The 144,179-nt window shown below is 38.4% G+C and overlaps 1 protein-coding gene across 4 annotated transcripts; it reads left to right on the top strand.

The window, feature by feature from the left end:
• Positions 1–33,364: 33,364 nt before the first annotated feature.
• On the top strand, positions 33,365–137,925 carry LDAH (lipid droplet associated hydrolase). 4 transcript variants are annotated; one of them, XM_030447924.1, is made up of 7 exons: positions 33,365–33,527; positions 47,068–47,226; positions 65,072–65,206; positions 84,105–84,274; positions 102,684–102,924; positions 122,867–122,949; positions 134,753–137,925. In XM_030447924.1, the coding sequence occupies exons 1-7, from the start codon at positions 33,494–33,496 to the stop codon at positions 134,942–134,944; spliced, it is 1,014 nt and encodes a 337-aa protein (XP_030303784.1). In that variant the 5' UTR covers positions 33,365–33,493; the 3' UTR covers positions 134,945–137,925. The 4 variants fall into 4 exon arrangements, with proteins under 4 accessions (XP_030303784.1, XP_030303788.1, XP_030303785.1 ...); XM_030447925.1 differs by lacking the exon at positions 33,365–33,527 and adding an exon at positions 33,685–33,888; XM_030447927.1 differs by lacking the exon at positions 33,365–33,527 and adding an exon at positions 34,059–34,178.
• The last annotated feature ends 6,254 nt before the right edge of the window (positions 137,926–144,179 follow it).

Raw genomic sequence — 144,179 nt, 5'->3', positions numbered from 1 at the left:
TGTGTGAATATAGGCAATGGTGAGCAGGTGCTATTGCAGGTGCTGACAGCGAGAAGGAGGAGAAGCTTTGGTTGATTCTACTGTAAGGATGAATGTTTCACTGCCTGTGTAAAGAAACTCAAAGTGGGTCAAAGAGAGGGAGAAGGCCAGGGAAAAAAATCTCTGAGGTGCTATCTACAGGGCTATGAGGAAGAACAAGGGAAGGAAAAGGGGAAAGGAGAAGAGGGATAGGAAGGGAAAGGAAAATGGGGAAAAGGGAATAAGGGGAAGTAAAGAAAGCAGAGAGATACCATCAACCAGCACATGGATCAGTAACATCAGTGGCTTCAGGAACTCATTGTCAAAAATCACTCCTGTAGCTAGAAAGAACTGAAGGAAAAGCTCAAAAAGCTTCTCATTTTAGACTTATTTTCCTAATTTTAAGTCAGATTTTTTCCTATATTTTTTCCATATGTCCAAAGTGAATTTCTTAAATTACTCTGTTTAGAAATAAACACATGGAAACAATAAACATTTAGAACATTAACTTGCCTATTTCCTTAATGTATGCATATTTCTCTCCAATTTTCCACATGAAATAAGACGAATGCATTTAAATTTCTTGGGATCCACCCTTTGTAAAAGTTTCCATGATTTCAGGGTTAGCTCAATAGTTAATTAATACCTTTGAGAAGCAATGTGTAGTATTGTGGACTTAAAAATTTTAAGTCAGCTTCTCAGCTTGTGCATGGCATAATATTTACATTGAATTTAAATGACTCCTGTCAATTTACACCGATGAGAAATGGCCTATTATTTCTTTTTCTTTGCATGAAAAAGAAGGACAGTATTAAGCAAGAAGTCACTCCTAAAGGAATACAATCAATATTTCTTCAGAGATTTTTCCACTTTCAGGTATTTTGTGCCACATTTTTTAGATGTTCTTTAAAATTTCAATGAGGCTTATAATTCACAGTTATTTGCAAATGTAACATTGGCTCACTGCTACTCATGCTCAGTCTCCCTCTGGATTAACACTGAAAGCAGAATTTTGTGTAAGAAGATCATCCCCTCACTATTTTTAATTTTTTTTCGCCCCCTGCATTCCTGGAACAAAGAACTTATCCTCAGACCATCTAACCCTCCTGTACCCAGCAGTGGCAAAAGGAGATGCACATGGTAGCACATGATCTTGGCTATTTTTTGTAATACACTCCCTGCAAAAACACACTCCACCACGAGGGATGTCAGAGTACATCCCTGTCTGGTCCATCTAATATCTGTTAAAGGGCTCTTGTCTACTAATTTGGCTAATCCTTTTCTGAACTTGCTGACAGTCCGTCCACAACATCCTGGGACAGAGCATTTCAGATTTTCATTACCTCTTTTATAAACATTTTCTGGTCTGTTTTACCCTTTTTTCATTATTATGCCCTATGACAGTTCAGATTGTGTATAGGTGACTCACTGCCTGCTGTTATGAATTACCAAACCCAGTTCAACCCAGAGAGACTGTGGCCTGTTTTGCCATATTAATGGCAGTGACAACAAATTCCCTGGCTGAAGGAGAGCCTGGCCTGGCCCAGTTTGCAGGAAGAGGTAAAAGTGAGAGGACATAAGCACTGTAGCACGCACTACAGGTATCATTAACAAAGACAACAGGTTGTGGGCAACTGAGAAGGTCTCCTGATATACTGAATTATTCTCAAGGATTACTTTCACATATGGTTGGGATCAAGAGAAGACAAAAACCCTCCCAGAATTTGAGACTCCTTCCCCTGTCGCTTACATTTTCAAAGAGTTCTAGATGCTACCTCTGAAGATTTTAATGCTTTTGTAACCCAGTGGTCTCCAACCACTACAAGCTAATCTGCCATAATACTGATCAGATACAACCTGTGTGTGCATCCTCTTTCAGGCTTTCTGACTGATTGATTTCAGATATCTTAATGTCCTGCAAGTATGAACAGTACCAGCAGACAAAGAATCCACCATCTTCCAAAGCATGGTATTAAGATTTTCTTTGTTGAGTAACATGGGCCAAATACCTTACACTAGAGCACTGAAGCTTGTTTACCAAGCCCCATTGTCTATCAACTGAAAGCTGGAGTTTATGTGTTAGAAAGATTTCACTTATTTATTTTACATGATGTCAATCCCATTATAGTCCTCACTGCATAATACCCACTGTGAATTGCATCACTGTGAAAATCAAGCTGCGTACTTCTGTTTTTTCCTGGTCTTCAAATTATGTGCTATTGTATTCTTTCATCTCTTTTCTTTGTTACACTGAAGAATGCTGGAATATTAAATATATTGATCTCTTTACACACAGATGTGTTTTAATAAAAACATTAATTTGGTTGCTATGTCATTGGACTCCTTTATGCTTTGTTCTCCAAATTGTAAATGATTCTTTTGTTTCTTCTTAAATCTGTTAGTTTTGCAAAATATGAGCAAGGGAAATTAACAGAGCAATATTCAGTTCAGAAGTTACAGGAGAGTTAGAAAGACAGAATGCTGTCGTCACTTCTCCCCACTATTTGCCAGTCTCCATGTCGCCTAAAGGTGTATAACTCCACAATTCAGCTGTCCTTGGGAAAGCTTACTGCTTTTTGCCACAGATTCATCATTATGCATACAACTACTTCAGCAGTGATTTTTCACGTAGGAGGTTCCCATTGATGTTTATTTTTAGGCAACCAGTTTACTTTCTTACCCTCTGTCTAAAGCAGGATTTTCTTCACAGGATACCTTCTTTTTCTGTGATCAACTGCCAGTGGTCCTCCCATAGAATCTTATCTCTCTCCTCTGCCATACCCTTAAAGGTTGTTTCATGTAAAGGCTATAAAAATGTCAACATGGATTAGCTACATTCATATTTTTAATTATCCAATCATTTGTGAAGGACCCGCTTCCAAGTGAATGGCTCTGCAATTGCTTCATTCCCTTCACTCATTGCTTTTATTAAAACCAACACACTGCCTGCCCCAGCCTCTTTGACAGCCACACAGGAATCACACACACAGCAGACAAGGAGCTGACAGACTTTCACCCAGGTGTTTTGACATCACCCCATCACATGCCCCTCTCTGGAACACAAAGTTATGACTTTCAGGCCTACTGCAAGATAATCAAGTCCATCAGATGATGCTCTTTTTCCTGCTGCTGCGTGGACTCTCATAAATGGAAAAGGGATTTGCTCTGTTTGAGATTTACAAAGTGAATTATATTTTGGGCAGACAACAATTTTATAAAACTGAGCAATGGCTGAACTTACGACAACAATCCCAATATATTTTTATTGCTTTTATAACTTTGATTTTATTAGGTATCATTGTTAATGTCTCTGAATTTACTATTTCAAAAGTTGCCGAGTCCAAAAGTTAAAAAAAAGGAACACCCAAAACTTCTAAGAGGCAAGTTCTTGTTTAAAAACATATCTACCTACACACAAGTATAAGCTCAAGGCAGAATATTTAAAATAGGAAAAAGCACTCATTTTCAAAAAAATTCACTGGAATAAATTACATAGCAATATGATATCTTTTTTTCCTCTTCGTATCTTCAGATCAAGTCTCTTTCTGTAACTACAGGTTAACCAACCACAAGGTATCAAGGAGTAATTGTTTGAAATTTACCATATACTTACTGCGTAATAAAATTATATTGAATAATATAACTATATGTTGACCATGAACTCCATGAACTTTATAGGATATACTTATTGCAGGCTATGATAATAACAATTCATTTATTTTAAAATTCACATATCATTCTGATGCAGTGAAATATATTTTAGAAAGGAGAACCCAGCAAATCTTGATTGCAAAATTTTTGAGGAAAAAATTTCTACACAGAAAAAGTTGAACTTCTTGACAGAATCCAATGATTTTCTGCCAAGAAGTTAAGGTTAAAAAAAAGATTCTAACTGGGCAGAAGTGCATGAAGCATTCTGAGAAGAAAACTTGCTTCTATGACAGTAGAAGAATTGGTCTGTTTTCATTACATTTTTGACCCTTCTATATACTAAACTTTCTAAAATACATTGAATATAGATTTTTTTTTTTTTTTCTGGATCAGATTTATCTGCCTACACATTTTCCATGCAGCCTGGTTCTCTGCTCAGGCTGCTTAACTGCTCAAGTGTTCCTCAGGGGAGCAGGAATGGGAGACCTCAGCTTCCCCTATGGCCTCCTGTAGGTAGCAGGCTGATGGACAAGATGCAGATGGACAGTAAAGGTAGGACTACTTTACTGGATGGTCAGATGGAAAGCAGGACATTTTTTATTCTTGTTGCATTCCTGATTCTTCTGTTTGCAGCAATAGGTCCTGTTAGCACCCAATGGGTATGGTGATAGGAAACAGCAATCCCCACCTGACCTATTAGCAAAGAAGTGTTCCCAAATCTTACCACATTTTAAGCTCTGCAGAGCCCAAGCTGCAGTGAGGTAAGAGATTCATTGCAATTGCTCCTCATATGAGTTTTGGTTTCTTTTCTGAGACACAGCTTTTATTCTGTGGGTTTCAAGAAGCTGGGAGGGATGGTTTGTTAACACACACAGGCCTCTAAGGCAAGCTGAGTCTCAGCTGAGGAGGCTGGAGGCAATAAGGGCTGCATTCTTATGGATGTCTCAAGGGAACTGAAAACAAAGGTCTGATAAATTTCAGTGAGCAGAGGATCCAGGACACAGACAATGAATAATTTTTTAGCACCTTCCTCCAAATGTAACTATGTCCAGTTCCACAACTACAGGCATGAAACCAAACCAGACCAGTGACTGTGAATGCACATAAAATAAGAATTGTTCAATTCATGCTGTGTTAAAGGTGTATGTGAGCTCCAGACCATTATCATCTCTCAGTTCTAGCTGGATGTCTCTTTAATTGTTAGCACATCACTTTTTGTTTCATTCCTCATTTGAGTACTTTCATTGGGAAAATATTCAGATATTTTTCTGAAATAGAAGCTGGAAATCAGCTTGAGATGTGGTGAGGTGAGTCTCTGTTAGCAGACAATCCCTCCCAGCCCTTTCACATATTCAAAGTAAACACTGGAGTTGGAGTGGAATACTTCAGTCCCACAGGTTCAATGCAAAACAGATTTTAATCTACAGTTTGTATTTTTTCTGGTAACACACATTAAGATACTTGATATCTTAATGAGTTGCCATATTCAAGGCACAGAATCAGGAAAAATAGATTTCAGATGGAAGCTAGCCCCCCTGTAAGCATCCCAAAGCACAATAGCTATTCAGGCTGCATGTTTTCCCTTTCAGGGAGACACACATGCAAACAGATCATTCAGGACCTCCTCCCAGCCACTACATACCTCAGCAACTTCTGCTGTGCCTCTCTGCAGAAAGAATCTTAATGGCCCCCTTTATAGCAGTAATGAAAATGAACCACTATTTTTTCTCTTCCCAACTGACACTGTAGAGCTTTCATCTGTACAACTGAACCGTCTTAATTCCCAAACCAACCTCCAAACTGTTTTCTGGGAACCACCTCTGGTATATGTCACCCTTTGGTCTCTGATAAAGCACAGAATCATCAAAAAGGTTAGAAAAGATCTCGAAGATCAAGTCCAACTGTCCACCCTATAATCCCCAACTACTAAACCATCCACTGTAGCTCTTCATCTCCCCATCTTTTGAACTCATCCAGGGATGGTGCCCCCACCACCTCCCTGGGCAGCCTGTTCCAATGCCTCACCACTCTTTCTGTGACAAAGTTTTTCCTAATATCTAACCTGAACCTATCCTGGTGGACCTTCAGCCCATTTCCTCTTGTCCTATCTCTGGTCACCCAAGAGAAGAGGTCAGTGTCTGTCTCACTACCTCCTCCTTTAAGGTGGGTGTAGAGAGCAAAAAGGTCTCCCCTCAGCCTCCTCATCTCTAAGCTGAACATCCCCAGTTCCCTCAGCCTCTCCTCATGTGTCCTGTTCTCCAGACCCCTAATCAGCTGGAAGGCAAAATGTGGGCACAAATGAAAAGTACACCTGAGACTGTGTGCTGACAAACAATGCAGATGATCACCTGGACCCATGCAAGCACTGAATATTTTCATTTTAGAGATGGAGCTAATGCCTCTAACACTGATTATTTACTGCCAAAGTGTTCAGTAGCCATGAGAGCCCAGCCTGGGATACCCTCAATGCTGCTATCGTGTCTTATCCTCTAAGTCTCCAAACAGAAATACTGCAATAAACACATAAGCAATGTCTTGGATGATGCTCACTTATCAGGATGAGTGGCCAAGGCAGCTGTGCTTCCAGTAGTTTTTGTTGTCGTAAGTAAACCCAGTGGAGCTGTATTGGTCATACTAACAGACCATCCATCCAGTCTGCTGCAGAGGAAAGAGACTGGGATATCTTTTGTCCCTGGCAGTAATTCTTCCATAGTAATACAATGCAGTTGAATGGGTGCTTTCCAAACCCAGTCTACACTATTCTCACAAGCCTGGGGAGTTTTTATTTCTCTGTGCACAACCTTTGTTTTTTAATTGGACATTATGGAAACTCTGACAGTAATGTAAAAGATGATTAGCAATAAAACAAAATAGAAACCAATGGCTTCTAAATTTAATAATAGGCTAAATGTCTACATTCAGACACGGTTAATCAAAACCAGTTTGTAAACTTCATTTTATTCAGGTCAGCCAGTCAACAGTACATGTAATGCATACTATAAAACTGATTTAGGGCTTTTGGACACCCAAGCATCTACATAAACCAAGCAAGGATTAACTAGGTCTGTCTACTCATAAATTACAGCACATTGTTTTTAAGTGAACAGGATAAAAAGCAACATGCCGTGAACCATCTACATCATGCTTTTTTCTCCTTTGACCAATTTCCCAGTTACTCTCTCAAATTATCACTCCAGTTCCTTCTTTGTTCATCCCTGTATTGTTTCCATATAACTGTCCAAATCTGCCTGCAAGGCAACTAATCAAAAAAGGCTGAAGCACAAGAACATTGACCACTTGATAGTTTGCCCAGCTTATTAAAAATATGAGTTTGACATCCTGCAGCATGTTTTAACAATTGCTTCGCAAATTACAGCATGGCTAAATACAATTAAATTCATTCCATTGTACACAATAACTATTTAACATATGCTGTGAATCTTGCACACAGATCAGGATTCTGCAGTGTTTTTTTCTCCAGCTGTTAGTCAAGTCTTCTTGCCTTGTGCTGCAGTCCCATCAGATCTCATAACATAAACAGGCTTGGGCTGGGTCATAGCTTGGTTGGGATTTTAACAAAACAAACCAAAACACACACAAAAAAAAACCCTCAAAGAAAAAAAAAAAACATTCAGCTGGATTTTGGAAGCAGTGATGGCCTTCCACAAGCAAAATTCTTCACTTCTCTGCACTCACTGAAAATCAGCACTGGGCTCAGTCATGCTCTGCTTGTAGAGCTGAACCACCTCTAGCCACTGGACCAGTGCCTTTACCCCTTTTCTCAAACACCTGAACACATGCAGAGCTGAAAGCACTGCCTGCTTATTCCAGCTGCAGCCTTTGCACAACATCACAGCACTTCTCCTCCTCTTTCAGGAGTCAAACCTGCAGAGTACACATTTTATCCAGTACAATATATGTGATTATATATTGGCTCCCATGAACTAACATGATATAGTATCTGTCCCCCAGATATGACATGCCAGTGTATATGCACCAGACCTGAGAAGCACACAATATACAGCTCTCCAGGGATATGAAACACATGTGGGTCTGATTCCCCACTTTGTTATTCCAACTGTATGCTGATGCAACCCCAGTGAAGTTACACCAATGTGAAACTGTTGTACTGAAGTGGAGGATTAAACCCGTATGTCTCTTTATACAAGCCAAATTTATTGGACACAAAGTTATTCAAATAAATTCAGTAAACATTCAGACTTCTTCAGAGTACTCCTAGAGTTTAGTTCTCAGATAGAAATTTTCCTGGTTCAGGAAAATCTTTACTTTAAAGACAGCAACTGTTGTTTGTTAAAAGGATGTCAGTAACAATCTGAGATATTAAAAAATATATAAAATAAATAAAAAATTGAGAAGATTTGTGACTGACAAAGCATCTAAAACAAGAAGTCATTTTCTCAAACTCACCCAGCCATTATTAAACCCCCTTCCACCTGCTTACATGCAGCCCTCATTGTATAACAATAAGCACGACCCATTTGCAAATTCTTATGATTTCACAGTGCAACTTTTCAAGTGTTTTTCCTGGCCTCTTTCCAGACAGTACACCTCCCTATTAGTTTAGCAACACTTTATTACAATTGAAAACCAACTAATTCTGTTTGACTTGGATTTGTATAAAATTCTGAAAATTTATCTGCTCTATGTTTATATACTAAGTCAGAAACATTTATTCACTGACAGATAAAAAGTCACTTATAAAACAAATACCAGACTGATTCACATAAATTGTCATTTAGAAACAGGGATCTGTGCTGGTGCTTTGATGGTACATGATCATATAATTCAATGTGCAAAAAAAAAAAATCAGATTACCATCATACCTATGCCTTCTATCTATTGAAAAAGCTCAAATTTCCTTTGGGTGGGATAAAAATTATTCAATGAGCTGAAAGAATCATGCTTCATTTATTTTCCCAACTTTGAATGCTTTTAATACTACACAAAACCACTGAGGTAATGTAATTATGATAATAATTACTATTACTACTACTAGTAACAATACTACTACTAGTAATACTAATAATGCTCATTTCCTGGGAAGACATGATAATAAGAGCAGCAAGTTTTTCTACTTTAAATTTATTTCTTCAACTCAGTTTCAAGAAATTTCAGTCACTTACATTCTATATTTGCAGAACAAAACTTTGTCTAAAAATTTTTTTAAAATGCAGCCCCAGTCCTGTTCTGTTCAATTCTAGTGCTACTGAACTGAATTTGATTACTTAAAGAGTAGTTTTTATGTCATAAATGTGGTGACTGAAGGTTTTTCACGTGATTTTCTGGGATGCTTTATTATAAAAAACTTTCAGTGATATTGTTGCAGTGTCAATTAAATAATAATATCAGGAATAAAAAAATCCTTATGTATTTTAATTTCAAATAATTATAGTTCAGTTCTGACAACATTATGAATTGCTTTCCTTCTAGAGGTGTCTATGATAAAGGCATCATCTTATTTGTTTTGTTCAGTATTTAAAAACCATTCTATACCTTCCTGTTTGTACCTGCAATGTGATATGTCAATCAATAAATAAAATTTGTGACCAGTTTTATATTTTTATTATCATATTATATATTAAAATAGTTAATATGGTAACCAAGAAACAGCAGGGACTTCCATTACTGAGGACCACAAATTCTATATCATAGAAATATTATTGAAGTAAGTACATTAGAACTTGAAGAGCATATATAAACACTAGAATTTCCATTAGATAAAAACCTTTCCCTTTTTAAAGGATCATGTCTAGACACTTATTTAAGGTATGATTTCTCTCACCTAATTTTAATACTAGTGAATGTTAGGGAGCTGATTCTATCCCTTAAATTTAGGTATCATACTTTGGTGAAGGTGCTGAACATCCAGGGTGGAGTAGGTGATCCAATGCACCCACAGAGCTGGCAGCTCTGAAACACCATTTGTGCTCTTCTGGAGCAGCAGCTGAAGACAAGTCAGGGAACAGTTATATTCCCATAATAACCTGAATTTCCAGCTTAGGCAATAGAGTTGGTGGCACTGAAAAAGCAATCCAGCTCACCCAGAACACTTAGCAGAGAATTCATTTCCCTAAACACAGGTAAATCCACTGCCACGGGGGAGCATGAGGATCCTCTGAGAGCAACACCCATTCATCACATCCTCACAGAGGACTGTAAAATAGGACAGAGGAAGTAGCCATTTGTCTTCATGGAAAATAAAGACTTTCTTCAAGCTGAGCTAGATAGTGACCCCTGGAATTCCATTCATTTTCCTACACAGAGCTGTCTACTATCATTTTTAGATTCCCTGTTGTGTCTGAGGTGACTCTATGGTAACAGCTCCTTCAGGCCTTCTGCAGCAGCAGTGAGGAAGGAGATGAATCAATGTCTCATGGTGGGGTCCAGACACCAGAAGCCATCTTAGATCCCACTATATATATCAGAAATTTCTGCATGGGCCTGACAGGCGGTAAATAGAACTTACTGAAAAAAAACATTTTTCACCAGTTGAAAGCCAAATGGGATCTCCCATATGATGTCTCATGAATTCCATCAATCCAGCCTAATCTTGTATAACTCCTACTTGGGATTTGACCTGGTAGGGAAAAAAAAAAAAAAAAAAAAAAAAAAAAAAAAAAAAAAAAAAAGGTAGAAAAGATAGAAATACTTGGATTGTTGGTAGGAGCTCTGATGTATGGCAATTCACTTAACATAATTGAGCAGGGAATCCACTTCACCTCCTCCCTAGTCTACTCTGCTTTCTCTGCGATCATTCTTGTTCTAGCATAGGCCTGACAGCTAATTATGCAAGAAATACATGGACTTTGTGTAGTTTCACCTCTAAATCCTATAAACACTGAACTCAGGATTAGGAAGTTTTTCCCCTATAGTTCTGAGGTTTCAACATTTTAAAACAGGACAATTCCAAGCCATAAAATGTTACATAAATAGATAAACCCAGCAAATTTGGGGGCTAAGACTAGCTTGGAAAACAGAAGAAAACACTATGTCAAATTTCTTTGTGTGTCTGAATATGAATCTAACATCTGAATTGAAATAATTTCTACTTAAAGAAGAATTACATTACAGGTACTTTTAATAACATTGCATACAGCATGAGACATGTCTTTGTAAGGTACTGAAAAAGCAACCAGAATTTAAATGAGATAAAAAACAGACTTCTTTTAACCCTTCTTCAAGTTTTGTCCCATCTTTTCTTCTTGTTCACAACATGACTCAGAGAGTCAGTCCAGCTTTATCAAAGTCTTGGAAGCTGCAGCCACCCCAGAAGAAAATCTGGCATGGTGCATTCAAACTGTAGATACAGCAGTGACTGTCACTAATTGTGGATGTTGTAGATGTTCCCTCCCTAAGCACAATTATGTCTTTACCTGACTATCTTTCTGCTTTATATTATTAGGCCTAACTAGGACATCAAAGGTAATTTTTGTAAATTCTGCATGGAAAAATGTCTCTCATCTCCATATGACTCTCTAAACTTCTCCTTCTTACTTTAATTTGCTTCTGAGGACTTCAAAACATCCCATTGTCTGCAGTAGAAGAAACATCTGTTGAAGTCATACATAGTTTATTGTCTGGAATCAGTGATAAAAGACAGCAAAGACTCACCAAAACATTTAATTGGTATCAACGTAAAACAAAATATTACAAAAAGCAAGTTTTATTTTTTAATAAGAGAAACATGGGGAAAATTTTGCAAGCCAAATAGTCGAGAAAAACTGTGACTTTAATTCATCAGGCTTCACATGACTGGCTTTTGTATCCCAGCCAGCTAAGGCTCAGCCACACTACAAAAAATGTTTTTTAATTAGCTAAGAAAAAGAAACAATTTATGCACAATGGTACTTCTCTCCACAGGATTTCCTGTTTAGAGGAATTGCTTTCCACACTAGAATTTATTTTTGCTCTTTCTACCTACTGATGTTTTACCACTTACCCAGTGCAGCCTGATATTAATTACTACAATTTTTGTAGTGTTTTTTGTTTGTTTGCTTGGTTGGTTTTGTGTTGCTGGGGTTTTTTTGACATAAAACACCACGGCCCCAGCACAGCACTTTAGATCTAAGCAAGCCTCCTAGGAGTTGAGGTGGGAAGTATATAAAGTGAATATAGCCCTGGCATATTTTTTCTCCTTTTTAGCAGTCTTCTATAATTCAGCACATCTATGCTTTAGGGATGGAAAATCTGAGACTATCTGGCAAGCTTATTGAGACCTGACTGTCTTACTGGCATGACAATACACAGGCAAATAACTTGGATAAAGCCTCTAGTAATGAGAAAGAAGAATTTCAAGGTGATACATCTGAAACTTCATTTCACAAATTACACTCCTCATGTAGGACCAAGGATGACTGCATCATCAGAAAGGATTGATACTCAGCATTTGTAGTGCCCTTCAGATATTTTGTCAATTTGATGCACTTGTCTAATCAGTATCCATCTGCCTTCAGGCAGGTTCTAGTTTTAGCGCTTTTGCTCAATTATTGTTTATACTTTTGTATTCTGATATTCCATTTCCTTTAAATGGCACCCTACCTATTATTTGCCTGTATTGGGATTTTTCTCCTTTACAGCCTAGAAAACTAAAATTGGTCAATTTTCTCATTATCTAAGTTCATCTTTTCCTTTTGCAGCTTCTCTGCACTTTCCACTTTCTTCCTTAACCTTATGCATAATTCTGAAGGGTTTGCCTTTTCTCTCTCCTAATTTCTGCTTTTCTTCCTTTCCTATTAACATCATCTATTCCATTTGCTTTTCCTTCATGTTCATTTTTGTATAGTTTCTTTTATTTTACATTTCCTTTTCAGAGAATCATACAGAATCACAGAAAGGCCTTGGAAGTGGCATTGGAAGACTCGAGTCCAACAAGGAGAGGGTTTTTTCAGGCTCTCCATTGTACTTACTTCTGCTGAACATACACATGAGCATTAGAGGGCATAGAATAAAGCAAGAAAAAAAATTAACTTACTGGTTGAAGCACTGGGGATCTAATTGTCTCTTACACATTTCTTTTCTGCATTTCTCTCCAGCTTGATCAGCATTTTATTCCTTGATGTCCTTCACAGTTTTCTAATAGCATCAGCTGTTTCTGCTAGAGGTAAGCACTGTTTATTCAACAAAATGTGTTTTGCTTCTGCATATACAATTGTGAAAAAAGCACAACTGTTAACTATGGATGAACAGATAGGTTTTGCCTTTTGGTGCCAGATTTCTTAATTCCAAGGTTCAGAGGTTTATGAGTTGTTTCTTGTAGTTCCAGATCTGCGGTCAGGATGCCCTAGCATTCAGTTGGAAGGATCTATGGCTCCTTTAAATATTTTTTGTATGTTGCTATTTCAGACAACTCTGTAACATTTATGTTAAACATCAATATTTTAATAAACCCATAGTAGCCATGACAACCATCTTTATAACCAATTTTCTAAAGCAGGTAAGCATTCTGTCTCCTTCAAGAAAGCTGCAGAACATCAGAAGGATATTAAATGTCAGGATAAGTTACTGTCAATGACTCAGTGCAGAATCTTTAAAAAACAGCAGTTTAACAAGGAAGAAATAATATGAAAATCTACAAAGAGAAAGCAAAATCTCTAGTAAGGAGCCATTGCTACTTGCTCCTACTCAGGAAAGTTCCTGCATTTGGCTGCTTCTAAAGATGCCAGAGCTGCTCTGTTCCTACATCTGAGTTTCTAATCTCTTCCCATAACTATTGAAAACAACAAGAAAAAAAGGTTTTAGGATACTACTGATGCAAATATAGAAAGATATATTCCTCTACAAAAATTCACACTTCAATAGATCTTGGGTTTTAAGATGCTTATGGATACTTCTGATTATGTGATAAGCAGAATCAAAGAGATTCATTGAGTGAAAGAATGTAGCTGAATTGTAACTTTACAATGAGATTTTTAAATACACGGTATTGTTTTTTCTTTTCTAAAAGAACTAGGAAAGCTTGGCATAATAAACATTATGACATATTTTCTAGAGAATTTTGGTTGATGAACAACTTAGAGCTGAACTAAACTGAGCAGCCACATCATCTTTTTGTAGCCTGTCTTGTATATTGTAGATTCCTGAAGATACAGACCTACCATATTTATGGTGATCAAGCATGTAATGGGTAACAGCAAATAGATCAAGTCAGCATTTAAAAGGTAATCCAAGGCAACACCACGTGATGATACAATTGATAAATTTTTGCTGAAGAAATCAGATCCTGCAGGCACTGTATGAATTTAACAGTAATGAGAGAAGTTCCTATAAAATGCTGATACATAATTAAATGTCACATTTTAAAAAAATCCCTAACAGGACCATTTCACCTGAAATAAGGAAACCTGAGGCTGCTGGTTGTTACCATTTGACAATTTTTCTATAGCCTATGTAAAATGGAAAGATCTTAGTCACCTCCTTAGGACTGCAGGCCACTACAATCCCTTTTAGGGTAAATACTCTTTCTGCAGGAACTAAAGGTGTGATTTGTCTCTCCAAGCTCTCTGACTCAAAGGCATAGGAGTCTCATGCCATTTTGTTTGCCTTATGTTATCTAGTCTGACCTCCAATGGGTCTGCTGTACATTGCATGCTGTCCCAGGTGGACTTCTCATTTACCAAAGGGCAGAGGCACCTGTACCAAGCAACTGAACAGCTACTCAGTTCACTGGTAGGGAACCAGGTTCCTAAGTACCAGGGAATCTTAGATACTCAGCTTACATACACTGACATATATTTAAGTTTAGACTCTGAACTTGAAATAAGGTTCTGTATTTAAAGCTCAATTCTAACCCTCAAATTGCAGAGGATTAATCCTCCCCTCCATGGTATTCCCCAGAGTTTACAATACACAGAAAAAATGCAGTTTTGTAATGCTAGAACTTTAGCTATTGCTGTGTCAAGTACTAGTTTTCAGGCTCTCAGTGTTCAAGTTAATTGCCTGAACATACATTCCTGAGATGTCCTGGAGTATCTGAAACACCCATGTGGTGCTGGCAGATCCAGCTTAGGGGAGAGAGGAGATCCATCTCCTTCTGAGATGTCCTCATGTCAGTCCTCATGCTGAGCCAAATGAACTGCAGCACAGGGATGATTTGCCCACTCAAGATCAGAGATGAAGCTCAGAAATAAAGTGATGTTTATTGAAGTTTTTGAGGCATTTACTGAGTAAAAGGATGACTGGAACCTTTTCATTCCTCCTTCAGAGCATTTCCCTGTGTCAGATTTGCACTCCCTGGGAAAAGAGAGGACGAAAAGCCAAGCATGGCTTCAAGGCATCTCAAAACTGAATAGAAAGTAGGCTGTACTAGGACAGGTCCTCTGAGTCTGAGATGCATTAAAATTATCAAAATAGAGGACAGAATTGTATCAAAGGCTTTTCAAAAATTGTCTCAAATTTCTTCCCCAAAACTATTGGCAGTAGTTTTGGTCAAAGAGTGCAGGTATTTTTCAGGTAAATTAAGCTGATCTTCTGGGTTGGCAGCCCCTTTACAGCTGGTAGCCTCCACTAACTCTCTCATTATATAGACCTAAAATATCAACTGGGATGTAAAGGTACATTATTTTTATTACAGAATGATGGAAGTGAACTCTCATGGGAGTGTCAGTGGGATATACTGCAAATAAAATGGCTTAGAAAAAGTAAGATAAAACATCCAGAATTTTCAGACCATTCACCTAACAAGATCCAGACGTATGTCAAAATATGATGAGAAGGTTGGCAGATCACAGCATGGTAAGGCACTCTGCTATGCTTATTTGCATCACACAATGCTAGTTCAAAGAATTAACAGTAATAGTTGCCATGTTTGATCCAGAGCTGGTAGCCAAGATGAAGATTTGCATATGTTATACTCTTAAACTAAAGTCTCACCACATTTAAATTGTTTAAATTGCTTAAATTATTTAAATTAATGTCACTGATTCTGCTAGGTCAGAATTTTGCCTTTATTCATTAGAATTTATTATTGGTTTCTCCCTGATTACTGATGGTTGCCTGCAACAACTGAACCATCCCAGGTAAAGTTGTTATTTCTGCATTGAAGTAAGTTAACAATTCCAGTGCCTTATGCAATAATGTGAAACCACAAATAACTGCCTTTTCTGGTAACTACCGAATCCAGGGAAGTCAAGGAATTATCAATATTTTTATTATTTTTCACTTCTCAGTGATCATTTTCTTCACAATCATATGAGGTTCGCTAATTAAGTGACACAAGCTTAACTAAGTGCCTTGGTATTCATTAACCTCACAGCTAAACACTGCAGTATTCAGAGCTGAGTAAATGCAGGGCATAGAATTCATTCAGTTTCTCTCTCTGCTTTGGTTTCTGGATCAGCTTTAAAGACTACCCTGAACTGATCAGTCATGTTATCAGGCTTATTCACTTTCTGGTAATGTCAAAGAGATCAATGGGGACTGAAACCCTGTTACAGTAGGTGCTGTGCCTCCTTTCCTTTAATAGTAGACCCTTGCAGCATTGCTTCCAGACTTCAAAGGCAACATCATCTAACTCTTCTTGTAAAATAGGCCAAAGTCGACCCACAGAGTGCAAAAAAACATGTGTAGAATTGGATAAAAACTGACAAGGTCTTCAGATGTACTGTAAGTAGTGAAAGAACTCTGAAAATATGAAATACGTGACTGAGGCTGAAGCCTGTAAAATTTCTGCAGTTTTGCCAACATAACGTTCTCCTACAGAGTTGGAAACAGACAAGAAATGTATACATTATAGAACAAAGCTAGAATAAAATGAACTAAAAAATTTAGTATTTTATGTACTTTGTGGTGAATTATATTTTTAAGATCAATCCAACTGATGAATTTCCAAGATTATACAATGAGAGGTTCACTACTGAATTCAAATGCTTAACTAACCAATGTGCTGGGCTGGCCCTGGCCTGCAGCCAAACACCCACCCACCCACTCCTTTGCTCCCCTCTCCCACGGGACAGGGAGAAAGTAGAAAGAAGGTAAGAAAACCCACAGACTGAGATGATGACACTTTAACAGGGAAAACAAAAGCTGTGTGTATCAGCAAAGCAAGGAATTAATTCACTGCTTCCCATCAGCCAGCACATGTCCAGCCTCTTCCTGGGAAGCAGGGACTCTGCACATGTGATGGCCACTTGGGAAGACAAATGTCATAGCTTTGAACATCCCCCCTCCTCTTTCTCCTTGTTTCCCCCACCTTTTATTGCTGAGCACAACATTGCATGGTATGGGGTATCCCTTTGGCTGTCCCACCTGTCTCCCCCTGTAATCTCTTGCCCTCCCACAGACCAGCTGCTGGGTGTAGGGAATGGGGGGAGAAAGCCTTGATGCTGAGCAAGCTCTGTTCAGCAAGATCCCAAACATGAGTGTGTTACCAAGACTTTACAAGCCACAAATCCAAAGCACAGCACCACACAGGCTGTTGGGATGAAAATTAACTCCATCCCAAGCAAAGCCACAGACAGCCAAACCAAGGGGAAATTAGAATTTGCCTGAGTGGCTGGATATTAAGAACATCATTAAAACTAATTCAATCATAAATGGTAGTTGATTGAATTGTGGAAGGAAGAAGGGTCGAGAAGAGTCACCAACTTCCAGTAAACAGGGATTTAATGGAGGATCTCATTGTCTAACAAACCACATGCTGCAAGAGCTTGAATGACCCCACAGGAAGAGAGGGGAGGAAAAAGTAAAATGTTTTAGGAAGGTTCAATAACACAGAACTGGAAATAATAGTCATTCTGTGGGGAGGAAAGGGGGCTGTAATGAGAGATGGGTAATTTGAAGACATCCAATAAACATCTTCTTGAAAATATTGCAACATGAATACTACATGCAAATTCCTCCCTCTGATGCAGTGGAACTACCAAGCTATCATGTCAGTCAAGTCATTTCAAAGTTCTTCCAGTTTTGACCTGTTTCCATAGATCTAGGCACACTCCCTGCTTTTTACACTGTTTTACGAGAGAAAGTAGTGATTTTCTTTACATTAGCATTTCCCACAGACCACAAGTGAGCTCACCCACCCACTTCTGCAAATGGAAGTGGGTTTTCAAGCCTGGTGTTTAACACCAACAAGTTTTGGAACCCTCCTCTGGCCTGGAATCTGTTCAAGTGCCACAGGGGAAAACATTTTGCCATTAAAAATAAAAGACAAAAAATAATCTTTTCTTTGACACTCCATACTTCAGATCAATCTCTTCAAGAACTTGGCTTACCCTGCTGTCGATGCAGTTTGGTCACTGGTTTGGATTTCTTGCTATGCACAAGTTTTCTCACTGTCCTTTGTAAACTCTTCCAAGAACTAACCTGGCAGGGTGCTGACCATTCTGGCCTGATCCAGAAAAACACTTAAACTTGTCTTTAAGCACCAGAGTAGTTCTAACCAGATTGAGCTCATAATACTATTGTTTTACAAGATGATGAAATATCTGTTTACTCATTAAAGTCTGAATATTAAGATTCAAGATTGCTCATTATATCCATTACAGATGTTTTCTCCCCATAAATGACAATCAGAATTTCATTTGTTTGATGTTTATATCTTTGTTCAGTTCTCCACTCTATTGGATAACTCGCAGTGAAAAATTCCAGGCTCTTCCTGGACAATTTATTGTTCTTTTCTCTTTATTCATTATTATTAATGGGAAATTCCAAACTTTGCAGATAAGATCTATATAGTCTTTCAAATGGCTCAGAACACGGGAATATCAGAAATGTTTAAAAAGCCTGTTTTGCAATTTATGGCTTTATTAAAAGAAAAACCCAAAGCCTCAATTGCTTTAAAAAGTATAAAATTGCCAAAACCTCTCAGACTGATGCACCACAAAGGAATCTGTCTTGCAAACGTTTATGTGCCCGATTGATTTTAAGCACATGAGCAGCACACCACATTGTATACTTTCATTAATGACCTGGATAACAGGAGTCATGACTTGACTTTTACACTTTCAAACAACACCACAAGAGGAGAATTAACAATGTCACACTGCAAAAGAAAGTTAGGCTTTGTATTTACTGCATAATAATATAGATTTATTTCAGTTTTTAGAGATTTTTCTTTTTTTTACTTTTAAGTTAAGTGTAATTAAATTGGAGGCCATAATAATTTTTCAATATGAAAAATACTAGCTTGAATATTTTTCAAAGAGCTCAGCAGTGCAATCTTGCTCTTATCTTTAATGACTATCATTTTTTGCAGCAAATCAGTTACCTCTACATCTTTATACTCTTTCAGGATCAAAGCCTGCAGGGTCTTGACTGATACAGGAAATTATAGCAAGAGCACCTTTCTGCCTTTTGTAAGACTTTCCTAACCATTTCTCTGAATTCAAGATTATTCATGTTGCTTAATAATTGCTCTTACTGAAATTGTATTAAAGATTACTCATGTTGGTTCACAGTTGCTCTTATAGATATTAAATTGTTGTTTCCTAACATAATACCCTTTTTGAGTTCAAGTTTCATGTCAAGAAGTCATCTCACATTTTTTGAGACTGCAGGGCTGGAACATCCTAAGTCCATCCAGTCACTCGTTTACATGGGTTTCTTATCACAATTTCCTTCCATAAAATTTTTAAAATCCATAACAGAAAGAATACATTTGTTTGCCCCAACTGCCTGAAACCTTGCAGGCTGCTCTCTATTCTTGGTTCTTGCAAAGGGCAGGGGTCTCTTTCTAATACCCAAGCTAGAGTTAGTCATAGCTTGTTTGTATCCAGTTGTCTTTATGCTATTTTTTGGTTTAATTAACTCTTTTCCCTCTTTAGTGGTCACTTCTGTGATACAACTAGAAACAGAGATCATGACTTTCCCAAGCAACCTGTTCAGATGCTCCTGCAACTAACCATCTTCTCACTTTATTATCATGAATGTGTCCTAGATTGCACTTATTTTTCATATGACTTAAACTGCATAATGTTTCAAGCAAGTCAACACTTTTCCTTCTGTTCTGCTATTCTGATTCTCCCTGTCCTGAGGATACTCCTTAGTTTTGTGTCAATGGATTTATTGAAAATGTCCAGGTACTGCTTCTGTACCTATTAATATTTTTTGCCTTGGAGAGTGCATTTAGTCAAAGAAAAATTAACTCCTTTATTTATTTACTTATTTGTGGGTTCTCAGGTTTATTTTTGTCTCTGGAAGGAAGTGAAGGTAGTGGTTTTTAGATTCATAAACCACTATGAGTTGGGTCACATAAAACTGATGGATATTGCCTCTATAAACCATTATAACAATCTATCTTATTCACATGGGCTGACATTAGAGCATATAGATTAAGACAGATTATGGTATCCTCAGTGATATTTTCCATTCTAGGATTATTCACCTTTTTTTACTCATTTTTGGATGACTTTTCACAAGATTTTTCTCAAGATTTTGGCTGTACCTTTTTGAAAAGATGAATGTTTGGAGTACAACTAAAGTAATTTATTGGCTCATCGTTCACATGTGATGGAGTGAAAAAAGATGGAGCCACATACTTCTCGGTGTTACCAAGTGATGGGATAAGCAGCACTGAACCAAAGAAATTCCAGTTCAAAAAAAGAAAAACTTATGGGGTTTTTTGGCTTGTTTTACAGCAAAGGTGATCAAACACTGGAAAAGATTGCCCAGAAAACTTGCAGAGTCTCCACCCTTGGAGATGTTCAGAATACACTGGACACAAAGTCCTGTGCAAGGGAATCTAATTGACCCTATTTTGAGCAGATGGGTTGGTCTGAACAGTCTCCAGAGATGTCTGTCAGAAGTTAGCAGTGAATACTGAGTAAACTGCAGTCAGACTTCCTTCTGTTTCCTCTTCTTTCAGCCACCATAACTCTTTCGTTCCCAGATGCCCAATGTTTTATCAGCAGCAGCAGAGGAAGAGGTATGGACCATCTTCTTCCTTCTCTCTTCACTAGACAGTTTGGTGGGTAGTACACTTTTCTTAAACTACAAGATAACTTTCCAGTCCTTCCAATCCTATTCATTAAGGAAACACTTCAGCTGGGAAACTGGGAAATTTCTATACACAAGACATTGCTCCATTGGTTGATTCATAGGGGCTTAAGATATTAGAATCAAAGTGAGTGCTGACTAAGTCAGTCTTAATTCCACCATAACTAGATGTTTAATATCATAGCCAAGTGCTCTAAAGCTTTGTTCTGAGTGATAAGCATAAGAGCTTATCAATCACTTCAGTTTTTTTAAAAAATTACTCTTCACTACATGTACATTATAAAGCAAAGAAAAAGTGTTCAATGATTAATCATAAGTAAATTATATAGGAAATACATGTATATATAATTATAAATTGTGTCCTGTAAAGATAATCTTTGTTATGGAACAGTGAAAACAAAAATAGTATCAACTCCACAAAAAACGGGACAGAATGAGCAAAGATGAAAAGATAACAAGTAAGATTAATGTAATCTGCAGTATATTAGTCTGCTACATGATACTCAACCTGAAAGCACATTCTGTAACATTGAGCTGTGACTCTACTGATCTGATTGGAACAAATGGGTCAGTCAGTTTGTGAGAACTGAAAAGTGCAGCCAGAGCTTGACTTACATATTCACATGACCTATATGGAGCAGGTCTTCTGTACAAAGCACTTCATTTCTGGTAGAAAATTTTAAGATAATAATAATTCTTAATAATGAAAAGGATATTATTTTGATCATATTTGCATATTGTACTTAATATTATGAACAAGAACACGAAATAAAAAGACTAATAAATTTCTAATCTGATTTCTATTCTTTATCACTGATCTTGTAGTGTAACATTTTACAGAAAATACTTACCTTTTTTCAGTAAAGTTTTCCTTACTCAAGAATATTTGTCAAAATTAGTCTGCCTAAAGTCACGAGACCAAGGGTATCAGCTTTCCAGAGTGCTGTTCTGTATAGGCCTGCCAGCTTATTTGGAAAGAACTCAAGAATCTCTAATATGGCACTGTGTAACAACGACAAAAACCTTAACCTAAAAGTGCTATGTCGCCTTTGAAAACAGGACTACTCAAACTCACTTGGCTGGTATCACTAGAGCCTCTAGTGGATTAATTTTTCACTGCAAAACTATAGTGCAGATAAGGAATTCTGTGGCTGACAGACAGACCTGCTGTTCTACTGGGAAACAGTGATGTTTCTCAGCTTCCACTGGAACTGCTGCAGCTTAAAAAGTGTCACCATGACATGCTCTCCTGAGGACCTCATATGTTTTCCTCTGCATGCAAGACTCTTCACCACTTGCTCAGAAGAAATCTTTAACATGATGCTCAAGTTCGAAGGGAAGACTGTGTGTGCCTTTGCCTGGAAATGGGAAGTGCTTCAATGGCAAAAATCCACATCTTTATTATAAATATAAGGAGATGGATTCAGCTGCCTGCACAATAGATATTCATGTCATTTTAGAAAGCCAGAAGCTGATTTTACTCTCTAGCAGGTAGATGCTGCCTGAATAAGGCACATTTTTTCCCCGCCACTGTCTCACCTGCCAGCCTAATGCAGCTGTCTCAGATAATGTAAAGTATCTCAGATAGTTATAAACCCACCTGTAGGCAACTGAATGGAGCCCAAGCATTGGCATTCAGGTTCAAACATCTGAAATTAGATGTCTACCATATCTAAAGCATCTACAAGTGAGCTAGATGTTTAAGCTCCTATTATAGCCTGCTGCAGCAGTAGTGGATCAAGGGTTGGACTTGATGATCTCTGAGGTCCCTTCCAACCCAGCCAATTCTATGATTCTATGATAGCTAGAGGACATCTGCTCAATATTGTCACTGCAGCCTCCCCTTACACCAGACAGCCAGGCCAGCTGCTTATGTACAGGCTCCAATTCAGATGCCAGCCTATTCCACATCCCCAGAAGGCCAAGGAGCTCCCACAGATCCTGTGTCACATATGCCAGACTCAATTGTCCCAAATGCCCAAGGCCATCCCAAGTGGCAGCAGACACTCAAGTGCAGTCAATTGAATAAAGCCCATCTATTTTATTTACTTAGATAGGTCATATATAGGTAGCTACCTATGCTGTTAACACCATAGTTTACATTTCTGCATCTCAATATGAATCTGAATCCCACCAGGAGTTTTGACTTGGCATGGAGCATTAGGCATACATTTCCATAACTGGAAAGAAAGTATCTTACAAGTCAGTATTAACCAGAACTCTGTTACAAAAAGCTTAAAGGAAGGTGGTAAAATGCCTAGATTATTACTATATACCTAGAAGTAGATAGTTAGAAACTTCACAAAATTCTGCACTGCCTGTGCACTTTGGTCCTTCAGTGTATTAAGAGATGACATCAAACGACCTAATAAATGAGACTCTGGAATTATAAGACTCAAAAAAATTCCTCTGCATTCTTCTAAGGAAAATGAATTTTACAATAAAGTAAATACATTGGCAGGAGTAGATGTTTTGGTGAAATATTTCAGAATTTATAAGCAAGAATATTGAAATGATGATTGCACATACCCTTACTGTATAGTGTAACTACACACAAAAGGGTTTTATGTATCTGTCATTACACCGAAATGACACACTTTCTCTTATATTGTTTTTCAATTTTTAATGCTTTCTTATAATACATCAAAATATCCTGAAAAGTGTCCTGGTGACACTTGGAAGCATAAAATTTACTTTGCAAAATTGGTTTCTCATTTTAAGAAAATTTTTCCTTTTACTTATTGTGTTTTAGACTGACTAATTGCAGTAAGAATAAAATTGGGATTCTTCTTCACATGTCAGTGGCTTTTAGTTTTCAGATCAGGAAAGTTTTAATTAAGAGACAACTCTGCATGATAGATAAAACCTAGCATTAAAAGTGAAAAGGCAGCCTACTGGTGTTTTTTATTGTTTTATTTTTCTTAGCAGATTTCTTTGAGCATTTTTCATTTTAGTTCACCGCATAATATTTTTTTCATCCTACATACTTTAAACAAAATCACTGTAATTTTCAACAGTCTATTTATTGTACTACACATTACAATTAGTAATTTTAAAAAATTAACAGTTTCTCTAGAACACATTATCAAAGAACATGTAGAACTCTTATTTACCAGAAGGATTTTTTTCTCCCACAAAATCCACTGATGCACATCCAAGAAACCCCTGGATAGAGCCTGCTGAAGATCTTTTGCACTTCATGTATAAGACTACTCAATTCAAATAATGTGTGCAATGCTGAACCTAAAAGGCATTAATGCCAGAAACAACAACTGCACTATATCAAGCCCAGGAAAAAGTAATGGGACTAGAAAGGGAGATTTTCCAAAAATCAGAGGTTTTATTTCATCTGTAATATTGTTGAAAAATGGAAACGCTACCATATAAAATCTCAGCACTTTTTTGGCCAGAAAGGCACTCATGCTAATATAATGAGTCTGGATTACATAGGCTTGCCAAGCTTAGATCATGTATAGATTAATAATGATGTCTTTTAATGTCTTAATGATCTCTTAATGAAATACATTTATAATGCTACGATTTGCTGAGGACTCACTAAACATTTTTCATATCAGAACATGATGTTCAAAGCTAGGTTCTTAATAATAATTAACACATGTACTGGTTTTTTCTCTTCAAAGTGCTCTAGGAACATTAGCAATTAGTTAAAAGCCTGTGTGCTGCGTGTACTCTATCTGTTTAGACTCTAAGAGGCCCACAACAATCAAACGAGTGGTAGCCAGGGAAGTCCAAGCAGAAAACAGTAATTTCTTCTGAAGAATTTTAGATCAAGGCAGGAAAGGCATATCAGAAGATAAATTAAATGCAGGTGGCGGCCACTTCATACAAATACTATTAGAAAAATAATATAAGGGTAGGCTGCATTTAAAATAATTTATACAGAATATTAAACCTTAATTAATCTTTTTTAAGAAGTAATGAAAGAAAAAGCAACCTCTGAAACAGAAGACTCCTCCAAACCACCTGAAACCTCTTCTTTTACTAATTTAGGTTCTGTTCCGAAGTAAGGATTTTAGCATAAGCAAAAAGAGGATTGCAGTGATGATTAGAACTGGCTAATACTCAGTATCTGCAAGCTCTAGCAAAACCCTATATAAATCATAGCCATTAACTGAGCAAATAAGAGATTGCAGCTGCTGACTTTGGTAAGGTTCATCATCTGCCAGGCAAGCCCAGGTAGTAATAGACCTTAGAGATCAGTTGTAGCCAGGCAAGACTCAGCTTGAGCACCCAGAGAACCTGGTAGCTTAGGAAGGGAAGGTTTCCTTCTGAGATTCACCATTGTATCCCGCATACCAGCAAAATTCCCTTCAGTATTAGGATAAAATAATTGTTTCATAATTTGTACTGCTGGATGGAAGAACTAATTAAATCATCATAATATGATTTCAAAGACTTTGTTCTGTATCTGGGAATACTACAGAGTTTTGATATTCACAAAAAAAATCTAATACATCATTGAAAATTCATGCAAGAAGATGGCTATATATAAAAATCTCTACTTTCTAGTCAGGCTAGATTTTATGTTTGTTTCAATACCTAATGCAGCCAATGTGCTTGTTTTATAAGTAGAGAAAAAAGTGATTTCTACATTCACAGGGATATTGTGAAGATAAACATGTAAAAGATTAATCAGTCATGGAACTATGTGCTTAAAAAACCATGTAGCTAGATTTAATCAGCTGGAGTTGTGAAAGATTTGGTTGTTTCAAGGAGAAAAATATATACTAAATGTTTATATTTGCTTGAATTTGAATTTCAGCAGTCAAAAAAGTGTTAATTTTTATAATTTCTAATTTCCTTTGATTTTTTTCAGCAATATAAAATGTGAAATAAATAAAAGATATTGAAAGCTTAATTAATGTGAAGTCCTATCAAAAAAATCTAATACTAAGCTAAGCATGTTTTAGCAAAACATTCTAATTTTTTGTATTTTATTTGAGAAAGGAAGAAGTTAGTGAGAGTGGGAAATTTTGTGATCAAAAGAATGGAATAGGATATTCAAATAATAAAGAACTCATAATAAGGAAACACCTTTAGTAAAGGGCTGGAGCTGAAGGTCTGATTATTTACACATTGCACTCACTTGGACTTCTTCCAGCCATATACTGGAATTTCACTTTATCTTATGTTAATCTTTTGGCAAACAGCAGTATGATGCTCCTGAGATGCTCAGAAACATGACCTAGAAAAAGCTGATATCAAATTCTTGAACACACTTGTTCAATTTAAATTATGCAGATGGCACAAGAGAAATGCAAGGGAAGAAAGCTGAAAAATGCAGAGCAAGAATATGGCTTCACAAGCTGCTGACTTCTGAGTCTGAAGAAAGAAGTGATCAATTTCCATTCTTTTTCTTGGAAGCAGCAGCGAGGCCAAGTTTCATGGAGCAAGCCTTGCCCTACCATAGCCACCTCCCTCCTGCCTCTTGAAGAGTCAGTCTACCCAGTAAGGCAAGCAATTCTAACAGACCTCTGAAACCTAAGGCAGGAAATTCCTTTCAGCACAGCTTTCAGCAATGAAACGGACTGTCAAAACATCTTCCCAAAGGATTACAGGGCTCCTGCCCAGGAATTAGCAGAGAAAGTTCAGCACTTACATTAGTACAATGCCTCCAGCTCCACTTCAGGCTTAACGAGGGCAGCTTTAACAGACATTCTGCTGAGGCAAGTTAACACTTTCAAACTCAGAGCAAGGATCTCACTTCTGCAATATAGGCTTTTAATAACCTCTAAAAATGCATCAATTCTTAGACAGTGCTTCCTCTTGTCTAAATCACAGTCTAGTGTGTGGGCTTTTTTCAGCTTGTAAACAGAATTGTTTGAAGTAAACATGCAGCCTTTTTTATTGCTATCCCGTTTATTACGTAATGCCAAAAGTCCCAACCCAATGCATATTAAATATCTTTAATTCTAGTGGGCATTTTTAAACTCAATTGATATTGTGGTGCTGCTCACTGGAATTCACTCAATGATGGCTGACTGCCAGGGGAGGATTACATTGCATAAACATATGTGAAAGTGCTAGCAGAGATGTCCTAGTGCATGTCACTGGTTTCCTGAGATGTTTGGACACCAGATGCCAGACCTACAGGCATCTTGGAAGCACAAGTAGCACTAGGTGCCTAGGTTTAGGCAGCTGAATCCAGTTTCCAATGACTTTGTGAATGGAATAAAAAGCTTAACCACAACAAGAGCAAAAAAGGTCAGAGCTCAGTAGCTGCTGTAACAGCCTAACCCCACCTCCATGAGACTAAAAAAAATAATTGTCTTGAAAATAGGAACTACTTGAAAGGTGTACCCCCAAAGCAAAACCCCAAACCCAAACACTTTGCCCAAGACTGTATTATATTCCCAATATATAATGGAAAACACTGTAGAACACCAAAGAGTATTGCTGAAATGGAACTGTCTGTTCTTATCATCTTAATACACCTTGTAAATTGTTGTAATGTACTTTGTAACCAATTTGATTACAGTTGGTTGCCAGCAACCCCCAAACTAACATTTGTATAGTTATAATTTTTGTCTTTTTGAACAGGTAATATCCCTGAGCAGCAAAGAAAGACTGTAACCCCTGGCCTCTTCCCCTCGCTTTTGCCACACTACATAGCAAATCCACCTGACTAGGACTGGAATGATAAAACCAGTAGAAACTGGAAAGATATGTCTGTAAACCAGAAGTAAAAGCTGCCATCTTTTAGAAGTCTTTCCAGGAAAAAGTGCAGTAAAGGAAAGACGAAGACTGTCTGAAAAGTCTGTGCCCAGGCAAATTCTGGAGGAAGGCACACAGGAAGAGCTTGATGCTTCTCTTCTGCTCAGCATTGGTGAGGCAATATCTGGAGCACTGTGTCCAGTGATGATCTAGAACATCCAGACTTGGGCAAATCCAACAAAGAGCCACAAAGATGACTGAGGCATAAAATGATCTGAATTCAAGGGAAAGGTTGAGAGCTGGGACTCCTCAGCCTGGAAAGGAGAAATCTCAGGGGGATCATATCAATCGTTGTATCTATCTGACATGGGGGAGTAAAGGAGATGGTGCCAGATTCTTCCCAGTGGTGCCCAGTGACATGATGAGAGAAAATGGGCAGAACCAGAAACATAGGCAATTCAATTTAAAAAAACAAACAAACCAACTTTTTTACTGTGTGAATGGACAAACATAGGAACAGGATGCCCAGAAAACTTGTGGAGTTTTCCTGGGGAGATTCAAAACTCAGCTGGTCACAAAGCCCTGAGCAACTTTATGCTGGGGAGTTGCTCTATATGCCATTCAGGTCTCTTTAAAAGGACAAATGATAAAAGTGAAAAATACGCTTTTTTTCAGTCCCATGCTTCACTTTAAATTATACCTACCTACCTACACATGTCCATGTACTCTATTCACCACCTGTGCAAGACTGAGAAGCAGACAGCTTGACTCCTCTTTCTTTTGACGTTTAAATTTAATTTTTTTTCTTTTGGAACTATATTTGTTTCCAAAATTACATAAGAAAACTTAACATCAAACTTAACAAACTTAACTTAACAAAACTTAACATAGGACCTATTCCATCCTATAAAGAACTGCATGAATATAATAGTAACAGGGAAGGGAGAAAAAGGATTTGAAAATGTTAAAATTTTCTTTCATGTAACACTGACATACTAAACTTGTGCAAAAGTTGCTGTAAAAGAGAACAATTTCATATATTCAAAATGGCTGAAGCAAAGAATAAATTAACTTACTATTTGCTGAGGAACTGGAAACAAAACATTACCACAGCAGGTCTTTGCTGCATATTAAACTCAAGGGAAAAATAGTTGGTCGCATCAATAACACGAATGAAGAAGTGTAGAAAGGTGCTTGGAAAGTTCACTACTTTCTAGTGGTTTAAGTTTCACTGTCTCCCTCTACCTCTGCACACAGGGCCACAATTGCTTCGTGGGAGACCACATACATCTACTCATAAATAACAGTTCAGAATAAAATTCACTACTTTGCAAAGGCTAAGCAGAAAAGTGATTCATGGGGCTTAGGCAATGGTTAGGGTTAGAGTTAACTTTTTGCAGCAGACTAAATTCTATACCTGAGCTGCACTTTCTGAAACACCAGAAAATCTCTGACGAAGACTCTTGGCCAAACCCCTGTGTGATTTATGACTTAGAGTTCCCATGGTCAGTTTTAGATAGTAACAGGGGAAGGCAAAGGAAAGAAAAAAACCAACATAAATTATTTGACTAGTTCTCAAATGTACTTATAAATGGAATTTACTTTCATGAAATTCAATGGTTTATTTCATACTACAGTTTGCAGCTATTAAATGTGAGGCAGTTGCTGTGTGAGTTGTTCCAGTACACACAGCTGCATTAACAGCTAACTACAAATACATTTTACACTGGTGGGTACTTTCAAGAACCAAATGTCTCCTCAGGAAGTTTTACAGCAACTTTTTTTCATGTATTTACACAGTTCCAGATAATTCTGTGTGTTGCTTTTTTTTTTTTTTCTGTCTCTGCTGCATGAAAATAATTTCCACTCATCTGTGGGACAAGATTAACAAAGACACTACCATCTGTTCCTCGACAGGATTTGCTATCATGTAACTGTTGACATGTAAAGGGTATTTTATATTTTGATTGGACATTAATTGTGCTTTCTTTGGATTAAATATTTTAAACTGAACTATGAAAATAGCCTTAAATATATAGGTCATAACAATTATTGTGTTATTTACATTACTAAACAAGTATGCAGCAGATGGCCTCCAGGGCCCTGGCCAGAAGAACCTATCTCCTGCAGATTTATTTGGTGGTTGGAGATACTACCAACTAACTTCTCAAGGTTATTTGCATGCCATTGTACTCTTGTATGTTTCCAGCAATAATAATCCAGGCTTGTTTGTTTCAATACCAGTATTTCTCAAGGCCTTCCTGGTACCTGGATATATGAAATGTTCATTCTTGGGCCTCATCAGAGAGGCCAGGCCTCTGCAGTTAAATAAAATAGTACCAGACACTATACAAGGGACCACAGCTGGCCACGTCTCCTCTTCTTTGTACTTGGCCCAAGTCTTCTTTTGGACCCAGGTGGTACCACTGTGGCCATTAGGCATAATTAGTACATTGTGTAGTTTTTTTTTTTAAATGTGTAGTGCCTGAAATACATAAAATGTGTATTGCAGCCCTGCACTGTGATTTCTCTATTTCACAAAACCCAGGGCATATGCTGTGTGAGAGCATGTGAGAGCTGAGAGTGTGAAGGACAAAGCTGTATAGAACAGCTTTGGGAGCCCATCTGAGGTGGAGAAGGCCACGGTTGGCTGGCAAACCCCTGTCTATTCCATGTGATAAGCATGGTTCCTGGTGCAAGCCCATTCAGTGAACTGGGCCTGGGATTGTTCACTAGAGTGGTCACAGACCCATATCATGACAGGGAAAAGGCTAAGAGTTAACAGGACAATCAGTGGTGTAGTGCTGAAGGACACCCACTGGTCCTGTTTTATTTAGCAGTAAAAACATAACCAGGAAAGTAAAGCAAAATATTCAGGAAGATATGGCCTTGTAAAGTGCTATCTCAAGTTTTCGGGACGTAAATTCTTTTTTTCCCTACCCCCAAGTAAACCTAGCCCTAGTTCCTCTATTCAGCTCTGATCTAACAAAATATTTATGCATATGAGCCATGTTAAACTCACTGTTTTCCAGGGGGCTGTTTGTATAACCAGCTCTATGCATGCTCAGAAGCTTTGAGACCATTGCTTTATTAGAGACAATTCACATACTCAAAGTTTCTTGTTTGTTGTATTCCAATTTTACTTAAAAAAGAATCACAAGAGAGCAATGCTATTTGTACAATATATAACAGTATACAACCTCCAATGAACTGCCACTGTCAAATGCTTGCAATACAGGGATACACACTTAAATATTGCTGCCATTTATGGCATGAACATATTCAAATGCATACCACAAAGTCCTTGCTGTTTCTGTTTCACTTGTTTGGGGAACTGATGATGCCTCTACTTTTTGAAACATTTAAACATTCTTCCTATGTCTAGCCTAAGTATTCCCTCTTCAAGTTTTAAACCATTGCCCCATGTCCTCTTGCTACACATTTGTGTAAAAGAAAAATTTATCAAATTTATTATTAAATGAGGAACCCAAATGTTAAAACCATGAAATTACTTCTTCAAGAACATAATTTATGTGTAAAACCAAGGAAAGAGCTGAGGAATTCTGATTCTTTTGAATGTCCATTCAGCATACAGCTGGGCAAACTTGGTCTCATTCTTCTGCAGGAAACTGAAAAGAAGGCATTTCTGTGACTTCACTGCAGGAACTTCCCAGCTTCAGCTCATGACAGATGTAATACATACATTTTATAATTTTCTATTACTTATTACTATTTTTATATTCACTCATGAGCTTGTCTGCTGTTAACAAACAAACTTTATAAACAGCTTAAGAAAATGGTGTACTCCTATCAACCAACAAGGTGGCCCTTTGATATTTTAGCACATATTAACATGAGTCCTGGAGTAAGAAATGTCTTGCAGGAGCGGATGTGAATTTCAGGAAAACCAACATTAAATGCAAATAGGAACCTGAAAACTGTAGCAGATCAGGCCACCAGTCCTCTGATAGCATCTGACAGCACATTGGGCTCTTTCCCTGGTACAGCCTCCAGAAAACTGATGGCTCTTGGGGCTTTCTGAGACATTAAGCAGCATCGCCATGTTTAATAGCCACTGATGGATTTCCCTTACATAAATCTGCTTTATCTCTTTGCAAAAACCTGTAAACTTTTAGAATAAGTGACATTTCCAATTTAATTTAAGACTATATTAAAATACTTCTTGTTTTGAAACTGCTGCCCATTGGCTTAATTTGCTTTCTGCGGGTTTTGAATTAGAAAAGACAACGAGGAATCACCACCCATTCAACCTAGTTTCATACACCACTGTATAGGCTTTTGTCATTACTTCCCCAACCTTCTTCTATTACCTTATCTTCAGGCTTACATTCTAATTAGTGCTCTTTATATGGAAGAATTTCAGACTTGTGAAAACTTCGTCAGCTTTTTCTATATCTATTGCAGCTTTATTGTATGATTTCTGAGGTGGGAACTGCCAGAGCTGCTGAGCTTGTTCAGTGACAGTCACACAGAGAGAGAATTATGGTGTCCATTTCCAAATGATTACCAGATCTTACTTGAGTTTGACCACTGCCAAGCACAAAACATTAACAGCAATCATTTGTTAAGAGCCTTTTGTTCCTTCTAAACAGTTTTATTTCACGTGTCAACATGTATCTTTACTTTTACTGCTCTAACAGCAGGAATTCAGATGTCTTCTGCAACCTTAAAATTATTTTTACTAACCTGAACAACTCAGTATGAATGACAAATTTCAGTAATACATTATCCACAACCTTTCCAGGCTTAAAAATATTTTGAACAGTACTATCTTAATACAACTTCCTGTACAACTCCACGTGTTATGCCAATCAGTTATAAAAGATGGTGATTTATTCCTACCTTTTCTATCTTTTTACTAGGTGTCCATCCACACGAAGCTCATAAGCTTTATCCCAGGAAAACAGAGTCTTCCAAGAACCTTTGATGAAAGCTCTTGCCCAAACACCTTTTGAATATCCAAGTTCACTGACCCTGCTCGCCTCGGCCAGGTACTGTCACTTGGCTCCAACATGGGCTTCCACAGATTCTGAGGCACCATGTCACTCCGTAAATAAAAAATGTGAACTTTTACTCCTGTTTCCCTTGTTCTTGGCTTTGTTATTCCTCTCACCACATTGATTAACACACTTATCAACCACAGCTCTTGGAACCACGTAGGTTTCAGCCATCCAATGGTGTCTCTTTCACATGCATGCTCAGCATGCTCAGCAGTGCCGATGTTGTGTATTGGAATCCTTTCTTAACTCCTGGATAACCTTCATCGTATTGTGCAAATTTCCTATATTAAATTTATTTCCTTTTTACCTTCTACTACAACTTCCAACTGGAAACAGGTCCTCCTGCACATTTCTCAAAAACACAGCATTTCAGCATGAGGATCTCCCTAAGGTTCTGTTCCACCAACATGGGGATGAGGTTTCCCAGATAACCTTCTCTTCCCGGACCTGCTCTCACACCTCATTTAGTGAACGGGCAGACTCCGTAGCACCAACTTGCACGACTTTGCAGGCTGATCCTCAAAATCTTTGGGGCTTTTTTGGCCCCCACTTTATGGTGTTGTACTCCATGTGCTCGGCTCCGCTTTCCTCATTTTGATGCAACTTCAGATGGATTCGGGACTATGCCTCCTGTGCTTGTGACCCCTCTTTGCCTTTTTCAAAGGACCCCAGCATATTATTCTCTTTAAAAACTTAACTTCTGCTTTCCTTTGTCAGAATTCCCACCGAAACTGTGAGTTTTGTGTGCACATGAAAGTGAAACTTAAGAAAACCCCCAAGCTGTGCGTCTCGGGAGAGCTCCCCTCTTGTTCACGCCTTTTTCTAGCGGGCGACAGACACCGGCCCTGCCTCAGCGCCACGCCCGAGGCCGCCCGAGGGCCACCACTCCGGGGGCACCGCTGTCCCTTCGCCCCCAGGGGCCGAGCCGAGTTGCTGCCGCGGAGGGGGTGTCCCCTTCCCTCAGGGGGTGGTCACACAGCCACCTCCCGCACGGGGCCGGGGCGGAGGAGGCGGGAGGGGAAAGGAGAGGCGGAGCTGCCCTCAGCCCACCCGGCGCGGCCCAGGCGGAAGAAGCGGCGCAGCCGTCCCCGCCCGCCGCCACCCTGCGCGGCCTCGCCGGCTGCTTCCGCCGGGTTTCGGCAGACGTCGCTGGGTCGGGCCGCGCTTTCGCCGCCGCAATGCTGGGTGCCGGGGAGCCTGCGAAGGGGGAAGGTAGGTGCCTCGGCGTCGCCGCGGTCTCCGCGCTCCCCGCCGCCACGGGGCGCCGTGTAGGGCAGTGGCAGCGCGCAGGGGCTGTGCCCTCGCCGAGGGCGGGCGGTGGAGCAGGGGTGGCGGGGCCGGCGGGGCCGCTGCCGGGCGGCCACTCCCCGCCCCTGCCGTTCGCCTGCCTGGCGGGCGGTATCGGGTCAGAGGATGGTGAAGCCAGCGGCCGAGGGCCTCGCCTCGCCGGTAGCCAGAGCCCCGGTGCTTGCCCCGGGGTGCTGCGGCAGCTCGTAACCCGGCTGCGGGGCGGGCGTCTGGCGGAGCAGCCGAGTGTCCCCGGGCGCTTATGCAAGCGCCGAACAGCAGCCAGGTTTGTGCACTCGTGTCCCGCTAAATAACGTCGGCGACTTCGAGGCATGAGGCCGAGGACGGGGTGACACGTCCCATGCTTAAGCAGTGCTGCCGCGCTCCCTTGACTTGTTTTGCCTTGGACTGGGAGGAGACTTCGAGAAACAAGTCCTAAGCGGTGTCTCCTTTTCCAGGAGATAGCGGCGGTGATGCTGTTGTGTTGTGTTGTGTCTGTATAGCAGTGCTTGTGCCTGTCAAACGTCTCTTGCAGCTGACTGGTGCTCGTTACCCATGCAGCAAGTTATAAAACAGGTAGGAAGAAAAAGTCCATGGCCTGAAGGGCCACTAAATGAGGAAAGTAAGTTTATGAATGCTTAGAAATAAAAAGTGAGATGAGATTTGCGAATGGAAAGAAGTAACTTTTAATAGAGGAACCGATTGAATTGTAGAAGCAGACAGTCTCGTAGGCGTACATATCATCCTTCAGGAACTCTCAGTCTGTCAGGTTTGTTCTTAGTTCTGGTCCCAGAGCATCATCAGTGTTAATAAATATGGGCTTTAAGGTAGATGCTACAAAAGAGAAGAAATGCTAGTGCCAGGCAGGAGGAAAGCATCAGGTTCAGGAAACTGTAAATGCTGGTATGGAAAGGTACTGGTAAAGAAACTGAGATAATGATGAAGCACTGTTGAGGCATGACAGTTGTCAAGGGTTTTCATACTGGTAACTTTTTATTGTGCTTGCAAAAATGATGAAACAACTCTTTGCTTGCAGCTTAGGTTTAATATTAAAGTCTTATCATCAGGGGATTTGAAGGGGTTGAACGATGCAGACTTATTTTTTAAGGTGCAGTATTCTTCTGGCCCTCTGAGACTTAATCTTGTCCCGTTAAGGTGTGAGAGTCCATCTGCATGTACCTATTGTAGAATCTTGATAGGAATTTTATTTTGGGTGTCTTGGAGACTAGACACCTGCAATTATTATTTAGGATTATTGAGGTTCCATGGTTTCTTATGACACTTGCTTATGATGTCAGTGAAGGAAGTGGTCACACATTTACAGTGTGGCGTAAGCAACAGCATTCATATTTAGTAATTTTCAGTAATTTAGTAATTAGTAATTTTTAGTAATAGTTACTAATGTAACTATTGTGTAAAATCTGATTTAAGTCTGTGATCTTTCAAGAATCTTTGACAGTGCTCTAAGCAGATAGTTATGAAAGACACAGGCATATATGATTCCTCTTTACCTGTTCCCTCTCAGTAAGAGTCTGCCCAACATGCAATGAAGTACAGACCTGGAATTTTCTGGAACAGATCTGCTGAAGACTAGAAGTTCTTCAGTGGATTTCTTCTCCATCCATTCATCCTTACCTTGAGTTTCTGTAGAGAGAGCTACAGTGTTGGCAATATTTGCCTTGAGGGAATTCTCTGTGTCAGGTACCTACTACATCAGGGAGACAGTTCCATTGGTTTTGAGTACACTTTCTGCTACTTCTGTTTGGTATTTCCTGTGAATTGGAAGAGACATTGGTGGGTTGTACCTATTTATGTCCTTCAGTTACAAGAAATTTTTTCTAGGTAATCATAAAACAACATTTCCAATATATTTGCCAAGGCAAAGAACTTACCAGTAAATTTGGCAAGTTTTACTGTAAAAATAGTGCTGATCTTTTGGTTTGTTTTGGTTTGGGGTTTTGTTTTGGTTTGCGTTATTTTTGTTTTGTTTGGGGGTTTTTTGGGTTTTTTTTTATTGATAGAATCATAGAATTGTCTGGGTTGGAAGAGACCTTAAAGATTATCTAGCTCCTTTGGTTTCTTTTAAATAATGTTGATTTTGGTTTGGATTTTTATTTTTCATTATTGTGATTTGTTATCAATAGAATCATGGAATGGTTTAAATTGGAAGGGACCTTCAGAGGTCACCTAGCCCTGTGCCCTTGCAGTGATCATGTGTGTGAATTTTCTGGAAAAGGGGGGTGTTCCCAAATTGGATAATGTCTAGGTGATACATAGTAAGTATTAGGAGCAGAATTTCAATTGTTAAGTTTTAGTGGTGTTGTGCATGCATTTGTGCAGACAACATAAATGCAGGATATGAAGGGGGGTTAGTTTTCTGCTTTTATAGGTTGGGAATGTTCTTAATAGCTGTAAAACCGTTTTTCTGCTCTTCGCAAAGCACTGGGCAATACTGTGAATTTTCAGTGAAATGTTTGATTATACTTGAGTCCAGCTTACACTTTGAATTATAACATTTAGCTGTCCAGTAAAGTTTGTAAACACTGGTTACATTGGGGAAAGCCATTCTCATAAAACAATATACGTACTAGGGAAGAAGTGTGTAATATGAAAGGTGTGAACTTTTGAGTCTTGTGCTTGAAACAAATTGAAGTTTTCACAATGAAATAGTAGCCTGGGTGTTTACTCCATCAACTAGTGAAATGAAGGAGAGAGCTGTTTACTGAGGTGGGATTGCACAAGCACCTCTTGCAGCTATGCAGTGTGTGCCAAGTGCCTTGTTATCCTATGTTGGGTAATCCTGAAGTGCCAGGGTTAACCAGAGATGCTGCAACTCCAAGTATAGAAGAATTTCTTCTCAGATTATCCTTGCTTTCTCCCTGCTGCTCCCAGTAAGCATGCTGTTCTTTTGGTTCTTTCCTGCTTCTGTTTACAACCTGTTCTCATTTTCCTCTGTTTTAGACAGGTTATTTACTCAGATTTTTAATAAAAAAAAAAAACAAAACAAAACACCATCACTCATACCAACCTTTTGTGGGAATTGGTATCACGTGATAACTGGATTATTATTTGCATCTCGGATGAGCACAGGCTTTGTTCATATGTGTGTTCATCTATAGTCTTCTATTGTCAGGGATTGGCAGGATTGTTTTGATGGAAGGACCTGGATTCCTCTGCAAAATATCAATACTCAAGTGTAGCAGTTGTTTTGAGGAATGAGCTAGCAGTGTTTCCAGCATGGTGAGTTGACTTGGGTCCTCTTGTTACTGGTACTGGAGGTCCAGATGTCTGAGCAGCAAAGTATGCCAGACTTTCTGTAGCACTGATTCTGGGAGAAACTTTATGGCTACTACAAATAATTGTCCAGCATGACTGTTCAGCTCCCTGGCCCATCCACCTGAACAGCAGAATGATGAACATCACCATTGCTTCTTACAGGGAAGGTCTTGAGCTGCCTGCCTCATATTAATCTTACAGACAGTTACATTGCTGTAGTGACTCCGTAAAGGAGCTAATGCTATCTGATATTATTCTTTGTAGTCTCTTATTTCTGTCTCCTGTTGGTTGTTTCTCCAGTTTGATTTCCCATGCCCTTTGCACAGAGCTCCATAAAGCCTGTTTGTTTTCATGCCTCTCTGCTTGCAGTGCCTTCCTACCCTTTTCAGGTTAGTAAACATGTACCAGAATGTACAGCTGCTGCAACAAGCAAGAGGAGGCAGTAAGCAGCAAACACAGCTCAAGAGATTACTGGAGAATGCTGTTGTGTGTAGTAAGTTGGTTCACTGTAAGTAATCAGTATTTTGACTGATTATTTTATATCCTTGTTACAAAGCAAGAAAGCCATCAGTAGCTAGAGAGCAAAGTTAAAGGTTAGATGTAAGTTGATGTAAGAACACATGCAAGTTGAAATAATAAAAGGAAAAAAAACATTTTGAATTCAGAGCATAGGTTAGGCTAAGGGAGAGCAACCAACATGGAAATATGGAAGAAACACATAGAAATGAGGGAGAGTTCTGTGGGGAGATTAATGCTGAACAGCAGAGCAAAGGATGGAGGAAGCCAAATCTAGGACAGCCTGATGCTGATTGCATTGTTCTGTGTTTGGGTTTTTTTGCTTTGGTATCTGTTTCTTACTTGTATTCATTGTGCTCTTTGAGCTTTGCCTTAGGTTACAAGAACAAAGAAAGACAAGTGCTCTCTGTTGAGTAGTGAATCTTATTCTGATTTGTGGTGGGAAAAGAGTCATTTGACAGTAGATGAAATAGTAATTGCCTTTTACTGCTTTTGCCTGTTCTTATTGATGCTGAAAGGTGGAAATTTCTTTAAATGTTTAACTTACGGGTGCTGTGGTTGAAATGTATGTATAGTTGAACATTACTTTGAATTCTTGCATTTTTCTTTCATTGAATGTTGTCCAGATTACCTGTTTGACTTAGACAGCTGCCCAACAGAAATGTGGAGCTTTCAGATTTTTAATGTAGGAGATTAAGATACAGAACATGTGATTGAAGAGCTAAATAGGTCTTTGGATTTTTTTCTTATGAAAAGGTTCAACATTCTTGTCTTCTCTAGAGATAGGAGTATTGAAATGGCAAAGAAACATCATCTTTGTCTAGAGAGTGAGCATTTTTTCCAGACTTTTAGACCATAAGCAAACCTATTTGCATGTGCATGTTCTCAGTTTCTCCTTGTGCATGTGTCCTTGATTGTGTTCTTTCACCTTTTTTTGCATTATGTTCTACTGTTTCTCTCTCTTCCACTGAAGCAATACTCTGAAAGGCCAAGCCAACTCTTCTCCCACATAATTCACACCCATACCTGTTCAGTTTTGAACATGCTCAGTGTTCAGTGCTGCTACATGCTGAAGTTTAAAGGCTGCTAATGTTTCTTTTCTCTGTATACAAATATAAGCATGATGGATTCTTGTTCTTGAAGTACAACATTCCCAGCTCTGATTTAAACAAAATTTTAACCCAATCTGTAATCACAGTGTTACAATTCAGGTTTGCCCACTGGCTCCCAAAATGCTGATGTTCAGCACAGTCCATGTTGAAATAAACAATTAAGCAGATTCCATAGTTTGCAGACTTTACTGTGCAAAATTATGACAATTTTCTCATACTATCCATTCCAAACTGATTTATTTCCCTTTGACTTTCTAATGTAAAATTTTTGCTTGCTTGTTTTTTTCTGCAAGCAGCTGGGAAAATTAATTTACAAGTCTCTTGACATGAGTCTGCTCATTCTGTGAAATGTGCTAGTCAGAAGAGACCTGGCATAGTTTTTCTCCCTGCAAACCCTTTTAACCATGAAGATTCTGTACTTCAATAGAAGCTTTTATATTCTCTCACATAGAAATTCCATCTTTACTTCACTGAGGTTTTGCTAACATTGCAATCTAATGTCAGAACATATATTTGAAGTATAATTATTATACCCCCTTTTTTTAATGCCGAACACCTTCTCTTTTAAACTCCCCAGTATTTCCCTCTGGGTCCAGTACTTTAATTCAGTATTAGAATCAATCTTTGAAAAGTTGCTTCATTTGTCCAGTAGATCTCAATACTTTGTGTAAATGAACAACTTTTTTTTTTTTTCCTTTGGGACTAAAATGTTTCCCTAAATCTCATTTTCTGTTTGGGTACATCTATCCCATATTACACCAAAATATAGCATATGTTGTCTTTGTTTTAATGGAAATGAAACCACCATTGCTTCCTTGAGTTTGCATATTTCTCTAAGCAATGAATTTCTTGTTTATTTCTTTTTAGATCACCAATATTATTTGCTTGTAAATCAGGCTTGCATATTAGCTGGGAAATAGGGGAGTTGCAAGGAGAAGAGCTACTAATTTCTTGTGATCTGTGGGATTCCCCATTTAAATTATGCTTATGAAGTTATTATAAGGAAAACAAAGGCAAACACACTCTTTGGGGTCATTTTCATGTTGGTAGCTCTAAACAGTTTGTGATATTTTGTCTCTTTTGAAAAACTAAATGTTACCTTCGGGGAATGATTGACAGCAAGGATATGCATACCTCTTCTACTGTAGGCTGAAATATATTCAATAAAACGCATTCCACTTTTAGAATGTCATGTCACTTCTCTGGGTGCATTTTTTAGTTGCTGTTATTGTATGAAGCTTCAAGGGACCCTCAGCCACACCAGGTTAACTTCTCAGGATTTGCTTATACTTCCGTGGCTCTGGTGCTATTTGTTTCTAACTGAATGGTAAAGTTGCAGTGGCAACAGGAGGACCTTTGGATCTACCTGGTAACAAGCAACATGGACTTTGAAACCTTGGTGAAAGGAGCCTCAGCACAAACAAAAACTGAAATCTGTGATTGCCAAAGGTGAAAGAGTTACCAGACAGTAATACTTTTTGTGTCATGTTGCCAGAACTGCAATGAAACATCAGATCCCCTTGTTGACTATGTTGAGTGCTGTTGGACCAACACCTGGTCATGACTGCATTCATAAAAGTTGGCATTGTGCCTTTCCCTGGAAATCTTTGCAGTTGTGTCCCCTTGAGAGTACTGTGGAAATCAAGAGGAAGAGTTCTGGAATGGTTCTATTGTAACAACAAGAGTTCAGGTTGTAGGGTTTTTTGGTAGTTGTTAGTACATGCTGAAGTTTTTCAGAGCCAAAACTCTTCAGCAAGGTGTAAAGATTGAATTAGGAAGGCCTACTATAACTTTTAACCATTTCCTCAGGGGTTTGCCCATCCTCTCTGTTGAACAATTTTTTACCAGCCCAATGTAGGCATGTGTCATTGTGGCATCTGAAAATGTATACTGATTTCTTGAATCCTTACCCCTGAAACTCTTCTAAATTGTTCATACCAGAGCAAAGCACCTTGTTGGAACTAGATTGATGGGGGTTCCAGCTGTTCTTCTTTAGAATCCACAAAACTGGGGGCTTTTCATGCTACATTTATTCAGTGTTTGAGTCCCATGCTCCTTTCCTGAAAAGCTGTCTCAGTAACTGGTTTTATAATGTTTGGCACTGACAGGGGGCCACTTGTCCAGTATGATATTGATACCCAAAAGTTATTTTCTCTGCTTTCCTTCCACCAAGACAGTACATACTTTCTTGGTCATTAGTGTAAGGTTATTAGCACTAACAAACTGCAAATTTCATGATAGTACTATAGACCCAGTTTTTAAAACTGGGTTTCCACCTACTTAGATCTATGCATGGTTCCCTCTATGGTGTCTCAGTACAAGGTTCAGAAATTAAAACTGATTTGAGTTTTAATTCTGTATTTTAGCATTTGATCATTACAGCTCTAAGCATGAGCAGGTGTTACGATCCGAGTTATTATTTATATTTTGATTGCGAGGAAAAATCAGCCACTGACTCAGAGAGACGCTTGAATTGACCAGTAACCAGACTGCTGGATTTAAAATTAGTTACAAAGTTTATTTCTAAACAGGGAAAGCCGGTTATACTAGCAATAAGACCTTTTGTATAAAGTAACCGCCTTAATCGATGGTCGTTAAGAGTAACAAAGGGAGAAACAAAAGAGAGAAAACATCACCGTTCGCGCAGGGCCAGGCCTCGGGCTGGAGGGTTGCTCCTGGTTCTTCGGGCTGAGGCTGCTCCTGGTTTTCGCTGTTGCGTCTCTGCGATGCCTTTTCGTAGCTGGAAATCGGGGTGGCGAGCCGAGGAGACGTCAAGCCGAAGAAGCGCTCACCCTTCCCGTCTTTTCCTAGGGTCATTTATCCCCCAAAAAGAAAGGAGGGGTCACTTCATTCAAGATGGCCCTGATACATACAAATCTCCAGGCTTCCTGGGATGAGTCATTTCTTACCCTTGTGTCCTGGAACCCTGCTAGGTTTGGGCGACCAGGTGTCTGTCAGGCATTCCTTGAGATAAACATATGGTAATTTACCAGCCGAAGAAAAAAAAAAGCTGGTCCGAGAGACATATTTTATATTTTCAGTTCCACATGTATACCACAGCAGGCAGTACCCCAAATCCACTCATTTCACAGGTATTTTTCCCCATTTATCAGTGAAATTCTTCTTGCTATTTTATTGCTGGGGGGAGATGTCATAGGAACAAAAGAAATAGAAGGCATCAGATTGCTAGGACACTGAGTGATCCCTGAAAATAAGACCACCAAGTTACTTCACTTGTTTTAGCCAAAAAAATCCTGCTGCTCCAGGCTGCCTTAGGGATAGATGTTTGGGTTTTATTGGGTTATTTCATTCAACTATATTGCTTTATTTGATGTGTCCATAACAGCTAACAGTTTCTATCTACTAATTCAGAACTAGTTCAGTGAGAAGGACTTGCCATAACTTGACTTTGACAGAGAATTGTACTGTAAACTACAACAAAGAAATGTTTCATTTTTACTTGCTGCTGGCTGCTGCTGCAGCTTTTCTTGTGCTGAATTGGTCAAGATTTGTGACTGATGTCAACAGCTTGTAAAGCCTTTGGCCTGTGTTTGGTGTTTTTCTGTAGAAAATCTGAGATCTACCATTTGTAGTTTGTCCAAAAAAACCCTTGATGGCATTTAAGCATCCTCTGCTCCTCCCCTCCTCCCCTTTTTCATCTTTCCAGATTTTCTACTAGGTCGGTCAGTCTGTCCCTTCAGCTTCTAGTTCCCAGCTAGGAGCATGTTCCAGTCTGCAAATCCAGGAGCTTATGTCAGGTCTGGATGATTCTCTTCTGGGGATAATTGTGCAAGAGTTGTTAGAGCCTTGGCACAGCAGTCTGCTGAGGGTATCTCACTTTCTATTTTTCCAGCTATTCTTTTGCACTAAGACTTTGAATTCAATCATATAAGGTCACAGGTTTGGGTAGAGTTTGGGTACAGCTAATCTATGGAATACATCTATTTTCTGGGGGTGATCTAGTTCCAATTCTTTTTCTTTGACCTAGTTATTTAGTTATTGCCATCTACTGTATTCATGAAGCCCTCCACATGTGCTAAGGTACTAGAAAAATTGCATACAATTTTGTACAACAGCCTTTATCTTATAATATTTAAAAAAGAGATATTTAAAAGAGAGATATTTAAAAGAGATATTTAAAAAGAGACTGGATGTGGCACTCAGTGCCATGGTCTGGTAACTGCAGCAGTAGTGGATCCAGGGTTGGACTTGATGATCTCTGAGGTCCCTTCCAACCCAGCCAATTCTATGATTCTATGATCTTTTTCTGGTGTTTTAGGGCCATAAGAATTTGTAAACTCCTGAGTCATAGAAAACTGGATAAAATTAATGCCTTCTTTCTGTTCAGACCAAAAGTGCTCTTTTGTCTTACTGAGTTTTAAAAACCTCCAACAAAAGAGCTTCCACTGCCTTCCCAGCACTCTTCCTTTACCTTCCTAGCAAAGAATTTTATGCAACATCTCAAACTGTCAAGACTCAACTTGTGGCTGTTGCCTCTTGTTTTAACATCTGCTGTTACGAAGAAGAGTTTTTCAATGCTATCTTGGCAGGTCTTTCTCAAATAGCTCCAGGCTGGTACTCAATTGTAGCTTATCCTCTTCTTGGCAGCCTTAGGCACAATTCGTAAAGCTTTTTCTCAGAGATTGTGTCCTAAGCTGTTCTGTGTAGTAATCTACCCCATTGCAGGGTTCCCCATGTCTTGACCTGTTGAGGTGAACAAAGCTGGGCTCAGTATTGAAGGTATGTCCTCATTACTGTTGAATAGAAGGGAAAAGTAACTTCCCTTAAACTACTGGGCATGTCTCTCAAATTTCAGTCTGATAACATAGTTTGCCTTACTGTGGTGAGTGTGCATTGGTGTCTTTGAGTTTAGCATCCATCATGACAAACCTGTCTTTTTCTGCAGAGCTTTCTACTCAGCCAGTTATTTCTGAGCTGCTTTTGAAGCATGGTTTTCTGCTGCAGGTACAGATTTTTGTGCTTTTCACTGCTGAGCATCTTAAGGAAGCTCTGCTTCAGCTGTATTTGTCATTATTTGTATTTTTTGTGTCATCATCCAGATTTCTGGTGAAAAATTTGAGCTTTATGGGCTCCAGTATTGACCTAAGATAACTTGTTTGACAGCCAGTAGGTGATTATCTTGTAAGCTGGTTCAGGTACTTTTCCAGTTGTGCAAGTCAGTTTATTCAGCCTGCATTGTATTGGCATGGTAAGGATAATGCACTGGGAAATGGTGCCAAAAGTCTTAATAAAGGCAAAGTGACTTACAGCTACATTTTTTCTTTCATTCTTGTAGCCAGGTATTTTGTCATGGAGGGCAGGTGCATGGCTTGAGCATGATTTCCCACTGGAAGGCATCTTTTCCTCTATGTGATTAGAAGAATACATGCTCCCATGATTTTTCAGAGGACTCAGCTGAACTAGATAAACCTGTAGTGCCTTCAGTGCTTCTCCTTACCTTTCTTGATTAAAAATGGCAATGATTTTAGATTAAATTTTTTTTCCATGGATTTTTTTTTTTGCTTCTTCCCCAACCCAGCCATTGAGATCTCTTCTGATTAATGGTGATTCTCTGAGAAACAGCAGTCTAGGAATTTTATCAACTTCATATTCTGGCATGTGTACCCTTCAGGTGTATCTAGTCCAGTCTCATGAGTTGACTCATACAACTTAGGTAGTTCAGCCCTAAGCTGTAGTTCAGCCCCTTTCTCAAAAAGGACAGAGTGTAGGTCAGGTTGTTGAAAGATTTATCCAGTCAAGCACTGAATATCACCAAGGCTGGGGATTCCACAGCCTCACTGAGTGACTTCCTCTGCTATTTAATATTCCTCATGGTGTATGTGTGAAAAACTATTTGTCACTGGAATTTTTTCAATGTGACTTTTCACTGTTGGACCCTCTCATTTGGACATACTTCACCATCCATGTAATCTCATTGACTTTCTACTTTGTTGTTGTCTTGCTTGCGCTGTGGAATCTAAGACTGGACACAGGACTCCAGATGCAGTTTCTGCAAGGCCAAGTAGAGGAAGATAACTCTGCCCCTCCACTTGCTGGCTGCTCCAGCTAATGCAGCCCTGTATATACTTGGCTTTCGCTCTGGTGAAGTGAACTACTGGTTCACTTTCAACTTGTTATCCACTAGTGTGATTTTTGTGAAGCCAATTCCTTCAAGCCACCAACCTGTGGTGCTTTACTGCATTGCATTACTGAACTCTGGGTGCAGGACTTTCCATTTGTCCTTGGATTTCATGTGGTTCCTGTTTTTCCAGCCTGTCAGGGTCTATATGAATCGAAGCCCTGCCCTCCACTGTTCCAGTTGGTGTGGCTTCTTCCCTTTCTCAATCTGGTACCTGCTGAGAGTGCATACTGACCCATTGTCCAGGTATTCAATGAAGACATTGAGCTCTCTTGGCCCAGTATTGGCCCTTGAAAGGCATTGATGGTGAGTTAATGAATTTTTTGGTACTGTGGTCATTGTCTTTTTTTCCCAAGAACATCTTAAAGTCTTTTTATTCCAGATCTCATGAACTCAGCTATAAGAATCTTAGGGCAGACAGTGTAGAAAGCCTTTATCAGGTTAAGCTACACATCTAGTATTCTCTTACCATCCACTGAGCCATTCATCTTACCATAGAAAGCAATGAGCTTATTTGAATATGTGCCCTCACAAAATCCTTGCAGGGTGTGCTTCCAGTTACTTTCATGTGTCTGGGTACAAATGGGATTTTCTTTGATAGCTTTCTGAGAGCTGGTATGAGGCTGACTGGGTTTATAGCTCCCTGTACACTCCATCTTGAACATATAAAAAGATGGTGCCTTTTTGTAGCTTTAAGCCCTTCCACCCGTCATTGTACATAGGTACAGCAGCCTGTTTGTCCTGTCCTGGTACTGAATAGTTTGTAGGACAAATTTCAGTTGACTTACTCTGGTTATATTTTGTGGTGCTAGGCTGAATTTGTGACAATTCTATGGTTAAGCACTGTTTTTGGATACAAATCACAAATTTTACTATTTCCAAGTTAACTTTCAAATATATTGTCAAGTCCAAATAATACCATGGGACTCATAGCAGTGAGTATGCTGTTAGGACAGTTGCATCAATATGAAGAACAAAGTGTGCAAAGGGGACTTAGTTGTGCTTTCAGGATTTTACTTTGGAGTCACTTGAATCAAAGATGAATATGAAGAGACCTTGTCATATAGCAGAAGTAATCTACTCCTTATGGACAATTCTGTTTGCAAATATTCTTACCTGAAACAGTGATAGTAGGTGGAGTTGAGATCAGTAGTAAGACACCTAAAACATGTGTTGGTTTGTAACTGCAAGGGTATGTCTACATTCACATTATAGGTTTTGCTAACTAGGGGATGACCTGGTGTCTGTCTGGTCCCCTGGTTGTTCACTGATCAATCTGTGTACTGTTGCCTTGACCTTTCTATCCTGTAACAGGAGTTTGCTTTCAGGTAGGCATCTACATGAAGGGTGTGTTAATCTAGTGCTAATGCCCTCCCCTGTAAATCAAAGCCCATGCTTGCATATTGTAGCCTAGGTTCTACTTGATTAAGGACTGTTGACAGAATCTGAGTTTCTTGTAATATTTTCCACATTTGTTTAGAGAGTTTATGAGGGTTGGAGAAAAAGAAGAAAATATTGCATGGTACATAGTAAAGCCTGATATCCTACAGAGCTGCATCTGTTTTTCCTGCTCTTACTACTTTGTGCTTACTCATAAAACTCCAACCAGTCAAGTTTGTGGTTCTGTCTTCTTAGCTTTCTTAGAGCTGTGGCACAAACTATGCCCTCTACCAGCTGATAGAGATGTGTAGCGGGAGGAGCCATTCTTGCTCCTGACGCTCGACAAGCTGCTGGTCTCTTCCAGGACTCCAGCCACCACACAGCGCTTCCAGGGTAGAAGTGTAGTGGGAAGAGCCTTTCTTGCTCCAGAGGCTCGACGAGCTGCTGGCCTCTCCATGCCTCGCACCAGAGTGAGCTGAGCTCTCCTCTGTGGGTGTGTGTCCCACCTTTATTGGCCCCCTGGTCTTGCTCATGCCCAATAGGGGCCTGTCCTAATCAGGCACAGGTGGACTCACACCCACTCACTGGCAATTCGAGGCACCTGATTTATCTTATTTCTCTACAGAGATGAGACTTCTACAAGCTCAAAACACCTCTGCCCATTAAATGTGTTTGGAAATTGCTAGACCATCTTAACATATTTCTAGGGAAAACACTGGCAGTTTATGCCATAGATGGCTGCCTGTAATGGAAATACTTTTGGAGAAAAAATATTTGGAGAATATGAAGAGGAAAGGAGATCCAGAGGTATTTTTGCTTATTATTGGTTTAATCTGAAAACAGGTCTTAGTAGTATCTCAAGAGTTGTTCATAGTCAAATATCAGATAATTAATTGAGCCTCTGTTTACTGGAGAAAACAGCTGTTTGGGGAGCACAATGATGAGATTTTTGCAATTAGTCAATAGGAAGGTGTAGTAGCAAGGAGCCAACTATGTACATATTTGCTGATCTGTTCTGACAGTATCTACTTCCGTCTTACAGCAAACATGAAGTCATCATCAGAAGAGCAAGTTCCATTACATGAAGAATTTATCTACTGTTGTGGAGCTGCTACCCATGTCTTAAAGTGTGGGCCCTGGAAAGACCTCTCAAAAGACGAAACTAAAAATCTACCCAGACTCTTATTCATGATTATTCCTGGTAAGACACTTTACTTTTTTTTTTTTTTTTTAAGGCTAGAATGGTTGGAAAGTGTGTTTTCAATTTCAAAGATCTTGCTAGGTAAGTGGTGGAAGTTGACTTGTTCATATGGCCAAAAATCAATAGTGCAAAGATCTATAGTTGCAGTGGTGACATTTCTTAGTTATATTTGATTACTGCTGTTACAGGTATTCATAATGGTGCTTTAAGGTAAAACAGAGAATTTACAATGTCTCATTTATTCAGTGGTGGTTTGCTGGCAGCATTGCTTTTTTTTCCCCCTTGCTCTTTTTCCATTTATTTCTTGCACAATGAATCATAGAATCATAGAATTGGCTGGGTTGGAAGGGACCTCAGAGATCATCGAGTCCAACCCTTTTACCACCGTTGCGGTTGCTAGACTATGGCACTGAGTGCCACATCCAGTCTCTTTTTAAATATCTCCAGGGATGGAGAAAATGAAGTGGTACTACTATGGCAACTGAGTGCCAACTGAAAGATTAAAGTTACAATATTTGAGGGAAAATTCTAGATACAATTAATTTTTAAAGCTGGGTTTGTTAGTTTGTTTTCATAGCAAATGGTTTTTAACTTAAATTTCCACATTAATTTTTATGACCTTCTGAACTCATTGACCATCAAATGGTTCTGAGTTACATCTAAATCTTGTCATCTTAACATGACAGCTCCAAACTTTCATTTAACATGTTTTAAAATATATGGAGAAGTTCTAAGTTTATTGAACTCTGCCAGTGAACTGTGGAACTTCTGTTCCATTAGCAAAAGTAGAGCCTGAGCCTGCTTAAGTACAGATATTGTGACACTTCCACTACTTTTTGACTTTGCAGGTTTCTAATACTCCTATAGTTTATTTGAATGTTTTGGATGCTATTGTTACTTGCCCAAAATTAGCAATATGAGTAATGACTTCTGATCATCCAGATTTTTGGCCCAATGTTTCTGTTACTTAATGGTGAAAGATCCCAAGTTCCTCTCTCTCTCTTTTTTTTTTTTTTTTTTTTTTTTTTTTTTTTGGAAGCCCCATGGGTTATTTTATTTCTTTAAACATGATGTTTTTATGCCCTTGCCTTCTGGAGGTGAGTAAAAGTGTAACTTTTAATCCAGTGACAGGGAAGTTTAAATTCTTTCCTGAGCTAAAAAGAGGAAATAAACCTCCTATGATTACATCTTGCTACTGTTTTGTGGGGAAAACTTTTAAAGCCAGATACTGTATAGTGTAGCTTTTTAGTAAAAGACTTTGGAAGCAAATTGTTAAACAGTTTTCAAACAGTAGAAGCCTGATTTGATACTTTTCCATTGATGCTTTCTTGCAATTAATGTATTTCTGGAAGACTTAAATGAACAGCCAAGTTAAGTGTTTTTCATGCAAGTTCTGGAACTTTAATCTGTCTTGAAGTTGTGATACCCTTGTGCTTGAGTTGATGGTAGAGCCTGCAACTAGGGTAAATCTGTAAAGTTAATGTGTATCTACAGGAAGACTTGTAGGGGAAGAGCATAGACATCAAACATTAGCATTCAAGTCAAGGTACCTCTGCAAGTTACATAGGAAACCTGTTCAAAACATACCAGATCACAGACTTTATGGGTTCTGTATTCATGCTGTCCAGTGGCTGGACTTCACGGAGCCCATTTCCTGCAAAACATTTCTGTGGAGACTCCTTAACAGCATCTTACATTAACTGGATAGCTATCCAGAAGATACCAGTGAAATATTCAGAGTGCTTCTGCCATGGTCTGCAAGCTTTTGCAAGCAGCTATTTTATCATTAGCTCTTAATTCAGAATTATATTGGTAATGAGCTGGAAGTTCTCTCACTGGGAAAAAAATTAAAAAACACAGCGACTACAATAGCACTATTTTCAATTAGATACCCTAATTCAGCAGTGAATCAGGTTACCCAAGATCCTTGCAGTGGCTGGCAGGGAGCTGACTATGACCTGGTGTAACAGTGGAGTTCTGCTCCACATAACTTGGATGTTTTCTTCCTACTGGTGTATGCCTCATTTTTAGCCTTCAAGGGAAATTCTGTCTGCCAACACAAAAAACACAGCTGTAGGAGAAATCCAGATATTTGGGTCACCTGGCAACGTGTCAGTGTACCTAAACAGTTAGGATTAGATAACATTCCCCTTATGCTTTTGTAACTTCATGACTATGAACTGTGGAGCCATTCTGGAGTCCAGCAATTTTCACACTCAAGAGGCATGTATCCCTACTTGAGATTCTTGATGGAATGAAATAAAGAGGAGCAAAAAGGAGAGCTTGGTGCAGGTCAAGCAACAAGAGACAAGGGCAACTCTCATGCAAAAAGGAGAGAGTGCATGGTTCAGTGATCAGAACCAAATGTGGTTAGTCCTACTGTGTGTGATACATTGTTCTGAATATTAAGTTTCTCTGCTACATACTTTCTAGTCTTAATGAAATCCATGCATATGTTTTTGTTTATGTATAATCAACAAAATGGTATTGGGGATGGGCATAGAAGAGAAAAACACTAGAATTCTCAGATTCTCCTGGAATCAAATTAAGGCAAGAGATTTTAGAATAATTCCTGTGTAGGTTGGTGGGTTTTGTGGATTTTGTTTGGTTGGTTGGTTTTTTGTTTTTTTTTTTAAAACGGGGGAACAGGGAGGAAGCTGATGCCAAAACATTGTTCTGCTCTGAAATAAACAGCAAAATTCCCACCAACTTTTAGTAAGGAAGGATTCTGCCTTTTGAGGACTGATAGATGACTGTGGGCTGATAGGTCACGTTGAGGACTGACAGATCACTTCAGCAGCTGGAATCCAGAACCTGCAGTAGAGTTCAGTCTCATTTAATTAAAAAGAGCTAACATTTTTATTAATGGCAGTGTGAAACTTATAATTTTAATAACTTTTGCTGTATTAGTTGAAATGTTTAACGTGCACTTCTTTGTTCCAAATATCTTTCCTTGTGTAAGCAAGGAGTAATAATTTGTTTACTGAAGTAATTACTATGTAAAAAGCCTAATTTTTCCTCAGTACAGAATATATGCGTAGACATGTTTACTGTCATGAATTTTAATTCTTTTCTATTAAAATTAATGAGACATATTCATGAGAGTAAAATTAAATATGGACAGTTGAAGGACCGGGTCTGTAGTGTTCTGGAAATGCAGGCATTATGGAAAGGTCAGGAATTGGGTTTTTTTCTCCTGTGTCAAAAAAGTCTGTTTTCCCTTTTGCAGTGTTTACTGTAAAATTAGCAGTGAAGTATAAAATCTACTACAGCAATATTTAACATTTCTTGGGTTCATTGAAAACCAAGATCCACAAAGTGTAATGGAATACTTTTTTACTTTTTAAGGGCATCTGTCTACTTGTGTCTGTGTATTTATGAAACATTTAACTTTGGAAATAAACATTTAACTTTGTAACAGCTTTTTTAAACCACTGTGCTGTTCAGCACAAAGTTTGCTGTTCATCAGGTTTTTCTTGTGTTTCTTTGCAGCAGTTCATTGCAATACATTTAATTTCAGGCTTCATAGTTTTTGTTCCAGTTGTTGTAAACAAGGCAATTTTATGTGCAGTTTTGTACTTGGGAAGCCTAGTTCTCTGTTGATAATGTATAGTATAAATAATATTTATTGTGGCAAAGCATGCCACATAAGTTTTGTTCCTTCATATACAGAAAAAATTTTGATCTTTGGCATGCATGCAGAGTACTCCCTTTGCTTGCCATGTTTCTTGATCTGCCTGGTTGCAGTTGGATTGCTAATGGGTTATTGGATCACCTTACTGTTTTACCAGCTCATTCAGTAACTTAGTGATGTTTAAGGCCTATGAGGACTTAACCAGACAATTTTCTTTAAAGTATTAAGATTTAATCTCCTGAGTTGATCCTTGGAGTCAAGAGTTGCTTATGGTTTCCTGCAGAACCAGAAAGTGAGAGCTTGGATTCTGATCTTCACCTAGACAAGACTGTTGCCACTTCTAGACCTCTTAAATATTTTACAGCAGTAGAAATAGATTATGAGAAGTCTTTAATGTATTCTCCCTGGAAGTGAGACTTCTTGTTAGCTTTGAAGTCTTTGAAGATCTATTTTTGACTGCAGTTGAGGGAAATCTGTTTTGATCATTAAGAGTTGTCACCTCAACAGTTGCCTAAGAAAAGTTAAGTATCACTATATATATATTTAAAAAACAGTACTTTGCACCAAAACTGTATATGCCTGATGGTTTGATGCTTTGTGTTGTGTTTTTTTGGCTCCCACTGAACCAGCCTTTTTTTTTTAAGTTGAAGGTCATTTACTCTGCTCAGCAGTCACTGTAATGTGTGTTTCTTCAGAACCGTTGTGTCCCCACCAAGACCAAGGTGTTTGTTTAATAGTAAAAGAATCTATTTTCTTGTTCTAAAATCTATGTAAAAGTAAAACATGTTTATGCCAGTTCACTTTAACTTGTGCTTTGATTTAACAACACTGATATGGTCAAATGTGCTAGTTGGTACATAACCTTTGTTATTACCATTCCTCTGCAAGAACTGCATTGGATCAAGTAAGGACTCATAGTACCAACAGATAGCTTGCATTATGTAGCTTCTGGCAACACAGTCCAGAATGTAATCCAAAATCCTGTATGTGATTCTTGGTACTTAATGTGTGATCAAACCAAAAAAGGAAGCTAGATCAGAATATTTATGTAAAGCAAAACCTGATTTTGGAGTAGAGACCTGTAAGTCACTCAAGGAAAGTCCTTCCATCCTCCTAGCCACTATTTTTTCAGCCAGAAGCTGGTGTCTCCCCCTCCAAGGCACATTTGCATTGTTTACCATTTGCAATGGTTATATGAATATAGTTGAGAACCTGTTCCATCTGAATGCAGTAGGAAGTAAAAGCTGCTTTTTTCCTCTTTCTGGTGTTGTGGTTTGTTTGGCTTTTTGTTTGTGTGTGTTGTTTTTTCTTGAGTTTATTGCTTTGCTGTTGGGTTTTGTTGTTTTTTTTTTTAACTGACAGGGTATCAACAGTAGGAAAAAAATGGTCTGTCCAGCCTCACCTCATCTTTTACCTTTGCAGAGCTGTCACTGTCAGCCTGATCATGAGAGCTGTCATATGGGTTTTTTGTTTGTTGTTATCTTGAAATTTCAGGATGACTCAGTGTGAGCATAGGTGGCATAGGAGGTCTCAGGTGATCCCTTTGGACTTCAGTGATCCTGCAAATATGATCTAAGGACTGGCCATCCAGGCTCCTTGTCCAGCTGTGGATTCTAATCTGGATTGATTTTTGGGGTACCCTCTAAAGGTAGTAAAGATAAATATGGGGATAATCTTAGATAAAGACTTAATTAGAATTGCCCACTCTTTCAAGAGCTGTAATTTAAGTTACCCTCTCCTTGACTTCACAGCCATACTGCATAGTAAATGTCTTAACACTGAAATTGGGTCTGTTGAGTGTTAGAAACAAACTAGAATTAGAAAATGGTAAGGAGTGGAGTAAGGTACTCAAAATATAGTATGGAAAAAGTAGGCCAGAAGAGGGAGCTGTTTTAAAGATTAGGAAAAAAAAAACCAACTTTTTTTTTTTGAAAGCTTCTTGCTCTGGCTGCCAGCTACACCATGCACCAGCAGGCTTCAGTCTGCCACCTGAATGCAGGGGTAAGCACTGACTGTTTCTGTGCTATAGGTGTATTACAAAAAATTAGTAGTTTTAAAATACCATTCCTGTGACAGTGATTAACTGGTTAGGTAGGTTGTTGAGGATCATAAAAATGTCTTTTACTTGCATTAGGAAAACTGAAACAAAGGAAGTCCATTTAGAACATATGTAGAGTATAAGGATTGGAGTACTGGGACTTCTCAGCCATTCCATTGGGTTGCTTTTCAATAGATGACCATTCACCCTCACAAATTGTGTACCAAACCACCAAACACACCTTCTTTGTTCACATATGCAACAGTCAGCTAACACTGAGTAAACGAATTAGCAATAAAAACACAGCTGCCCAAAGTGAGAAAAAAATCTACTTCCTCTCCTGGAATGTTTAAATCATTGACCAACACCATGGGCAGCTCCAGTCTCAATGATTTTGTGAAATCCTTTCACGAAGATGTATAACATCCTCTGATTGTGCAGTGGTAAATACCCAAAGAGCTTGTAAGGAGAATAATCACATTTAAGTACTTCAGATCATTCATTTAACTTGGATTTTGGTGGTTTGAATTAAGTAACGCTTTTAGATGCAATGAGAATTTTTTAGATTAAAGTCCTAATGTTGAAATAAGCTACACAGGACTTCTGTTTACACAATAACTTGCACTTTGCTCAGTCCTGGATCACATGTTTTTTATGTGCTCAGGCTGAAAATCTGTTTTCTGTGTGGATGTATATTTTCCATTATATTAACACTGTTTTCTGCGTTTATCTTCACATACTTTTACTAGTATAAGATACAGGAAGTTGCATGGGTTCTTTTGCCTGTACTTATTTTGACCTTATCTCTTGAAGTAGAGCCATGATACTCTTGTCCATCTTCAGGTGAAGCAATGAAGGAGAGAAGTCTTGAAGTCTTAATTCGGCATCTAAAATTCTGTACTGAAGTAGATGCTTATATCCAAACAGCTGAGCAGTTTCCCCTCTCTGTGTGTTCACAGATGCTCTATTTTCTTATTTAATAAATGTTCATCTTTTGCATACTAGCTGAGCAGTGGCTTTCTTCTGTTCTGTGGTATTTGGAGTGCTTGAAATTAAATTTAGTCCTGAAGTATGTTATACTTGAGCAAAATATTCACTGTAGAACATGATACCTGACTGTGAGTTAGCCAGGAGAGAATGGCAGTGAATCTGCAGTCCTTTCATGGAGAGAGAAAGAGAAATACAATGCTCTTTTATCATGGCATTTCTTGCACAACTGCAGCATTGGACTTAACACTCAAAGCATCAAGTGGTTGCTCTTACTTGCCTGCTGTTTTACTCCTCAGGCTGGCTCTGGAAAAGCTAGTTGGCGCTTCTACAATTTTCTGGATTATCTTTCCTTGTATCCCACCTCTCTGTGTTATGACCTATGTGATTAATTTCATGTAAGCATAATATTCCCACAACATCTCTACTAGTTCCTGCTTTATTAACAGGTGAGACTTAAATAATTGAACCTCTGTTTGGATTTGGGCAGCCCATAACAAGACTTGGTGGCATTTCATAGAGCTCTGGGCTATTCATAGAGCTCTTCCCTGCAGGTGGTTTTTAGAATTGTCAACTATTGCTGAATGTTAAGTAGTGTGAAAGTTAGAAACTGTTTGTACTAAAGACCCATCAGGCACTGGAAATCTAAGAGCTTAGTGCCTGAAGCACTTAATAAACTTCCTAAGGCCATTATTTCACAATCCAAAATGGTTTTGGACAATGCTGGCATAAGGTATTGCTGTTCCCACAACACTGTACCACTCCTCCCCTTGGTTATGCCAGAACAATAGTTTGAGAGATCATGCTGTGAATTAAATAAATACATATATTTATTTATGGAGTATTTTTTAAGCTGGAACAGTTCCTTGTTTGGGTTCACAGCTTGGTGCCACAGAGTTATGTGTAATTCAGAGGCTGGGGAGCCATGGTAGGAGGGTGGGAATGACAGTGAAGGGAGAAGGTGGGAGTTCCTTCAGCTGGACTTGCTGCAGAACTTTGTTGTTTAATTGTGGTGTCAAGCTACAATATGCAGCACATATATGTGAGATCACAGGCATGGTCTTGAGACTTTTCTGGGAGGAGTTGGTACCCCAGCAGTTAGACCAGGTGCTTATTGGCTGAGAATGCCTCTCCTTTGTGGGTTCTGCTTTTGTTTGCTCTGTAGATCCAGATGAAGCTGCCAACTCTTTGCATTTACTCCTGAGTTCTCTGATTTTGAGATGGGGAACTTGTTCCTTTTAATTTAGGTGGTGGGTTTTTGTTGTTGTTTGTTGTTTTGTTTGGTTGGTTGGTTTTGGTTTGGGTTTTTTTTCCAGATTAAAAAAATTTGACAGTGGGAAAGAAGTTTTCCTGCTCTCCAGCAGCTGGTGTACATGATGCAAAAGCAATCAGTGAAAACAGACTGGACTGTTGAGTTCAAAGTTTGTGTAGTGCAGGTATCCAGGTACAAAGGTTTATGCAGAGCAAGGTAAGATTTTCCCCTTCCCTTTGGTGACAATGACAGGTGCTCTTATCAGCAGACCAGTTAGTAAGAGCACAGCTTTCAATTTCAGTGAGAGAAACACAGCAGAACACACTCTGATTCACATGCATGCATTGACTATGCATGTTCACAACCATGTTTTTTAAATTTGCAGCTGAACAGCAGCAATAGCACATTAAATAAAAACCCAAACCTATTTTTCTGATACTTCCAAAACCACTTCCAACCTTTCTAGCCACTTCTTTACCTCTAGCTTGAATGTATGTGCGTTAATTATGAGACTAGTCTTATTTTCAGCTGACCATGTGTTTTCTCAGATGACAATGCATATAAGGTACTGTTAACTGGTGGAGTTCTAGTGGTTAGTAATGCTTTAATTTTCATGCATAGGTTATTTGGTCTGCTTATTTCTCAGTTACAAAATGGCAGTAATGAAAACTCTCAGTTAAGTGCTTGGGGCCTTGTCCATGGGATCTGTTGTCTTGACTGGGACCAAGGTTCTTTCTGGGCTCTCGTCTTTATTTCACTGAGCTAAATAGTTTGACTTCCTGAGAATATTATTCAGGGGATAACATTGATGTGTTTACAGCTATTTCACTTCTATTTTTAACCTCCATAAAGCTTTAAATACATCAGTCTTCCCTACTTCACAGAAAAAATTGGGTGACTCAAAATTCTTAAAAAATAAAAGTTTGGCTAGAAGACATACATGCTGCTAGAGAAGAAAAGGCGTACGTTGTATCCCATATTATATATTATAAATTCAATTCTTAACATGCTGCTCTCTGTTATTCATACTAATTATGAGATTCTTGTTTGTGACTAATATTTTAAAATATGCTGACATTTGTGTTTTGTTTATTGGGTCAGCCCACCAGCTTTCAGTGTTTCCGAAAAGAAAAAAATATTTCATTAAAAATAAAAACTTCTGCATGCAAAGAGGAGCCTGGATGTCAGATCTAGGGTTGAAATGTGCCACTTTTGTTGAATTTCCCAGTGCTCCAGAAGTACCTCTGATGAGGACTTGGCACATTAGAGCTTGTTAAGTTTGAGGAGGCAGAGTAATGACAGGATGGTTGAACATCCAACTGTGCTTGACAGTGTTTCTCTCCACTAAATCTGGGTGGCAGATGTGACTTAGCTGAAATTTCTCAAGCTGCAGCCTTCTCTTGGTGTCCTCTCCCTGCTAATGAGGCGTCACTTTCAGAATGGATCCTTCCTGCCTGCTCGTGTGCAGCATAATCAGGAGAGGAAGTGATCCGTCTCCTGCAGCACACAGAGTTGACTTGGCCAGAATTATGGAAAAGTTGTTTTCTAGGCTGTTTTGGTTGGGTTTTTTCCATTTAAAAAATATTGGTTTTTTTCTGGAAAGGATGAAGAAATACCTACTGAAGGACCTAGTTGTGAGGAAAATCCTGTGCATTGTATACAAATAATGCAATGAAAATCCTAGAAGCTACAGCACCAGTGTGTAACATGCTTCACCTGACCTGATATGCATTTGCCTTGATATAAAATATTTTGACCTGGTTAGCTCTGAAAATAATAAAAAGTAAATCATTTCAGGTTGGAAGGGGCCTCAAGAATCATCTGGTCCCACCCTTCTAATATTACTGTTTATATGATATCTCTCAGCACCCAGTTGAGCTGAGACTTAAAACTTTCCAAAGTGGGGGAATCCACAACTTCTCCTGGGAGACCATCCCAATGTCTGACTGTCCTCAGAGTGAAAAATTTACCTCTTGTGTTCAGTCAGAATCTCTCCAGGAGCTATCTGTGCTCATTGCCCCTTGCCTTGTCCACATGACTCCTTGCAAATAGAGTCTCCATCTTCTCTATAGCCCTCCCTTTAAGTACTGGAACATTGTAGTAAGGTCTCCCCTAAGCCTTCTCTTCTCAAGGCTGAACAGACCCAGTTTTCTCAGTCTCTCCTCATACCACAGGTGCTTCAGACCTCTGATCATCCTCATGGCTCTTTTCTGGACCCTCTCCAGCTTGTCTGCATCCTTTTTGTGGAATGGGGACAAAACTGAATGCAGTACTCCAGATGCAGTCTCCTTTCAGATTCTAGTTAACACATGGCTTCATTTCTGTCCCGATAGTAATTCCTATGAATCACTGAAGCTGTATTGGTATCAAATTTGACCCATTGTGTTAAACATCTATGGAAAACAGCAGACAAAAATTCAGTAATTCATTCCTCTTGCTCTTGTTTTCCTGTTACAGGCATGATGTAAGATTTTAATCATTGTCCTGATTTCAGTTTTTGAAAACAGTCCATTCTTAATGGATTTAAAAACTCCAATAAGGACCATACCATAAATGTATGGTAACTTACATACTGCCTCCCACCTTAAAGTTTTAGGCTTTTTCTGTTTGTTATGTCAGCCTTAAGAGGCAGAAGCTCTTCACAATAGGTCTTAAATGACTAAATATTTGTGTTTGTGAAGTGACTTATGAATGAGGTAAATGTTTGCCTGAATGAAGGGTTTGGATTGAAATCTTCATAGAGCATCTGCTCAGGCTTAGTGCTAATATCCTAACTGCAAGGCCTTTTATTTCAACCAGAGATTCAATAGTGTTGTCAATGCAAAGGATTTTTCCTAGGGTTGTGAATTGGTAAATCATGGTTTACCCATATAAAGACTGGTTTACTCTTTTGTCTTCTTTTTTTGGGGACTGATAACAAATGCAAAATTACTTTGCAAAACCACCTGAGACTGTTCATTTCAAATATTAGATTTCCATGACAGTTCTGTTACATGGTAAATTGCAAAAACAAATTTTCATTCTTTTTTCAGAAACTGTCTTAATCTTTCCCACTGCTCTTTTTTTCCACTGTCTTTTTAAACTAAGAACTATCTTAAAAAAAACCCCAAAATTGAATAACTCCAAAGCCCACAAACCCATGCTTTTCTTTTGTGTAACTGACCAATGATACAGCATAGAGAAATCTGCTACAGTTTTGAAAATTATCTTTCTGGTGCTTTTTGAATGTATTGTTTACTTCTTCCTTGCATATAATTAAAAAGTGATCAAGTGTTCAGAGCTGTTTGTCTGCAGAAAACAAATATTTTGTGGTTATCTTTATTTTGAATTGTTTATTTTTCCTGTCTTCATCTTTTTCATGCTGATGTTGTCTCATTAGGGTTGTTGTTCAAATGTGTTTCAGAGGCTTTTGTGACCCATTTGACACCAAGTCTTATGTTCCCCTTCTACACACTTCCTTTGTTTTCCTCATTCTTTCACAAGGTTTGTTTGTGGCTGGTCCAGTTCAGCTTCTGTCCTTGATCTGACAGAAAAATTGCTTTTGGGAACCTAAACCAAGCTCAGAGCTCACTGCAGTTTCTCTGCCAGCATTGGTTGTAGTACAGATTGGATCAGAGAGATCAGCCACATCTAGGGTGTTACAAGTAGTTAAATCCATTTTCATCTGGATAAGCAGGTACTTAAGAGACTGTATATGTAGATGTGTAACAAGGAGACCCAAATAGATTTGTTAATTTTTTATTTGCTGTAGAGAAAACAACAAAAATTATTTATTTTTAAGTGCTAGAAAACCCTGCTTTTAAAAAAAAAAAAAAACTAGTGAAAAATTCACTAATCTGTTATCAACTCAGGTTTTTTTTCAATTTTATATTTCAATATTAACTCCATTCCAAGAACCATATGTTTGCAGGTATATTAAAATTAAAACTCTTTTGTCTTTATATACCTGCCTTACTTGGTTGAGACATGAGAGGTGAAAACTTGAAATACTTCTCTGGACTTTCTAACCCTTGCAGTATCACTTAATCACAAAGTCCAGCAGGTTTGCAATGGGCAAAATCAGGATTTCAGACTTTTTTTCTTGTGTCCCTGGAGAGATGCTCTTAATCATTAGTATCAGAAGAGAGGTATGTGCTGTCCTGTCACAGTTTCTAGCTAGGAATTTTTATTCTCAGGCTTCAGGTACAATTGTCACTTTAGCAAAACTAACTGTGTTAGGTTAGTTTAGGTTTATCAGTCTGTGGATGGGGTTTCTGTAGAGGTAAATGATCCTACATTTGTCCTAAAGGTGGAACAGTGTTAGATAACAGTCAGCAAGCTTACTTGCTCTGAAAAATGTATAAGAATGTGTATCATAAAAGCCTGTATGTGAGTTTTATAGCTGTATGAAGCTAAAATCTGTTTGTGTGTGTGTGTATATATATATATATAGGGAAAAAATATGAAATGTTCTTAAAAAGCCCCTCTAATAAGCTGTGTTACTGGCAACTGGCTGAATCCTTATGAGATTCACTATTTCACAACCCAAGCAGCTGTATTAAGGTACTTTCCAACCAAATTCATGATTCTGGAGTTAGAGAGGATCAAGTAGAGTTTTTACGTGTGTTTCTGCAAAAAGTCCTAATTATTTGGGTTTTGGCTGATGCTGCTCTCCTAGTGTATGGACTACAAGTGGACTACAGCTCGAAGAATGCCAGAACCTTAGATAGGCAAACAGGTGAAAGCTGAACTGAGGTGACTCTAGGGTGATTGTTCCTCTTGTTTGACATGTTTTATTTGAAATCCTTTGAGCCTTTATGTTAAAGAAACCTGTGTCTTTCCTTTTAAGGCCTGATCATTGCTACAATGCTAGTTTCTGCTGATTTTCCCCCAAGTGTGGGAACATAATTGTGTTTTTTACTTGCTCCAATCCTTTTACTTGCTTCAAATCCTTCTGACATCTGCATGGGCTGGTTTCCATTCATTAACACAGGGAAGTTGCATCTTCTTCCATGGTGGCTGGTCAGATGCCAAAGGCACATTAAGTTTCCTTAAGCAAGGAACTTGTCATTCAGGCTCTTCAAACTGGAGGTGGGAGCTTTGGCAGCTCTGTGAAGAAGCAGTGAGAATTGTTGCCACAAGAAAGATTTTTTGTGTGGTCCTGCTGTTCACCCCTAGATTTCTATTTTGATTTATGCTCATTTAAAAAAACCAAGCCAAAACAAAACACACAGAAATCCAAGACAATGAACAAACCAAATCAAACCCCTCTGTATTTGGTTTTGTTGCAAGAGTTTATAATGTAAATCCTGTGCCATACCTACTTCATTCTGAAACTGTGGATTATTTCTAAAACAAAACTCATGGTAATTGCTGGCTTATTTTCCAGTTCCTCAAAGTCCTCTGTAAACCCACTGTTGGCTGTGGGTTATATTCATGTAGCTGCTTTTATTCTTTATGGTCCTGCTGAGGTCCCAGAGCAGACAGGGAAGTGCATGAAGCACCACAGCTGAATGCCAGCTTCTGCTCCCATGGATGGTCAGAGTTCTGGACACATCACTGAAGACACTGGGGAACATCTCACAGGATGGTGCAAGAACCAAAAAAATTGTTTCAAAACAAAGTGCAAGAAACCTCTTTGCTGTATGGGATGATTTAGCTGCACATACATTTCTTCTACTTCACTTCTGACCACTCTTGGCATTTACTATAGGCTACTTAAATAATTCTTTTTCAATTTAGAAATCCCTTCCATAAGTGCTAAGAATTATTTTCATTTTTTGTTTCAGTTTCAACTTCTTTTGAATGAACTGTTGATATTTTTTACCTAACCTTTATGGGCAAAGCCTTTTCCTTATGTTTTGGTGTATGTCTTTCTTTCTAACACAGAACCTTTTGCTGTTGTGATTTAGGTTGTACATTCCTCAGTAAGCCTGGGAATTATTTTTGCTCACGCTTGCCTAGTGCTAGTGCTGTGCTGTCTTAATTATAGTTTACATTTTACATTAATATTTTCTGTTGCTGATGAATTAAAAATGCTTGACAATTTGTAATCCACAAAAGCTGTCATCACTTGTAAGGGAGTTGCTATGGTCTGTGATTTTTTAAATTAACATTTTATGTTTGTTGTTTTGCATTCAGAATTATGCAGTTTGATTGACAGCATACTGTATCTTAAGTGTAAACTTCCTGAGTCTGGGTAACTTCTTTCTTGGAAGTATAGCAATTCAAACATGTATTTTCTTTTTAAGACAGGCCAAGTTTGACTTTATGATAATTTGTATAGGAAATCATGTGAAATAATAAAAGTTACTCTTGATATCTTAGGGCAGAAACATAGTTTATACAAATTGTTCTTTGCTAGCTATCTTCAGAAGGAAGTGGTTGGTATTTAACATTTTAATTTGATGGAAAAAGCATTAACAAAGTGTGTTTGAAAGTGAAAGGCAGGCAAACGTGTTAATAGGTATGTTTTATGTGTTTTTAACTACGTGGACGTAGAGTAGTAGTTTCTGTCCTTGAAAGACTGTATCTGCAGTATATATGTGTGGAGAACATTTATCTCCTAATACAGCTCCAAGTCACACCTCTGCACATTCATTCATTCAAGTCTGGACTTTTTCCTTTAGCTATAGGCTGAACAGATTGGAAAAGAAAGTGGTGGATTCCTGTCTTCAAAAAAGCCTTTTATTTTAGTCTTTCTAAAAATAGAAAGATTTTAGGCTTAATTTAGAATAGCTGGATGAAACATTGTGTATTGAAGAATAGAAAAGTTGTCAAAGAGTCCTTTAGGTGTAGATACTTCTGAGTACACCAAATAAAGTGGTCCCACTGTATTCTAATGCACTGTGCAAATTGTCCCTTTGACATACTTTTTCCATGAAATGCTCAGAAGTCCTTTGCAAATTAAACTAAAATTAAATATATTGTAATTTTATTCTTTTTCTGTTATGGTCACCATTTCCAGCCATTGTTTAAAAGACTTCTGAAAAAACATAAACACAGTTGAAAATTAAGCACAGTTGAGAGTAACTGCTTAAGATGTGCTTCTTGGTTCAGATGACTGCAACCTGAGATTTGCTGACATACATGAATGATTCAGGTGCCCTGAGGTGTCTGAGGATTGATGTGGTATTTGAATAACTGGGGTAACCTTCAAATCCATGGAGGTTAACACTGCGTTTACTTACATTTTCATTTTCCTTTTTTTCATTTACTTATGTTTTCTTTTTTTTTTTTTTTTTTTTTTTTTTAACACTTAGCTGCTGAGTGAATAAATGTAGGCACTTTGGGTTTGATGTACTGGGAAATCCTTAAAATGCACAAGTGAACACTGAATTTCCTAGGTGCCTTTGTGTTGAGCCTGGTAATTTTTTTTTGCTGTAGACTCACTGTAATTAGTTCTGTAAACTAGACTGCAGAATAATTTAATTGAATAATATTTCAGGTGCAGTAGGTGACCCCAAAATATTGTTGATCACAGACAGCTGTGCATATTAAGCCTCAGTTACTTCTATTAGCTGTTACTGTAACTCCATTGCATGAAATCTTGATCTGTTCAGGTTTTTTGTTTGCTTCTCCTAAAGTGTTTTGACAGCAGCTGAAGTAAAAACATACAAAATGTCTGACCTTGCAGAGCTATACTAGGAAAGAAACATTCTCCGCTTATAAATATTGTAGTGCAAGCTTTCAAGAGCAGGGACTATTAATCTACATTTACTTAAATCAGTGCAAATCTGGGATAACTCCACTGAACTTGAAGGTTCAATACAGGATAAATTTATAGCGGCTTTACATGTGGTGATTTCTCTGTAAAAATCTTTGCTGTTAAAATCTTTTGATTTACCTTTACATTTGTGCCAGTGGCTTTTGCTCATACCCCTTCAAGGCATTTTAAATTATCAGTAGCAATTCTAAGAGCTGACCCATCACAGTGGCTTTTGCAATGAGCTGATGCCTCTTAAAGGTGGGGAAAGGGGTTTAGTTTGCTTTTGTGGAAACTTCTCTTTTACCTGCCTAAAATATACATCATGTTTATCACAGGCTAAAAATCCTCTTTCCTTCAAACAACTGTTAGAGTGCCTTGGGTTTTTTATAGTATTTGATGCAGAACCTCACTGTTCATAACCATTTCTTACTTGACTGCTCTTCAGCTGATGCCTGAGTGCTGAGAAAATTTACATTCTAGGTTCACCTGGCTGGTGATGGGGAAGAGCACAACAGTGTTTAAGACAGCTGTTGCCATTTCTTTCCATTTCCTTGTTTTGCATTATTTAAGGAGAGAAAAATATAAAAAAGGCTGCATTTGCGATTAACTTTGTGATTCCTTCATCTCAGAATGCCTAATTGCATTAAATTCCAGGACTAAGCATACTGCCAAAACATCATGATCATTTGTACTACAAAAAAGACACACTTTATTTTGCATTACTGCCACTTTCATCTTCAGCCTTGCTGAAAGACAAGTTTCCTCTATGTAACATCAATCTAAGGAGCTTGACAGATGATGTCTAGATTTTATTTTATTGTCTCTGGGGCCCTCTACATTATATATATGCTTTTGATGTATGAAAATGTGGTGCACATGTATGGATGCATGACCCCTGTGAATTTTAAATTGTTTTTCTGGAAATCAGTTTGTAAAGCTTTCATCATGCATTCTGTCCTCTTTATATATACAACAACTTTTTTTTTTAATCCCCCCTTTAATGTCAAGCTCACAAAAAAATGCTTAGAAACATGTAATAACTTGCACTGTGTTTTTAATTTTTTTTTTAATTTTAGTGTTTTACTGCTCTTGCCACTTAATTGCTGTTGATACCCAAAGTAAGAGTTACCTAGTTATGTGAGTGAAGGGCTTGTAACTAAGCAATCCTGACTATGATGGGGGCTTTCCTGGTGTCTAAATGATGATAAGAAACTAGTGAAACCATGGAAAATTAATAAATAGAAAGAAATTGTATGTCTTTATGTCTGTGTGAAATTTTTATGTATCCTTCAGGAATCAGAAAACAAAATTTGCATTGTCATCACATGGATTTACTTTCCAACTTAAGTCCCTTGACACTGTCACTTCTGATAGCCAAAAGAGAAAGAAAGCAAGGAAGAATAGAGATGATTTTCTGGAAATCCTGAAATTCCCACCAGATGCATGTTTTTATCTTTGGGACAGTATTTCAATTTCCACTTCAGCAGTGGTACCTGGCTGTATTGTCTCTGTTAAACAATGGATTTAGGTGATGTGCTCTCTCAGGCCAAGACAGATTAGTACAGACAGCAGCCACTTCTGACAAGTTCTCTCTGAAGCTGATGGGTTGCTGGAGGGAGGATAGATTCTTCCATGGTTCTAATGCACAAGGGTTGAAAAGGAAAGTGCTTCTCAAGAGCAATGGAAGAAGACAGAAAGAATGTGAAGTTGCAAGCAGAAAAAAATTATATAATCCAATGAATTTAAAATAAAATCACCCTGTCCTTTAGGGTCAATACAGATTTTTGTATTGTCAAGATGCAATATACCTGTTTTGAAGTAATAACATGAGTTATTCTGGAGGGCAGACATCTCAATCAAGTGATAATGCTTTAGTCTTTTTGATATTTTTATAAGACCTGGGTGTTTCTTTGGCCTGTTTTATGTATCTGTAACTTGATGTGACAGATAAGCAAGTTGGTTGACCTTTCATGGAAAATGAGATTTTTCTCTTGTGTTGGGCTTCCATTTTAGGTTCTGCAGTTTCAAAGTAATTTTGTTAAATGCTTCTCACGGGTGCTGCTTATCAATTGAATTTAAATACTTCAAAAGTTTAGTCCCTGAAACTGGGAAAATAAAAATTGAACATGTACTGTTAAAAACAAATTTTAAAATTGCTGTATTATGCTCTTTAGTTTGCTTTGAAGGAAATTGCTTGCTGTCAGAAGGTTAACATTGACTGTGCTTGTATATTCTGTCTTTTGGCAGGTAACCCTGGACTGGCAGGTTATTACAGGACCTTTATACAGGCCTTATATTGTGGACTAAATAAGCAGTATCCTGTTTGGGTTGTGAGCCATGCTGGACATTGTAAGCCTCCTAGTGGAATGGAAATGATAGAAGGTACAAAACTGTAACTTGTACATGCAAATGTTTGTACTCCTTTCCCCCCCTACCCCCAATTTCACTAGAACTTGTGCTTGTTAGAAACAGTATTACAGGGTTTTTAAATGTCTCCATTTTATTTCCATGGAACAGTTGTATGAGAAGGGAAGTTACTGAGAAACAGAGTATTTTTAGGTTTATTAGATTTACTAGCCAAATAAATACTATTAAGAGTATAACTGAGTTTGCTAATATAAAGAAAAGTTATGGAGAAGAAGGTTTAGAACGTGCTTATGTTGAGAAAAATAGAGTAAAAAGTACATTTTAAAATTTAAATGTCCAATTTAGAGATTGAATACTTGAGGAGATACTTAGTTATCTCTGAATTTCAAAACTGTTGTACTAAATTAGTGCATTTCCATGAAGTAAGTAAATTTTTCTGAATCTGGGGTATGGGGCATTTGTAGGGTAGAGGTCGTTTGTTTATCTGTTAAAAGTTTTTTACATGCAAATTCCCAGTGAGTATTATTAATGTACAGCATTCTAAAAGGGGAAAGCTAATAGTGAATCCTTTCCTGAAAGCTGTTTAGTGTCAGAAGAGCTCAGGGTTAGTCAAGCTGCAGAGATGTTGTAGTAAATCAGTGTGATTCTTTAGGACCAAAAGGTTCAGCAACGTGAAGCAAACAGAAGGTTTTGAAGAAGAAACTGCTCTAGCTGTTCAAAGTAACCTTTGCCCATGAGATTTTAAGCCTTTTTATTATTTAAAGTTTATTAAATTGCAAGTTTGAAGCTGAAACATGAAACTTGTATTTATTTTCTAAAATTCTTTCCAGTCATCATGTTCAATTGTCAAACTACCAAATGTTACCACTTTCTCCTGACAGGCAAGAAATCCTTAGGTTTATAATTTCTGGTACAATGTCAACCATAGGGTACAGATAGAAGTCTGGCAATTGAACAGAGCCAAGTTTATTGCAGAGAACTCTTGTAGGTCTGATAACCTGCCCTGGGCTCACATCTGTAAGTGTATTTAGTGAAAAGAGCCTGACTGTGAGAGATGCATTTGCTGGCTTGAGATGGCTGTAAACTAGTTGAAATTGAGAGGTTTTTGGACAGGGCCAGCAGGGCTGTTGTACAGCTGTCCCACTTCCACAGAGATAGACCCTGTTTGTTCTGCTAAGGAGAGTGTAAATCTGGGGGAATGAGAGCATCCAACAGGAAAGAGGGAGCTGATAGCATAAGTTGAAGCCAAACCTCCAGCTGATTCGTGCTCTCATTTTCCATTGACAAAACTCCCATGCAAGGGGATTTTCCACAGTGTGCTTTCTTGTTAGGGTGAACAGGTCAGAAATGAAGTACCATAGGGACTGGTGTTGTGTCAAGCTGTATTCAATATATTCACCCATGACATGATGAATGAGAGCAAACAGTGAAATTTTTCAGTTTGTGGATGAAATTTTTCAGTTTGTGACTTTTAGTATTTAATTACAGGGAAGATCCTAAATGTCAAAGAACTACAAAGGTATTTCACAAAACGTAGTTTGTGGGCAAAAAGCTGGTTGATGAGTGTCAGGCTAGATAAACATGTGTTAATACCTCTGAAAAAAAAGTTCTCTTTTAACTGTGTTTAGATGATCCTGAACTTGGAATTCATTTGTAAAACTTAGGAAGGATATTGGTGTCATCACTGACAGTTCTCTAATATCATTTCTGATTGCACAGTAGCGGACAAAATTTAAGTCAACAAAATGTTGACTTATGTTATGTTTATGACAAAATGTGTTACAGGCAAGGCAGAAGCTGTTGTTTTATTACTGTGTAGAACCATGGTGGGCCTGCAGCTTGAATAATAGGATGTGGGTCTGGTGGGCATCTCAAGGACAGTGTTTCAAGAGTGAAGGTGGTGAGTGTATGGAGAGAGGCAGCAAGGAGGAATCAGCTTCCTTTGTGAGAGCAGAATGTTTCTCAGAAGCATGACTGAGGCTTCCAAAATCATGACAGTGAGTAAAGTAAATGCAAAAATGAAATGCAACAGATTCAGTAATGGAAATAATGGTCACTTAATGGTACTAGCAGGTTTAAAAGAGATCAACTCAAACCATTCTGTGATTCTATGGATTTGCAGCACAAAAACTGAAAAAGGGGGTATTTTGGCAAAGAACTAGGCAGGGAGTGTTAAGATAAAGTTTCCATGTATTCTTTCATCTTTCTGATGGGCATTTCATAATTCTTCATTTGAAGTAGCCTCCTGTAAATCCTTAAGAGGAATTTCAGTATTTCTTCATAAGAAGGATGAATGCATAAATTGATGAATAAAACATTTGAATCACTTGACACCGTTGGTCCTTGAAGTTTTCCTGGTTGAAATCTAGCAAATGAAAATAAGGAGGGGAAGCTGCTATGAAAGATTAAATCATACTGGTTCTTTTACAACAGTGGTCTGCAAGCTTTTCGATCAAGCATTCCTATCAAACAATTTGTATCAGTAAAATTTTTTCCACATACACTCTGAATATCTTTTTTATCATCAGTATAAATTGCTTACATGTGTTACTGAATTTCTAATATTTTCTTCCTTCACCCAGCTTCAGAGACCACTGATATAGTGTGTGTTAGTATGTAAATAGTACATCTAACGTATATTATCCTGTCTGCAAAGTAGTAAAGGTTTTGAAATGAAACTGTTGAATAATATGCCTGGTTATATTTAGATGAATTAGATATTGAAACTCTGGGAAAGACTAAAGCAAGTTTTCCTACAGCAGCCATCAATCACAGACTAGCTCCTAATTTACTGGAGGTATGTCACATAGTGATTTGAGAACTGAACAAAGCTACAGTGTTGATTTTTACTTCTGTGTGATACCCTTCTGTTCAGAGGGCTCCTTCAAGCAATGCTCCACAGAGACACACAGCATTAATTGAACCTTTCATTGCTGTACTTCTAGAAATCATTGTCATCATGCAAAAAGATTTGAAACTTAGTTTGCTCAGTGAATGTTACACCTCAAAAAGTTACGCCCGAATTTCAACTTTATTTTTCTGCTTAGCTTTTAAAAAGGCAGTTGGTTCAAACGTTCTAGTGGAAGGTGTCCCTGCCCATGCAGGGGGGTTATAACTAGGTGATCTTTAGGGTCCCTTCCAACCCAAACTATTCCAAGAGACAATTTTATGAACACTGTTGTGACTATAAAAAAGGCCCACATTAATCTTTGAGTATAGGTAAAACTGCAAAAAGGAGAGTAGTTTTCTAAGTCTTGCATAGCTATTTTGTTTAAAACTGTCATAATCTACAAATGTTTAAAAAATGTATATAATCTTAAAAGTGTTGCCGTTTTTCTTCTTTGCGTGTTACTGAGACTTTGACTTATGGTTTTTCTAATGATTACAGTGTTCATGCTTCTTGAACAGGTGCTACCTACGAACAGGTTCTTTTTTAATGTCAAAACCTCTGCCTGTTTACTTGCTCTGAGAGTTTATGATGCCACATACATTGTGATTGTATTGTAATTCTTTCTAAGGTGCAGGTAATAACACATCATTAATTTCTAATTTATGAAGACATGCTCATAAGAAAGGGAAGATTTCTACAAATAGATCATAATTAGAAAATTAAAAGTAAAAAATAATAGACCTCTATAGCTGCAGTAGATTTATTCTTTTCAGTTCTGGAGCTCCTTTTAATGTGTCACTCCATCAAAGAATTAGCATTATTTTTTGTGCATATTTGCACTTATTTTAAGATTTCTTATCTGATAACATATTCTCCTATGTTTAACCGGGTAAATTTTAAACTTTTAGATGTTTTGAGGCTTTATTTGAAGTGCAAGTTTTTGTTTCCTGTATGAATGGGTAAGAATTACACTAGAGCTCAGTGACCCTGCTGTCAAAACCAAGCTGCTGCCTGAACACTCATATCTGTACACTAGTACACTAGTATCTGTAAGTTTGTATTTTCCTAAGGAAAATACTAAGGTGGTGTTTTGACTTAGAAATTAAAATATATAAATAAATAAAATTAAAGGTACAACTGAAAAATAAAGTTAGAATAAAAATATTTTGTATGTATTCACACTCAAATTATTCTGTCAAAATGCCAGTATAGCTGCTCATCTTGTGGGGTTGGACATTATAATATATTGTAAAGTGTGGACAATGAAGTTGTGTACTTTATATTATGAAACACTGTTGAGAAGAAATGCTTGTGTGCTTCAAAAGTAAAGACTCATGTTTAGGAGTAGCTCCTTTAATGGCAATGAATAGCATTTAGTTAGAAGCTTTTCAACAGCCTTTCAATTTGTTTTGATAGGAAAGAAGCTGCTAGTTAAAACACATATCAATGAACAAATGCTGAAATTATTCATCACTAATTTTATATGCATTACAAATTAAGTGCTGTGATTATCACACTTTAAAATAAGGAATAAAAGATCTATTCTCACCCAAAATTTCTTTAAAAGCTGTGGAAAATTGGAAATTATATATGAAACCCTTGACACTCAATCCCTCCTAACACATCCCTCACCTCCCTTTTTTAGCACCCTGGTTGGCTTTTACCACTAAAGACTGAATAGACAGCAGGGGCACATACATAGCCATGTCTTAGAATGGTCTTATTCTGTGGATGTCTGCTGTGCTTTGATAACAAAAAGAAGAAATATGAGGTCTTGGACAGAAATAAGAATAGAAGAACAGAAGTTTGGTTTTCTTTCTCCTCAGGACCACCAAGATTCTTTTCTTTTTAGAAAATTAAGATTAGGAAGTAAAGAAAAATTAAATCAGAATTAAATGATTTACTGAATTTTGGTTATGTTCTTAGAAGTGCTATAGAAATCTGAAATAGTGTGATCCATATCTTAATTGATCAAAGAGAACTGATGCATTTAAACGTCATATACCTAATTAATGTCTAGTAATCAGTCATATTTTAATGATACAATATTCGGTCACATCTTTAAATTGTATTAAAGATAGAACTCTAGAACCTTCTAAATTGTACAGATGAGTATTGAGAGATGCACAGTCATAATACAAATACATTTTAATATTTTAGCATTTTACATTTTAGCATAATGTGTTTATTTTTTGGAACAGATTGTCCACTGAATTTTCTGTTGTGTTATTTCTGAATTATTATTAGGTAGCTTCTGAATGACAGGGAAGTTTGAGTAGCATTTTTGATGTCCCATGCACTGTGTCCTTAAGATCTCTTAACTATCCTTCAGTTCATTTTCTATGATAAAAAGAGGTAGATAAGGATTGATTTATAGACAATCAAAAGAGTATCTCCATTGCTTTTTTTATACAGGGAGCGTGGGATCTTCAGACCATTTTGAAATTGAATTATATCCCTAAGAAGCAGCATGGGAAAAAGTGCAGAATTGGTGGGGGGATAAAAAGTTATCTATGAAGACTTTGGGAATATGTGATCCCAAAAATATTAATGTACCATCAGTGTGAAGTTTTGAAATGTAACGATCAATTGTATTTAAAAAAAAAAAAATTAAAATTTCTAGTGTTACAGGAAAGTTTGGAAGCCATATGCAGCTCGATTTTATTTGATATATTACTTTATAGCTGTTGTTACTATTCATCTGCATGGAGTTCCCTTTCCCAGCCCTCTGACTGCTAATGAAACTGTAGAATTTACTGTGAGATTCTGCCTCTTGCTAAAGTGGTAGAAATCTACACAAAAAATTACTGAAATAATTTGAGTAAAACCAAATTCATACTTCAGTAAGCTAATAAAGTCATAGATTGACAGGTATTTGTCTACCAAATGACAGATAGAAGTGTGAGCATGATTAGCATATATGACGCATAAGGTTTTGCCATCATGATATGCTGTGCTGGCAGCAAAAAACCTAAAATAGGGTCCTGAGCCAGACAAGGAGCATGATGTGCTATAATAAGAGGGTTGTGACTTGTTTAGGACAGTGATTCCCAGCCTGTGGTCTGTGGGCCACTGGTGGTTCCCAGACATTTGCTTGCTTTCCAAGAAGAGCTGGCTGATCAGATGGAGTCTGTTCTCTCATGGTTTTCCACTTTGCTAAGCAGAATTGACTGTAGCTAAGAATAATTTTCCAATAATGCTTTTTTTTGTGTAAGCATTTGCTGCAGTGGCCTTTGAAATGTTGTGTCACCATGAGTGTGTGGTGATGGAGGGGAGTGGGACTGTGGTCTGCACTGCTGCAAACAGGAGAGAAGGAGATTGTGCAAGTCAGGTGTTCTAAAACCAGGGTTCCTAAAAACAGGGGACTCATCCTCAGCTAACATCCTTCCTTTGTCCTTGTTGTTCATAACCCCAAAGGACAGAAGTTACACAAAGACACTGGGACTCAATCTGCATTTGGTAATTTTAGCCAGCATGGGATTCACATTTCTTTTAAGTAGCACAGGTGTTTACAATGATTTCTGATGTTGGAGAAAACTTTCACTGCTGGATCAGGTGAATCAGAGCTTCTGGCAGTCTGTTCAGTCAGTACAAAACCACCTCAGAATTAGGGTCTGTAGTGCTAGTCCTAGAGTAGAACTGTTTTGTTAGATACCAAACAGGAGTAGCAATGTTAGGTATCTGGACATGTGCAGGTACACAGTAATAGCCGTGTTTAAAAGGCATTTATGTCATGCATTATATCAGTAAAAGGAGAAAAGCAGAAGAAAGGCAGCTGAGCTGGCATCTGACATACATACTTTAAGCCTATGTGCACACACATTTAATCCAAATTATGCATATTTAATTCACAGTCATTTATATTTTAACTGCTTTCTGCTTCCTAGGCACATAAATTAAAATAGGTGAGAGTCATTTATAGATGGATTATCTTTAATATAACTTCTTCATGGGTTTGATCAACGCTGTTTAAATATTACAGACCCAGAGATCTGTATTCATTTTTGTGTCCTAGGACATGTCACTGTTTAATTTTAATGCAGAACTATATGGCAAAGGTATCTCTTAGTGCAATGGAATCTCACTGTAGATACATTAAAAAGGACCATATTTTAAGCATGTTATTCAGGCAGAATTAGACTGGTTTCATAACTGTTTAATAGCTAATTAGCTTTTTAATTATTATTCAATGAGTAGGGAGAAGAAGCTTCCTGTTTACCAAGCTTCCCCCACCACTGATTAATCACATTGTGCCCTTCATAGGGTGTTTGTCAGCAGTGAGGGATCCCACATCAGGGTGTGCACAGAGGAACTCAATGGGACAGGAACTGCCTGCTCAGTGCAGTGCAGTCCTGCTGCCCCTCCTGATGCAGCAGTTGCTGCTGCCCAGAAACCTTATTCCTTGTCTTTGGAAAGGCAGCTCGGGGAAAGAAGTGTGTGTGTGTGTCCGCGTGTGTATATACATATAGAAAATATTTTGAGGCATTTAAAGGTCAAGGGTTTTGTCTTTGCCTGGTAAGATCTGCATTTCAGTGTAAGGTTTTAATGTTAGGTGTCTATTGTAAGGAGATAAATGCTCATGTCATGTTATGAACCCACTGGAATGTTTTAAATCTGAATGTGTGAAAAGTAAGCAGCCCTAGGGATGCTTCAGTGCTCCGTTTACTTCTTTCCTTTGAGCCATATTCAGTTGTGGTTCCATAATCATGCCCATAATTATGCAAATAGATCCTTTTGAGTGAAATCTTGGCATTTGGCATTGACTTTATCAGTTCTGCTTAATTTTAAGCATGTGTTTAAAAATCTTGTTCCATTCAAAATCAAAACTAAGAAAATAAAATTTTGCCATATGTGAAGTATTTCTGAGTTCCTCTATTGTTTTCTTTTCTGGCCAACCAAAACGAGAACAATTTTAACTACTCATAGCATCGTACCTTAACAGCCATGTATTTATTTGTAATGATCATTTAAACACTGCTAGCTAATTCTGGTACCACTTAATGCATAGCTTTATATTCCATTGACTTTAATGGAGTTGGGATCAATAATTGCTGGTGTAACTGCAAAGAGGACTTTGTCTTTATTTTTGTTATATCTGTATGAAAAATAGATTCCCTATCCCCTGTTTCTTTCAAGCTTGCCATTGAGTCTGTCAAAATAATATGTGTAGGCATATTACTGAAAAATATCCATGAACAGCTTTCTAATCCACTGTAGTGGATTCAAGTAATTCTGTTTCTAGAAGAACCAGAATTTTTCATCCATATCTTCAAGTAAGGTTAATGTAATTCTATTTTTAAAGATGTGCTTTAAAGTAACAACCTGATAAAGAGTCTTCTGGATCCTTATTCAAAACATTGTTAAAAAAAAAAAATTGACATCCATTGGATTGGAGAGTATAACATCTTTACTGCATTCCAGGACACTTTGGATGTAGGTTTTGAGATTGTTTATGGATCATTTTCCACCTTTCACCCCATGACATAGGTATGTTCTCCAGCTGATACCATCACTTCTAATTAGATGCAGATGGCTGTTAGTGGGGGGAAAAAAGTTTTCAAGAATGTGAACCCTATGAAAAGGTAACATTTATATCTTTTGGTGTCTTGACTTTAGAAGGCATGTCACAGTTCACTGAGATGAGTAGTGCTGTGATGTGTCAGAGTAACTCATTTAAATGTTTACCATACTACTGTAGAGAAAATTAAAAGTTAAATTATTTTTTTTTAAATATTGAAATTATTCAGGTTATCCTCAGAGAGACTGCTTAGAAACCCTTTAATCCAAGTCAGCTTGAAAGTTATATTTGCATCTGCTAACAGAATGAAAACGAACTATATGCAGGGCATAGAATAATCCTTTCTAAGGTGTAACAGGCCTGGATTTGTTTAGATAGTTGAGTAAAAAGGTTTATGCACTACATAGGTTAGGTATAGGAAAAAAAGCCTATATATATATGTATATTTTTTTATTTATTGACAAGAATTTCTACTTTAGATATAGATCTTATATTTTATTTTTATAACCGCAAGGCAGGATTAATTCAGTATTCAATGGTATTTTTATTTTTAAGTGACAGTGATCTACTATTGAAGACTGAGAAATCATCAGCAATGCACAGCATAATTCCAGATTCTAAAAATAATCAGGTCTGGAACATGGAGTCTTTCTGTTTGCTTTGGTTGTAGGAGTTTCTCTTTCTTTAAGGAGCAATGTCGGAGTTTCAGGGAAACAGGAAACTGTAAGGCAGACTGTGTGGGAAGAAGTTACTGCAGATGATCTCATTCTTAGATAATTGTCTTTATTAATGAATTACTATTACCTCTAGGGTATCTACTTAAATCTCTCATCAAGATCCAAGTAGGGGCTTTATGCTTTGAGAAATGATAAGGGATAAAGTGATACCATACTGTGGACTGGGGTTGAATGAGGTTTCATGGCTACTTGCTGGATGAAGGGGTTTTTCGTTTTCCCTCCCTTTAGATACTGTATGGGACTATTCTTCTTTAAGCTAGACATATTCTTATCTTTCCTAATGTTGAATTTTACGTTTTGTGCATTAATACATTTACTAAGGTAATCTAATTTACTACAGCTATCAATTTACTGGTGTGGTCAGGTGACTGCTTAGCTGCCAAATTAATCCTTGTTGGGTTAAATGTTATAGTAGACTAATTGCCACTGTAATATAATTTTTTTCAGAACCAGACTGTGGCTTTGAATATACTACCACTGAGTCTTTGCTGTCAGACTCCACTGACCTCTGTACTAGTTTTTACATGATTTGAAGGAGTATGTATTATCCTGCATTAATCATTGAGACAAATTTCACTATTTCTGAATGCACTTTAGTATAAAACTCTATCATATTTTGATGTGTTTATGTGTAGAGTCCAGGTCAAGCTCAGTTGCTATCTTTTTCTATAAATTGCACTGTAAAGCTGCAGGCAGTTTCAAAGAGTTTGTTGTGAGCTATGGCTTTGATGTCTGCTAATATAAACGAATGAGAAAATCAACCTTAGCCTGACTGTGACCCTGTGGGTCGCAGGTGAATGGGTTTGCTTTCTATGTAGCATATCTCACCTGTGTAAAAATGAATTAAAATCCCTTGTTCATCTATAATGACAGATAAACTTTAATCTCTTATTTCAAGTATAATGCAAAACTCCAAGCAAAATGAAACCATCACATTGTCCTTGACACGTTGCCATACTTACTGTCCTGGGCAGTTCAGCTTGGCAGCTAAGAATGAAAAACCTTCAGCATTTCCTTTAGGAAGGTTAAGGAGGAAGCTGCTATTTTGATAAGAGGGAATAAATAATGCCAATTATTTTTAAATAGTGTAACAGAACACTGGAGAAGAGGAAGATATAAATCATGATTTAAAGTGATCAATTTGACAAAAACTTGTTTTGTCCCCAAAGATCCAAGATTTGTACTAGACAGAGTGTGCAGATGTTTATTTTAAGCATCAGCAATTAAAGACACCTGCTATATTTTAAGAAAGTAGAGGGTGAAATTCTGTTTCTTCTCCCCAGTTTTGCCACTGATTTTAGTAATTCCAGACTTTTACATAGGCTGTTTTGTCCAGTTCAGTGCTTTTTTATGCTATGCCAAGTAACGGAATAGAGATCATGTAGTGCTCCTCAGTCAAAATTTCAGCCTTTTCCAATGGTGGCAGAATGTATAACTCAGTGGAGAGTGTTGGATCAGGGAACAGTATTCTCCCAGCTGCTGAAGAAGCAGACTCATTGTTGCTTTGATGTCCAGTGAGGATCAATTCTGGGAGTCACTGAGCCCCAGCTGGTTCCCTTTGCTGTCAGCTTGCAATCCTTTGTACAGAGAAGCAACAGAGACTTCACAAGGCTTTTCAATGCAGGGAGTAGTGAGGAGCATTGATTGAGCACTGAGGTAGCACTGCAGTGCAGAATATTTTGTTTGTTTTCTGCTGCAGCCCATGGTGCCAGTAGGCTGGAGTCACATTCTCTGCCAGAATAAAATGCCACAGTTCTTTGTAGCCAGCCGTGTGGCACCAGTTTACATGTCAGGGAATCTTAAGATTATAATTTTGAAAACTTCTTATAATCCATCAGTTTTGAAGAATACAGAAGAAAGGTGGAAATGTGTTGTTTGCCTAAGTGGGTTATTTACGCCTTAAAACTAAAAAGGATGCTAGACAGTAGTGTTAAACAATTTCAACGTGTGTACTGCAGGTAGTTATTCTAGATTATGGTGCAAGACAATTCAAATAGTAGAGAAGTCCACTTGGCTTTGTACAAGTGGGTGATACTATTTCTGATCAAGCATTAAATGAGTATTTTTAAGGGAAAACACACAAGGTCATCGTATGCAGGAGTACCACTTGCTAGTCAGGCAAAGCAATGAAAATAGACTTCTTAGAGAGTCAAAGTGGGGCCTAGACTGATTTGTGGCATAAGCCCAGCAAACCAACAAGATAATGTCAATGGCAAGATTTTCTTTATGTTGTTTGAAGACATTACTGGTACAATGATCCCATCCAGAGGCTCAGATTGAATGTCAAGACAGTTCAGGTAAAAATGCACACACCTAGGTGCACACTGTTTCCTAAAGTTCATGTTACTGACTTCATTGTCTCACCACCAGGTCTTCAAGTAGAATCATAGACTGATAGAATCATTTATTTTAGAAAAGATCCTTAAGATCAAGTCCAACCACTGACCCTAACAGTTGACCTAACCTACCAAGTCTACCACTAAACCATGTCCTTAAGTTCAATGTCTACACATGTATTAAATATCTCCAGGGATGGTGACTCAACCTCTTCCCTGAGCAGCCTGTTCTAGTGTCTGACAACCCTAGTGTAGGAATGCTTTCTAATACCTACTCTAAACCTCCCTTGGTTCAACTTGAGGCCATTTCCTCGTATGCTATTGCTTGTTAATTAGAAGAGATGGACCATCACCTCACTCATATCACCTCTTCTCAGGTGGTTGTGGAATACCTGAACTCTGCTTCCTCTCACTGTCTTGTTTTTTCCTGCAGTGCTAGAGAGGTGGTTCACTTCAGCACATGGTATGGGAAGGCTGAGCCCGCTTACTTTGACAACTCTTGTGGTAGCTTATGTTTGCTATGGAGTTACTCTGGAATACCCAGAGGCCTCAGCCCCCCAGGAGAAATTAACATGTTATTTCCACTACGCTGGTGTTACTGGTTTTATTCAGTACCTATTTGCTTGTATGTCGTCTGAAGTATTTCAGACTATGTTCAGTCACCCTGCCTTAAGAAACTGTGTTAGAGCTGATTCATTTGAAGATTACTGGAAAAGAGAAATGCTGAAAGATTTTGAAGGTCTGCCAGTACTGAAATTATTTGTAATTTTGCAAGGTCTGCTCGTGTAAAGTGATGGTTCTATGATCTCTATTCTGCCAAGTTGGGTTTTTTTGTTTTAGTTTTTGATTCAGTTTTTTGTTTGTTTTTATGTTGTTTTGCTTTTTAATAAAAATAAAATTATTTTGAAAATTCTTATAAATTGCACTTCAAATAGTTGCTCAGTTTACTGTTTGTAGAACAAAGTCATTCCCATAGAGAAAAACTTTCCAAGTATATTAAACAAAATACCCATGTTATATTTGCTTTATGCATGTTAAGTGATTTTGGAGGCATAGATTGTTGTAGAACCATGTAATATAACACTGCTTCATGGTGTTTGCCTTGCCAAAGTCAGACAACCAAAAAAAACCCCTCAAGGTTTGTGCTGTTATAATCAACATACCTTGATAATAGGTGCTCCAATCTGTTAGAGGGGAGCAAGACTGGAAATGCAAAACAAAAAGAAGTCTCTCACAGACATCTTCATTTAATAAATCCATTGTCCTGTATTTTTTTTATTAAAAATTGTGTTTTAGTACTTGTAATTTTTGTAAGGCATTCTGTCAGACTTTGCCTGTACTAATTTAATTCTAATATAGCTTCCTTTGAAAACCAGACCAGGTGTTTAACAAGTGTCACAGCAATAAGTATATAGATAGCTAAGGAAATCAGTAGTTCAGTTTGTAAATTCAGGTCTCTTTATTTTTTTAATAAAGAAAATAATGCATATGATCACTTCAGTATCTTGAGTAAATGGTAATTTATTTGTGGAGGATACCTTTACAAAAAGTAATTACCCCAGTAAGTACTAATGACTGCTGTGTTTATCCAAAAGTTGCACGAACAGTTCCTTAGGGTGCTTGGGCCAGACTAAGGTCTAAGGGTTAATCTAAAACACAATGCTTTAAGACCTGGTTCCTGGTTTCAGGAGGAGTTCTTCAGTATTTATTGAACATTGTTTCTATCCCATTTCTTTGGGAAGAAGCATTTTATTGCTTGCTGATACAAATTATCCAGGGTTCAATAATCAAATGAAAGATTGGGTGAAGTGTTCCGAGTTTTAGCAGTATATCTTTAGGAGATGCATTTTCTAATGCATTTCCCATACTAGACCCACAAACCTGAAATCGCAGCTTTTAAGCTTACAGGTCTATGTAAACATCATCAGATATCATTGTTCATTTGTAAGAAATTACTGTGTTTTGCTGTAAGAACAAACCCAATCAAGTTACTTAATTTCCAAAATGAAACTTCTGGCTGTGCACACCAGTTTAACAGGTAATTCTTCTAAGTAGTTAAGTTGTGGGGTGGCTTTATTCCTGTCACTATCTGAAGGCAAAACAAAACTTTTCACAGGTTGCTCCATCTAAACTGTAGTTGCTCAGTCACAGCTTCTGCTCTTCCCACCAGTGTTTGTATGTATTTGTATGTGAGGTGGGCCATAAAATCTAAAGAACTTGGCCCTATATGTTGATTGCATCTATGGCATTTGATGGAGATACAGTGGATTTAACATGACCCTGAGCTAGCTCTCATCAACTATTTGGTTGGTTGTACTTGATGCTTGGTGCCTTCCCTTTTCATATGTTTTGATATAATCTCTGACCTTTCAGTTTCTACTCCCTCTTTGCTTTTCTTCCTCTTGACACCTTGCTGTGTTTTCACATGGTTAAACTTGTTATTTCTTCTCCCTGTTAGCATTAAGCATTATGGTGGGTGATGTTTCACACACCTGAAATGAACAGCATCTTCAAAGGAACAGGTGACTCTTTTTCCAGTCCTGTAGCTCAGCCCCCAGATCCTTACTTGTCCTTATCCTGTGAAGGTCCATTATTGAAAATTCTTGAGCACAAGGATTTATACAGATGGTTCATTAGAGTTTCTCCTTAGATACACTGGTACTACCTCCTTGAGTAAATGACCCAGGGAAGAAGATTCAGCGCAGGTAGGGTAGTGCTTTTTGCCTCCATGTCCTTCATGGCATGTAATTGCAAGTCCTCTTTTCACACAGTCCCTTACTATTCCATGAGGAATTTGGAAGCCTTTTGTGTGACCAGATATTGGGACAGACTTTCAAGTCAGTCCCTGAGAAGTGGACAAATGTTTATATATACTGAGATTGAATGTTCACTGTTATAACCAAGACAGCAGAGAGTTCGTATACACAGGCATTCTCTTGTGAATCAGGGAATTACAAAGGAATGCAGAAATCAGACACACAAATTTTAGGGTAGATTTTGAAAATATGGCCTCCAGTATTTTTTCAAATCATAGAATCATAGAATGCCAGGTTGGAAGGGACATCAAGAACCATCTTGTCTGAACTTTCTAGGTAATGATGTTAGTTTAAATTAGATGGCCCAGGAGCCTGTCGAGCTGAGTATTAAAACTGTCCACTGTAGGGAAAACCACTACTTCCTTTGGGAGGTTATTCCAATGTTTAACTGTTCTCATGGTGAAAAGTTTTCTTCTGGAGTCCAGTTGGAATCTCCTTGAGTAACTTGTACCCATTACCTTTGTCTTATCCATGTGACTCCTTATAAAAAGGGAGTCTCCATCTTCTTAGTAGCCGTCCTTTATATAATGGGACATGTTAATAAGGTCTGCCCTAGGCATCCACTAGAAGTCTATGATTTTTTTTGAGACTTTTTAATGAAAGCAAAGAAAGGATAAACATTATGTCTCTCCAGTATCTCCTCATATAACTGATTCGTTTTTTCTGCCTAAGAATTTCCGTTGTATATGCAGCAGAAAACCAAGCAAACACTGTTCCCCGTTCTTTCCCTGAAAACCAAAGTCCTCTTTCCTAGCAAGATTAACTTGTTGACTAATCTTAGAGCAAACACTTCATTTTAATCCATCATTGTTTTCTGACTGTGGGTTTAGTGGAGGTCAGAAAAAGAGCTTCATTAAAGTTATTGTGCGTTTGTTTTTTTGAAAGCACATCAGAAGGTTAATGCTTTGCCAAAGAAAATAAAGAAATGCAGCATTTCTTTTAATACACTTCAGCTAAATAAAGTTTTAAAATCACATGGCTTGGCCCAGATGAGGTGTTTGCAGCATAAGGTGCAACTCATATAATTTCTGCTATCTGAAAAGTGCTTAAAATGAGGTCTCCATGAGCCATGCTATTTATTCCACACCTGAGGTGGAGTAACTCTAGTCCCTTCTCTGATGCAGAGCCATTGGAGAGCTGACTGCCAGTGTGTTTGTGCAAGTCTGTTTGCTTATATAAAGAACACATTTAAGCTTCTCCACCCAAGAAATTCATGTTGGTTTTGGATAATCCCTGAGCGATATTATTCTGTAAAATAAATAAATAAATCTTCCAAACCTGTGACACAGCCCAGCTCTCACATATTTTGGACTATTGAAGTTGTAGCATTTGTGTTAGGGAAACACAAACTGACACAAGGTATGGGCAGTTTTATGTCTGTTCAGAAGTAAAATAGGATGTGCACTGCAATGTAGGCTTATGTGATGTTGGAGTTTCACCTGACCAGAAAGCAGGGTCATTTGGTAATAAGGAAAGCTTTGCCTGTTGGTTGCCAGACCCCACAGTGCACATTCATCCTGTAGTGTGGCTTCTTTAGGACTGGTGCCAGTGTGATTTGGTTTGGCAGCAAAACACAATCATTTCTTTGATGGTTGGACTTGATGATCTTAAAGGTCATTTCCAACCCTGACAGCTGACACAATTCTTTGGAGTCAGCATTGGTCATCAGGACTTCTTTCAGTTTTGGAGAGGTCATGTGTGTGTGTGTCCAGTACACGTGGGAATCTGAGCATCCTTGGACTGAGTGGTGCTGAGGATGCTTTGGTGCAGTAAAGTACAACAGGTCTCTGTGATCATTCATCATAACTAACCCAGCCAATTAATAATTGCTTCTGAAAGCTCTATTCTTAGGAACACATTAGTGCACAGGCTTGGGCTGGATGTGATCAAGTCCTAAACTCAAGTCTGAGTGAATGTGAGGAGGGAAAAGCCTTTGTTTTCACTCTGCTTTTAATTCTCACACGTGTCTTTCCTCCAAATTCTTGTTTTGACAACAAAACTGGTTGTGAATAGGCACATCTGCTGAAATCATTAACAGTTCATACATGATGCCGTGAATCTCTACACTGCTATTTATTGGGTAACTAAAAATTAAATTATATATCTAATGCCTTAAATAACTGAAAAAAAATTTTTCTGCCTTAACTTGGAAAATATGGCAACTGGACTAGACTTTGCTATGTTGTTTATTAATTGCATTGCAGCAATGCTCAGCATCTCTTTTAGCAGATACTGAATTGATGTAATGAAAAGCAGTCCTTATCCTCATGAGACAGAATGATAGAAATGATTTTATTTTTCTTGCTTGTTTTGGGGGGTCTTTTGAACCATGAGAAGCTCTCTGTAAGATTTATGCACCTAGCTGATTTCCTTTTCCCTTACTCTAGCCTGGAAATAAGCTGATATTCTTATAAAATCACTTATTTTCAAGAACGAAAGCTATGAAAGAAATGCCAAACATTAAAAGATGTGCTGATAAATTGCTAGAGGTGGCAGTGCCTGAGTAAAACAGAGTGGAAATGATAGCAAATGATAACAAGGGAATATTGACCTGCTCAACCCAGCACATGGTAACATACTTATATTCAACATAACTTACTCCTTCACTGTATCTAATGGGCTATCATATTTCTAATATTCTGTCATTTAGATATATCTTAACCACAGATTAGCTATCCCCTTAATTAGACCACTGGTTGTTAGATATTGTTAATTAGACCCCTAATTGTTATATGTACCCTTAGTCAGTCTTGCAATGCAGACAGCTCACTCATACATGAGGCTGAGCTGCTTTGTAAAATAAAACGTAGGAAAGGCAGCTTTTGCTAGAAATAGAAACTAAATTTCTATTGAAAACAGTGTTTTGGCCTTTGGCTTTTATCTAGGGTGTCAGAAAATAGAACAAGCTCTTTGGTTTCCATTACTTGTAGAAAGCCTAATAAAAATACTGCTTCTCATCTGATTTTGCATTACTTGAGTATGTTTTAGTAAATCCCTTTTCATTTAGGTTAAACTAATGTAAATTGTATTTGGGTCGTTTTAGTAGAAATATTGGTGTAGCTGAAGGACTTCTTTGTTGTGACCTCTGTGATAGTAGTTGAAACTCAGAAAAAAGCATCAGAACACATTCCTGAGCAATTATTTTGTTTCAAAAAGTTATGTTCCATAGAGATGATCAGAGAGGCAATACACTGCCAGCCCCCGCAGGCTACCAATAAATACCATAATTGTCAGCTGCCTGATCACTACAGTAGTGTTAGTAATTCTTAGGATTTGAGGTTAGTGACCAGTTGGCTTCCAATGGAGTATATGTGAATTAAAAGAAAAATCAACCTCCATAATTTGATAAACTTTGTTCACAGTTATGGGGAGTTGACTCCATGGTTATCACTTTCTCCAAATGGGTGCAAACCCAGCTGAGGTGGATCTGTGGTGCTAACTTTCTCTTACAGAACTTTTTCAGTGTATTTCAGCCTTTCTAATGCATGTGTCTGAACAGTGTCTCTGCCTGATGGCTTTTCTTCCAGATTTGTTTTTCATGTAGGGAACTGATGCAGAAAACACCAAAAGAAACGTGGGAAGTTAAACACCTAATACTTGGTGGGCTGGGTAGGGCTGTGTGTGCACTGCCTTTGAGCTGCTTTTGCCAGGCACCTCCATGCTGTCTGTAGGACCACGGTTCATTCATGAGCCAGTCCCCATCCTGTGCCTGAACCCTGCTGCCAGGAGGTTTAGCTTATTCTGGGCTAAAGCTGCACTGCAAGTCAACATGTAATGATTGTAAAAGATCATAGTTTTAAACTGGAGTATGAAAGTGAACAAGAACAAGAGTTAAAGATGCCCCAGTTGGTATAAATTTTTACAGGCCTCAGATCATCCTTGTCTTGTTGACTGGCGAGGAAGCAGGTAAATGATTGCCCAGGCTCCTTTAGGAGGTCCCTAGTGAAACAGGAATCAATTTTAGAATAACCTTTAACCATGAAGCTCTAATTTGATCTTCCTCTTGGTCACTGATTGAAAGTGATAAGGTCCTGTGTAAATAGGGCTGATTTCTGCAAGTGCTAGTACTCCCTGTTGACAGACAGGCATTTCACGTTTCCCCTCATTCTGTGGGACTTTTTTCTCTATCTTTATTTTAAGAGAGGAGATTTTGAATGTCTGAAGGTTCTTAGTGCATGATAACACACGATATTTTGTCTTAAGTGAGGGGTCTCTCAATGTAAAGTTGTATTGATTTAAGGTGATCCAATGCCTTGAGTTTCATCTTGTGCTGAATGAAAGGGTTTAAACTCGAGATAGTATGCCATGAAGCTCCATGTGTTTACATATCCTTCTCTGGTTCCCCAGCTGGACATAAGGCTTCACATCCTGTCCATGATCCATCAGCCTGTATTTACCAGTGCTGGTAACTTAAAACTAATTTTTTACATTGGTGGTTTGGTGGTTTGTTAGGGGGTTTTGGGGTGTTTTTCTTGTTACGTTTGGTTGGTTCGAGTTTTTTTAGTAATAAGTGTATTTATTTCAGAGTTTTCCAAAGAAGTTAGGAAAAAAAAAGAGAGAGAGAGATTGAAATTCCTATCATTAAAACAAAGGACTTTTTTTCTCTTATGTTTCAGACACAGATATTAAGGAGCTAGAGGATGTTTTTGGACTTAATGGACAAGTAGAGCATAAGCTGAGTTTCCTCAAAAAGAATGTATCAAAAGATATAAAGCTGGTATTGATTGCTCACTCTATTGGTTGCTACATCACACTGGAGATGATGAAGAGAGCATCAGAACTTCAGGTACATTCACCCTGTGGAGCGGGACTTGCGCGTGCTTCGCCTCTGGGTAATGCCAGTGCCTTCCCTATGGAAGCTATGCTACCACATGCAAACTTCTAATTTAAGTAAAATTAACATATTAATGACTATTCCTAATAATAGATTATTTTACACCAACTAGTTTACAAAGTTCTGAATTTGGATCTTTAAATGCCCTTGTAATGTAAGCAATAATGGTGATGAATATATTTAGGATTTCTGTGTTATCTTCTCATCCTTAATTAATTGATGAACCGATCACAATTACAAGATGTCACCATGCCAAAAATTAAGAATGGTTCTATAGCAGCTTTAGTAGCAGCTTCTTATCTCAAGGCAAGCAGATTGCTGGCTATACATGGGGAAATCTGTGGAAAATCATAACATAAATTGTGCTGAGCACTACTATCGAGGATGTTTTTAAAATTTAATACATACATGATTGCTTCTGCAATTTATTCTTGGTTTGTGTAACTTGATGAGAGTGTGAGGTGTTATTAAATGTTCTTGTGTATCTGAACATTTTTATTTGTCACAGTGAAGCAGTAAGAAGGCTGTGTCCTTGCAACTCTGGGAAGAGCAAACTGTTAGTGTTCAGTAATAACTCACTCTGCTGGAGGATGATGAATGAAGAATACTGAATTTCTATTCTTAAACATTCACTCTTGTAAAGTCATTGCCTCTGCCTTTACATTATAAAATCTTCAGTGGAAGGAAGTGCAGTGTTAGCTTAAAGCCTGTGTTTTAAGCTAGTTTAAAGCCTGTGTTTAATATATGCATGAGTATGTTCTTCCACTTCTTCATAACCATTTCCACTGCACATACAACTTTTTCTTCTTTTCATTTGAAGGAAACAGCAACTAAAAATGTGAAACAGGACGTTATCCTGTTATATTTCCACAGGCAAATTTCACTTTCTGACTATAAACAAGGGCATTTTTTGAGAAAGAACTTTTATTACTGTTCTATCTTTTCAGGCAGGAGTGTTCTAGAAAGTATCACATGCAGTAATTTGTCCAAAAATATCAACTTTTCTCAGGTCAACATCTGTACCTTCTTTATTACAGAAATTATTTTATCTGGTTTCAATTAAACTATGAAATGTTGAGTAATTTTTTTACACCTGGCTCACTAGATACTGGCAGCATGCTATTCATCAGTGTTTTGAAACATTAGTGGTCTTTAGGACACTTGTAGACTGCGTGGTGCACTGCATGCGTGAAGTTAATATTTGACAAGCTACATTTAAGATGCATTTAACAATAGAAGATATTTGTGTAAGCCAGAGTGTTGTGCAACCTTTGTCCCTTTGCCAAAAATAAGTTAACTGTTAGGTTTTATAACATATGAAGTGTGATAATAAGAAACTTGTGTTTCCATCTCTCTCTTTATTTTTACTGGAACATTTAATTCCCACGAGATTTTGAGAACATATGTGTATTTTAGTAGCTAGATAATTTGATTTTATTTTTGTGTAGTTCTTATGTGATATTCTTTTATTACATAAGTTTTGGTTTGGTTTTGGTCTTAAATTCTCTGCTTTAAGAGCCTTTGATTGCTTACAGTTTATTACTCTGAGCTATAGGTTAATGTGTTTTATTTATTGTTTAAATAATTCAGTAAACGTTTGTATTTGGAGTGTATGTTAAGCAGATTCTCTTTTTGTTACCCAAATTAAATCTCTCATAATCTAACCAGATACAGACTAGATTGTCCCTCTTGTACAATAATGAGGGAATCTGCTGAACTTGAGCTGGCACACATGAAAAGGACAAAGTAATATCTCCTTCCCTCTACTTCTTGGTTGCTCTTTAGCTATTGGTTTTGAATGCTTTTAATTTCTCTGTGAAATATGCTTTTGTATTTCATTAAATGAGAAATTAAATGGGAATTGCATGTTTATATGAGAATAAGTTCAGCTGTGGACCCCACCCCAATTTTCCTGTTAAATCTCAGAGAGGGTTCTGTTAACTCTCTCTTCAGGAGACCCCTTAACACAAACTAAAGGCTGATACCTTTAGCTCACTTACGTCCATACCTGTAACCAAACGGGACTGCTGCATGGGTTTGAGTACTGGGCCAGCTCCATAGTCACATTTTTAGACTAACTTTCTTTCCCAGAGCCATCCCAAGGCAACATCTTGGCATGGTTCTGAGGCAGAGGCTCAGGACTATTCCCAGTAGTTGATTAGACATCCTGGTTTTATAGAAAGGGGGAAAGTCAGCCATGTGAACACAGACCTTCCCGTGCCATCCTGTTCCATGGCAGGACCAGGATAAGGTTCCTGGCCACTCTGTTTGCTGCCCCACGTGTAACTTCAAACACTTCTAGACCATTTTTCATGGGTGAGCATCAAATCTTAGAAAGACTAACCTCTTTGTGGGAACTGGAGCATCCAGAGTTTGTCAGACTGCTAAAAAATTTTCATACTGGGAGGGAAGAGCATTAATTAGCCTTACTGTGTGGAGATGGAAAAATGCAATAATGTGCAGCTTACTTGACAACTTCATCCTATCCTCATGATCTTTTTTGCTCTTTATTCAGCCAGCAGAACTAAAAAATGAAGCTGAGTGACAAAATTACTTTCTTTGTTGTTGGAACTTGAGCCTAACTCATAAATACACTGCATCCTCTAGGCATTCTCTTTCAAAATTTAAATCCTTAGTTGGAGGATTTCCATGTACTGGCATCATTACTAAGTCTTCCCTAAGACAGTTCATTTTCATTTGATCATTAGTATAATCAAAAGATTGACATATTTCCTTGCTAGTGAAATTCAGTCTGCTATAGCATTAGTCTTTCATTTGCAATGATGCTTTTGAAATGACCTTTGTGATAACAAATTAATGTTAATGAGAGAAACCATCACAGAATGGAAACATTGCTCTTCTTTTAAAACTCATTGAGGAGGAAGAGTTAGAAACTTCTGAGTTTGTATCAGTTTAAGCAAATACAATTTCTGCAATGTGAAATTCAAACCCATGCATTGCTACCATGTCTCAGTGGTGAAAAAGATTATAAATAGTTAGTAAAGCATAGGTTAAAATAGTTGTGTATAAAACAAGTTCTTACCTTGGAAACCTGTCATATCATTTCTGTGCGTCTGCCATGTATTTCCTTCACTCTTCCATATAGAAAACTATTGGTCTAAACTTTCTTTTGAGAAATCTGATTAACTAAAAAAACCCAACATAATTTGCATTTAACAGCTTCACAAATTTGTACAGTAGCATGACCATATTTTCCTGTTTTTTCTTTTGTCTGTATATGAATTGCATTCAGGTCTTTCACTTGAGGAGCTGCAGCTTGTTCAGGATCTGGTAATGTACGGAGTTCAGAAGGTTCCAGCAATGTGTCTTGTTCTTCTTAAATCAGTACTGACTTTTAACCATCAGGAGGCTGTCTGCTAACCAAGCTTTCCTGAGCTAAGCAAATATTTCTTTATTGCTGACTATTCTAAATCATTTTATGATATATAAAATGATGGCACTAGTCATATTTTTTAATAAATAAATTGAACATACTTAACAGGAGGTAGCAGGCATTTTTATTAAGCTTTTGAACTATTGAAATTGGCTATATATCTATATATATCCCTGATGTTGGTTTTCTGTCTAGTTAGCCAGTTTCTAATCTATATAAAAATTTTTCTCTCATTATTACTATGTAGTGGTCACAAAGATTGAATGACCTCAGTAGGAAGTATTTTGTTGGAGCTTGTTGGACATAGTTATTTTAAATTATGTGCATGGTAGTTTTATTTCTTTCTTATTTTTTAATTTTTTCAAAGTATTTCATCAAAAATCAAATGGGTTTTAATCTATAAAACATTATTGTTGTTTCTTCTGATGCTAGAAAAAGACAGAAGTAAGTTTTAGCATTCTTTTTTAAATTTAGCTGATAACAGATTTCTCTTTCTTTCCCATCATTCCAAAGTTTCTCTAACTGAATTTTTAGTAATTGGACCATTTATTATCCTTGATGCTCCCCTAAATCACACCTGTAGCATGACATACATAGTCTTCATTTTGTCATTTCATACTTCAACCAAAAGGCCGTGTTCCATCTGCTGAGAACAGCTTCTTTGGATGCATTGATGGCCTTCAGGTACACAGCGGAATAAGAGATGTCACCACTCTGGTAGCTTCTTTTTCTGCTATATAAAAATATGTTTCTTCCTGCTTGCCTGCAGCCCTTTGCAACACAGAGGGAGAAGGCATTTCTGAACATGGCTTTTATAACAAAAAGTTGATTTGGATAAGAAATTTCAGAAACACTCTTCTCTTTGCCATCTCTTGGCCAGGGACAAAAACATCTACTAACATATACTACTAAGCATGTCTCTGACCTTCAGCATAAGAGGGGAATTTTTTCAGCAGCATGAATGGATGAGGGAAAAACTCTATGAAGGAATGATATTTGCTATTTGTTCAGTTCCTGTATTGCTGAGATTAGAACTGGAATATCTGATGCAAGACTGATGGTGTTATCATTACAGAAAATATCTTCTGAAAGGATGCTAATTTAGGAGGTTGTGACATCCTTAGAAGTTCTAGTGCGTTTTGGAAGTAGAAAGAAAATAAAAATATAAACACACCTGAGATAAGCGGGAGTATTATTTTTAACTCCCTTTTTGCAAATTTATATAACATAATAGCATCTAATTCAAATGTTGATTACTGGTGCAGTGTAACCAACAGCACAGGAGAAACCTGAATAAATCTCCTTGGTTTGTGCAGTGTTGTTTTGATTTGTCTCTGCTGAAAACTGTTTACTGTTGGTTCCTTAGTGGATTGAGTGATGAGTGGAATATGGATTCATGTGGTTACATCTAGCAGTAGGGATCATTGTCTGGAGAAACAGAATGGAGAAACATTATTTTTATGTGAATTTCATGTTACTTTCAGGTTTAAATGACAAAGTACAAAAAATCCTCATAAAAATTAAAATGGATAAAAGACAAAAATAACACAAACCCAATAACAACATTTGAAAAATTATTATGCAGGGAAAATAAAAGATGGATATACTTAGCAGAACTCAGAAGAAAATTAGTACACATTTCAAATAAATGCTCTTCAGAGCTGCAAATTTTTAAGCCTTGACATAAAACTGAACTGAGTCTGGTATGTGTTTCTCCTTCAGTCTATCTATCTGGATTAAATGAGCTACGTATTAAAAAAACAAGCAAACAGCATTGTGCTGATAAGCACACACCTTCATCTCCCTTTAGATGTTGAGGGACAAAATAACTAACACAGTTTTGCATAGAATAATGAGTCTAAGTTTAGCTGCCTTCACTATGTATTTTAATTTAAATTTATAGACATTTTAAGTTGGTCACTGAACTGAACTGTTTCTGTAATATATATATATATTTTTTTTTTTTTTCAGTTCTCTCAGTTCTAAATAGAAAGCTTTGGGAGTGTATACATGGACCCATAGGTGGTTTGAACCAGGAATTAGACTAAAAATTGCATTAGTTGATGCCCATGCAGGGTCTGCATAATCCACCTTGCAGTAGGTGACAGAGTTCTGAGGTGGATGTTCTCCTGCTGATGGCTCAGGCAGTACCAGTGAGTCTTATGGAACAGCCAGGAAGGCAACAAGTATGAACTTGGTGCAAACTGTGTGCAGCTCTCTTACTTGGAAAAAGTGAGATGTAATGCAGGTGATTTATTAAACCTGACCAAATAAATAGGATACTATATCACTGAAGCATCATAGAAGATTCTACAAAGATTTGTGAAGCAATTTTCTTTTTTTCCTAAGGTTTTTTCTTTAAAAAGAAAAAAATAGAAACAGCCTTCATATGAAAACCTAAGACAAACTTAAAACCTTTCTGGGGTGGGAGGCTGCAAAGTAAGAAGTGATAGTGGGATGAGTTCACAGCAAACAAAAATTCATTGGAGAAATAGTGCCTTTTGACTGAGACACTCATAAAAGACCACCAGCCTGAACTTAAGACCTCAACAACACATCAGAATGCCAGCAGTGAAAGCCTGAAACTGTGAAGCAGGGTTGAGGGTGTCAGGAGACCACTAGCAACGATTATTTTCACTGGCTTGATGACAGGCTCTCTAATTCTAACAGTTAGTCATACTCTTTTTTATCTCTCCCTGAAAAACAAACAAACAAAAATCCAAAAAAACCAACACCAAACCTGTAAGAAAATTCACTTGATGCCACCCTTGTGAATCTGGACAGGCACTGCCTGGATTGCCATGTGCCATGCTCTTCATACACAAAAGAATGGAAACCATCTCAAGGATACAGAACAAATTAGCAATGTTGAAATATCATGGGAGAGAAACTGTGTAAGGTGACACATCTTCATATGCAAAAAATTCCTACGGGCAAAGGAAATAACCACTCAAATTTTTTGTGTTTTGCTTTTACCTGGGAGAGACAAGGAACACAGTATGGTTTTGCCATAGAAAATTGGCTTCAAGCCAAAGTGGCACCAACAATGAATTTCTGGCAAATAAGTCAACCTGTCAGGAACTGAAATACCACCAGCAACTTGAGAATAGGCTTCAGGCATACCTGACCATTTTTGCTCTGTGTGTGTCTGGTTTTCTGTTTTCTGCTTTGTTGTATTCTACAGAGAAGGTGGATTTTAATCCTACATTGCATAATCTGTTACATATGGGAACAGAGTCTTCTGACTCTTATGTTGACCAAATATGCTGTGATGAAAAGAGTATAACTGCCTGCTAATTAACATTCGAGTTTCCTTTAAAATGAGATAGCATGAGTAGCTGAGAGCATACAGAAAATACAAAACTCATTTTTAAGTCCACTCTTTTTCGATCTACCAAATACAGACCAAAGGCTATAGTATGTCTTACAATTTGATTCCTAAATGTCTCTCTTAATACTGGAAAGCTGAGGTACTGTAGGTATGAAAGTTTTTTTTTTCCCCTAGAAAAGCCTTTTGAAATATATGCATATTATTATTAACAATGTTTTCTGTGTGTTATGAAAATAAATAATGCATTTTTTAACAGTGCTGCCATGTGTTTATAAATCACACTTTGGTTTTGAAGTGGATGAAGCAGGTAGATCTCACCTGCTCAGTCCTAGAACTTTATGGGAAACATTAGATTATATATAGTTCAGTACTCTTCTGAATCAGGAGGACTTACAGGTCTTGAAGATCAGATGAGACTGTTAAAACAGTCATATATACTAAAAAAGCTAAGATACTACAGATACAAAAAAGCTCAAGTGTGAATTTAATGAAAATCAGTGGCTGGTGCAGTTGAAAGACCTGGCAAAATGAGCAGCAGTATTTCCATCAGGACATAATTACCAAGCATATGCATGCACATTTCTTATTTGAACACTGATAACGTTTTTAAGACTGAGGATTCAGAGTCAATAATAACATTGCCCTAAGATTAGTTTGTTTAGATCATAAGCCTTTAATAACAGGGCTCAAGGAAAAAAGGAAAAATGAAGTGCAAAGACTTTCTGAGGAACACTGCATTTTGTTCATAATGTTTACTAAAACTTCAACTTCTGTCATCTCTTTAAAATTCGTGGTTTAGTGCTCAGTTCAATACAGAAACAATATGAAAAATAAGGTTTTGGTCCTTGATGGTTCAAACTAGAGAAATATAAGAACAATAATTTTGATTTTTGAGGGACTTGAATAGTCTTTAATAACATTGTATTTATTTCACTACAAATAAAATCTTTATTTTCGGATGTATGTAGTCAGAATTCAAATAAACCTGTAAATTTTTTTTTCGAGGAAGTTAAGACATTAAAATAGCCAAATGTACAAGCAGAAAAGGAAGGAAAAATAAGCTGAAAAGCAGAATCTGTGATCATTCGTCAAGAATCCAAAGTAAAACATGAAAATGAAGAGGAATTGAAGCACTAAAAATAAAAAGATGGATAGAATGGTAGATGACAAAATAATGACAGGATTTGCTAAGTAGTGCAGATTTTTACAGATTCGTTCATAAAATTTTGTTCTTTTGAATCTCCAAAAATTTGATTCATATCCTAATAACTAAATGAAATTATTCTGTAAAAATGATGGACTCATAAACATGTAACAAGACATGAATTTCAAAAACAACTGGGATTTATAGCACATGTTTTCCAAGGAGCTCAACACCCTTTTGGAAGCCAGGTTTCCCAAAGAATTTTTACGCTGTGTTGAGATCTTTTTGAAATTCTGGCAGCAGATGTGTATGTGTAGCTCTTGAAAATCAGAACATGTCTCTGGAGTTGGACTAGATTATCAAAATTCAGTTTCAAGATATGTTGCACATTGCTTGAACTTGGTTTGTTTTTCTACTGCAATCAATATGCTTTTATACATTGCAATAGAGCTAGAAATCAGCACTTTTTAAGCTAATTTAAAATGTAGGAGAGAAAAGGGAAAGCACTTAGGGCCACTTGTTCATGAAAGTTGTTGGAGAAGGGACATTGTGGTCTTTTTGAACATAGGTTTTGCGAACATGAAGTTAAACTTTGAGCATGGCTGTAACTCTAGTAAACAAGATCTGTTTCTAGAAGCTGTGTATTCGTGTAACTTCGTAGGCAATCCTGAGCCCTTAATGAAGAATTTGAACTGTTTCATCATCTCTTGCCTTTCACTGCCTGTGTTAGAGCTATTCTAGCAGTGTAGGGCTTGACTTGTAATTGGAGGAGGTTACTTTGTGAGTTACTCACTGTGTTCCTCTGCATTGGCTTCCATACTGGGAATGGTGTGTCCTGTTTGAAGAGTTCACAGCAGGAGTGAAAGGAATTGGAAAAAAAGACAAACTTTGTATAAAATTATTATAAGATCTCTGAGCAGAGATCGCATACTCACAGCATTTAGGGCATTTCTAATATACTGTTGAATCAAGTTCAGATAAATGCTAGATAATTTTATTTTTCCTGTCTTTTTAGTATTTCTTTGATTACTGATTATTTTAGAGGAAGTTTTAAAAATGCCAAGAGGCGTCTTTTTAGATAACTGAAGGTGTGTTGATGACTCTACACCTAGATTTGGAGAACTATATCAAGCCCTAGATTTCTTCTTAAGAATCCCACTCTGTACTCTTATGACTGAGGTTATCTTCAACATTGAATATAACAGAAGTCCACCTTCTGTGCCATTTATTTCAATGTATAAATATTTGAAATGTTTTATCTCTATTGTTTAAATACAAGTCTACTTAACTGTGACATTTTGGGAAAAAATCACTGGAGTTGGCTCTTTCATTTGGAATTCAGTGTAAGGTATACATTTAACTGAAAGTCTAGGAACCACAAATGTATTTAATAAACTTGTGAATCCTGTGAGAAAGTTCAGTTGATGTTACTGAAAATATGCTTTTAGTAACTTTGTTACAACATTTCTTGACACTGGAAAATTGTAATGTCATTCCATTTCAAATTCCAAAACAAAGCATAATTCTGTAAAAGAGTTAGAATTAACTGAGTCCTCATTGTTCTTGAAAACATTAAATTTCTGCTCCTCCACTTTAAAACAGCAGTATGATTTCTCTAAGTGTATTTTATTGAAATGAAAAGTACAAAACCCAGATCTCAGTATATACAGTTTGAATTGTGACCTTGAATGGCAGATGGCAGAGTTCAGACTTTTTATCTGGCCTTGGCAATTAAAAGGTATTCTCCAAATTCTTGTTCTCAATTGCACTAAAATACCTCTTACCCTATGACCAGTTTTATTTGCATGATAAATTAGATGTGATAATTTTGCTCTTTTAGCAGATTCCTCCGTGTTCCATTTTTCATAGCAGTTAAGGTTAGGAGCAGTCCATAGGATTGCAAAGAAAGGAGGTTTGTATTTTTCCCATATTATTTAAAATACTGACAGTGAGCTGGCTGAGAGAATTCCTTACTCTCTATTTCTCTTCTTCTTCTAATATCCTCACAAGATTTTAGAATATAAGTTCTGTCTTGTACCTCAAATACTCCTTGTTTCTTTTCTTCCTCTCACAAAAATAGGAAGTTTGGCTTTGTGTTCCATTTTTTCTCAGTGTATACTTGCTGGCTCACTCATCCCCCTGTTCTTCACTGATATCAGAAGTCAGGACTTATTCTGCTCCTTTACCTCCGGAGTACAGCATTAAATAACCCACTTAAAACTGTTAAAATGGTACCAGCATCAAATAGCTCAGCTTTTCTTACCTATCCTCTAACATCTAGCCTTGCAGTTGACTAGATGCCTTTTTGAGGGCTGACTACAGTTAATGGTGAAATAAAAGCCTTCAAAATGTCTTGAATAGGGCACTTTAAATAGAAGTCCAAGCATCTTGAGACACTGATGGAAAATAATGGCCTTGCCTTTTCATCAGCAAAATGATATTATAATTGTAGGGCTCGTTTCTCATTCACCTTGTTCAGCCACTTTTCCTCAAACAGGATAGATTGTCACTGAGATTTATGGGTAGGTATGACTGTACAGGGATGACTGTGAAAGTACTTTCTTTTTGTTGAGCCATCCCTCCACTTTAAGGGCATATTACTCATTCCTTGTAAGTAGTAAGTATCCCAGAGCATGTGTACAAGAATGGCATTTACCAGTCCATGGACCGCAAGGGTACCTGCAGATGGAGTGCAGTGATCCCATGGGAGTGCTACACTGGAAAAAAAACTCCCACCCTGCACTTCCAAAATGAAAATGGAAAGAATTTCTCCTGGAAAGTGGCAGCTGCGGTCTGACATTCATGTAATGGGAGCCACTGAAAGCTTTATGGTGTGTAACTGTGACACTGCATTCCAACATAAGCTTCTCCCTGCCCTTCTTCCAACCAATAAACTATTCTTCCTCTCTTTTCACTCTCACCCCTCCTAATCTTCTTCTGTTTATATGCTTTAATCATAATAGCAACAAATCCATCCCTGCCGGTATTATCACACCGTTGCAAATTTTGGCTGTCTGCTTTGGCACTCCTCTTGTAGATGGAATGATACTGCCCACTTTGATGGGGCTTAATTCTCTGTGTAAAATACTGCTCTGTCAATGAATATTTTTGCTATTAAACTACTTTCTGTCCAACAATAAGATAGGGATTTTTGGGAGAACAGTTTTCTCATTATTACCTTAGCCCATAAAAAGACTTTGCTTTTCTTTTTGCCTTTTCTTTTCCTCTGTTCCCCCTCCTCTCCTCTTCTCTTTTTTCCTTCCCATTCCCTTCCCCCTTCTTTTATTTTTTAAATACTTTGAGCGGGTCTTCAGTAATACAAATCGTTGCAGTACATAATAATTTGCATTTCAGCCCTGTGAGACTTGTAAATATTAAACAGTTTGTGTGTTTAATATTTTTAATTATTTCCAAATAGTTCAGTATGTAGAGCTGACCTCCAGAGAAATAGTTTGCAGTGTCTGTAAAGAGCACTTTGAGTTCTAGTCTTTTGTATGTTTAGCAGAATTCTGGGCTTCATCTGGAAAAATTCTAGGAGTGCTTCTAACTGGAAAATATTTCAAGTAATGTGAAACAACAGATAATATTTTCCTGTGCTGTGACCCACTTGTAAAGTGAGGTGTGGATGGTCCCTCTACCATTGCCATTAAACAGGTTCCAACTTTGCAAGTCAGGTATTCTGGATGATACTGACACCTTTTAAAAGGTATGATTGAAAGCATATTGATTTCAAAGGGAATTGACAAAGGTCTCAATTTACTCCTCATTTCAAGAGACTAGTCTGTAACTACTGTGTTTTACAACAGCCATGGTCTTCATCTGTCTATCCAACAGCAGATAAAAGAATCTTGGTCTCTCTAGAGAGAATCTTGGTTCTCTCTAGAGCAGAGAATACTGTGTGTTAGCTGAGGTCTATATTGACTTTAGGCTGTCATATTTAATTACTGAAAAATAAACATTTTTCTCAAAAATTATTCATGGGACAGAAATAAGGTTCCTTGCTTGATGGAAATGTCACTAGCTTCAAGAGGAGCAAGATCAGAGACCCAGCCATACAGCAGCTGGAATTACAGAGGCCCAGAAGCGTTTAGTAGGGTAGCAGGAATGCTGCAGTCTCATTAGGGCTCTGCCTTTTCATTTTCTCTGCTTGTAATCAGCCACACTGTTAGCAAAGTAATTTATTACTCTTAGAAGCTGAAGTTAGATACTACCAGTATATACATGCCTCTCACTTTCCTACTACTGAGAGACGGATCCTGAGGTATTAATTATAATCTGCAGAATGAGTTTTAGTATATTCCTAGTATTACACAAAGTTTACGCTTCAGAACTCTCATTGTGATCCACATTTTAAAAGGACTCTTCATATGTAAGGCTCAGAATCAAATTTAATTCTAAGCCAGTGGAAAGTGGCCTTAAAGTAGATATAAATTTTGTCTCACATCACCTTGATGCAAGTGACACTCAGGTCTCATACCTAAAGACATAATCACTGTACCCAGCACTGTACTTGGTGCACTGAAGCCTACAGTTCTAAGTAGAATACACTGGGGAAAAATATGGCCCTTGAATTTTGTTTCCATCGAAGTGGAAATACCAGGAAGGACTGGAGGCTTGGAAGGACTAGAGGATGTGTTTTGTTTTGGTAGCATTTTCTGTTGGCCATAACAATAAATATCTTTTCTTGGGATTTTTTAAAGTATTTTAATTTAATGAGTTACAAATCAAAAAAGTAGTCCTGTGTGTCTGCCACCTTCTCGTTCTGTGATGGATCATTGGTTTGGGGGATTTGGAACTTTTTCCTAAGATAAATAAAATATGTCATTGGGTGCTACTGGATTTCTTATGACTTTATGGGAAGGAGATGCAGAATATTTGTGGGCTCAGTTTAAAGATCAGTCTTGTGCTGGAGTGTTGAAAGATTCATTTTATTAACAGAATTCTTTGAATTAGGGAGAAATACTTGTTCTATAGTATTCTCAACCTCGTTTCACTGATTTTTTGAAGAGGGGTAAAAACTTTGCAAATAACGTGTAGCCCTTTACACAAAAGGGGAGACAGAAACACATTTACTTTTCATTCTTCCTGGATTTTTAGTTTAGTTAATGTATATAACATTCTATAGTCCCAAGACAATGTAGTTGCATAGGAGAAATGAATGTATAAATTGCATGATCAGGCCTTATGTTAGATTTTTACAGCTTCTTGACACAATGTTCTGGTTTTGGAAATTGAGAGTGTCTGTCACATCTGTGTGAGGTATCATTTCTCTCTCCTGTGTAGTCTTTATTAAATACCTTCATCTTTTCTTCTACTGCTTATCTGTGATTTGAGTACCACATCTTCAGACATTGACCAAATACATAATATATTTCTGATTTCAAAGTAGACCAATGAGGCAGTACAATCTTGTTTTGGACTGCAACAGACCAATGTCAGAGTCCTTTGGTGCAAATGCAGACTTTGCTTGGCTAAAAAGTAAGAAGTAGACAACTTTTTTCGGTTAAATCAGTGAAAGTGATAATGCAGCTAATCTGCTTTGAAGGCAGAGGAAACCTAGAACTGCTGAGAGACTGCACATCTGTGGTAATAAAGCAGGGAATACTTCCATGACCCAAGTTGGTTTGTCTGCAGGTTTCTGCATACTGAGTAAAACTGTGATAAATGTGGCAATCCGTGTCAAGGGTAGACTGTAGATTCCCATCAACTTCATTATTATATTATCTTTGAAAAATTTACTAGGTTTCACCTGACAGATAACAAATTTTCCCCTGCCAACACAACAGAGGAATAACAAACTAATATATATGGGATGAACTAAAATATCTCTAAACAAGCATTGCTGTTGACAGAGGAACAGCTTTTGCTTTTTGGAGGAATTTTAGATAAAACTTCCTTGGTCCTTTTCTTTCCAGCCCTATGATGTGAAGTGGTGCATACAGAGATGCAGTTGCTGAGGGACAGGCGTGTGTGGCTGCAGGACTCTGCTTCAATGCTCCTGCTCCAGGCATGGGTTGGTGTGCTGGGTTATGCAAGGTAACAGATTGCTTCCTTGCTTCTGCTGCTGATTTCACCTCTGCTGGTTCTTCCTGGGCTCCAAGTTGTGTAACCAGCACAGGATCTGAGCCTGATGTTCTTTTTGTTAGTGGTTGTGACATTAACAATTTCTGCCCTGAGATGTTAACTGATTAGTGAGTAGGAGGGAAACCCTCTCTGCTCAGAAGTCTGTGTGAGCCTCCAGCTGCTTCTGCCATTAAAGCTGAGTAAACTAGCAGATTTTTTCTGAGTTTTTTCCCGTATAGAAAGGATATTTTCTTCACTGGGTGATAGTCTTTTTCTGCAACTGCAGTAGAAAGATCAAACCATGCCTGCCAGCTGCCCCAGCCAGGGACTGTCTGTTCATTGAGAGCCAACATAGGGGAATGAATGTCTGTAATTAGTGGATTCACCTACTTGGAGTCTTTTCTGAATCAAATCTTAAAATGCCTTCTGTCCTTTCTGTTGGTCAGTGTCTGCCTTTTCATGTCCTGCCTGCTTTTCTCTCCATTTTTATTTCTCTGAGCAAGATACCACCCTCTATTAAGAGCAAGCAGCGTAGTGTCAGCTCTTGCCAGGCCCTCAGCTGCAGTGTCTGTGTGATCTCAGGAAGGTGCAGACCTGATGTGCTTCATCTGTAAGCAGCATTTCTTGTGCATAACCAAGACTGACTCGTTTCAGAAGCATTGGGCTCCTTTTGTTGTCATCAGAGGAGTCAACAGCTCTAAAAATAGTCATGTTTCAAATACTGGTTGTAAATGGTGTTACATTCTCAGCAGTGTCCTTTACTAGTCCCTAATAACAAGTAGTATTACTCAAATTTTTAATAGTAGCTCACAAAGGTCTTTCAGCAATTTCAGTAGAAGACAATAATGAAAAATATCACTCTTGGGTTTGGGCTTTTTTTTGGCTTGATCTGATTTGCTTGCTTTTGGTGTTTTTATGAACAAGCCACTTAAATATTTTGCAAAAACGTCTTTGCTGATGTGATTGAGACTATTAAATTTTGTATATAACAACGTAAATTATGTAAATTTAATTGTCTTTTATACTTCATTTTCATTTAAATCAAAACAAAAAAACTTCCAACTCTTCCTACAAATTCAAAAACATGTTGATATAACCATTTTCCAGGGAAGACCTGAGGCTACTCAGTTGTCACTTTGTCATCTTCTTTTAGATAGATTAAAATCTGAATAGAAGTCCCAGATATACAGGAATGTGAATGTCCTGTATGTAGGTAGCTTGGAGGAAGCCTGCTGACTTCCTTATATGAAGCACTGATCACATGAAGTGAATCATAGTTACTTAAGGATCCTCCCTAAACAAAGCTCTTGGTCAGTGCCTTACTCTTGAGAAATGAACATTTAACATTCTATGCCCTGAGAGGTCACTTTTCTTATCAAATCAGTATTTTCCTTCTGTCTTGTAAAATTTACCATGATGGTAAATTTTACCTGAAATACTTGAAATTGATGGAGGGATAGCTCTAGACACCACAGTATATAAACAAAAGTGAAACTCTATAACTCTCTGCACCTCCCTTCTGTGGGGTGTGCTGAAGGAATAAAAGGCAGAACACATCATGGTTTTTGGCTGGTTTGCTGCTCTGACTGTGTTCTGCTCACTTTCTTGCTGTTAACGAGATATAAAACGTCTGAGACACAGCACATACTACAGTCCCTTGAACCATTTAGTTCTTGAGTCCTATGTGACTTAATGAGTTAAAATATAATGATGAAAATGGAAGCAGCTGGCTGGTGACTAAGCCAAAGAGCAACTGTGCCTTCCACGTTGAACTTTAATGTGCGTGTCATCCTGAGTGTTGAAATCTTGCAGTGTAAAAGCATGTTAAATAAATGCTAAATATTTTGAATGACAGTTATACAAATATTATTTATTGTCACAGCAATCAACAGTGAGAATTCTAGTGTAATGTGGAATACATGTGCAATTTTTATTGGGTTGGCTGAAGCACAGGAAGGGCAAATGATTGGGCCCACAGCTCTCAGTGACTCGTGGGCACAGGGTGTGTTTGCCTTCAGTAGATTCATTGGCCAACTTTCAGAAATCCTCAGATCCACTCAGGTCTCTGAGATCAGTGTCCAGTTTCCCAGCTCTCTGCCTTGCCATGTGCTAAACCGATAAAAGTCTTCGAATTGGGGGTAATTTAAACCAGGTGAATCTGGATTATTCTCTCTCTGGGTGTGTTTAATATTTTTGAATTCTGACTGATTCTTATCACAAGAAAATCATTTGAGTGTGTGAAGGGTTTCCATAAACAACTTTGACACATTACTTGATTGTATATACTGTGACATTCATAGGTGTGACAAAACCTGCTGCTTATGGTAGACAGTGTCCTCCACTTTCAGAATGACTGAAATAGTTCTGAAAGTTGTCACTTGAATGTGACTGTGTCCTCTGTTTAATTTCAGCTAGAGGAGGTTGCATATGGATATGAACCTGTCATTTGAAATTTAAAAAAAAATAAAGTACTAATTACAATGAGCATTTGAATCTCATTTACTTCCTTCATTTTACCTGTATGTTTCTACTTCACTTATTTCATGACACGAAAATTGCAAACTTCTTTTATGAAAATGTGTGTCATAATAAAAATCTAATTTTTAATGTTTCGTTTGTTGTATTTGCAATTATATTGGAAAGAAGTTAAATTACATCTTTGAGCAATTCTGCAGTCAAATGCACATTTCAAAATTCTGGCTTGGGAAACTAGTAGGAATCTTAAGAAATAGTTGATAAGTGCTTGAAAAGTATGAATTTTACATTTCTCTAATGGCTGCAAGAGGTTTTAAAAAAAGCAAGAAATTATATAAAATTATCCTTCATCTTAACCAGCAGCTTTTAAATTCATATTGTAATAGCTTTCGTGGTTTGTCTTTTTTCCTCCAAGATTTAGCAACTTCCCCCAGTGGTTAGTACAGCACTCCAAGTAACTAATCCTGTATCTATAAACTCTAATGTCAAAGGATTAATGTGTGCTTGGGAATGCAGGTCAAATCTGCTTTAGATCAAACAGTTTGAGTTCAGCTCCTAGCTGAAGTATCACAAAACTACCATATAATTTAGTACGTACGAGTCTTGCATTCCTATACTTCAGCTGCTGGTTGCCTTTAATAAAAAGAGGCCCAGGATTGATTTTCCCAAGAATGGCTTTTTCTTTTTCTAAAACCAAAGGAGTATCAGCTGGAATGTAGTAGAATTTCTTAAAATAGTTCCATGTTCGATATAAATAGCACTTTCAAAGTTTGCTTTTAAAAAATTTGTAGAAAGTACAATATTGAAAGTTACTGATATTTCCTGAAATTCTTGTTTGCTGTGTTGCAGTGCCCAGATTCTGTAAGCATCCCCTGGTGGCACCCCCTGCCTTCTGCTGCAGAGCTTCTGGGACCTGTGGTGCTGCACACAGATGCACTGACATACCTTAGCTGAGTCTTATTTGGCACTAAAGACCATTATTTTAATTGAACTTGTACAATATGTAGAATGATATGTGCAGTAAGCAGACACAAATCTAATTATGTGGTTTTGTTGCTGAGTTCAATCACCCACAAAGGACAGACTTTTATACCTTCTTATTTGTAAATGTCTTATCCAGAATCTCTCTTGTTCTTCTGTTAGGTACTGTAGTTGTGTGTCTTTGAGGGGTTTTCTTATGTGAATTCTTGTAATATATTTCTACTTCCACAAAAAAGTGGTAGTTACTCTTTCAGAATACTTGTTATTAACATTGAAACATGATTGAGAGTAGGTGTATTAATTCACTTTTGCTTAGTCTGAGTGGGTCTTAACAATGAATATAATTCTATTGTAAGATTTCAGTGTATTTTGTCATCATGACATTAAGTAATCATCTTTAGAATATGTCTTATTTCATTATACCATATGAAAAGCTTTGTTGTCTACCACTGTACAGGTTAGCAAAGGGGATGATTGCTTAGACTCTTATCTGACCAAGTTCACCTATATTGAACTGCAAACTGAAATCCCTGTGTGTTGTCAAACTGTGAAGATACTGCCCGAGTGGCTGATGCTTTCAAACTCATTTGTTTGGTTTACTTAGAGAAAAGAATTCACCAGATGAAATAACAGCAGTGCAATTTGGTGACATAAAGTCACCAAAATAAAGTCCCAAAATAAAGTCCCATCTGCACTGCAGTGATGGCTCCTGCCTGCTGCCCTCCTGAGGCAAGGTTCTGAGCTCCCACCTGTGGGACACTTGTTAGACTGATGGAACCGAGCATTTCATAACGATCTTACCACCTTCATCTTTTAAAAAAATTAACTTCTATGCACCAGAAAGCCCACGTCTGACGTGCAACACACCTGGAATCCCAGCTTCGTTTTAAGTGAAGATTCGTTTGAAAATGAGGTCTTTTATGCTGTTCTGCTGTAGGACTTTGCTGACAGTAATTTTCTCCTGGCCTGACAGGTGCTTCGCTCCGTGCTGCTGTTTCCGACGATCGAGCGCATGGCTCAGTCCCCCCAGGGAAAGCTCATGACCCCTCTGCTCTGCAAACTTCGTTACATTCTCTACATGCCCGTTTACCTTCTGTCCTTCCTACCAGAGGGAGTCAAAGCCTCCCTGGTGAGGTTTGCTCTGCGAGGAATGAAGACCTGTGATGAATCTTCCATAACAACCTCCGTAAATCTCTTCAGTGTGGACTGCATTGGTGAGCAGGTTTTGGTTTGTTTTGGGTTTTCCTCTTTTTTTTTTTTTTTTACACCAACTTTTGTATTGTTCTCATTTAGTAAATGTAGAGGTGGTTTGTGGGCAGTTTGCTACTAAAGCATGAATAAGTTTTGAAGAAGAATGGATCTAATCTTTTCTCAAATTAAGACCGCAGGTACAGGGAAATCTCAAATAAGTCAATTTTGAACAAAAAGTCTTAAAGGAAAAATAAAAAATAAAATAATTCCCCAGAGGAAATACATATTTCTTAAGAAAACTCTGACTTATAATACAAACAATATCTCCCATGATTAAAATGTTGCGCAGTCTCATTTATGTTGCTTATGTCTGCTTCCTTTTTGCATTTTGTTCATATTGAACAGTGCAAATAAACTGGTAAATAATTTCACAAAGGGTTCTTTTCATCTGTTTTTAAAAGCTATGATTTAACCAGCTCTATAGATTTTGTCATCTGAATTGAAATACTGGTAAATTCAGAAAAGGACCTTCAGCCTCCAAAGACACAAAAAGGTCACTTTAAGCACAAGAGAATTTGCACTTTTTTTACCATACAGCGAACGACAGCAGATTAACATTCTTCTAGTCCATCTTGTACCCATATTTTTGCACACTCTGGCAAGAGAAACAACTTTAAGAGTGGGAATAATTTCAAGTTTAGCGTGGAAACCAGAGTGTGGATAATGTTCTGGTAAGCTAGCAGTTGAAAACAATTTGGAATAGAACTGACGTGCTAACACAGTAATAACAGCAAGAAGGAAGTTTTGATTGCATTAATAGTAGTAAAAACACATTCCTACGTTTCCAGCTGTGCTCTGCCTTCTATCAGTTAAATTTTACCTACCAGTCATTCAGACTGATGGGCCAGAGTGACTCTGATTGCAGCAAGGTCCCAGACCTTTCATGGATATCAGTTGTTCTGCACTGGAGGTTTGCTGTGGCACTATACAGAGGCTGAAAGTGGGATGGGCAGTGACGATTCTTGCTTCCAAACCTTGACAGCCCTCTGTATGTTGTGCAAGCAGGGCAAAATGACAGTCACTCCTTTGCAGTACCCTGTACCTTACAACATCAGGCTCCTGGTTGGTAATGTTAACTTCTGATAGAGGTCGTATAGTCTGTTGCTTCAATTCTTATTAATTTGTGGCAGTTTTATGATGACCAAGGAAAAAGCAGGCATGCAGTCAGATGAACACTAGGCTTTCAGCCTTCTTCCTTTGATAATTTAGTTTCAGAGAAAGGTATGTTAAGGTCTGTGGGGTGACATCTCCACAAGCCAGGAATCCTTCTCTGGTCTCCACAGATAAACTTTTACTTCTCAAAACAGATTATCCACATCCAGAGTTGTATTGGACGTGGTCCTTGGCCTGCATTCACCTCCAAAAAATTGTGGCCAGCCATTGTGTGTGAGTGCTGTTTGGTCTAGACCACAACAGTGGCAGAAATAATTTAGCAGAATGGATTCTGTGTGCTGCTGGTGGAGCCTGAATCTCTGAGCTTTTAGTCTCTGGGTGTATGAGCCTGGTTGGTGTGTATGTCTCAGCCTGTTGTGATTTTCTGTGTGCACCAGCATCTAATGTCTGTCCAAGCTGTAAGGTAAATTGAGACAAGAAACCAGGGTGAAGGCTCTCATACTCGTAGGATGTGATCTCTGCCTGTGTTCAGTTTATTGACTGAATCCATTAAACCAGAATGAAAACCCCTGTGGGCAAACGTCTTGTAAAACTTGCACAAATAGGCCTCATTGATACAACTAGTTCCTTTGATATCATCTCTTTAGCAGAATGCCCCTTTGCTTTCATCTTTGGAAACTGATGGTGTTTTACAGCCCAGTGACTCAAGACCACATAGGTGGACAATAAACTTAGGGCTTTCTTGATATTGCCTCTTAACCATCTCAGGTATTGTTTGCAGACAATAGGAAATTTACCAAACTGAGTCTGTCTTATGGGACCCCTCATCTCTGAATTACTGAATTTGTGCTAAATGTTTTTTGATTGGTTCCTCGTTCCTTAGCAATATGGTTCAGAAACCTTCAGCAAATGAAATTGTTTCTCTTCTCCGAGAAGGTTGCCTGTCAACTCATTAAAAATACATATATTGTCTTTGGCATGTACATCTGTTGCATTACTGTAATTTTAATAAAAGCTGTGATTAAAGGCAGAAAAGATGGTAAAAGTTTCCTTAGAACTAATACGTCCGTTAAAATAGACAAACTTGCCAGGGATTTGTTACCACATCCAAAGCTTAGTCACAACAATGTTTTCTCTCCTCTGAAAGGAAATGAGATTTGAGAACTTAATTATAACAGAACTCTTAAGTCTGAGTGCTGCTCCTGTTGACATCAAGAGTGAAAAGCTCCATTCAGTGGCAGCAGAATCAGGCCCTCAGGAGAATGAGTCAGTAAAGTGAGAATTATATTACCTGTCTGTCCCACTGAAATTTTGTTTGTTGCTGCTGATGATCCAAACTCATCTTTTCACCCCCCTAAGTTTATATTTGAAGGTAGGTAGAAGCCTCAGTCACTCAGCAGAAGGCATTGCAACAACACTGCACAGAAAGGGAGTGGGGAAAATAGTGCAGAAAGAGGAGAGACAGCAGGGAGTGTGAAGCAAATTGATTGTAAGGACGGGTGGGAAGACATGGTGTATAAGTAAGAAGGAACCTATTAGAAATAAGAAAAGGGGTCTGAAAGCAGGTTACAAAGTTAGCCAGCAAAGTTATCTTAATACAGGAGTAGCACTACAAAAAACAAAGTAGTATTGGGGTGCTTGTATTCATGAACCTAGGAGATGAATTGACAGAAAAATTGGGCTTTGGTGACCTTGAATTGTCTGAAACATTGTCACTCTGTTTATTCAGGCAAGCAAAATAAGGATACCCCTGTCTAGCTCTGTGGTGGTTATTCTACAAATCCTGTACAGTTCTGCAGTGCTGGAATTACCTTGGCACTCGGGCACGTTGAAATTTGTAAACATTTCTTCAGTGACAGATGCCAGTAGCAGGCTTACAGTGACAGTAAAGCATTCTGTCTACACGGGACAGGATTTATTGTCCAGCCATTTGACTGGCAAACTTCCTCCATTTGTTTCTGTAAAATTTCCACAAAAGCACAGACATGACATAATGGGTAAACACTGCAAGGCTTTTTCGAGAGGTGGGCTCCTGGGTCAGAGGTTAACGTCTGGATGACAGTGAAGATACAGATAAGCACAATAGCAAGAAAAACCTCCAACTGGCTCAGAGGCAGTGGGTCCTTTGTGATCTTGAACCTGTGACTTCCCTGGAGGAATCTCCCTGTTTGTTTAACCTCTTTGGGGAGCACTGCAGGCTGGGGTGGGGGGGGGGTTCTGCTGTCTGCAGCTCAGGCAGGTTGGGAAGGAGGGGACTCAGAAACCTGAAGCAAGAGTTCCAGATGGGTTTGGGCTGTCACACAAATGCAGGCTGGAGACAGTAGATTTCTGGTTTACTTTAAGCATCCAAGAGATGTTATAAGACAAGGAACTAAGTTTAAACTGGATTCCAGTTTTATCTTACTCCAGGTGTGGAGACATTCAGATTTCATGTGAAATGTTATATTTCCCTCATTTTACAGAGAAAAAGGTCTTAATTGAAGAGGGTAGATTTAGGTTAGATATTAGGAAGATATTTCTTAGTGTTAGGATGGTGAGACACAGGTTTCCCAGAGAAGCTGTGGATGCCTCCTCCCTGGAAATGTTCAAGGCCAGGTTGGATGGGGCTTGGAGCAAACTGATCCAGTGGAATGTGTCCCTGCTTATGGCAAGGGATTGGAACTAGATGATTTTTAAGGTCCCTTCCAACGCAAGCAGTTCAGTGATTCTAATTCTATGATTCTAAAGCAGTTTCAGTCACTCCACTCTTACTCCCACAGGACTCTATAGGAAGCAAGAGTCCCAACTGAGGCTGCCTCTCAGCAGTAGCTGCTTCTCTCTGCTGGCTGTACAGGATGGCAGATTTACATCCCTGAAGGAACTGCCATAGAATAAAAAGCTTCCTCATAGCTTTGAAAAACTGTCAAACAGCATCTGTGACATAAATTGTATCAAAAGCCAGTGAAACATAGGCTTCCAGTTGCTATGAGAATGGAACGTAAGCTTTTATTTTAAAATTTTATCTCCAGGTAGGCAACTGGAAAAATTTATTCTGGATTTACACTATCCAAGATTTGAGAGCTGTCATGTCTTGAGATCTGTTCTTATTCAGAGAGATTTTAAATAAGCCAGTATGGGTGGTCTTCATCTGACCACAGTGGAGATCACGCCATCTAAATAGTTGACACCTAAAGGTGAATCATACCTTACAGATGTCTGTTGCTCTTTACTGACCTCAAATAGACCCTCTCTCCGTTAGATACCTAAAATTAGAGGAGATAAATCCCACTCTATCTGCTGGCTGGTCATTTTGCTGCAAACATCAGAAAACAATGTGATCTGAATTGTCCATGCAGCCTTTACCCTTGCTGCCAGGATGGTCAGATATCCCATTCTTTGGCTGCATTAGAATTTACGGATCCCAGTTTCTAGTTAGAACTCTGGAAAGTGTGTGGTCTTGTATTCATGCCACTCCACAGCTCCTCCATCTGCTCTGCTCTTGTTTTTCAGAGTTAATCAACAAATTCACCTGAAATTGTGAAATAAAAGGGCTTTGCCCCAAAATGAGTAGTTGAAAAAGTTATATACCCATGTAGGTAAAATATAGTTTACTTTTCTTGCTTTATTTTTTAATTAAAATGATGTTATTTTCTTGTATTGAAATTAAAATTTAACTCCTAAAAGTAACAGAACTTTTGATATGCACCTCTAAATTCAGCACAGAAGACAGAGTTCTTTCGGTTTTGCTGTATGGAACTAAAACTCTCCATTGAGACATATAAGGCCAAGGAAGTTTTTTATTTCAGACACTGTACTAGCACATTTTAAAGAGGACTGGGCATTCAAGACAAGCAGTGAGCTAATGCCCAGCAGCACAGAGCTGATCAACTGCAGAACTGTACATGGTACTGCTTCCCAGGGCAAAATTTATCTGCTGAATATGCTTCACTATTACATTAACCGTTTAAATATACATATACACACATCCATTAGTTATGAGCAGATTCCATAAACCACAATGGCTGGACAGGCTGACTATTTAAAAATGCATTTTTTTAATAGAGTCAGAAACTGATCCCACAAAGGATTTCAGGTAGCACCTTCCTATGTCACAACTGCATTTTTCATAGTGGATGGAAGAATAAAAGCTTTCCCTCTCCCTGCTACCACTGGGCAACTGTGCAGATCTTTATACTTAGACCAATAAGCTTTCAAGTTGATTTTCCAGGCTGACTGAAATCAAAGCCCTGGCAGTAAAAAGAGATTGCTGTGTTTCTTCTGATGAATGTAAGATAACTTGCTATAAGGCAGAAATAATTTCAAATATATTTGTCTACTTTTATAATTAAATATGTATAGAATGTCAGACATAATATATAGCTAGAAAAAATTTCACAGAGAACAGAATTTACTGACATGGTACTTAAATTACATCTACATAAACTAAATAATATTAAATCTTGACAGTGCAGTGTAGTGTAGTATACCATGTGGACAAAAAGGATGAAGCTCAAGAGGTCTCTTCTGTTCTCCCTTTGTGCATTCCTTGATACTCAAGTGGGGCAGAGAGAGTTCTAAATGATGCAGCAGATAATCTCCATCACTCTTGCTGCCATCTAACTAATTAGAATACAAGAGAAATCATTTTTCCTGAAATGAGGTAACTCTACAGCTGTCTCTTGCAAGATACGTTTTGCCTGTATCTGATTTTGCTACCACCAGACATAGCCAAGGATCAGAAGGTTGCTTTAGGTAGCCCAGCAGTCTGACCCAGCATGTTAAATCCTCTACTTCTGCAGAGTTTCTCAGCAGGCTCCTGTGTGCTATCACAGCTGAGTCCTATCCACTTCTGACATTTTGAAGTGATGATAGTAATATGTGTTTCTGCAAAGTGTTTAAGAGCGTGTTTCCTTACCTGTGGAAACACAGTAATATTTTATCACCTGCTTCGCAGGAAAAGGGGCCAAAGAATAACAGTCTTTAATATTTTCATGTTTCCTCTGCTACTGTTTATTTTCCTGTGTGATGCCTGACTAAAATGTTTGTTTAATGTAGTCGGACAACTCACCTTACCAGGGCAGCACTTAAGCTGACGGAAAAACCTCACATCTGCTTTATTCTTTCTGCGAGTGAACTAAACTTTTCCTTCTTTCAGAGTAGGATGCTCATATTCAGTTACTGGAGGAAGGCAATGACTTTTGTGTATTTATAGTCCTATTTATTTTTAAAGTCAATCTGCTGCATAATTTACTCCATTTCCAAGAGGAAGTAAGAAGGCTGTTTCACAAGGACTTTTATTACTTACAAAAGCTTTTACTTTCCTATGAAAGCCTTGTGAAAATAATAGTAATAATGTGGAAATTTCTCACTGGGTTTATTTCTGCTAATTATTCTTCTTTTCTTCTTAAGGGGAAAACCCAACATAAAAAACTCCCATCATAAATATTACTCATAAGGTGTGAATGTTTTGATAGTGGAACTGCTGGTCATTTCCATGAAATGTGAGGCACAGTTGGGATTTGGTTGAGGAAGGGGAGAGTGTTTATTCACCCCTGGTGGGGGTTTCATCCCCAGGGATATGATATACTGCCACAGATATGCGGTGAGTCTAATAATGTGTTGCAATGGCATGAAAAAAAGAAGGGGTAGCATCAAGAAAGCTAAAAAACTGTTGAAAATAAGTATATGCTAGTTAAGTGCAAGCAGCTTTGTGCTATCCAGTGCTAGATAGTCATCTGCACACTGGCACTTTATTTTTCCTGGGACCCCATGCAAAGGCCCCTTCATCCAGGGGAAGGATTCCCTTCTGCAGTAGACTCATGCCTTTTCTGTCTCTCCAAAATCCCCAAGGAATACCCAAAGTATAGCTCATGGCTCTTTCATAACTTGTGTTGCTTGGTAATTTAGTTTGTTTCATTCAACTCCTTCATCATGCAGTTCCAGCAAATAACCTAAACACATGCTAAATCCATACCCATATTAAACTACAGGCATTTGTGTCCTGGAATAAGACTTTTTTGAAAATGACATTTACAAAAATGCTAACTAATGCACAACCTGTCAATCAATGTGCCTAAAGAAGACACCGATCTGTATGTGATTCCTACAGTCATCTCAACCATTATTTCAGTATTCATTGTTGCTGCTTCTTGTCATTAAAAAGTCCACCAGCAGTCACTGTCTCCCAAACCTAATTCTTTGACATGAATATGTTGACAAGGAGACAAAGTCTACAGAGTCTTCATGTATCTTTGGAGGAAATGTTGGCTTGTCTTGAGCAAACATAGTGGTTAGGGAGATTACTTACTGATTAGTGCAATGTCAAGTGTGTAATGCAGTGGTCAAATGTATTCAAAGCAAGTGGATTAGGTTTCACAAAGGGTGGTGTAAAGTTCATCTTTCACACCAACCAGAGCCACTTCAATTGAAAAGAAGTTCCCCTCATTCTAAGGACAGGAGTTCCAGTTGCTGAATTTCATCAGTGTTCCCCAGGAAAGAGTCAGTGTCAGATCCCAACCCAGAAAAGTACTTAAACTGACCTCCATGTAGCTGCTCACATGCCTACCCCTTGTCTGCATCCATATTAATTCCCAAAAGAGCTCAGGCAAGATCCACAGTGTGAGGATGCTGAATTGCTGTAGACATTGTCCATCCTGGCCACTCCAGCACCACCTACATCAGATCCTTCCCTGCCTCTCTTGCAGGGTAAGAGAGCAGATGCTCTCCACATCCAGAAATCTGGACTGTAGCAGAAATCTCATCACCCTGGCCATCTGCCAGGTTATGTGAGATCTTCAGCTGGAGATTAATTTCTCCAGTGTCCCAGAGTAACTTAGTGCAGTATTAAGATCATAGACATTTCAGCTTTCATTACTCACCCCACTTCATCTGCACATGCTTCATCACACAAAGTAAATGAGTGTTTTTCACACTCCTCAACAAAGTATCTATTGTTTGTAAAGCACCTGGACATTTTATTTTTGCCTTCAGCCTCTATTGTGCTGCCTGAAGCACAGCTGACTGATTCTCTTGTATAGTTCTGATCTTCTTCCAACTGGAATACCAAGCAGACTGGAGAAGTCCATCATAGCAGTTGCAGCTACTTCTGCCTATTTGTGTTGATCATGGTTATGTATTAACTGGTAGGTTTTCATTCTAAATACAAGTGTAAATCTAAGTAGACCCAAAGTCAATGTTTACATCTTGTAAACCTCTAAATATCAACATTTTATCCAATGTGTGCGTGCATGTGTGGAAACCATGTTCCTGCTTTAGTCATGCTTGATACTAAGCAGTTCCTTCTGTTTGATGTTTTAGACAATAAGTTATACAATATCTCCAAGATTACTGTTGGCAATAATTGCCAGTAGAAAATATGTTTTCCCCTTAGGAAATTACACTGCTGTTTGGTATTCTTAGTTGTTACCACTGTTTTCCAACTCTTTCTGAGGAGTGACAGAGACTGCTTCCTCAAAAGCAAAGGATAAACTTGAAAAGAAACTTAGTGTTACACTCCTCTGAAGAACTGTACAATAACACAGGCAACTTACCAGGAAAAAAAAGTGTGACTGAAAAGTAGTTTCCTGAGGAAAACTTATTTTCAAAAGTTCAATCAACCTTTTCAGGGCACTTAGATTTAGTAAGGAAATCCTGCCTAGAATTGGGCAAGCTCTTTGCAGTTTGAGCAATTCTTCTTTACAGTTTTGGGAACTTTTGAAAGAATTGTCTTACAGCATCTCAAGGTACAGATGAGCTCTGTTGCACCTGAGAACAGTAGTCTGGCAATAATTCTTCCACTGAAGTCAAATTACTTTCTTCTTCTACCCTCTGCTTGTAGTCCCTCAGAAGGATGAGCAAACCTCTGCATCCATATCTGCAACTCAGTGTTGAGCAGCCACAGATTTATAAATAGTCTGTAAAATCTATGGAGAATTTATGATAGTTTCCTGATAGTTTGAATTGCCTTTGACACACACCAACCTCTGAGTAGGATCTTTAATATTCCCACTCACTATAATTAGTTCTTAGTTATAAAAAAAGTTCCAATTGAGCAGTAAATTAGAACTCTTCCCATTTGCTACAGTTAGCATCAAATTAAGTATTTGTTTGTCTGTTGTCCAGTTTACTTTGCAGAGTCCAGTAATGGGAATTAAAATTTGCTAGTGTTTTGCATATTTTAAAATATTTATTAAGCATTTCATAATACCAGATTATTGTTAAATTATCCTGCTGCCAAGCAGATTTAAGAAGGGAGGTGTCAGGGAAGCCTTCTGGGAGAAGGAGACTTAAGAATTTGTGGAGGGTCTGTGGGGATCACTTCTGTGACAGAAGAAAGCATCATTTCAGGGTTTTCTGTATGCAGTACTGCCAGTACCTGACAAATTGTGTCCCCAGTCTCTGCTGTGCTCCTTAGCCAACACAAACAACAGTCTAAAATAAAAGCAACGATAGCAGTTAAATGGCAAATGGTGAAATAGCAGATGTGTTCTGTGAAAAATTTGACAGTAAATGATAGTTTTGCAAGGCAGAACATCAGAAATGTCCTGGGAAACTGCAATGTCAACATCAGAATAGAAGATGTATGGAAACAAACTAGAGAGAGTGAGAGGCTAATGACAGTGTAATGAGTTTGCTTGTTTTTCATGTGGCATAAGACATATTTATTAAAACCACTGCCTTCCTCAGAAGAATATTGGCAAGTATGCATGGGTATACAGTAGTTGGTGCACAGTCAGCCAAACCAGTATCATGGGGACTTTGTTTCCCTTAACCATGAAAAGGTGATTAACATTGAAAGATTTAGTAAAGAAGGCTTGAAGATGGGTTTTAGGAGAAAGATAAAAAAATCTTCTGTATCATTATGAGCAAAAGTGTGCTTTTATAGGATCTAAAATTATGGTAGGCAAAGAAATTCATAAGAGATCAAAGGAATACTGGCAGGAAGAGGGCAGATGAGCTGGATGATGTACAGATAATGTAATGTAAATTCAAAAAAGTGGTGAATAAAGTATTGCAAGCCTCCATAATTACCAAAACTATTAGTTTATTGCCATAATAGACATAGGTGAGATAACTTACAGAAGTAGAATATCAATATGAAGGGACATAACTTGCTTGGGATAGAGGGGCAGAAAGAAAGAAGGAGGATGGATAGACTTGTTCTGATATCCAGGTGTTAATGACAGAGAAACATGTTGAATATTATGTCCACCAAACTATGGAAGATAAATTCAAGAGACTTTCCTGAAAAAATTCCAAGCCTTCCAAAGTACAGTATGTAGTGTGCTTGGTGTCTGTAGAGGAAGGAATCCAGCAAGATACAGACTGTTCACTATGTTCTCAAAGTTCATTGCTTTGTATATGGATATAAATACAAACTGGAAAAAGCAATGGACAGAGAATATAGGGCTGTTTGGTAGAGAGAATTTGAATGTAAGAGGCAGATTGGCTGAATTTATTCACAAAAGGGTAGCATTTGGGCTAAGACAGAAATACTTACCATGTCCACAACCTTAAAGTCCTGCTGTAGTCAGTAGGTACAGGAATCACTTGTTCGTCTTCCTAGGTGATTGCTTTAGGAAGAGATGATGGAGGGAGAAAAATTATGCTTTATTTTTTTATTTTTATAATATCCATATTTAATCAGGTGAATCCCATAACATATTTAAAGAAATTATGACCAAGAAAGAAAAAAGTAGTTGTTTAAATTAAACAAAGAACATTTGAAGGACATGGCAAGAATTTTCAAGTAAAGGAGAATAATGTAATCCACATGTCCATGGTAGACAAGGTAATGTGTAATGGAGTAAATTGCTATGTTGGTGATTCCAATTAGATTTTAGTTAACAGTGAGAATGGAATTCTAGACTGAATTTCCTGGAAAGATAATGAAACTTTGAACATCTGTGCTTTCTAAGGACAGGATGGACAAGTATCTGCTGAAAAATGAGATGATATCATTGATTCTCCCTAAGACAAGAGCACAAATGGAGACATTTTCCAGCCCACAATTTCAAACACACTAAAGGTGCAAGAATAACATCCAAAATTTCAGAACTAATGAGGAACAATTAATTGTGTTAAGAATTAAGCAAAACAGATGCAAAACAGATGCAAAACAGAATGTTGGAGGAAACCAAAATAAAGCAAAAAAAAAATGTCAGGCATTAGTTAAAAGCAGATTTGAAAGTTCAGCAAGTGTCTGATTGAGTATCTGAATGAATCTGTATTCTATAGGTTGAATGCAGCATACAGAAATGTTATAGTAGGAGCTACCAAGGGCTGGTAAGCTAGAGGAGTGCAAGACTCATTATAGCTCTGGAGTGTGATCATCTTCATTCTTATGTGTTTCATTCTTAATGAATTTTCTGATCTGGTTTTAGTTTTCCCCAGCTATCATTCTCCCAGTATTCAGGTGTGATTCAGGAGTTAGCACTGCTCTCTTCCAAATAGGCAGCTAGGGCAGTAGAAAATTTTAATTCTGTGAGGGTCACAAAATAGTTCCTGGCTCCATTTAGGATGATGGTGCAGATACAGCCCATATTTACACCTGCAAAAGCAGCAACAGTTTGGTTGTTGGACAGCAATTCTGAAACAAACAGACTGAAAATCTGAATTCATAATTATCAGAGCAGAAGCTGAGAAACTGAAAAGTCAAAGCAAAATATGGTTCATTTATTGTTTGGAGGAGGGTAAGATAGAGTAAGAATGGCATTTTACTTAGGTATCAATCAGTGAAAAGAGGGAAAGTTAGCAAAAACAAGCCAGTGTGGAACTGCAGTCTATACAAAGTACTGTTTTTGTAACAACAGAGCAGAATGTTCTATAATGAATAAGTACTTGATGATGATGATATAGCAAAAGGTAGACAGGAGACTCATTTTTCAAACCATCCATCCATTTCTGGAAGAATTAGACTATGTTATGGGTTTAGAGTAAACCTGTAAGTCTTTTATGTAAGAAATGTGGACTAAGCTACCAAGTTGTAGTCACTCTTAAACTTTTTACCCTACTTTAGTAGAATTGATTTTTAGACAAATATTGCTGAAAAAAATGTTCAAACTGGGGGAATGCAAGCCACTACTTTCATATTTGGTGCCCATAGTAAGTGTAAGAAGCCTCTCTTCTCCCTGTATTCATCTGCTTAGGGGGTTCACTGGTCAAAATATGGTAAGAGCAGAAGCATCAGATTTGCACATGGGGATGAAGGTAGGGCTGCAGTCTCCTTTTCTTCTGAGTTTGTCCTCTCTGGAAAATCATATAGTATGTTCTTCCAAAGTTAATGCTATTGCAGTTCTGCTGTCTGGACCTTGAAGTAAAAAGTTGGCTTCATGTTTCTTCCTGTACCCATTCCAGAACACAGCTTCCACTAACTTACAAAATAGAGCAATATTTTTATGTGTGGGACTTAATAAGTTTACACCTACAGCCACAATCTTGTTGATAGAGTCAACATGATCTGGAGCCAACAGCAGTGGGGAAATGAAGTGAGCTCAGGTAACCCTTTGTAGTCTTCTGTTTATTTTAGTCTGATGAACAAGTTATTAAAGAATGTGTGTGTGCATCCATTAAAGTGTCCAGGCTGGGGCTATCTTCACAACCACTCATTTTTGTTGGAAAAGGAACTATTGTGATTATTTCCTGAAATTCATTAGCCAATGAAGTTGAAAAGGGTGCTTTTTTTCTTTGTTATTGTCTCTGTTGTTTCATTAGTATGGCATCCCTTTCTGTCTATTCTTTCTGTTGCAGGAAAGTCATCTCCTAAGCCCAGCAAAAAATACAATATTAAGATACAACTTCAAAGCAAAACCACACAGAACAAGATCTAGACATGGCATCAAAACACAGAGTTGATTTTTACATTAATCAAGGACATGTACATCACAAAGTTTATCAGGGTTAAGTCAGAAATATTTTATGGCTATGTATAAGTCATTTTATTAAGATTTCTTTCCATACAGACATTGTTCTAACTCATCTTGAGTTTCAACAAACAACATAACATAAACCCTCAGTTTCTAGTGTGAGTTCACTCTTAATCTAGCCCGAATCTAATCTTTTCCTTGCAAATAAGTAAACAAATGATCTTTGGATATTCAGTAGTCATGCAAGAAATTTAAAGACTTGAGGAAAAACACATTTCAGTCCAAGTACAGGAAATCTCTGTATTGCTTCAAGAATCAAGCATGAAGAGAAAGTTTATCAGTCCTGAGGTAGAAGCATGTTTCTTCCCTGAAATTAGCATAGATCTGTTGGTATCCAGAGTCAACAGACAGCATACTGGTTTAGGAAATAGCTCTAAAATCTTTATTAAGTAATAATAATGCTTCTGGACATGGGTTTCTTCAAAATTAGGAAATTTGCTCTTATGTTATTTGCTTCACTGCAGTGTGGATATATCAGTGTGTTTTGTTTGTACACATGTATATGTGTGGCTAATAGATCCAGGTATTCAGCTAACAACTGGCTCATTGGTGAACTGGTGATTAAATAATCCTAAGCACTGAAAAGCTTGTGTGATTTCAGTCATTATTGTTTGTGAAAACTAATAATTTAGCTGAAGGATATTAAGTCCTTGCTGTGACACTTTGGGTACAGTGATATAAAGCACTCTTTTCTTTTCTGGAACCTTGGTTTGAGCCCAATCAGAGTTCCTCTATCACAAAACCACCCCAAATAAATCAAACACATTTTGGCACAGTTTGTTACCCCTGCTTAGCAAATGTATGAGACTAAACTGACACTGATCCTTAATCACCTTTAATCCATGGAGAAGGAATGATCCTACCAGGGCAGGAAAAAGGTCATTGGCAGGATCATGGGGAGAAACTAAGTTGGCAGTTAATTTCATAAGAATGACTTGGGAACAAATGAAGAGGTTCAATTTGCAAGGTAATCAGTGCATAGAAAAGATCTGCATATAAAAATTTAGGATCTTTGTATTTATTTGTTAAAAGCATGATATTTTTTCTGTTAAAACTTCTTTCACTTTCAAGCTCCAAGGCCTCATTTTTTAATGAATATTACAGAATTAACAATAGGTTTTTTTCATTATCAAACTGACCTGGTTATGATTTACAAGGGATGTCAGTAACTTGAGATGGAATAGAATGTAATAAAAGTGCTTTGGGGTTCCACAGCTAACGCCAGGAATGCAGGGCAGGTTCTGTAGGGGCTGTGGGGGTTTTATTATTATTATTGTTATTATTATTATTATTGAACTTTTTTTTTATAAGGAGTACTTTTCCTTTTTTAGTTGCTTTGTGAAAAACCCACATGAGGGAATGTTTACAGAGGCCACGATATGATGAAGATTCATGTTAAGTGCTTCGCCTTTTTACTTTGGATTGTCCCACTCACCCAGAACATTTTATAATGCATCAGTCCAGCATATGCTTAAGTAGAGATTCGAACCAATGGGATTAGACTGCAAAAATTAAGAAAAAAAAACCTACTGAAATTTGCTTTAGACTGTTAAACCAGATAAACAAAATGAATAAAGCAAAAGTACATTGCCAGGAAAAGCTAAAGAGCTTCTGTAGGTTCCTTTCCTAGAAATCCTAGGCTGAATCAAGACCTTTCCTTTAGGATGCTGCTTCCTTGATGAGAGTCAAGAGCACAGAAGTACTGGGCTTTTGCCATGCAGGCACAGGATGAGAAAAGTATGAACTTGGTCCCTGTCTTCAAAATCCTTTCATGAAAGGACTGCCCTTTATGTATCCTCATTGGATGGAGATGATTTCTTGAGTCAGATCTCTGTGAGCCAGGGTTTAGGATTCAGCTCCCTCCTTGGTATCAGAAACTGTGCCCAGCACAGTGCTCTCAAGTCATTATCTGGGTCTCAGAGCAAAGTTCTGAAGTGTTCACATTCATTTCCATGAGAATTCTCTTCTCGTTTCAGGGTCTTAATATCCAGGTTACCAAATGAACCAATGTGTTTGGTTTTCATCTTGTTTACACAGCTCATCCTAGCTGTGCTGTGGTGAGGTTCTTGAGATGCAGAATATTTTAGTGATTTATCTCTGTCTATGTTTCTCCTTCAGAAAGGAGTTAAAACTGTCTTGCCTTCAGTAGAAACCTGTTATCTGCTGGACACCTTTTCATAGGGCTCATGCAATCCCTGCACACACCTGGGTGCAATAAAGTATCAGTTATTGATGAAAGGCATGCCTAGTTCAAACTCCAGGATGATTCTGATCCTTCAAATATCTAACTTTATCACTTTAAGTATTCCTACGTAAAGAGGCAGCAGATCATATGTAGAAGTCTGTGTGCACATCATATTGTGTCTTCCAAACCTTTTGTGTTGGCCTCACTAAGCCAGTTTAGGAGATTTGGAGTCCAAGAAGTACTGTTTCATCACAGAGACACATCTTGACTTTGGGTACTTATGGTGTAGCCCTTAGCTCTCGTTTTGATGCATTCTTCACTGAATAGCTTTGAATATTTTTGTCATTTGTTCACTGTAAAGTGCAGCTTCCAAGGTAGTAGTGGGAAATTCTGAAGGGACATGATCTAGTTGAGTCTGTAATACAATTTCATTATTGTTAAATAAATATATTTTTCAAGAACCAAGTAATTGTAATTATGATTATACAATTTATTTCACTTCAAGTATTTATGATAGTCTACAAAACCCACTTCATTGTCATAGCAGCCTGAAGCATGTTTTTAGAAGGAGGAAACAAGCACACAGATTGTGTAATTTGCAGTCTCTGGGGATTTGAGTTATAGTTCTGAAAAATTTCAAGCCTCCTGACCTTTCATCCCACAGTCAGTCTTATCTTGTACATGCAATGATTTTTCAGTGTACTGATTTCAGTCTTATTTTGTCTTTACTAAACCCCAGATAGTTCTCTCTTCAATGAGCAGTGATAGTGTTGGATTGCAAACAAATTGGAGCTACGTGTTCACTGTAACTTCAGCATCAACACCAAGGTTACACCTCCAATACAACCTCCATAGTTTGCACTGTGAGCCAGGGTCCTGCAGACTTCTGGATGTGGGTTTTTGGGCAGTGACTCATTCTGCAGATTTTAGTGAGAAGGTTTCATCACTCAGGAAGTTCAGCACCTGGCCTTTAGGTTGCATTTTATGTTGTACTTGAAATCATGACAATCAAAACCAATAAATATTTTTCCAGGACTCTTGGTTATGATTCTGAGAATCTTCAGAGATTTTCTGCTAAAACAAGCATTAGCACAGGTTGGAATTCTTTCCAGAGACTGTAACTGTATCTGTGTTTAAGATTCTTTAAAACTCTCAAGTAGATTTTCTAGCCCTGATATATTGTATATTCTGTGTTGTTTCTACTTCTTGATACCTTAGTACTCAAAGAGAAACTGCTGGAATTGCCAGAAAAGAAATAGAGCAGAAACATCCTAAATATACTGAACAAAAAAATTAAATGCAAAAAAAAAAGAAAAAACTGAAGTTATTTAGTTTCCAAACAGTGTAATTATCTTCTTTAGCAACTCCCTTAGCTTGTACAAATTCAGTTGTAGGCCTCTTGTTTCTGATACACATACGGAATATTTTATTGTTTATTTTTAAATCTTTTAATGTTTGCTCTTGGAAACCTACTTATGCTCTCTGTAATTTCCTCTTACTTAACGCCTGCTGAAGTTTAAGTTCCTGTTTATTGGCTTCCCTAGGATCATGTTTCCAAAATTTGAAGGATTTCTGTTTGGTTGAAATAGACTCTTGAACCTTGCCATTCATCCGGTTTAGCTTAATCCTGCTTTCCTGGTTCCCTTCCTTGCACAGAACACAGGCCTGCAGAGAGAGTTCCTTTGAAAGTACTCTCATTATTGCCTTTGTTGTCTTACAGTTTTACTTCTAGGATCTTTATGACTTACCTGAGTTTCTAAGTGTGAGAATTCCACTTCATTTCTTTTTACTGCAAAAAAAAAAAAAAAACAAACAACATACGATCAACACAGAAAAATAAGCAGAACCCGTCAGAATAACAGGCAGGGCAGACAAACCACTCAGATGGGAGAAGGGCAGCAGGGGAGCACTCACTGTTCACACTTTTCCTGTATGACTGAACTGGAGGTAGAGAGCTGCCTGCAGAATCCCAGCAGCAATGATTGTATTTGGTTCTGACCTGATGGCCACCAGAATTCTCATCCCTGCCTACCATCTACTGCTGGTCCTGCAAGGTAATGGCAAAAGTTCTGACTGCAGGGCAGCAATCTGCCTTGTCCTACTAACAAGAACCTTATTCTGTACTGGAAAACAGTAGCCTGGCACACCAGAACCCTCAGATAATAATTTGGTGCAAGTGCTGTAGCCACAGATACTGTGCCACATCCAGGCTCTTGTGCTCAGTGCTTTGTAAAGTCTTGTGAATCCATAGTGAGATGCATCCATCACCTGACAAAGGGAGACTTTGTCATTCTCTACAGATACCTGAAAGGAGGTTGTAGGGACATGGGTGTTGGCCTCTTCTCTCAAGGGAACAATGACAGGACTAGAGGAAATGCCCTGAAGTTGCACCAGGGGAGATTTAGACAAGATATTGGGAAGAATTTATTTACTGAAAGAGTAGTCAGGCACTGGAGCAGACTGCCTAAGGTGGTGGCAGAGTCACCATCACCAAGTATTAAAAAACTACTTAGATGTGGCACTTCAGGAAATGCTCTAGTGAGATGGTGAATTTTTTTTTATTATTATTATTTTAAATTTTTTTTTAAGGGTGGGACACTTGGACATGGTGAAATTACTTAAATACCTATGGAATTGTCTTTCATACCTCTCAATTAAGGTTTTCCTAGGTGTTTTTTTAAGGTGCTTTCTAAGATATGTGTCCTCAAAACAAAGTCATAATTCATCAGAGTTTGGAGCTGAATTGAGAAACAGAAGAACAATATCAGGGCATGAACTTCACAATACTGTGAACGGACAGACTTGAGTCAGCTGCACCACAGGATGAGATGACCAGGTTGTTGGACACAAACTTCTATGGGGGCCCTGCTAGAATAGGATGAGACCAGCAAGTTTCCTGGATTGTCTGTATATTGTCACATCTACAACCCTTTCATCTCATCTCAGAAAGGAAGAACTTGCACTATCCGAATTCAGCATTTGATTGAAAAAGACAGCTCTGCAGGCACATAGCTGAACTGCATCTTCTTTGGCTGGCTCAGAAGTAAATACTACTTTCTAGGATTATTTTTTTTTTTTTTCATGAGAGCACTGTCTTTGCCTTTTAACATTTGATCTCTGGAGCCATCACTCATCTCTCCACTGGCGTTCAGTTTCCTTAGAGCACAGCTGGAATTCAGCCAACTCTGTGTTTTGGTCCCCACCAAAGACCTATGTGATTGCCATTTCCTCCTCTGTCACACATTTTGAGAATGTATTATTTCTGTCTCAGAGCAGTATCAGGTCCAACACTGTCATTAACTGTGTGCACAAAACTTCATTGGTTCAGATTTAAAAAACTGTCAGTCTTTCAATTTTCTTCTGTTTTTCAGGAGAGCTTTTAGTATTTTAGAATACTTTCAGTCACTCCAGAACTTGGAAATTGAAATGTTTTAAGAAAATTTAGCCAATCACAGTCTTCCATTGTTTTAACAAACTGGTGGGAAAGAAGAACAATGTTGCCCTTCATTCCCCCATACAGATTATGAATGTAGCTTTGATCCAGCAGGCACATAAGGCTTCAGATAGCAAGGGCAGGAGAGACTTGGATATCTTATTGGCACATTAAGCTGACTGGGCAGGGAAAAAAAAAAGGGTGAAAGAAGTGTTAATTATTTGGATAGAGATATCTGCATGTTTTTTCAGTACAGCACTGATGTCAGATGTCACTGATGTCACTTACCCTTGTTAAAACTGAGTAAGTCCTGGGTAAGTCCTCCACTCTTTGGAGGACTTCTCACTGTCTGTGGACATAAGGCAACATGGGTCATGTAGCAACTCTCATTATGCAGCTGAATACCTGGGGTTTGTTGTTGCAGTAGAACTGGTCAGTCTCACGGGTATGTGCTTGTTCATTGCCAGGTTTTGGACTGTGCACTGAAATTTCTTGCCAAGCTTCTGTAGGTTTTGTTGTAAGAGAAGCCAGGCTGGATGGACAGCGTGTGATCCTCTTGTGTCAAACCAACCCACTTTGCAGAAGTGCTTAATTCTCACTGCTGTCAGACATGCATGGGACCTGCTAGAACTCAAGATGTCTTAAAATTAGACTCCTTTTAATTAGGTGTCCAAATTTTAGCCAGTCATTTATGTCTCTGAGACAGTATCTTGCAGAACAATTCACAGTAAATTGCACTGAGCTATTTTTAATACTTCACATTACAGCTTGGACATTTGGTGTCCAGTGCTGTCTGGGGCAAGTACCATCAATGTTATGCAGGACTGCAGCTTTCAGTGATACTTTTACTTTCCATTATTTTTATTATTTTTTATATTGGCTATTGGAATTATTTATGTATTGAAATGTCAATAATTTAATATTCCATTGATTAATAATCCCTTCTAGGCTATGCTTTGTATTTAAAAGCCCACTCATACAAATATGTCTGTAACATAGATGTGTAGAGTTACAATCCAAAGGTATCTTTCCCTTTCTAGTAATTATCAAATTAATTAATGGGAGATTGCTTAATCTAGCCTACATTCCTTTTTATGATTGAGCTCAGTGAGATAAATGCTGCCCTTTCTGTGAGTGGGATCCTTTTCAATGAGATTGTCAAGATGGTGACTACTGTAGTTGCCTTACCTTTTTGCAGGATTGGGTCAGTATTGTTTTTCCTAAAAGATTTACTTTGTACTTACACTATTGCATGTTTCTGTTTTCTGCAGCCAACATCTTGTATATGGCAAGCCAAGAAATGGTGAAGGTTGTGGAGAGAGACAGTACAACCATAAAGCAAAATTTAAAGAAGGTAACTTTAATCCTCAGAATTTTCATGGGAAGCCCACGTGCATGAGGAAATGGATCATCCAGTTATATTTGTGCAAAACCATAATTTCAGCAGCAGCTCGATTCTGGTTTTGTGTTGGTGTCATTCCATCCATTTTGAAGAAGCCATTGAAGGGGCCCCTGATCATTAAGATGTCACTGTTCCACACCTTTGCAGATGCAGTGTTCAGCACTACCACATCTGGAATGTTTTCCTTGGTGAGGGAGAAGCAATATGTTCTGGCTAAGCCTGAGAGAGAGCTGCCAAGAAGCCAGTGGTTTCCTGGGTTCTGCTCAGACAGGCAGGTGGGCAGCCAGGACATGAGTTCAGGCTGATCAACCAAATCCTCTGACTTTACTGCTGGGCAGGTCAAGCAGAACATGTGCCATCTGTGTTGGTGGTGTCAGTTAATACCAGGGGATTCTACAGGCTTGATTTTTCCATGGCATCAAAATATAACAGTGAAATTATTTAGCTCCACAGTTTCAGCTATTTGATTGTAGTGTAACAGAACATAGAAAGATGCATTCCTCAGGGACTGGAGCAACTGCTGTACAAGTAAATTAAGTCATTTTGGGGACGCTTCTCCTGCACTGAACTTATTTTTTGTAAGGAATTATTGTTGTAAGGGATCCTGGACAGTTTGGGTCTGAACCAATGGCATTCTCCCCCTCAATTCACAGGCAGAGTTCCAAGGGTTGGCGCAGTCCAGGAGCTATTCCTAATGGGAGTTTTGATGTGGTCACCCTGTTTTGGAGGCTGAGAGATTTTGATAGTGGCCATGGTCAGACAATTGCAGCTGGCTTTTGTGCCAGAAAGCTGTCACATTTAATATGGCATTTAATATTTACTCTTGGTGTAACTTCTGTGTGAGTAGATGATACAACATATTATTCTGTGTCCCCGTCCTTCCTTCCGTTTTTTGTGTCATCTATGGCTTTTTGCTGGAAGTATAATTCCAGCACTTTGCACTGGTGCAGATTTTTCTTGGAGAATGAAATTTCTAGGACAGAGGTCCTAGATCTCTGCAAGATATTTTTTTATGCATCATAAATAGATACTATACAAAGTTCACTTCCTAAATTAGTCTTTTTGCCTGGAAATTGATTTTTTTTTTTTTTTTTTTTTTGCTTATCCTTTTTGCCATCTGTGCACTTCGAAAGGTATGTTCAGATGTTTCAGTTCTAGGTTTTTTTAAAGGAGCTGAAATAGCACACCTGAATAAGGAACACAGCACTAGGGCTGCCCCTTTTGTCACATTTTTATTGCAGAACATTCAGAGTTCTCCTGCACTGGAGGGGAGGGGGAATCTCAGTGAAAAAACTGAAGGGCTGATCTTGCAGATATTCTCCTTGTCTTAAATGACATTTTTTGTGGGTTGATCCAAGGCACAATAAATTCAAGGAGAAAGTTGATTTTACTGACTGGGTACCTGCAGAGTCCAGCTGTTTCCTGAGGGAGAGGGAGCTAGAAACCAGGAACTCTGCACAGGCAGAGCCCTCACCAAGCAGGGTTCAGTCCCACAGAACCTGAGCAGGGCAAGGAAACAGAGTCCACTGACTGTCCCAGACAAGGCAAAGCAATGGACCAGGTCCAGTGTCCCTCCAGGGAATCCAATCAGGAGCAAAAGGAGACAGGGCCAGAGACAAGACTAGAGACACGGATACAACATGTGTCCAAAGTCCATCCAGGAGGCACAGCCAAAGACATGACAGAAGGCAGCTGTTAGGTGGGTTCCATCCAGGTGACAGGCTGTATGTCACCAATGTCAGTTCAGGGCCAGGGATGGAGACAGAGACTCCTACAATGTAGCTTGAGAGACAGATAATAAAGGCAAAGGACAAGAGATGGAGACCCTGGGCCCATGGGCAAGGAGCGTGGGTCAGGATCCCCAGCAAGGCTGGTGAGGATGCTTAGTGCCCTGAAATTGAGGATAAGACTGCAGGTTACCATGCTAGGGTACAAAAGTGAAGAGTTTGCAGGAGCAGGATGAGGTTCAGCAAGGCCAAGTGCCGGGTCCTGCACTTTGGCCACAACAACCCCATGCAGCTCTACAAGATGGGCACAGAGTGGTTGGAGAGCAGCCAGACAGAGAGGGACCTTGGAGTTTGGATTGACAGGAAGCTGAACATGAGCCAATAGCGTGCCCAGGTAGCCAAGAAGGCCAATGGCATCCTGGCCTGGATCAGGAACAGCGTGGCCAGCAGGTCCAAGGAAGTGATTCTGCCCCTGTAGTCAGCCCTGGTGAGGCCACAGCTTGAGTCCTGTGTCCAGTTCTGGGCCCCTCAGTTTAGGAAGGATATCGAGGTCCTAGAGCAGGTCCAAAGGAGGGCAACCAGGCTGGTGAAGGGACTCGAGCATAGATCCTATGAGGAGAGGCTGAGGGAGCTGGGGGTGTTCAGCCTGGAGAAGAGGAGGCTCAGAGGAGAGCTCATCACTCTCTACAACTACTTGAAAGGAGGTTGGAGCCGGGGGGGGGTTGGCCTCTTTTCCCAGGCAACTCTCAGCAAGACAAGAGGGCACGGTCTTAAGTTGTGCCAGGGGAGGTTTAGATTGGACATTAGAAAGAATTTCTTTACCGAGAGGGTGATCAGATATTGGAATGGGCTGCCCAGGGAAGTAGTGGATTCTCCATCCCTGGAGATATTCAAAAAGATACTGGAGTAACTGCAGCAGTAGTGGATCAAGGGTTGGACTTGATGATCTCTGAGGTCCCTTCCAACCCAGCCAAATCTATGGTTCTATGACTTGGGGTACCCTTGGAAATTTTAATCATAAACATGTGCTTGAAGTTCAGCATAAGAGCTTTGCTGAATGAGGACTATACCAGTGACAATCAGGTGCAGCTCCAGTGACTTCAGGTGGTCTGCCCATCTCCTTCACAATACAGAAATCCTTATGTCTGGCACTGAAGGAAGGCCTATAGCCAACAGTAAGAGTTTGCAGGTGTCCCAGCCTGCTTCATCAGTGCTTTTGTTGACTCTGTCAATCTAAGCATGGCCTTGGCAGACTGGAGCTTTTTTAAATCTGTGTTAACTTTCCTTTATTGATTCTCTTACTTCTGAAGTGGCAAACATACTCAGGAAAACAAAAAGCTGAAGCAAGTTTATAAGCAGTTGGCAAACTGAAGAAAAAGCAAGTCTAAAAATGGAGCTAAATGCTTCTCTTTTCTCATCTTGTAATTTCTGGGAATGTAAGAATTAAGGAAAAATTTTGTAGTTGGCATTATGTGTAATTTAAAGTGTATTGACAATAAAAATGGGCTTAACGTATAAAGGTTGGAAGTTTATGAAAACAGGAAAAACAGTCCAAGTTGCTATAGAACTGGCAAGCTGTTACTTCAAAAAAATTTATACTGTTCAGTAGTCTCTGTGATCATATGCTAAAAGCCAATCTTAACACCTGAGTTTGCCAGCTGCTGTGGAATAGAAAAGTTGTTTCTGGATCTTATTTGCATTCTGTGATCTGAAGAAGAAAGAAGAGACACTAAATTATTCCAGTCTTTCCATGACCAGGTTTAACCATAATTATTACTACTTGGGGACAAGGAGAGATTTTGTCTGTAGACCCCAGATTCTTAGTCTACAATGCTAATTGCTCAGATTTATGTTGAAAGAAAGGGAGCTGGAATATTGTTTGGATAATTGTGGTATTTCACTATAACCTTCTAAATACAGAAGTTGCCCACATTAAATAGCAGTGGGACTGGACGAGGAGGTTGGAGACTTGTCTTCTAACAAAGTAATAGGTGATACAATGCTGGCTCCAAAGCTGGTCATCTGGATCAAGCAGTACAGAGTGTAGACTTCTTATTGCAATGACACGGAGAGGTGTGAGGAATCACAAAATCCAAACAAATAAGGTTGAGAAAGTTTATTGTAATTCTTGACAAAAGGAAGCAGATGAAATTCCATATTCTTAAAAGGTGGATCAGCATTGAGCATCACGGGACTTCTACAAATAGAATAAAAATTTTAAAGGAAAGGGAAAATGGTTATGTTGGTTATTAGCTAGTGTGTCTGTGATGGGCAATGATATTTCCTTAGAGAGACTCTCTAGAGCACTTAATTTTTTATGTCTGCATCATGCCATACACATGGCTTTATTTTGAGACCAAGCCTTACTGACTTTTTCTGTCAAGTAAGCTTATAAATTTATTGTGATCAAGAAGGTATTGCATTAAAGGTTAAAACTAGGGTGCTTACAGGGGATTTTTTTAAAAAAAAAATCACCTTCAGATTTTATATTTATTTAGACATATTTGCCCTCTGCTCTATCTGTAATATACACGAGTCCTATTTTTAAGTACAGGATCTGCTCCAAAGTCCATCTAAATCAATAAAAGAGCTCCCACAAACTTCAGGAAGTCTTGAATCAGTTTGACAGCAAACTTCTTGAAGTGATTAATAATTTCTTAAGACCATAAATCATCTCCTCTAGCAACTGAAAATTGGGATTCTTTTGGTTGGCATATTAAACAAACAAAAAAATTGTATATGATCCTTGAGTTTCATTTTGCCAGTGGTCTGGTGTAGCAGATTATGTAAGAAAAAGGCAGGGCGCATATGAAGGAGAGATACAAAGCTGAAAAAAAGTCTGTTGTCTGAAGAGAATAATTTTTAATGCAATGGGAGAAAGTATAAGCTGGAATTTTAGGGACATGAACCAACTGTCACTCAGACTGAGGAAGCCTGTGAGTGGCTTATAGCCATCCATCCACAGGTGGTTAGGTAGGGAAGAAATTCAGTTTTGAAAAAACTAAATGAATGAAGTATGTGTGTATCACTTCCTGCTTATTCCAGTGGCATATTTCCAATTTGAAATAATGCAAGTTTTTATCACACCAATAGTGCCATAGAAAATGTGTTCTCCAAGAGTATTTACTGAATAGTCATGTGCAGAGATCTAGAGTAAATATTGCCAAAATTAAGTATTTCCTTTCCACATAAAGTGCTAGTTTTCACTTTTGAAAAAAATTGTCTTTGCTAGAGCAAATTTGTTAAACTGAGCAACCAAGAGCCATTTTGACCCCTGAAGCAGCTGTTTTGATGTTTCCCAGTGTTTTTGTTTGAGTCTGTAGACATCCATAGGGGTTTAGTAATTACTCCCAGTGAGAGGACCGTGATCTGAAGGTGAGTGGTAAGGAGAATTCTACAAATACTTTGCCTGCCCACAGCCTGAGTGAGTTGCTTGCCTAGATTTGTGAAAAACCTTCTGAATAGCTGCAAACTGCTCTCTTGAGCCAAGAACACCTCTTTTTTTTTTTTTTGCTGATCTCACATCCTGTGCTCCCTGGAGGTTCAGACTTAAAGTTAGGGAAGTTTCATATGTGCTTGGGGATTGTGGTGCCTGTGTCATTTAACCACAAGGCCAGTCTTCTCTTTGAAGCATGCAGAATGCCTAATCCAAGGATCAGCAGTTTCCACTTTGGTGGAAAAGAATCTCAGTGAGCATTTAAGAAATTAAATATACCACAATATACTTATCTGTGATATTTCATATTTCTGCAACTGAGCTCCTGTTACCATTATTCATGCTGTGTGGTGTTCTAATAAAGAAGTGATGATAGGAATTTCCAGGATTTGGGGATGGGTATAAGGTGTTCACTACACACAATGGGCAAAGACAGCAATATTTCCCTAGACTTCTGAAGAATACTTAAGAAGTTACTATCCAACCCTTACTGCCCCTTAACTGCTTCCTCTGTCTGCCAGACAGCTCATCACAAGGCTGTGAACAAAATTGCTATTTACTGCCAGATGCTGATCCTGCTGAGATCTGACTGATTCACCTGAGATAAAGTCCCACTGAATGTATACAGTGTTAGGCTGATACTCAAGGAGGAAATACTGTTTGCTGTCAATATGATAGGAAGAATCTGGTCCAGCAATGTTATGCTTAATTACTGGTGTCAGGTCAATTTGATTTTATTTTGGTATTTATACAGACTTGACTTTGGAATTACTCATGTTCCTAAATATATACCCTTTAAAGTCTTTCAAAGCAAGATAGTATCAATAAGTTAATTGCCCTGGTTTATTGATAAATCCATTTTTAAAACCACATTTTACATCTCATTGTCTGTGAGAAAGTGGAAATAGAAATGGCCTCGCTTGATCTCTTGGGTCTGTGTGAGAGCAGCTGGTACCATTGCTAACAAACTGCAGGAAAGTTAAAGAGAAGCCCTTTCCCCTTCCCTGATTTACTGGAGTTCCAGTTAACAACGAGAAAGGCATGAAACTGGGAGCCTGCATCCACTCCCTTTGGTGGAGCTCTGTACTTGATACTGAAGAGAGCAGTAACACATCTTCCGTCATGTGCAAAGTAGCCACTCCACCTGGCTGTGGGTTTGCATCATAATTTCTCTGAAATAGTTTAACACAACTTTCCATGTTTCCTCTGTTAATTAAAATCACCACAAAAAGTTGAACTACCCAGTGCACCTTTACCACAGCCCCTACATGTTAGTATTTTAAAATAGGATGGTGTGCTCAGAATTGTCAGCTGCCTCTTCTCAAAACATCCAGCAGGAATAGCTTGGTTTCCCACTGCCCTTGGAAACTTGAGAATTAAAGGCTTTGGTAAAACAAGCAGAGAAACAAGTTCCAATGACCTTGTCATCAAACTGCCTGATCTGAATGATAGCAGGGTCACGAGAGGAGAGAGAGACAGTGAATAAGAGAACCAGATCCCGCAGCATTTAGGGCTTCCTAGGGCAATGCCAGCTCTTCAGATTCTTCCCAGAAACTGATTAGTTAAGCCAAAGAGCAACTGAAGCAAGCCCAAAAAAAAAAAAAGTGTGTCCCAAACCATCCTGTTCCCATGTGGTTTATACTATTCTTTTGGCAGGATAAGGTGGAGCCGCTTTCGTAATTCGTAATTTCGTAATTCCAGAGAAGCTACCAAGTCATATTCTGTAAACCTTGATTGAAACTAGAATTAATTCTGGGCTATTGCCTTTTAAACTAGTTTTCATCCAAGAGCAAATAAAACTATTCACCGTTTACTGTTGAGAGATGTCATCCTGAGGGAAATTGCTGTCTCAACCAGTGAATGCATGTGGGAGTAATGCTGATAAAAGTTAATGTATCAGAGACAAGGATTTCAGCAAGGACACTGCTTCACTCTTGCTTGCCATTGCACGTGTGCTGCTAGTTTATGTCCACAGAGATCAGTCCTTTGCTCTTTGCCATCAGCTGGAGTGGTGCCTGCTCGTGTAATAAGATCCTAAAGTTGTTATAACATGTACCAAATTCCAGGGAGATAGAGGAAACTCAGTGTTCTTTAACTTTTTGCATTTGTTTTTCAGTGTTGACTTATGGCAGCTACAGAAGAGGCATTAAAGGAATTTCTCTCTAATTTATACATCTGTGAATTGTCATACATACTATAACAAGTGCCAGTGAATTCAACTGCAGGAAATCTTTATTATTTTCTTAGAAACTCTTTAAAATATAAACATCCTGTTGATACAAATCTCAGCGTCTTCTGATGTTTACTTAGCAGCTGCCATCACTGTGCAGTGTCTGAGTACATGTACCATATTACAGGGTACTAGGCTGACAGAGCCCTATTTTGACTTTTGTTTTATTTTACAGAAGCTAAGGCTCAAAATACTTCTGAGCAACTTAATGGTAAAACAGCTCATGAAAACACTGCTTTCATTTTAAAACTATTTGAAACTTAGAAATTGCATAACTATTTCAAACATGGCATTGAAATGTCCAGCAATGATAACCCACATCCCTTTTACCCTGTCTTCATCATCAGATCCTGAAGGAGGATGTGTTTTAGCCACTCAGCAAGCAGAGTGTTGCATCGGGAATCATACAGAGTCTTTGGCATCTCCAGTGGTAGCTGCCATTTCTCTTCTGAGTGAGAAACATTGGAAGTCTCAACATCCCATATTGCAAAAGAATAAAAACTAAACTGGCCCTCGTGGCAGAAAAGTTCAAAAATGCAAACATGGAAAAGTTTAAGTCCAAAAGAAAAAGGGAAAGAATCTTCTATTTATTGTTTTGTAAATCTGTTTATTTTTAACTGGTCTCATAATTTTGAGGGCCTGACTCACTCTTTTTGAATGCTTAGGTTGGCAGCAGTTTTCCATTGCTGGTGCAGTGGCTTTGCTGACTCAGGGCTTCTTTACAGCCACTCACAGTCCACAGGAAAATATATACTTTACAGAGCCATACAGATCATATAGTGCATACCAGGGTTTCCTCCCATGAATGAATATCCCATGTGCCTCTGGTTACATATGATGATGCCTTCTTGCATGCTGCAATAGCAAAACTCCTCTGGTTAACCTGAAAATGAGAACATTTGCATTCTGGAAAATTTTGCTTAAATATGCCTAAAATTATTCTATCTTAATATATTAGGAAAAGTGGTAGCATTTTAGCATCTGTGTGTTTTGTGGCTGTGTATGGCATATACAAAGAGCACAGACTCTAGCAGACTGTACACAAGCTCTGCAATAGCCAGTTGTGAGAATGCATTCCCAAATGTTTCAGAGTTAGGGATCACTGATCTTAAATCAGATGCCTTTAATGTATGCATTAAGTGGTGGTCTTTCATGAAAACATCACGTTTCCTTTTTCCTCTTTCATAAACCAAAAGAGGTATGCAATGAAAGAGACAGCAGGATGCAGAAGTCCTGCCTCATTTGGAGTGGTAAAATGCCTCTCAAAAGAAACAAGAAACCATCATTTTTACAATGAACACAGGTTCATGGTAAAGCCACTTAAACTTCACAACCAAGACTGGACTGTTGGTGAAATCATTGATATTCCTCAGAGATGGTCACAGTTCATCCTGACTTTTCTGAATATCTCATTTAAGACCTTGAAATCTGTTCTACAGACAGACAGACAGACAAACAGTGTTTCAGGGCATCCACAAAGGAAGTCCAAGAGTGGTACCCTTTGAGCACATTCAGTACTGTACTACACACAGTGGAAAACCAGCTCTAGGTATTTCAGACTACACTACATCCTTTGAACTAGTGAATATAGTTGGATATTAATTTCTGTGCTCCCCAACTACAAAATGGAGATTAATCTGGCCACTAAGGTGTTGCAAAACTAAATTAATAAATGTGAGCATGTAAATCAGTAGTGATGTGTGCCAGAGGAATGCATATAAGAAAATCAATTCTGTCTGTAAGCCATGAAATATGTAGTAAATAAACCCTCAGACCACACAGAGAATTTAAAGCAAAACATTCTAAAAAGTACTATTGAATAGCAGTTCATCAGCTGAAAGTCATCCTGTCAGGGCACTGAATGAGTCAAGGATCTTTTGGATCGTGCAATGAAAAATTAAACTGCAATGCAAGTGTACCAGGGGCAAGCTAAGAATGCAGGTAAATACTTTGTTTAGGCATTTCCAAGTCTGTGAGTTCTTAAATTTACAACCCTACCTGGAGAATAGCCCATTCTGCAGTTCGTGAAGACTAAGCCAAGTATTTTATCCACCTTTATAAGTGTAAAGGACCTGTCATCTTTTCCTAAATAATCGTGTGATGAGACTCTAGGACTAACCTATCAAAATGCCTAATTTCAAGGACTACTCTGTTAAAGTGGAGTTGCTTCAGTTCTTAATTTCTCAGTTTCATAATCCTTATTTTTGTATCTGTTGGTAACAGAGCCCAGGGTTAAACATGATTCATTCAGATGCTTGGCTTTCACAGGGCCTGAATGCAGCTGGCCATTTCATTTTAAATTGGCTTTTCTGAGGAATTTTTGCTATTGTGACATCCTGTGATTTATGAATCAAAGACAAGATCAGAAGAAGTTTTGTGCTATATAATTTTCTTTACTTTTTTTCCAGCAATTAGTGAGTGACAAAGGAAACCAATAATGTTTTTTAGGGCGGGATGGTTTAAGTTCTATGTTTTATGTATACACATAAGTACGACTTGGGTTGGTGTCTCTGCAGCTGAGATTTTGGATACAGCCAATAGTGAGTAATGTTGAAAATTTGGGTACACTTCAACGAGAGAAAAACGAGTTAGACAAAAACTTGCAATATTTTGTGAAATGCAATCTGGGCTCTGAGCCCACCTCTTCCCCAGTGGGTGCATTTATTTATGTTCCACATGGCTACAAAAATAATTGAATTGAAGATTTTTGTGATGAAAGGCAAACTTCTTGTCCTCTAATTTATGTCAGCATTGCTCAATTATTCACTCAAGTACAGAAATGAAATATGAAACAAATACGAGTAATGGAATTGGGTCAAGCTGTGTGTGTGATATGTTGAGCAATCAACATCCTTTTGGTACCTGCATTCAAACATTTTAGTGTAAAGCATCCTCATCATTAATCTTGTTCCTGTATAGTTTTAAATCCATAGGTTTTTACTTTTGTCCAGACCACCATTCTCCCTTCAAATCCTCAACAGAAATTGAAAAACATAACTGTAGTGTGCAAAGTTGAGATGAAAATGAGGGGAAATGATGACTTGGGAAAGTGTGTTTCTAACAGTGAGAAAAGACACTTCATTGAATATTATATTTGCCTGTAAATTGTTATTTTTGTGTTTATGTGGGCCATATAGCATGTTTTCAGGTCAGTCATTGAACAAGGTAATTAGGAAAACATCAAAACAAAACGTACTTTTTTAGTACTATATTACAACCCAAAAGAAAATAGCTCGGTGATTTTGGGATGTCTCTGTGCTCTACCACGTTAAAAAGATAAAAGAAAGAGTTGGGATTGGTTCAGCCTGGAGGAGAGAAGGCTCCATAGAGACCTTGTTGCAGCCTTTCAGTACTTAAAGGATGCCCATAAAAATGATGGGGACAAACTTTTTAGTAGGGTCTTTTGCGATAGAATAGGGGGGGTGGTTTTAAAATAAGGGATGGTAGATTCAGCCTAGATATAAAGAGGAATTTTTTTATGTTAAGGGTGGTGAAACAATGGCAGAGGTTGCCCAGAGTGGTGGTAGAAGCTCCATCCCTGTCAATATTCAAGGTCAGGTTGAATGAGGCTCCAAGCAACCTGATCTAGTTGAAAATGTCCCTACTTATTGCAGGTGGGGTGAACTGGATGACCTTGAAAGGTCTTTTCAACTCAAACCATTCTATGATTCTAAGATTCTATGATTATAAAACTATCCAAACAAACAAACAAAAAAATATTGCTTCCGAGAATGGTTGTAGTCACTCTCATTCTGGGTGAATCACCTCTATTTTCCATCTAACACTTCAGACTAAGAAAAATAGGTGCTCCTCCACCTAAAGCTCCAATCAGCAAGTGGTTTGAAATCACACCTAGCAGATGCCAGTAAGACTGAGCTACTCACAAATGTAGAGTAACCTCCTGCTTTCTTATAGTTTATGTCCAGAAGAAAGTTATCCAGAAATGGTTTTCCCCTTCAGTAGGGCACAGCAATCAGTTTTGCTGTTTGACTGAATAGCTGGAAAGCTGTCGTACAAACCAGCTAATAGCTGGGGAAGACACAACAGCTTGCCTGGCTAAGGGTAAACTAGATGCTTTGATCCATAATAACAAATTTCTTAAGACAGATAGACTTTGATCTGCAGCTTTCTGTTTTGGTATTAAGCTTGTATTGTGTCCCCCTAGTTTCACAGATGAGGAAATTGAGTCACAGAGCATGTAATTGCCTTCATAATTGCAGGCTTGGAAACAACCAAGAACTGCCACTTTGCTATTCCTCACAAGGAGACCATGGTCCATAAAGCTTATTTCCAAAGAATTCACTGCTCTTTGCTTCATCAGTAACATTTCAAATTAATTATTTGATATGTTTTGATTTCTAGCTGATTTTTTATTATGGAACTGGAGACAGCTGGTGTCCACAGAACTACTACGACGACATCAAAATGGATTTTCCAGATGGGGACATTCGACTCTGTGAGAAAGGGCTCCGCCACGCCTTCGTGCTGGATGCCAGCAAGGAGATGGCTGCTATGATCACAGACTGGTTACAGGATGATCTGACCAAATTATAAACACAGATTCAGTGATTAACAAGGAAATGATGTAATTATTTTGTGAACATGTAATTTTTTTGTGAAAGAGTCTGTCCAATTTTTTTCTGTTTATTATAGATTATGGCTTGTTTTCTATTGAGATGTTTTAGAGAAAGATAAGGAGAGACTGGCTGGTCCAAAGTATAGTTTTATTGATTCAGTGGTGATGTACCTTCATCCTGTGTCTTCAGGGTTCTGCAGAACTTGGCAAAGGCTGGAATATTTGTTGTCTGGTAGCATTTTAGACAACACTGATACTAGATTCACTGGCTGCAAGTATACCTGAGTTACTACCACCTCACCCACCAACTGGAGAGCTGCTGAGGGTGGGTTTGGGGCAGACCAGCTGGTCTGCTTTATAAAGAATTACCATGCTATTCCATTAGAATAAAAATCCCCCTGTGGATGGATCCTGGCATGCTGCAAAAGACCTGGCCTTCTCCAAAGCCCCAGGACAACCCTAACTTTTTTTCCTCCAGGTTCAGTGGGGTTGGTGGTCAGTCAGAGGTTAGGCTGAGTTGAGGATGAGTACAAGGGAGATTTGTAGATGACATGTGCAGTTTCTCCAAGATTCAGAAGGGGTTTAGGGCCCTGCCAGGACTCCACAGGGTATTAAAAATACTGTAAGGTAGCTGTGGCTGCTCAGTGAGGCAATACCTATGAACCTCTTGTCTGGAACATGGCTCAAGTGTTTCATTGATTGCAGAGAAGGTAAAGGATGGTGGTCAAAACGTGCCAGTATTAAAAGATTAAAATGGATTGCAGACTCCATATCTGACTAAATACAGGTGGGCTTGCTTTCCTAATGAGGTCCCTGAGAACAGTGCTTACTCAGCAAGTTTAAAAAATTAAGCCAGTTTTGGTGCATGCCTAAATTCCAGTTCTTTGCTTTAAGGACTGAAGTATGACATTTCCTGCCAAGCCACAGACTAGGTAAGTCCACTAGGAAAACATGGTTGTTATTCTGCCATTGTTGCATGCATGGAATTGTGTCAAATGTAACACTGACAACCAGGTTTTTGCTATAGCTCATGCTGACAAGTCCACTGTTCCTCACATTTGTTCATCCCTCACCCAGAGCAAAAAACTAGAATAAAGCATCCTAACAGTTGTGATAACAGAGTAAGTTACAGGCAATAGCTAGAAATGAAAATAATGTAAAGGGAACAGAGCCAAGGGGTAATCAGGAAAAGCTTTCTAGCCATAAACCTGTGAAATAGTCTCCCTGTGGAGTTCATAGAGACATTTATAAATAAAACACTACAGAATATAGTCAAGGGAAGCCCTACCCTTGCAAACCAACTCATTTAGCTGATGCATTTGGTATCTAACTTACATGATTTATTAACAGTTTTAGTGTGGTATTGGTGAGAATGGTACCAGAGAACATTCTCCATGGTGCAGAAAGACTGATTATTTCCTTACATTTTTTACACGATTATGTGCACACCTTCCATTTTTCTCTAAATCTCCCTTGAATCTTCCACTAATATTTGTAATAGAATTCATTTTCTGGCTGTTTTGGACTAGTTCTCTCAAACCAAAGGCGTACAGGGAATTTAAGTGACCTTCTTTGCATTGGAAACTGGTTTATCTTTTGAGAGTAGCCAGTGAATTTTCAGATTATGCTGCTGTGTAATGCGACAGATCCTGATGTTTGAGGCAGAAATGTTGAGACAACAGTTGCAGCAAGATGAGGAGGAACCAGTTATGGTCAAAGCAGAAAGGCTGTACCCATGCAATTGGCTCTCTTTGTTGGAGATTTATGGGACTTCTGCAGGGCCATATTCAGTCAATATCCAAACAATTCTTGTGATCACTTTGGGAATCCACAGTTCTGCATCCTGTGTGTGTTTAAAACCCCCCCAGATGTTGGCAGGCATTCCAATTGGGTGGCATGGCAGATGTTAAATGCATATGTTGGCCTAGGTGCTCCCTGGGGCAGGGTAGGTGTGGGTGGGATGTCACATATGTGGACATATATATATGGACATACACACACATATATATACACACACACACATATATATGTTTGCGTGTTAGCAAGTCAGTTCACTTGTTTGTTTTGGTTTACACATTAATCTCTTTGAACAAAACATTTACTCCTTGAGGTATATGGAATCAGGAAAGGACACAGTCTGTAAAAGTTCGGCTGTTGTAGTAGATCTCCTGAGGACAGAAAAAATCTTGCATTAACCAAAGATGACAAGCAGCTATTAAAGTCTGGAAAATGAAGCACCTATGAGAAGCAGTTGTTTACAGTGCATTATTCGTATACTTTGTATGAGGAATTAATTTAGCAATACTTGTTATTGACTTGTGTATGCCTTTTATACAAATGTTAGTCTGTTATAATTAATCCTACTGGCTGCATTGACCTAAACTGAGCTCAGAGCTGGTCAGCAATGACCAGACCTACTGCAGGATAATGCCTTACGATTTTCTTAAATCAATTTTCTCTTAAGATTATCAAAACCATAATGATTCAATTGCTCCCTTCCTCCTAGAAGCTGTTACCGTAAGGCTAAGATCTGAAAATTTGCTACTCTCTTCACTGCAAAAGAGCAGGGGGCTGCTTTTCACAGCTGTATTTCCTAAGAGGAGCAGATCACACACAATGAAAATCCAGCTCCTCTTAAGCCCATGGCATTCACCATGACCCCAGGCAAATAGTGTCCAAAGTGCTTATGGTCCAAATGTGCCAACTTGCCATGAAAACACAGTGTGGTCTTGCCTATTTTAGACTGGTTTAGAATTCTTGTGAAACCTATTGCAAAGGAATTGACTTTATGCAGTAGCACCTACTCTCTGTCATTCACATTTGTGCTTAGTTCTCATCACACAAGTAATCCTGCCAGCTTCAATGACTTTGACTCATATTCAAGTGTTTTGCTAGATTGATACCTTTTATGAAAAAGTACACAACTCTAATAACAAAAATAAAGACATTTATGGTAAAATGTTTTGATTCTTTATTATGTTATTTGATTATAACTTGTTTAGCCTTGGTTCACCTTCTTCCTTACTTCATGCACACAAGATTTACAAAAATACTTGCCAAGTCCCAGCTTTCACATGCAATGCTGACATCTGCAAAATGAGTAGTAGGCACCCGACTCAAGCCTTTTTATCCAGATCCACTCCAAAATAATCAATCACTGTTTTCCCCTTGCTCCCTGTTTTCTGCTTTGAATGAGCTATAGGGTGTGTGGATTAGTAAGGTTTGTCCCTTCAGGAAGCTTGGTGAGTGTTTATGGTGAAGAGTGTTTATGATGAAGAATTTGGACTTGGACTACAAGCTGAACACCCACTTCTTGACTGGCAGGAGACAGATTGCATCCATGAGGCACAGCAGATCATCTCTCTGCAGCTGAGGTCACCTACATGTTTATTTTGCAGAAAATGGGTTTATGTGTGAATCCACTCCCCATACCTTTCTTTGCTCTAGCTAATTGCCAGCAAAGACTTGAAACAAGATGTTCAATGTTATCATTAATAAAGTTCCTCAAACTATTACTGGATTTGGATAAACTTACTAGACCCAAGAGACTTGTTTCACTTCGTGTGACAGGTCAGACTTAGGCTCCCAACTGCAGTGAAGTTTCTGAGACTCTTTGCTTGTAGGCAAATGTTCTCTTTCCTGGCACATTTACAAAATAAGAATCCAGGGAGCATTTATGAGTAACCAGGAACTATTAAACCAGCATATATTCCTGGAACAGCTGATGGGGGTTGAAAACAAGCAGCAGATACAGCAGAAACAGTACGAGCAGGCTGCCAGAAGTGATTGTTGCTCTCAGTAGCATCCTGCAGAAGTTATGAAACAGGCCAAGATGCATGCTCAGATGGGGCAGGCAGGGAGAGATTTAATTAAACACTACTTTCATGTGCTTGAGCTGATGTAAATGGACAAGGGTTTTCCACCTATTGCAGGAACGTGCTTGCAGGGAAGGGAAATGTTATGGAATGTAGTTTGGAGCAGCTAATAAAATGCAGGGTGTTGTTTAAACATCTGACTCTGCATCTGACTGCAGTGTTTGCCAGTCAGACACTCAAAGGAGATTTTATTCTCAACTTTTTTTGAAGCAGTTTATAATGAAAAAGGCAGTGGGCAGGGCCTCCCCTCCCAGTCTATGAACAACTTCATCAAACTCACCTTAAAGCTCCCAAGCTCTAAGATATTAAGGCAAAGCCTTGTGTATGAAGGTGTGATAGCTTGGAATTGGGAAAACCAGCCTTTCCCAGTGTCAGGATTCAAGTTACACATTTTCCTAAACAGGCACCCTTAAAATTTGATAAGGATCCAACTGATCCAATCTAACTTGTTAGAAACAGGAATACTGTTTTCAGAATATAATTCTTTTGAAGTTTTAACTTCATTTGCTCTCATCACAAAAGGGGTAATGCAACTCATCAGTGTTTATAGGAAGGAACTTTTTCACCCACAAAAAAACCACCTGGGATTTTAAGTGTCCATAGTGAACTGGAGTGTTTCACTCTATCTACAGCACCAGTACAGCCTCAATAAAGTCAGTGGGACCCTCCCCACCCAGGCTTAGGGAGACTCCAGTATTCAATTGACTGAAGCAGCAGAGGCAGCACAACACGAACAAAAAGCTTCAATACAAAGATACATACAGGGCAGTTTCCATTTATCCTCATATCCCTCATACTTTGATCCAAAATAGGACAGTCCAACATAGCAGGGTTCCTGGGGAATTAGCACTTTGTTATAACGAGGGTTTAAGTTTTTTGTAGTAATGAAAACATGATCCCTGCCTAGTATCAGTTACTGAAAGTAAGATTAAATTCTCATCCTACAATCTTTTGGGACTGCAGTTGAGCTTCACAGCAAAAACATGTGCCAGTGATCTCCCAAGCATATTCTGGATTTTTTTGCATTACAGAAAACTATATGGGATGGTACAGGACATGCTTCAAGTCTCAAGCAGATGCTTGTCCAAAACTTGAAGTTACCATATAGATTAAAACTGACTCTACTGACTTCAGGTTAGGTGCTAAGATAAAAACTGGAGCTCCTAAGGGAAGTTGGGCTGTCTCACCTAACTTTGCCCCAGTTCAGTCCTCCCAAAACAAATGTCTAAATTCCCTGTCTGCTCTCACTTGGATACCTAAATGTAGGGGTATCAGATCTCCCTCTGGAGGTCCTGGGAGGCACAAACGTTGTTTTGGTTTGGTTTCTTTTTTTACTAAATAAGGAACCTTGGCATTTGCTGTAGGGTTAAGTCACGAGGTTTTCAAGTCAGACCATTCCCACTCATTTCAGAGATGGGATGGGATTTCTGTAAAAACCCATTTGCTCTTACCTTTCAATATATTGTTGAAAAAATCCCATTAGGAGAATAATTTCCTGTAAAACTGCACATAGAGAAGGGCAGGGGAGTGGTGGCAAATGGCATTCTGACTCCCTCCACGTGCCTAACTGGAGAACTTGGGCCAAAGTCCCCTCAGCCAATGCAACTGGAGAGGAGGATGTGAGGATGCAGGAGGCTGCCCAAAAGGTGGCTTGTGCTTGGTGTGTCTCTCCATGTGCCACTGGGAATTAAAATCACTGTGTCTCTCCCCACCTGAGCCATGTGTTGGTGACAAGGGGTCAGCCTCGAGAACACCAGTGTCGTAAGAATTAATTTTTAAGTCCTTCAAGTGATTCTCTCATCAGGTCTCCGCGTGCTTCCTGAAATCTGAGGTTGTTCTGCTGTGTCAAAAACACAGACCTGGTGTCTTGGAGATTTCCTCTGTGCTTCTGCATGTGCCTTGCATGTCCACAGTCCTGTGTGCAGTCAGGATGCACCAGAGGCAGCTGTAACCCTGTTACCTTCCCTCACTGTCTCTGGGGCTCTTTGGGGATGTCTCTTGCAGCAGCACATGGTAAAGCAAATCACTCTCCCTGAAACTTCTATTTTGCACCTATAATGTCCAAGTGAAACCAGGTGAAATAAAGCTCTAGCTATATGACAGCTGCCCCCAAATGTGAATCACATGAGGCTAATGTGACAGACTAAGCCAATCTTGCATATTCCTTGCTTTCTGGATGTTTCATGACTTTTAAAGTTCATCTTCTAGGAATACAAAACTGTTTCATGTCCCAGGGTGCTTTATTTATCTATTTTTAAAAAAAAAAACCAACACTTTGAAAGAGGAAGGAAGGGAAGAATTAAAATCGATGCTCAAAAAATGTTTTAAAAAATCTTTGGCAAAAATTTTGCTGCAGTAGCAATAATCTAACCTCTTGAGTACTAGGTAATGTGTCACATAGCCCAGTGGTACCTAACAGGAATGAAATGGCAATGGACAGAAGTTGCACCAGGCATGGTTTAGATTAGATATTAGAAGAAACTTCTTCACTGAAAGCTAAATTAAACACTGGAGCAGGCTGCCAGGGAGGTGGTTGAAAGTGTTAAAAAGACACATGGATACAGTTATTAGGGATAAGGTTTAGCACTGGACTTGTTAGACTTAAGTTGGTAAGTTAGCTTATGGGTAGACTTGATGGTCTTGAAGGTCTTCTCTAAACAAAACAATTCTGCAAATATTTGATTCTCTGAAACTACCAGACCTGATCTGGGTAAAAACAAGTCTCTATTACATTTTTCCAGCTATTTTTTTATACCTGAAATACTGAAATTCCACCTTTCCAAAGGGGGTGTCTTCCCCAGACCTAACCAAATGAGGCTCCTCCCTCACCCCTCCAAATATTCCTTTGAGGTCCCTCTGCAGGGCCCAGGCACCTGTAGGGCAGAGTCCTGTGCTTAGGTCAAACCCATCAGGACAGTTTTGTGTCACACCTGATCACGGGCATCTACAAGTCCATGGGACTCAATGGGATACACCCACAGGTACTGAGGGAACTGGTGGATATGGTTGGTAAACCACTCTCCATTATATTCCAAAAGTCGTGGCAGTCTGGTGAAGTCCCCACTGACTGGAAAAGGGGAAACATAACCCCCATTTTCAAAAGGGAAATTAGGATGAACCAGGGAACTATAGGCTAGTCAGTCTCACCTCTGTGCCTGGTAAGATCATGGAGCAGATCCTCCTGGAGGCACTGTTGAGGCAGAAGAATAATGAAGTGGTGACTGGGTATAACCAACACAGCTTCACCAAGGGCAAATCCTGCCTGACAAACCTAATGGCCTTCTATGAAAAGGTCACGACATCAACAGACAAGGGAAGAGCAACTGGCATCATTTACCTGAACCTGAGTGAAGCCCATGCCAACCTTATGAAGTTCAACAAGACCAAGTGCAAGGTCCTGCATCTGGGTCAGGGCAATCCCAAGCACTGATACAGGCTGGGCAGTGACTGGCTTGAGACCAGCCCTGAGGAAAAGGACTTGGGGGTGCTGGGGGATGAGAAGTTCAATGTGAGCTATCAGTGTGCCAACGAGATCCTTGGCAGCATCAAGAGAAGTGTGGCCAGCAGGTCAAGGGAAGTGATTCTCCCCCTCTACTCTGCGCTCCTGAGACCCCACCTGTAATACTGTGTCCAGTTCTGGAGCCCCTATTACAGGAGGGACATGGATGTGCTGGAGTGTGTCCAGAGAAGGGCCATGGGGATGATCAGAGGGCTGGAGCACCTCTCCTGTGAGGACAGACTGAGATAGTTGGGGTTATTCAGTCTGGAGAGGAGAAGGCTCCTAAGAGAGCTTATTAGGAGGCTACAAGAAAGCTGGGGAGGGACTTTTTAGGATGTCAGGTGGTGAAAGGACATGGGGGAATGGATTCACACTAGAGGAGGGGAGATTTAGATTGGAAGTTAGGAAGAAGTTCTTCACCATGAGGTGGTGAGACACTGGAACAGGTTGCCCAGAGAGGTGTTGGAAGCTCCATCCCTAGAAGTTTTTAAGGTCAGGCTAGACAGGGCTTTCAGCAACCTGATCTCTAGTGGGAGGTGTCCCTGCCCATGGCAGGGGGGTTGGAACTAGATGATCTTCAAGGTCCCTCCAAACCCTGAAAATTCTATGATTCTATAATGTAAGCAGGAGATATTCTTCCATATTTCATACTTGCTCCTTCAACAATGTTTTGAAGCCTCTAAAACTTTTCATTCCAGACAATGGAGAGTCCTGTTTGGCTGCAGATGGGCAGTTACTACTCAAGGCAGGTGAACTCTATTCAGAAACACAAGGAAGAAAAGGGATGTATATTTTGTGGATAAATCTACCACAAACACTTATTGCTCTGTCATTTTTTTCCTTGGAAAATACCTGACATTGCCAGGGAAGGCAGTGGAAAATGATCATCTTTTCACTTATTAACATCTTAGGTAGCCCAGGAATTACAGGTGAGTTACAAAGGTTGCAGTGAAATGAGCCATCTGATGTCAGGACATAGACACAAGTCTTCAAAAGAAAAAAATTTTGCAGAGATTTATTTACCAATAAAATATTTAATAAACTTATCTGTACAAAATATTAAAAGGGTTATTGAAGAGTATACAAGAATACTTTTTTAACAAATATATACTGCTATATAATATATTCAAGAAAATATAGATTGCTGTTTACAGTTAATTTACAATCCCATATGTACAATCTATTTAAACTTTAGAATACATACAAACAATGCATTTACACCATCACTTACAGAGCTATCATCTTCAGAGATATTTCACACACTCAGACCTGAAAAAGCTGAACAAATACATGGATAGTTTAGAGGCACACACAGGAATATGAGTATTGCTTCAAAAGTTATAAGTACTAGAGATACGGCTATTGGAAATGTGAGTCTTTTTTTTTTTTCTTTTTACTTTATTTTTTTTAATTTTCCTTTCTAATCAAAGAAAGGAACATATAAATAAAACCATGACTGACCAGCAGAGAGGCTCATTTTGTCAAAGGAGCTCCAGAAAGTGCTGCCTTAGACTTCAGAAAAAAGAGTGTGTGGTGATGGGACAGGTAGTGATTAAGCACAGTGGATGAACAAGCAGTGCTGATGCTGCCCCTGCCTGCTCTAAACCAGGGAGCACCAAGAAAGGAGCAGACCTTTCCTGCACAGACATGGGCTCAGGGCTCATGAGCAGCATCTCCACCAACTTTTCCAGCAATGAGTGCAAGATGGAACCACTGACTAGAGGTAAGCAAGGCTGGAGCTAAACTCCTGACCCACCCCTCAGGTTTTAAGAGCTTGATTTGCACAGATATTGCATAAATGTGGCTTTGACTGCCATGAATGGAAGACTCAACACTTCA

The sequence above is a fragment of the Calypte anna genome, chromosome 3 (assembly GCF_003957555.1).
Source record: "Calypte anna isolate BGI_N300 chromosome 3, bCalAnn1_v1.p, whole genome shotgun sequence".
NCBI lineage: Eukaryota > Metazoa > Chordata > Aves > Apodiformes > Trochilidae > Calypte > Calypte anna.
The sequence above is the reverse complement of the archived record's forward strand: the minus strand, read 5'-3'. Positions and strand labels throughout refer to the sequence as shown.

Excerpts from the sequence above, each read along its gene's own strand:
- LDAH (XM_030447924.1), top strand. The coding sequence starts at position 33,494 with ATGCTGGGTGCCGGGGAGCCTGCGAAGGGGGAAG. Across the intron at positions 33,528-47,067 it reads GGAGCCTGCGAAGGGGGAAG|CAAACATGAAGTCATCATCA; the intron begins GTAGGTGCCTCG and ends TCCGTCTTACAG. Across the intron at positions 122,950-134,752 it reads TAAAGCAAAATTTAAAGAAG|CTGATTTTTTATTATGGAAC; the intron begins GTAACTTTAATC and ends TTTGATTTCTAG.